Here is a 144,179-nt window from a genome sequence, read left to right as displayed (position 1 = left end):
GCACAAATAAGATATGTCTATAATACATCAAAATTTAAGCTTACTGTTTAGAATGAAACAAAAAGATTCTAGAAAATTCACCATCTCAAGATCTCAGATAACGTAATAAAGTCTTGAAGATTTTCGCACCACCAGAATTCAGTTTAGAAACAAAATTGTACTCTTGACAATCTGTGGGTACTTACAGTAATATTCTGGCAAACCTGGCCAGTCGCCGTCCCAGGGGTTCTCCTCTTCTTCCGCCGGATAGGTATCGCCACCGGAGCTGTGAATTAAGCTTAGAACTGACGCCAGCTCATCCGTGGAGTAACTGTGTACCAGGGGTACACTGGTACACTCCTCCAGACCACCTCCTAGCTGCAAAACAATAAAATAATATGTGAGATACAGTACAATACGTTATCTATAAGCAACTACTAGTGACGTATGTAAAACCGTAGTATTGTTTACAGGTCTAGAGATGTTCTCTTGAAGCGCTATTTCAAATGTGAATGCACGCAGTGCAGCACAACATTACTGACGCAAATGCTGATGAATGAATTTTAAAGTCGATACTCACAGGTTCGTGCCGATTACAATCATAGTTAGGAGACAGTGATTTTGGAACTGACCAACCTGCAACGGCCGTACCTGTGTACAGGCCATTGCAACGTCAATGAAAAAATCATAATCTTATCGAGCACTGGTACCGGAACTGTATAAAATAGAAAATAAACATATTAATTGAAACAAAAATAGTCACAGACTCAAGAAATAAGGGTTCGAACGTCGATACAAATGTAACAGGTAGACGGAAAAAAAGAGAGTGTGATACGATTTGGGTGCGAAATTTTGTGTGTCTACTTGTATCATCTATGTTAACTCGTATTTGTCTGCACGTATTTAGGCTCACAACGATACAATTACTCACGTAAGACTTCCCCCCATGAGTTGCCAGTTCAAGTCGAATGCAGAGATTGTAACACACTAACGTTCTCCATGAGCGTTCACAGCCATCTATACAAAAGGTAACGTCGACGTACCAAAAATAATACTAAATTTGTACCTCTCATTTAAGTGTCATCAGCGTGTTTACTTCGCTTCATGTGACTTAATTTCAAATTCTGATTAAATGCCAAAATCTCCCTTAAATGCAGTACAACAATCTTCACATGCAACTAATGCCAAGGAAATAAAAAAATAAATAAAGGTGATGAATCGCTTTATGTCTCTGGTAAAAGTGTAACATCGTTGGGCGATACGCGATAAACGTTCGCCGCATATTATCTCGATGTGCTAAATGCTGTCCACTGCTGGACACCTACTCTAGCGATGTTGTGTCATGCCATTCGTTACAATGTCGAATGTCAAAGTCGGATAACACAACGTGCAGGAAATAAGTAGCTTTTACACATGTAAGTCTAGGTGAAACGGAAATTTGGCTTACCTTAGCGTACTTCCTCCAAAGGAGGAAGTATTTTTCCAGCGTTTGCAATCGCAACGCACTCTCGTCGAACTCCATGGCATCGGCTATCTTCAGCCAACTGACAGGGATCGTTTCCCCGGAAATGAATTTACCGATCGTCAACTGTCTTCAGTTGTTGCGTGCACCATGAAGTAACGTGGGTGCTATGTGCCTCCGATTCAGCGAGAGTACACATCATGCAAGTGCTGGTTCGCCATCTACTAGAACAACGGTGTGACGTGGAGCGTTAACACGAGGTAGACATTTTACTGAAATCCTCATTTTAGCAATATTTGTATATTTTTTGGGGTTCAGTATCTGGATAAGACTCATTACTTTCATATTGCATTACCAGAATTGTTGGGTGATAAGGCGCTGTGTCTCAGGTCTATAGAGAAATGTGTCTAGCGAATATAGTGATTCAGGATACTAATACAAGATCATTGAACACCGAATGGTGTGGTACCGAAGTGTGACTTATTGATTTTGTTATTCATAACTAGTAATTCATCTACTTTCGAAAACCGTTTTTTTACTACTTTCCTCTTAGATATGAAAACGAAGCTATAGTGATGTTGTGAATATCGACCAGTCATTAGAGAAGTTCAACTCAGGAAACTACTGTGTCCTTGTCGTTAGGGCTGTACCAATAACTCTGGCCACTGGAACAAATTTCGCGTCACAGTCGACACAACATATTCGTCTGTATTCCGTATTATATTTCACATTTTTCAGTGCATAACGATTTAGCGCATATGTAATCCGTCTGTTGTGTCGGGACTCAAGGCTACACGAGCCTTGTTCCCACCGAGTGAATATACAAATAGTTTCACGGTATGTCACCCTTCAGCTACTATTCGCTACGTAGAATAAGAGGAATATTAAACTACTACTAAAATGTGTTCATTCACCTATACAATGACGTATTACTGACTAGCATCAAGTAGTGAAAATATGGACAAAAGCACTAGTGATTATTTGTGAAATCTGCGTAAATAATTCCAAGTTTCTCTTACTTCAGACGGTAATAGGGAGGTCAAATACAGAGAGCCTCCATTTATGCGCACAAATGTATTGATTGTTACTTATGGACACGGACGCTGCAATTGACAGCGTTGAGGACCACTGGTCTGGTAAACAGCGTCCAGCACTGAGGTGGTAGTTAGGAGACTAAGCTGGGATTGTTGTCGTTCCTTGTTGGAGACTGGGAAGACAACTTACCGGCTAATGGAAAATTGTTCCAGAACTTATAGCAGGCCATGACACACTTGGGCATTCTCTGAAACGTATGTACAACGTGACACATGGGTACGTTCTTGTTGAAACAGCTAGATTTTTCATATGCCAAACTGAATATTACATAGTAACTCTTCTGCCGGTGAGGTGGTGGGGGTGAGAGCGGCATGAAATGCTTGTCTCAAGAGCAAAGTAAATTCCAATACATTTGGAATGTCAGTTAAGGAAAAGATGTGTCTTTACTTTATGGTGTGGCTGAATTTGGAATTCAGTGAACGGAACACTTGCAGCAAGGCAAATGTTCCAAGTATCAGTGGACAGACTGGCAGGAATGTAAGAGAGCACGTGATAGATTCGGTGAGTCTTGTGGTTGGTTCAAAACGACTCCTGGAGAAAGACGTTTTTAGGATATAGGTGATGTCCATAAGCCGATGCGAGCCAGGAGTTGTCCAGCAAAAGCACCAGGAAAGCAAAAAAATTGTTCAAATGGCTCTGAGCACTATGGGACTTAACATCTGTGGTCATCAGTCCCCTAGAAAATAAAACTAATTAAACCTAACTAACCTAAGGACATCACACACATCCATGCCCGAGGCAGGATGCGAACCTGCGACCGTAGCCCAGGAAAGCAGAATTGCGGCGAGGCAGAGGCTTTTACCAGGGAACAATTCTTTAATTCGATCATCTTCCGACGCCGTCTTTATCATATCGTTGAAAATTTCAAGAATGATCGTTCAGATGATTTCACTTCTATAGCTCTGATCCAGTTTGTTGATTCAGTAATTATAACAACGTCACTGTGTTGTGATTACACCATTGTACTTAGTGTCCGTTATTACCCTAATGTTATTATAAGGTTTGATATGGCAATTTATCTATTACGTATCACAGCCAACTGTCGCTGGACTGATCACATAACCCAATTCGTAACACCAAACGAATAGACAACATTATTTTGTATTAGTAATATAAATATAATTTTCACGCACATTGTAGACTCAGCAATTAAGGTAGATGTAACAGCATATCTTATAATTTTTTTGCTGTCTGCTCTGTGATCCCTATTGTCACAAGACAGCTGTCTTCGAACAAAGCTCGGCCTGGGAATTAGTTAATCTTCCGGTATGTGGAGATATGATTGAACTGATGTACACATATGCCGTCCTCGACTATAAGTATATGACGCAATTATCGACTATGAAGTTGTCTTAAACTCCAATGACTATTAAGTTTTCGATGAAGTGGTTGTCCTTCCAGATTTGAGACTGATAGAATACCTTCCTCACGTGATCCATAGACTGTATTCTTGTTATGTATATTTCGTGAGATAATTACATAAATTTTATTTCTGCACTTACGAAGGAATGAAAAAGACATGACTACTTTTCGTGAAATGAGCAGACTATCTAAAAGAAGAAAACTTTCTACCACGAAGTATTGTTAGTATATATTTATGGCCAAAAGTACAGACTTTTCATGCGGAAACCATCATCAAACTAAAGTCTCATTTCTGAGAAATGGAGATCTGTGTGTAGGGATTAATAGGAACGACACCTAAACTAAAAAAATTTCTAACGGGCATATTGCATAGGTGTGGAGGGCGTGCTTAACATGCATAAGAAACATGAATCTTAGGAGCTGCAGCTAATGTTTCGAGGTGAAATGTTTCAAGCAGTAAATGTTACATGGCTTATAATGATCTAAGGCAATTGTTTTTAACTATCGTAGCATTTATTGCTGTAATCAAGATTTTTATCATGTTAATGTGTACAACATCTCGAAACTTCAGACCTTCCTATGATGTCGAGGGGACTGTTTGATGAATTAGGACACACATCGACTGATGTCGGTGACTGTCCTGCACAGCTTTATATTTCAGAGGTTTTACGCAGCTTCAGGAAGAGGTGTTATCGGGTATTCCATTTGACTCTCCAACCTCGGCAGCTGTCTTAAAATAAGAGCACGGTATTCTTAATAATGTTATCCTACTACAAGACAGATTTCATTATCGTAATATCGGAAATTGTTGTCCACGCTGACGATCCAGTTGCTGGTTGTATGTGAGTCTTCTGTGTCCCCTCTTCCCTTATTCACCAGCTCAATTGCAGCTTCGAATTATCGTAGCTGTTACTGTGTAGTAAATAATTACGGTACGAAGCTAAGTCTTGTTTGACGAAGTAATTCGCACGAATGGCGGTACTTAGGGACTGGGGTTGGGGATATAGTCTCAAAGAAGAAATTCACACAGAATTCAGTGGAAGGAGTTTTCGAGAAGTCTCCCAAGAGGTTAGGAGAGATTTGTGGAATTATTCTTTGAAAATAATGCAAATTGTTTCTTTTCAGTTTCATTCATAGCGGAATAGCGTTTATATTTATAGCGATTGATTTACATTACTTCTTTAGTTTATATGATGGCTGTTTCGAAGGACTTAGTATGTGGGGAGAAAAAAAGGTTAATTCTGGAGGAACCAAAACCAATCATTGGAATTCATTCTCTTGATAAACATTTAATAGTTGGAAATATTAGTGAAGTGGAATAAAATGTATGGGTGTTGTGCTTGCTAGAAAAGTGTGCATCCAATCAAAGTGTATGGAAAATTGACGAAAATTGTATCACACAGAAAACGTTGTTCCACTCCCATATGCTTCCTATGAAGACATGGTTATTTTTATCTGTGACAATTTCCGTTCATATGACCACACGGGATACATAAATTACATGCAGTCTATACTTACAATTCTTTATCGTCATATGGGCAGTACAATGCAAGTTATACTTACACAAATAATGAAAAGCACATTAAAAGCACTCTTAGTGAGATACTGAAAATTTCATTACATCTAACATACAATACCCACTGTTTGGAATTGTCCGCACAATTTGCTGTATGTGTCGACTGTGAAGTATGTGAGAATAGCCTATGGCACATTTTGGGAAAAAACGACATGTTTCTTGTCAACATAGCAATATATTCACTACTATAAAGTCAACAATGTACTTTTGCTATTAGTAGGTAGTACGTCTAACTACAGAAAATTATAATAATCCTAAAGTAATATTTTCGGCAATCGACTTCAATACGTCTACAAAGCAGAATCCATTTGACATGTTGATGTGCTTCTTACATGTAAAAGTACAATGATGGTATTATTCCCTTCGTTTCAGCGTGGTGCGCGTCTTCTATATTACATTACGTAAGTTATTGTTTATGAGAAAGAGGCGCCTAAAGCATGTTGCTCTATTATATTTATGTTTATGCGCTTATTTTACGAGCAAACATCTTTATCTATTTTAACCTAATGCTTTGGAATTAATTTATTTTCTTTCGAAAACTATGTAGGAAAAGTACGAAAATAAGCGTCATTTGTTGTAAGCACATGTGATTTTAGGAGAATGCATGGTCTGTCATTGCTTACAGCATCAAATTCCATGTTTTACATGGTATTGCCCACGCAGTGGATAGACAGGAGAGAGAGGTAAAATAATGATTAACAGAGGATTCTAAGAAGCTAATCGGTGAGGATTAAAAGCAAGTGTGATTTGCCTAATGAAGTCACCAGCGTCCCTGGTTCCACTGCTAACTAGCGTACCTTTCGTTTACAACCGAGTCCCATTCATAAAAGCGTCTCCGGCATATGAGGTTCTCTAAGCTCTAAGACATTTAGTGGTAGCTAACCACGTCTTCTTTTGTTCTACTGGATATTTATTTATTTATTTACACGTCAAGTTACTTAGAACCATATTGAGGTGAAAATGTCCAAGATCATGGAACATGATAGTACATGAAATTACAACATGAAAGTAATAACAGATAAAAATAAAATGTTTACGAACCCGAAAAACGTCAATCATTAAGATTAAGTAAAAGCGATCAACAATACAACAACTCTAAGCTTACTTTTTCAAGGAACTCCTACACAGAATAGAAGGAGTGACCCACGAGTAAACTCTTTAGTTTAGATTACAACGCTTGTGGATTACTGCCAAGAATTTTGCATTAGAGAGGTAGCTTACAGAAAAGGGATGCAGCAGAAGATTCCACACCTTTCTGCACAAGAGTTAAGGAAGTGCGATCCATATGCAGGTTTGACTTCTGCCGAGTATTAATTAAATAAAAGCTGCTTATTCTTGGAAATAAGCTAATATTGTTAACAAGAAATGTCAGTACGGAATACATGTATTGGGACGCCAATGTCAAAATAAGCAGTCCCAAGAACAAGGGTCAACAAAAGGGTCGTGGACTTACACCACTTACTGCACGAACCGACAGTTTCTGAGCAAAAACATATCCTTTTAGAATGGGAAGAGTTACCCCCGAATATAATACCATACGACAGAAGCGAATAAATTAAGCAAAGTAGATTAATTCTCGTGTCGAACGATCATACACTTCAGATACCGTTAGAATATTAAAAATGGAAGCATTAAGACTTTGAACAAGATCCTGAATGTGAATTTCCACGACAGTTTTCTATCTATCTGAACACCTAGAAATTTGAACTGTTCAGTTTCACTAATCATATGCCCATTCTGTGAAATTAAAACGTCAGGTTTTGTTGAACTGTGTGTCAGAAACTGTAAAAACAGAGTCTTACTGTGATGTAGCGTTAGTATATTTTGTACAAACCATGAACTTAGGTTCTGAACTCCACTATTTGAAACCGAGCCAAATCGTGTGTACAAAATAATCGATTACCCTTATATACACAGCGTTTTCAATTATTTTAATAAACACTGATGGGATAGAAATAGATCTAAAATTGTATACATTATTCATTTCTCTGTTTTTATAAAGCGGCTTTACTACTGATTGCTAAAATCGTCTACAAAACTGACCATTCTTAAAAGAAAAATTACAAATATGGGTATATACAGTAATAACATGTGCAACAAAGTACTTTAATATTCTGCTAAGCGCTTTATCATAACCATGAGAGTCCTTAGTCTTTAGTGATTTAATTATTGACTCTTTCTCACACTTGTCTGTATCACAGAGGAGCGTTTCATGCATCAATGTCGAAAACGCATTTGCCAAGATTGTGATACGATCCATTTTAGAGGCTAAATTTTAATTTAATTCAAAAGAAACGCTCAGAAAATGATTGTTAAATACTGTACATATATCTGATTTATCAGTAATAGACATATTTTTACTGTAAACTGACTTTATATCGTCGATCTAGTTCTGCTGACCAGATACTTCCTTCACAACTGTACATATGGTTTTAAATTTAACCTATGCATTGGCTATTCTATTTCTATACCACATACTCCTTATCTTCCTAATAACATTTTTAAGCACCTTAAAATACTGTTAGTAATGGGCTAGTGCAGCTTGGTTGTGACTGCTTCTAACATTTGATGTAATCACCACTTTTTTCTACGAGATATCCTTATCCTACTAGTCAGCCACCTGCACTGCCTTATACTACTAGTACCCCGTTCAGAACGTTATAATGGAAAGCAACCCTCAAAGGGCATGAGAAATGTGTTAAGGAAAGCATTATACTTATCATCTATGTTATCAGGACTGTATGAACATCCAACAACTCTTGTTCCTTGACAAGGTTGAACAAACTCTGTATTGCTCTTGGATGAAGTTTCCTACATATTTTGTAATTATATGCGACATTTGTTTGAGTACAAAAGACTTTTGAGGTTAAATTTTGTGCATCGTGGTCTGAAACGCCTTTCACTCTTTTAATAACAGAATACCCATCTAATAATAAAGAATGAACAAATATATTGTCTGTGGCTGTGCTAATTTTCCCCTACGCAGTAGGAAAAAAAAAAACAGTCTGCATCAGATCATATGAATTTAGGAGATATACCAACATAATTTTTCTTGCACAACATTCAAATATCTGTTTAGTGGAGTGTAATGATGTGTCTATGTACTAAATTGGAATACTGTTATTTCATGCATAGCCACACCCCCACTCTGCAAGGAACACCTTTAATAATACCCAAATTATCTGTATCCTTGTAAAGGAAGCATCTCAACTCTCAAATTAAGTAACGGGTGCTCCAACATACCGATAATTACAGAGTAAACTTCTATAAGCAATTTTCTAACTTTATCTCTAATACCTCTTATATTTTGATGACATTTGCTAATTCCTATTCTGCTTGGAAACATGACATCCTCTGAGGGTGAGCCCTGAGACAGACGGACTTCCTTTAAGCAGGTATACCGATCAGCTGACTTCAATCTAAAAACGGTGCACCTATAACACCTAGTACTACAGGAATTTTTCCATGAATGATCCGACCACCATACACTACACTGTCACGTATGAGGGTTGCCGTCCTCACCTTGCCACACCAATTCAGGTGCAGGTCATGCCTAGTGAGACCTGATCTGCCGATAGACCGAACTGGCACCACTGAGATGTGACCCACGCCCTCTGCCATCAGCACCCACTCCAGCACCATGTTAACGCACCTAACAGCCGCATTAAGATGAGGCCGATCATGAAGCTGAAACACTTCCACGAAATGCACATTAGTGCCAGCAGATTGAGTAGCCATCTTTATCATCTTTACCTACATCATATTCCCCGCCTCTGTCAAGACTGTTTCATGCTCCACCCACTATCGCTACCTGATCCTCCTTTGTAAAATTCCTACGTAACTCCCCTATGCTGTCAGTCACCTGAACCAACCTTGTACTAGGCTTCACAACGCTTGTGATCTGCTACTCACTCCCCAACACTTCCTGCAACTTCTAGCCCACCTATCTAACGTGCGAACTACCTAACAGGAGAACCTTCTTCCTTCTTTTTGACTTTACAGTTAACCTAGGCCCTCTAACTGCTGAGGACTGCTGCATGTTCCCTACATCTAAAACTACAAGAGCCTCCTTTCCACTCTACTCTGACAGTGGGTCAAATCTATTGCATATACGCAAAGTATAACTGACTGAATACCTCCTCCTCCTAGCTGCCTTCTTGCCAACTGCCAGTTCCCATTCCCCACAACCCCTCACCCTCGTCAACCTATCTAGTTCCTCCTTTGCGTGTTGTAACTGCACCTGAAGGGCATAGATCTTATGCTCCTGCTTCTCTATCAACTTATTTCTACTACAGATTCTACACTCCCAGGACAGGATCTCGCTAGAATTCCCGCTAGCTTCCCCACTGCATTCCCCCCAGTGAAAATACTTTGAATACACCGTAATCCACTACTTACAAACCTATGACAGAGCCCACACTTCTCATTCACGGTAAAACTTTACAGTTATTGAAGAAAACTATGTTCATTTACACTAGTAGAACTTTTTAAATTGCTAACTATAGCAGTCTCGAAAGTCTGCTAAGAAAGAAGTTACTTGTATTAATATTACTACACCACAGATAATACCAATACCATCAAAACTTCACAAAATTTTTAGCTAAAACCAAAAGTTCAAACAGCCACTGGAACACTCAACGAAGTTAAGAAACTGAATGAAAATTTGACTCAAATATTTCACTAGAAGCAATAAGAAAGTTCAGTTAAAAACTAAAGAATGAGGTTTACGAACAGAAAACTCAAAACACAGCGAGCAAACGTAACCTAGAAATTTATTAAATTGTTATTTCACCACAAACAGTACGAAACATCGTAGAAAATTATTAAATTTAAGAAATGTATAACAGTGCACAAATAACTTTGTCCATTCTTGGCTTTATACCCGCTACAGCTGCAACTGCACGCCGCAGAATGTAAACACACTGCATTAGGTATGGATGTTCAAAACTTTGTTGTATGCTAATTGTTTCACCACAGTTCATTCAAGTCTGACGACGATCGAATGTTGTATCAGAAGTGCCACTCGCTTTCTACACAATTGCTTCCACATGTCTAATTGTCCAAACCGAAGTGGATAGAAAAATTTGTCTGTGTCGTTTGTTTTGCTTCTCATGTGCACTATGTAAGATGTCAGGTGTCGCTAATATATAATTGTCTAATGTATTACATTATATGTTATATTGTATATTATATACTATATTTTATATGGTGTAAGAGAGTTTTGAACGCCAGATACAATCACAACATGAAACTTTTGTGCTCCTGATTAAAAGATGTGATTTCACTTTTTGCAAAATGTTGCGATTATTTTAATCATTGAGCAGACATTTGGAATTACTTGACGGCAAGTATTTGAACCTGTGACATATAAGAGTATCAGACCATCACAACATCACACATTCCCTCCTACACTTAACCTTTTCCCCTTCTCCCTCGCCCCCCTCACCCCATACATCAACCTCCATTTCTTGTAAACTGTGATACTTGACTCTATCTGAATGTGCTTCTCTGCTTTGTGTAAGCCCCCTTCGTCAATAGATTTAGCAAAAAATCTTACCACGGCAAGAGAACTGTAAGTCACCAACCATTGGAGTGTTCCTTGTGTTCCAAAACATTCACAAAGGCTTGAGGCTGGTCTCGGAGACGTCCACTTTTCTCCCGACATTGTTTCACTGCAGCACTTGTTTAAATGAAATATTTGCTGCCGGACAAACAGAGAGCAAGAAATAAAAAAGAAGAAAAGCGATCTTTCTTCGCATAAGTTTTCCCACCTGTCTGGTGCCTAGATTTCACACTTACCGCTACAGCGTGTCACTGACGTCCTCGTCGATATTTACTTTAGTAGCTCAGTGTCCCGGCACAAGCGTCAGTTTCGGTCATCTGCATAACAGTGTGATACCTCACAACGTGATGCACAGATGGCGAAGATTTAGACGGGGACGAGGTGTTGGAGAGTGTGGACAGTATCCAAGTGTCCCTTATTTGTGCAGTCAAAGTACCACAATTTTTAACAGGCATACGTACTGACAGGTCTCAGCTGCGGTTTCGGTTGAAATAATTAATTATAGTGTAGTATACTTCTCAGTTACAAGTTTATGAGAGCCCTCTTGTCGCTTATTGCCATTATTTTCTTCAGTTCAGTAGGAATGGTAAACGCTTCACTTGTTCTTCTTACCCAGTATCCGAATTTATCTTAGCTGCTAAGTTAATCGTCAGAGCAAAAGCGGAAGACCAAGTCAGAGTAGCTGGCACAGGAAAATGATAGTGCAGTTCTCAGTCAAAAGCCAGTTCAGATAATTTATCGCCATGACAGCATATCAGATTCCTTTGCTGCACTTAATCCAGCTACTTAATGTGTAGTAGACACTACAGCTACCAGAAAACAATGACGGCACGGTCTTGAAGGGTCTAGAATGGTTTACTGAATTAACTGAAAATGGTGGACAACGCTTCATGACTCTCGGAATTTGCTGCTTTTCGAGAAGAAAAGAAATGATCTAGCCAGAAGTAGCGGGAGGCGAGACTTCTTATTAGGCTCTGGGAGACAACACTACACTTCAGGTCTGTGGTACCACTCTCACACATGATGAGACACAACCAGATTTTCAACACCACAGTCATATTCTGTCTAAGATTGTGCAAAGTGTGGCAAGTACGTGTGGTAAGTATGTGTAGCATTGGAAAACGATCTTTCCTGGGGAACGCCAATTCCATTGGTTAGAGATAGGTGTTCGAGTTCTAAATTCATTCACGCACTCAGGAAGTTTAACTCAGTATGCGCTTAAGCAAGGGAACTACTGGATGCATGTTCTTTTCTAGGTTTGATCCTTCTCGCATGCCGCTATTTATTTGACAGATTTCGTGCCCAAATACTGTCACCTGTTGACTGTCACAGAGTTCTTGAGAATATGGAAATTGACCAGGAAAAACCAATATTTCAGACACACTGAAGATATTTCAGCGTTTTCTCCTTCGATATATATATATATATATATATATATATATATATCCCTGAGTAATACATGTGTTTTAGATGAGAAAGCATCCTCATCTGATATGTAACAATTTTTGTTAGAACATGTGTAGGACAACACTACAACGAATGGAGTGGGAGGTGTTCACAAGTGTGTTGTTTGTAGAGCCCTGCATGAACACTAGGTCTGTCCCTAACATTCGGAGCGTAAGCAAGCTCTGCTGCCAAACGAGCGGCATGCCAGATAGGAGGTGAGCCAGTCATTTCTCCAAAGGAATGCTGATGACCTGTAGTTCACAACGCAAGAGATGTCTGCTGATCAGGTGAGCTTCCAGAGAGACAGTATCCTATTTACCGCAATATGCATATATGGGCCGACGGTTCTACATCGAGGGAGATAATACTAGCACACATGTAGTATCAATATTTGAACAGGTGCCAAAAGGGAAAAGTCATGTTCTACAGAACACTTTGGATGATGCTGAATCTCGTCACTTCCATCAAATCCTGTTACCTGTGCTCCTGCTGAATTTACCATTGATTGAAACACTGAAAGCGAACTATATCCATGACAGGGCAGCTGCCTATTTGCAACATTGAGTGATGTGACACATAGCACAAGTCCTTTAGCAGTAATGCACTGGTCTGCGGTAGCCAATATCTTGGCTGGCCCATTCTCCTGAACTTAACTCTGTGGACATTGGCCTTAGAGACAAGTAAAGACCTTGGTGTATACAATCTTCATAATGATGTGTGTACACTATGACAATGCGTGTTTACTGCCTGTGTTATAATCCAAGAACAACTAGGGGTGTTGCAACCAATGCGTTATTCCATGATACATACGCCGGAGGGCAGCGTATCAGTGGCTACCAGTAGTGTTGGGCACATGTTGTGAAGACTAGCACATGAACATGATGATCATTAACAGTAGTAGTAGTAAACCATAAATCCAAATATTTGAGGAATTACGAGCATTGTTTATAGGAAGTCTTTTTCTTCCCTTGCTGTATACTACATCCTCTATAACTATAGAAACCTTTTAGCAGACACTGTGTAGATTGAAGTCGTTTGCCAGGACGATTTTTTCAGCGACAGGAGATTTGTTTATAGGAAATACTGCAGAGGCATCCAACTGCAAATGTGAAAAACGTATGGTAAGAAATTCACTCAGAGGTGCTGTGTAATGCATTAAAATACATGAAATTTCAAGTCATCCACTTCCTCCTGATTGCACTTTTCAGAAAACAGCAAGGATGCGAAAACTTCTCCACAAAAAATGAAACTTGAAATTTCAAGCATTAGTGAAGGACTCATCTGCACGACTAAACTACACAACAGGTGGCTCTGAAGTGGGTTGAAGTTTTATTTGCTATTTACTCATTGTTAATCTATTCAGTTTCCTACTCACGTCGTCTGCATAAACAGCATTCATTGACCCATAGACTCACAGTAAGGGAGAAAACGTATATGCAGGGAGGTTGCATCTCACCATACACAGAAGCACTGGAGGGGGGAGTGGGGAGGAAGAAAGGGAAAACAGCCACGCAGAAAAGAATCCCTGAACAGTGGCCTGTCTTAAGTTCAGTGCTTCCTTCTTTCTCCGTCCAAATTTTCGTAACAGTGATTACAATAAGATGGGGCAGTATTAAAATTACGTGTTGTCTTATTTCATTTAAGTAACGGATTCAAATGTTGTGGACTGACAAACTACACTACATTTTTCTGTCCAAGATAGAAATAAGAGGGGACACAGAAAGTGATCAGATATTTGTAGAAATGAGGATGTACATTACACTATTTAAACGAATATTTCAGAAAGCATTTCATGAAATAGTGTGTCACACGTTCTGGGTGTGGTGTGACTAGACAACTCCTAATTATCCAGCGATCTTTCTTAAGTTTTAGCCCTCTCTCTGTGTCTCTCTCTCTCAAATACATATATATATATATTAGTAAGCGGGTGAGTGAAGTAAAATGTGATACTTCTATTTGTTATCAATACACATCACTACCACTACCTGCAAAGTTAAGGCTTAATGAGTTTCACAAAGAAAAAGCCCATACAGATCTTTACACATATGAGTTAATTAAGAGCGTGTAATATTATCCAAAAGGATACTCGTGACATGAAACCAAAGATTGCTGAAAAAGATCAGGAAGAAAAATGGTGTAACACTTAATCCTCAGAACTAAGCGTAATATGTAAACAAATCTTTTACGAACGCTGAAATTTATCTGTCACACAATTTCACAAAGGTACAAAGTTAGTATCGCAGGCCACAGTACGAGGTGCGGCTAGAAAAAAACCGGACTGATGCTGGAAAAAACATTTATTTACAATTATTTACAATTTCATGTTATCTCCTTCAATGTACTCTCCTCCTAGGTCTCTACACCGCTCCATACGAATTTTCCACTGTTCATAGCAATGCTGCAGATCATTTTCGGTAAGTCCATACATTACTTCCGTCGCTTTTTCTTTTACTCCTTCAACAGTCTCAAATCTAGTTCCTTTCAAAGCTGACTTGACTTTAGGGAAAAGAAAAAAGTCACAGGGGGCCAAATCAGGTGAGTAGGGTGGATGATCTAAGATGGGAATGTTGTGTTTTGCCAAAAACGTCTTCACTGACAACGCACTGTGAGCTGGGGCATTGTCTTGGTGAAGGATCCATGACTTTTTTCTCCACAAATCGTTCCATTTTCTCCGTACTCGCTCACGTAGGGTAGCCAGGACGCTAATGTAGTAATGCTGATTCACTGTTTGTCCCTCCGGTACCCAATCAATGTGCACAATCCCTTTGAAGTCAAAAAAACAATCATCATTGCTTTGAATTTCGATTTTGACATTTGTGCTTTTTTTTGTCCTGGTGAACCAGGAGTTTTCCAATGCATCGATTGGCGTTTAGTTTCGGGATCGTAAGTAAAAAACCACGATTCATCGCAAGTAATAACATTTTGTAAGAAGGTGGGATCACTTTCAATGTTTTCCAGGATGTCAGAACAAATCATTCTTCGGCGTTCCTTCTGTTCAATTGTGAGACACTTTGGAACCATTTTTGAACACACTTTGTTCATGTTGAAACTTTCATGAAGAATCTGCCTAACACTTTCCTTGTCAACTCCTGTTAACTCAGACACTGCTCTGATTGTTAAACGGCGATCTTGTCAAACAAGTTTACCGATTTTTTCAATGTTTGCATCAGTTTTTGCTGACAATGGTCTGCCAGTGCGAGTGTCATCACTGGTGTCTTCGCGGCCATCTTTATATCGTTTAAACCACTCAAACACTAGTGTTCGCGATAAACAATCATCGCCGTACACTTGTTGCAACATTACAAACGTTTCACTTGCAGATTTTCCTAGTTTGAAACAAAATTTGATGTTAACACGCTGTTCTTTCTGTGCACTCAACATTTTCCGACGCACAGACAAAACGTCAACTACTTAAAACAGACGCCACGGGGAGACTGAGTGCAGGAGGCAGATGAAACTCGAGCAGTAAGCTGAGCGAGAGTCATCACTGTAAGTAAAAAACCACGATTCATCGCAAGTAATAACATTTTGTAAGAAGGTGGGATCACTTTCAATGTGACAGGCCACGCGACTTTCAGCCTTATTGCATTCGTTTTATTGTTTCACAAGTACTAGTCCGGTTTTTTTCTAGCCACACCTCGTATGCTGTGTAACTGTGTGCTAGCACTTGTGCCTATGCTACTTACTATTAGCAGTAGGAAGCCAGAGATATAGACGAGGGATTTTTGTTAAAGAAAGTTGATGTGCATTGAATAGTGTATATGGTATAAAGAAATATTTATATCCTGTCTAGAAAACTGAATGGAGAGCATTGAGGAACATATTGCTAGTAGAGAAACCCCTGTCAGATGTAGAATCTGTGAACACTGCAGTTGCAAAGCACTGTATAACATACTGTTACGTTGTTACATTAACAATAGCACAGAATATAACACATAAGTTAATACAAGTATGTTCACAAAAGACAGCCACATTTTTGTTCCTGCTGATTCGCCAGATACAGAGATTTAATACTTGTACGTATGGTAGTACAAACATTGGCAACTATTAGCACAGCTACATAGAGGAATGGAGATATATCAACTTCTGCATAACAACGAAACATAAATTTTGAAACTCTACACAATTCAGACTTTCGTAAAATATGTTCCAAATATAAGTTTTTCTGCTGTGTATGTTGATGCATTTCATCAGTCTACAAAAGTATAAAACCTACAAGCACCGGAAAAATTTATGTCACATAATATAACACTAATTCACATTAATGCTAAAAATTTTGAGACAGTGCATGCAAAGCAGAAGTTTACTGGCTATAATCTGGCCAAATACAAAACATATTCTCAGAAACAAACTCCATATTCTCCATACTGCTGTTTTCTACAGCTGTCTCTGCGCTGAGGTGGTACTGCATTCAGTTTCTTTTGCCCTTGTAGCTAATTGAAAAATATTACTGGTGTAGCACTGGGCTTCAGTTCCATCTTGAAATCGACGCTTACCTTCTCCACCTGGTTATCAGCGAAATCATTATACAATAAAGAAGTGAAAGAAAAGTTTTGTAACATAATATCATAACAACATGTATAGGCACAACAACACTGAAGACAGAAAGAAAGAGCATGACAAAATCTGTAAATACAGTAATGATAAACTGATGAATGCCATGTCAAATCAACTGTGATCACTAACTCCATGTCAGTCAAGGAGGTTTGCAGCTGACAAGAGTCTCTCCACATTTGATACATTGGCTTATTTTTATTCTATGTTTACAAGAACGTGCTGTGCTATAAAACATTGCACATAGTCAATATACATGCCAAATGTCGTATCTCACAGTGACACATATAATGAAATTTGTGTTATTAGCTCTTGGAAAACAAAAATCACTTACTTCGCATATATAGGATTACCTCGTCCGTTTCATAAGGCTGCTCAGTGTCTTATATCACCTCTGTTCAATGAAATCATCAACTGCTTTCTTCTTTCTTCATTCCGCAAATATACGAGCATACAAACTCCACCTTTCTACAAGTGGAAAATACGAAAGCAGCACAAAATGGCGCTGTTTCATCATGTCTGCAGAATGAATTACAAATCGTCAGATACATATGGCACAACAAGTAAATGCGGTTACTTCAAAAGCATACCGAATTCATAACAAAATTCGTTCATGTTTGCCGTGTTGAAGCTCGCAGATGTAACATCTGTGCGAAAAGGCGTCTGAACTAAGTTCAAACAAATACACATAGAATAACGACGTTTGTAACACTCTTCGTTTCCGTTAATCTTCAAAACAATAATCCAGCTTCGGAAAGCGAAATGACTTGAGAGGGAGACCGGTGGCAGAAAAAGGCGTCGCAGCTGATCAGCCAATCACACGCGATTTCACCTATGACCACTCTGTCTCCGCATACAGACTCTCTAGGCCACCTCTGTTGAAATTCAGATGTCTCACACAATTACGCTATACGCACGTTCCCTTCAGTAGTTCATATGAGCTTGCGGGGCTACAGCGATATGCTCCAAGCTCACCTGTAACCTGACGCATAACAGCGATCTTCTCAACAGTAACTGTTATTTACGTATTCAGATTTATCTCCATGGGCATTCTTCTTAAACAGCTTCAGTATTAAGGAATGCACATGAAGCGCTTTTGCCAGATAACAGCTCCCACCAACAACTCCCACTGGGCAGAATGTTTCTGGCTGACCAGTAGAGGTTACCTCGTGAAGTGACTGCGTCGGAATACAGGAACTAGATCATACAGTTACAAGTGCGAAGACACAAAATGCCAAAAGAAGTGTACTGTTTTTTATGGAGACAATTTAATTACTTAAATTTCCAAATGACTCAAGGTACATCTGTCAGGAAGGTTCATATGCTACTGCACATGGCTGGACCTTCTTTCTTCTGATAAACTTTCCCATTAAAAGTAAGCTGATTGTGCGACTACATCATTTGAAAATGCCGGTAACTTCTAATTTTCTGAGACAGATACCCTTTTATATTTTACTACATTTTTGAAAAAGATAGCAGAGTCGACGAGTATTTCTCCGTTTTCATTACAGGCGTTTATACATATATGCCTGCTACTATTGGGGTTGGTACATTTTCTGTTCTAACACTTAGGTCTCCCATAAAGAACATGTGGTTTTTATTCAAACTTTTAATCATCACATGTAATCTTTTGTAAAAAGACCTAGAGGAGTCAATATTTCCTTATTGTGGAGCATTAGTTCCTATTGTTATTTGGATTCAACTTGTACCCATAATTCGTACTAGTACAATGCGTTCATTTGCATTTCATTGTAAAGTATTTTATTATAATAGTTTCTAGGATGTAGATCGCAACATTTTCACACCCTCTTTGTTCCTGTTTTCCCCGTTGCAGATCAAAGTATAGTTTTCAACGTATTCATTTCTAGATGTTTTGTTCCTTGTTTCTGTAACTGATGGAAAATCTGTTTTACATTCTTTCAAATGTTTCAACCACCCCTTCGTACACCCTACTGTCCACTGTCTATTCTGTGTATCGCTCATTTTCACAAAGGATGTTCTTAACTTGTAATTGTTTCTGTTTTACGATGAAGTCATTGTTCACTCCTTCATAATACCTGAAACAAGTAAAGTTTCCTGTCACCAGAAGACAATTAGAGACCACTCGTACATTCTAAATGTGGTCCATCGCAAAAGACCACTCATGGTGGGAACGTCGCTTTTGAGAACTGCGCATAATACTTTGAAGGTCGTGTCCACGCTAACATACGTGTCAGAGCGGGGTTTTTCCAAATTGATCGTAATTACCATGGCTAATAGGTAAAATACGCACTTCTGATGCCAATTAGTGGATGATTCTCCATTGTTTTGGGTAAGAAGGCAATCTTGTGTACTTGGAAACAGATTTGGAAACTTTGGCCTGAGTGGGCGGTAAAGTGGAGCTTGATAGCTTATAAACCCCCATGTTGAATTTTAGGGAATCTGTCTTTGTGCTGTGGGTTAATAGGTACCGTAACTCAATCACAGTGGAGAAATAAAACGTTATTTTTTAAAAATAGCATGGCAATTATTAGTGATATTTGACCCAGATATCTGATGCCTGATTCAGTGAAAGACTTCTCTTTTCGTTTCTTTTTTGTCTTACCTTTTTGGAAAGTATGTTATTTTCTGAGCAAGTCTTCAACCTCGTCTCTTGCGCCACTATGTAGTAGCAAGACCTTCCTTCTTCCGGTAGTCTTTCCCATTGAAAGTAAGGCAATTATGCCACAATATTACCTGCATAATGTCGGTAATTTCTGATACATTGGAGGAACACTCTTTTTAAAACTGTACTAAGTTTTGGAAAAGGCCAACGAAATTGCTGTGTACTTTTACGTTATCATCACATACATTTCTTCAAATGTGCTCACTATTATTGGAATTGGTATTTTTCACTTCTGGCATTTTGATTTCCCATGATGGAACTCTGATTTTTATTCAAGGTGATCAATATGAACGACACTAGGCTGTAAAACGCTTTCTAGTAGTAAACAATTCATTCATCTGGAGCATTAGCTGCTATTATTCTTGGGATTGATCTTGTACCTTTAATCCCTAATAATATAGTGCATCCTTTTTCATTTTATGATCAAGTGTTTTATCTTACTTTTTTATTGCGACATGGAGGCAACACCTTTACCTTACTTTTGTTCCTGCTTTACACCGCTGTAAACCATAGTACAGCGGTCAACATATTTAGGTATGGAGGTTCTTTTGGTTTCTCTGTAATTTTTGAAAAATCTATTAAGTTTTCTTTCAAATGTTTAGCTAATTCGAGTTCCTTGAGATCAATTCCCTAACGTACCAGGAGGAAGCTTACCTAGATTCATTAAATCATTGTCTCTTGCTCCCATTTCTCACCCATGCAAACCCCAGTAATCCGTCTTGTTCCCGAGACTAGTGCGGGTGCTCCAAATACGTTTATTATGTCTCTGAGTACTGGCGCACCGCTACTGCGGGAAGTTTCCCATTAGCGATAGTATCACCCACTACATTGTCACCTATCAGCTGATTTAGCGTCTACAATCTTTCTTCTTCTTTTTTTTTTTTTTTTTTTTTTTTTTTTGTTTTGCGGGTAGCAAACAAATTCGTTGTGATATTGTAGCGATCAATGATTAAACTCATAAAATTTTTTCTGCTTCATGGCGAGCCAGTGCGACGAGCTGTCAAACAAATTTATGAACGTATCAGATTTATGAATCGAATATTCTATATATCTATAAATACGGGTAATCTGTGGAACTAATACTTACGCAAGATTTCCAGAAGTTCATGGTTATTGAAATATCAGGATTTAAAGTGGAATTGATCATCTATGGATAACAGGTACAGCAGAAGAAATTTTCATATTGAGATCGGTCGAGAACAGTGTGGAGTTGCCAAAGTAACATGTCTGGTCATTTCATGATACTAGTTTAACTAACTGTACATCCGTATTTTCTCTGTGTTACTGGATAATGTGAAGATTAGGTTATTCTTGTGTCAATTGCTAAAAATTAGTGAATTCATAGATTATTGTGTAAGATTTTTCCCAGGAGTTGCCTGTCGCACGTGCAGTCACAAACGACGACAAAGGGGATAGCTTCATTCTGTCATTCTGTGAAGAACCCTGTCTCTATATCCACACATCTTTCTGCACCGATTCCGACATAAAATACTATATAGCTGTAGTGGTACCGCAGTCACAGTTTGTGAATACATTTGATGATCAATAGGAAGTGTTGCATTCCACGTGAGCCATAATTGTGCTGCATGTGTTCATCAGTTCGCGGTAAATGTCACATAGTGTGAACAGAAGGCTGTGATATGGAACCCACCCATTACTCAAATTTTTAAACCGCATTTCGTCCATCTGCTAAGAGGGCCATTATTATGCAAGTCATAAAACCTTTCCGTGAAATAACTCGCGGCTTCATGCCAACATCATCCAATCTGTGCTCGAGAATGCCGCCCCAGTGCAGCGGACACTGGCCACCGATTACTGACCGCCCCATCCTGAGCATAACGTGTGCGGTTTTGCACTCAAATTAGCATATAATTACTGAATATCGCATACTATTTAGTACTATAGATATCAGAGTGAAGCATCTTCGATAAAACGAGTGAACACAGTGCCGTTAGGCCTTTGCTCACGTGACATATGACGTGAAGATTGTTGTAGTATGTAATTTATCACCACAGGCGAAATATACGTGAAAAAGTAGGATCATGGGTGTGTTCGCGTCAATTTATCTGCGTGTGTTGCCACTCAGTTGCTCCTGTTGCGACAAGTGTACATATTTATTGCGTTCTTTTGACGTTTTCTCATTGCTTTTCGCATGACAAAAAATTCGGTATTTGAAGGTTATGTGCTGCTTTGCTTAAGCGAAAGAAGACGGTGTGGAGAACGGAAAAAAACCTAACGTGGAAACTTTGCTTATTTTAGACAGACTTTCGTCGTGAGCTTACCAGGATACATTGAGACTTTACTGCGTTTATTGCTCATGGAAACCTACTGGTTCTCTGTTAGCAATGTCATAAAGTCAGTTATACAAGCCGTTTTCATCAGTAAAGAATTTTGCTTAATGGTTGTTGCAGAAGAAGGGTTGAGGTAAAAGCTCGGGTATTTCTTCTGAAAACGAAGAGCCTACTTCATTGCCGATCCGTCTCGTTTTGATCAGTAACCAGCTACTTTGGAATGTTGCGTGGGTGTGGTGGAAAAGAAAAGTTGTGGACATAGGAGTAAGTTTCACTGGAAAGTTAATGTAAGTGATATCAGAGGTTTTCTTTATTTTAAAATACGTCCTTAGCAACGTGTTCATTTAAAAACAGATGTGTGCGGTTGCAAACCATAAGCACATGTGAATCATTGCTTCATTATAAGCCCCCACAAATGCTAACTTGCTAAACCACTATTGAATGTATTAATGTTATGGCCAATGTATGGCTACTGAAAGAACTAATAAAATATACATTACTGAGAACAGAGCTAACTTCCACGTAAAGGGATATGAAATAAATTGTCCTTGGATAAACTACTTTCTGAGGATATTAGTTCAAAGTGTTGCGTACACAAGCTGTAATGCAGCCCTCTTTACAATAAATCTCTTGAATGAATGTAATGGAGTGAGATCCAACTGTGATTTCAAAATCGCTAAGGTGTAGGTAGTTCGGAGCCTAGTGTAATATTACTTTCTCATTGTCTGTGACGTAAGAAATACTGAACTGAACAAAACGCCAATGTGAAACATAACGCTACAAGCTGCAGTAAGTTAATTATTGATGAATTTATTTGTTGGCAAAAAACTGAGACAAGCGTTAGTATAACAGTTCAGCTTTCGTGTGAGTATGAAATTGCAAGTTTTGTTAAGTAGTGGAGGAGGAGTTGACACTAAAGTTGGAAATAGTAAACGTGAAGGTGTGATACTCGCAGGAACGTCAACTCGACTTATTTCAGCAAAAAAGCGGCTAGTCAATCTTTCAATAGGATCTTGCATATTTTACGATGCTTCGTAAACGATTTCACGGTAAAGCTATGTACATTATGCTTCCCTGAGTAAGAAAGGTATAAAGAAGTCTGTGGGATGGCTGACAAACAATACTGTTTTGCCGAAATCCGGAAGAGCTTGTAAAATGTGTTGGGGAACACTAGTGGGTTTGCTTCAGTGATCAAAAAATTCCGGACACCCCCAAAAATATACGTTTTTCATATTAGGTGAATTTTGATGCCACCTACTGCCAGGTACTCCTTATCAGATACCTCAGTAGTCGTTAGACATAATGAGAGAGCAGGATGGGGCGCTCTGTGGAACTCATGGACTTCGAAGGTGGTCAGGTGATTGGGATTGGGTGTCACTTGTGTCGTACGTCTGTACGCGTGCTTTCCACACTCCTAAACATCCCTAGGTCCACTGTTTCCAGTGTGATAGTGAAGTGGAAACGTGAAGGGACACGCACGGCACAAAAGAGTGCAGGTCGATCTCGTCTGCTGACTGACAAAGACCGCCGACGGTTAAACAGGTTCGTAAAGTGTAATAGGCAGACATATACACAAACCATCAGACAGGAATTCCATATTGCATCACGATGCACTGAAAGTACGAGTACTATTTGTTTGGCGAGGGTTGAGAAAAACGTGGATTCCATGGTCGAGCGGCTGCTCATCAGCCACTCGTCACGCTGGTAAATGCAAACGAACCTCGCTTGATGTAACGAGCGTAAACACTTGACGATTGAACAGTGGAAAAATGTTGTGTGGGGTGACGAATCACGGTACACAATGTGCCTCTCTGATGGCACGGTGTGAGTATGGCGAATGCCCGGTGAACGTCATTTGCCAGCGTGTGTAGCGTCAACAGTAAAGTTCGTAGGCGGTGAGGTTATGACGTGGTCGTGTATTTCATAGAGGGCGCTTGCAGCCCTTTGTTGTTTTGCATGGCACTATCACAACACAGGCCTACATTGATTCGTTAAGCATCTTCTTCCTTTTCCCTGTTGAAGAACAATTCGGGGATGGCGATTGCATCTTTCAACACGATCGAGTACCCGTTCATAAGGAACTAACTGTGGCAGAGTAGTTACACGACAATAGCATCCCCGTAGAGAAGTGGCCTGTACAGAATCCTGACCTGAATTCTAGAGAACAACTTTGGGATGTTTTGGAACACCAACTTCGAGACAGGCCTCACCGATCCGATCCCGTGGCGAAGCGTGCCGCTCTTCATAGGATCATCTCTGTCTCCTCTATTCGTCCTACGTTATAGGAATCCCAGATAGATGAGCAATACTCAAGAATCAACAAGCGCCTTTTAAGCCACTTGTTTTGTGGATGATTTAGATTTGCTTAAGATTCTTCCGATAAATCAGAGTTTGCTATCTGCTTTTAGAACTGTCTGTTTTACATGGTCATTCCACGTAAGGTGGCTCTGGATAGTTACGCCTAGATACTTTACGGCAGACGCTGTTTCCAGCTGTTGGTCAATAATAGTGTAGCTGTTAATTACGTATAAAGACAGTTTGTCCACTGGGGGAATAGCGAATGTCGAAGATTTTTGGCTGTTACCGACACTGATACTGGCACAATATCAGTTCCTGGGATTCCAAGGTCTTTGAGATTATTTTAAGTGTCAAGTCAGAGAGCAAACGACAAAGAACTATTTTTCTCATGCAACTTAATTACAAACTAACAGTCGTCGCAATTTTTCCTTTAATTTTACGTACAAGTGTTTCTTCTTGTCAAATTTCATGATTCTATGTGGAGGGGAATCACCCGATAAGTTTTAATGAGTGAATTTGCATGTATCAAAGTATTTAACATAAATGCCCGTACTTTTTTATTGCACTGACCAAGAAGCTAAATATGTTTGCGCCTCAAAAGGACTATAGACCTCAGTCCGTGACACAAATTTTTACTTGAGATGTCAAACGTTCCTCAGAAAAGAAGGACTTAACCGACCGACGGACTGTTAACAAACAACTCTGTTTCGCGTGATGTGTTGCAAATTAACGATTTATGAGTTATTTCTATCGTTATGGTGGGAGAGCTTGATACTTCGAAAAAGCATGATTATTTGTCAATAAGGAGTATCAAGTAGGCTGGGTTGTGTCAGTTTGCGAGTATCAAAATACGTGAGGTAAATGACAGTATGTTGTGACTGCATTCACTTTGAAGCTAATGTCTCTACAGCGCAGGAAGCTCAGACAGTAATATGTAACACAAACTTACTCTTGATGTATCTACCCGATCCTGAGAAAAAGGGGACTTAACAGGCAGAGGGGCAGCCAGACAGTCTGATAACAAATGAATAATATTTTTCTTTGTACAATATATATATACAAAACAAATATTTTGGGGCTTTTTCCATTGGTTGTAGTATCTAACGTTGCTTCTTGCCGAATTACATACTAGATGTTAGGTCAACGGGAGGTACTCTGTGCGTTTTGGTTAGTAAGTTTACCAGTAAGAAAATATATTGCATAAATGTCGGTGCTTCTCGTTGTCATTGCCTTTAGATGCCTCACGATTCTACATACACAGGGGAACGTAGATCTTAATATGTTAATATGTGACACCCGTTTCAACATCACAGCTCTACACATTGCAGACAAAAAGGGTCATGAACAGGCAGACAAACAGGAAGGGAGCAGCAGGACAACAGAGTGATGCTATAAGGGTTCCGTTTTTACCGACTGAAGTAGGGAACCATAAAAGCAACACTGATGGATGGTTGCTCCTGTTCATCGATGTCATGACTTTCCTTGGGGGTCTGTAATGGTTTGAACTACGACGACAACGAGTTCTTCAATATAATGAAAATATTAAAATCTTGATTCTTGCGCTAGTGGCTTTGATACCCATATTACACGAGATACAACTTCCGGAAGACGAAAACTGAATTTCGAAAACCAGACATTGCTGACGTGTTTTAATGTTAATGTGGGCAGGGTGTTTTCTCAACTATCCGAACATCGGTTTACAGATCATTAGATGTTTCATGCTAATAGCCTCCCTTCGCGTATTTGTAGTAAACCATTTTTACTTCTCCTTTTCTGTACAAACGCTACACCGAAAATTTTTAAAAAGCTGTGGTAACCTGACAACCCAAATGAGTTTCATAAATGGTTAGCGCATTTATACGGGAGCGACAATCGACTGTGGAAAAGGAAATCAGGCAAAAGAACCCCATTTCCAGAATCGGTATTGATGTGTTTACGTAGTCAAACATAAGCGGTATTGGAAACCGGTGTACGAAATCCGGTTTTGAATGCCTCATGGAAATGTTGTGCCTGCCATACTCAGCTGACTAATAAACAAGCAGCAGTAGTTTGAGTGTCGGTGACCTGACTCCTGCTGGAACGACCGACATTTCTCACCTCAACTGAGGACCGCTGACGTCACTATATCCACCAACTGGCTGCCGCATCGTGAGCGTGTGGAAGAGGAAAGAGCGCAGAAGATGATGTGCTGCTCCCCCAGCTGCGCTGGTCCTCCCTTCGGCAGACAGTTGGGGACCGTCGTTGGCCGCGGCCCTGAAACATTGAGAGAAGTTAATACCAAGTGTCCTTTCTCCTGCATGACACTTTGTGAAATTCACTCCTTGCAGAAAGCCACTTTGACTAACTTGGTTTCAGATGATGACGAAAAACGATAGAACGCTTGTGAAAAATGACAGTCAACTAACTGCAGTTTAACTTGTATTGCCTCTCATCAGTTGTAGCTAATAGCCAACTACTGTCTGAGAGGCAACTTTCCCAGTGATACAAGTGCACACTTTTCTTAAACTAAACAGGCAAAGTTACATAACGAGAAATCTAACAAGCATATCACACTGGGCAAGGATATCCATACAGCTCGGCAACCAGTAACATTTACAGCACTTGGGGCTAAAAGCATTCTCCTCCAAGTTTCATTTTGTAATTGAGGATGAAATTTGTAGCCGTAGGTGACGTAATTTTTTTTTCATTTATTTACAGTTCTAGAGTATAATTCAAATTTTACTGACAGCCAATATCTAGTATGAAATTCAAATTTTAGAGTCAGTCATATGTTACGGATCAACTTTGCCCACAATCCATACCGTACCATAATTTATAAGCCATTTATTCCCATAGGACGACCAAAATGAAGCTAACCACTAGTGCTGCAAAAAAATATGAAGATAATTCAAGCAAATACGAGTTATATCCAAACCTTAGTAGTTCTTGTTAACTTTTATTATATTTAGATGGTGAATTTGTAGTTTTTGAGTCGTCCGTCACGGCCTGCGAGAGACCAGACATTCATAATGGCAGCGGAAGGAATGCTTTCCGCATAATAATATCTGCTTTGGGCAGACGCGACGCGTCATGCTTCGAGGAGCTCACTTGTGCCTCAAATTCCCTCCAAGCATTTAATTAATGCCTAACAATTTGTAAGAGGAGAGACGATTTGTCCACAAAATCAGAAAGTAGTCTGAGAACGGGATTCCTATTTAGCTGCCTGCACAAGTACTCATTGATAGACACACAAGAAGAGATAAGGAGTGGGAGCAATTTTCTTGCTGTTTCTCAACTGCAGCGGTCGATAGTTTGGCAATCAATAAGTAGTGTAGAGAATGCTGGTTCGCTACGAGACATCGACTTGGTCGGTGCACGCAAGATCTACTGTCATTTGGCATTCTAAATCTTACACAGCTAAACGTGACATAATGAGGACAAAAGAGATGTTCAAGCGAAGAGCGGTTACAGGGAAGGTTTGTTTATACCTTTCGCGAGAGTCCACTTCGTTCCAGCTGCACAACCCTGTTGTCACATTTGATACGTCACACACACATATTAAAACTGCAGTCATAGTCTGCCTCTAATTGTGAAAAGTATTGTAGGCAAATGTAGCATTGGTGAGCGATGTTTCGATGTCGCTGATAGGTCCATGGGTTCGAGTTAGGTTTTAGTATTCCAAATTCAGTCATCATCACAGCACGTTCAACTCAATGTGCACTTATTCAAGCAAACTGGTGGATGTGTGCCCTTCTGTGCGTCAGAATCCTTATTCTTATTGTCAGCTCAGCAGTCACTTGGTTTCTGTGGACGTTATTAATTTCCTCATCACCACTTCCATTCGGGGTCTATGCACCTTTGCCAAAATATTGTTATGTATATTAAGATAATTCACTTGTATCGTCATAAACGCAGCAGCAACTTCCTTTACACGTTTCTCGATTAAAAGCGATTTCCGTGCACATTATCAATATATGTGACTTTATTCTGTCCTCTTGTTTCTCTCCATAACTAAATGAAACCCTACTCAGTCTATCGTTGTAAGGTACAGCGCCCAAATTTCGTATACGACTTGGTCACCCTAGCTTGAATATAGACGTCCCATATAAATATCCGTTTAGCAAACGTTTGTTGAATACTTCACATGGTTTTATGAGGAGGTATCTGTTCACCGTAAACGTCTCCGGGTTCAGGACATAACAGCATTACGATGACATTCTTAAAACTCGGCCGTAACCTCACACACAGCAGCGGTCCTCTCAACAGTAAGCTGTCATACGCTTATTCAGAATCCTTTCCCTTACAATTCATCTTCAACGCCTTCGAAATTAAGAAATAGGGACGAAACACTTAATCTCCTTCAGCTCGCACCAGCTATACGCAACGAGCAAAGTGTTTCGGGCTCAATAGTGGGTCGCGGAGAGAGAAAGGAGCGTGCTGGAGTAGAACAGCACGACAGTGAGGTTGTAGGTGGCAGGTCACGCGTTTAACGTCTTAGATGCACCCCACATATACAACTGTTTTAAAGAATCGCACCTCTTAGAAATGCGCAGTCCATAGTTTATATAGGAAGTTAATTTTACTATGTGTTATTGTAATTTATGTATATTATTCTATTAAAGAACCTTCTGATTCTTACGATATTAAATTCTGTAATGAGTGTTGTTTTAGATGTAATTTTATTGTATCCCAAACGTGGAAATTGTAAAACATGCCCGATTTTGTTGCGTTGAGAGCTGTAAATTAGAGTGTTTCCTACAGTCTCACCTCAAGAAATACTAATCTACCATCTTAGCGCTACTTCTTTGCACGGTCATCTATAGACCACATCAGGTGGGTAGAAAATTAGAGACTGTGTACTCAGTCTAGATGCAGCACAGGACAACGAGGTTTCTACCACGTTCAGATTTCGAATTACAATTATGGAGGCGTACGCTTAATCTGCAGTAATACAGATCTGTAGTACACAGGACGCTTGTTGCTCCGCAAGTTGGATCATACTTATTCTCAGTTGCAAAGGTAATTTATTTCTAAACTGCGTGTACTGTTGGTATTCTACAGCCGTAGACTCACAAGTACGTTTACACAAAACTATCACAAATACATGAAAAGAAAACCATGAAAACATATAATTCAACTCCTGTTTTCTGGGAAACTGAAGAGGTTCATAACACCTCCCTTACAAGAGAGTACGACCTTAAGCCCTTTTTTAATTGGAACAGTCTGTGTCGCAGAAAGACTAAAATTTTTCCTCACATTAACCTTTTATCGAGAAGAGCGTAATTGACACTCCTGTGCATTCTGAGACGCCGGTAACAAAGAGAGAGACGCAAAAGTCATTGCATGTTCCGGACACTTTTCTAACGACTACCTAATTACTTGCAAAGTTTCAGGAAATGCTTTTAAGTGATGATTCTAGGAATATACTGGAATCCTCTCCGTATCATTTCCATAGGAATCGTGAATACGCCGTCACATCAATCACAATTCGAAGAAAGGTATTGAAACAGATATTCCTCCTGCGCTCCACGTTTGAATTCAGTGAAAAGAAGTACTAATAACGGGTCCAATCAGATGTATCTTTAGTGTGCACTTCACTGTTATTTGCAGGGTAGTCATGTAGATGTGAGCTGGTGTATTTGTTATCACTTTCTCACTTTTAATACTAAAAACAAATTTATTGTGAAAATAGATAGTAACATGGATGTATGACATATCGAGGAACACAATGAGGGGACTACAAATTCAGCTGAGATCAGTCTGAGGTGATCTGTGTACTCTGCCGGAAACGGAACACCACGAATCAAATGGTGGTGCTTCAAGGAGGAGAAGGCTGACATAAAACAATATATTACAGTGCATCAATTGAGACAGACAAAGACAGCTGGAGTAAATTGACGATCTCTGTTCATGAAACGACACGCTTTACTCTCGGACCTACGAAACAAGGACGACGAAAGAGCAACACAGACACATGGTTTTGAAATGTGAATGTTAAAGATGCCTACGCAAGAATAAATGTTGTTCCATGACTTTCTTTCAGATAAAACACTATTCTGTAGGACTGTCTACAACAAGCACGTACAGAGGTGGAGAATGGCATAGTCACCAAAACTTATGATTATTCATATCTCTACTTTCTTTCAATTTCACATCTATTGCTGATTTTCCTACTCGGGAGGTACAGGAAAGCAGCACACTGATCGATAACGTTATGATAGACCAACATAAATTTTGTCAAATAAAAACGTTTCCTGTTAAGAGTGGTTTGTCTGATCATAATTCATAACTACTTGCAGTATACGATATAGCTCCATACACTAATGTAAAACAGTCCTCCATAAACAGTGCGCTCCATTATCGATTTAACAATTCAAAATCTTAGGGAAAGTTTGTAACAGTTAGACAGGAATGAGGTGAACAGGGAACACGATGCTAATTTAAAATTTAACCTATTCCATGATACCTTAGTATGTATATTTGAAAACAGTTTCCCTAAGTAAACAGTGAAATATAATTTTAAGAAACCTTGTAAAAAGCCATGGCTTACTAAAGGGATAAAAACTATTGTAAATAGGAAAGGGAAAGGTATCTTATTGCTAGGAGGAGTTATGATTCTGAAACAGTGAGATATTATAAAAACTACTGCACTCTTTTAAGGAAAGTTATTAAAAATCGAAAAGTATGTGTATTATGGCTGAGATTAGCACATCTAACTATAAAATTAAAACAATTTGGAATATTGTGAAAAGAGCCACAGGGTAACTGAGAGCCCAGGGAGACTGTACTTCTATGAAACACAATGTAAAGTTTGTTGACAAGAAGTCAGAAGTAGAAAACATTTTTAATAATCATTATTTAAGTGTTGTAGAGAAAATAGGATCCAGCTATTTTTTAGAAAATGCAAGGCTGTATATGGAAGACGCATTACCTATGCAATTTGATAAAAATGAAATTCAACCCACCTCTCCAACTGAAATTAGGAAAATAATAAATTTACACAAAAGTTACAGCTCACATGGAATTGATGGGATTTCCAACAGAGTACTAAATGCTTGTTCACAACAAATAAGTGGGATTCTCAGCCACGTATGTAGTAACTCACTGAAACAGGGCATTTTTCCAGATGGACTGAAATACGCTATTGTTTAACCATTGCAAAAAAAGCGGGATAGATCTCTTGATAACAACTACTGCCCAATCTGACTTCTCATAGCCTCATCCAAAATTCTTGAAAAAGTATTGTATTCAAGAGTAGCACCACATATTTGTAAAAATGAAGTACTAACAAAATTTCAGTTTGGTTTTCAGAAACGCTTTTCAATAGAAAATGCTATATACGCTTTCACTGATCTATCGAACATCACTCATCGAGATATTTTGTGATCTCTCATAGGTTTTTGATTGTGTGAATCATGAAATTCCTCTCGATAAGCTAAAGTATTGTGGTATGAGTGGGACAACACACAAATGTTTTAATTCATACTTAGCTGGAAGAATGCAGAAGGTTGAAATTAACAGTACAGACAGTCTCCAAAAACCAGCAGAGTATTTTAACTGCGGACGTACCAATAATGGTGTCCCACATGGTTCAGTCTTGGGTCTGTAATTGTTCTTAATATATATTAACGACTTACCACTCTCTGTATTCATGAACATGCAGAGTTTGATCTTTTTGCTGATGATACAATTATAGTAATCACACCCAAGAAGCAAGTATCACCTGAGGAAATTGCAAAAAATGTCTTCCAGAAAACTATTAAGTGGTCACTGCAAAAGGACTCTCGCTAAATTTTGAGAAAACACAGTTTATGCAAATCTGTACACTAAATGGCATAAAAGCATTAATAAATATAGACTACGAGTGGAACTCTGTTTCTAAGGCAGGATACTCAAGATTTATGGCTGTGTGCATTGATGAGAAATTGAATTGGAAGAAACACATCGATGATCTGCTGAAACATTTAGGTACAGGTTATTGCAAATTTTTGTGATAAACATATCAGTAAATTAGCCTACTATGCCTATTTTTATTCATTGCTATCATATGGCATCATAGTTTGGGGTAATTCGTCAATAAGTGAGACAGTGTTCATTGCACAAAAGCGAGTAATCAGGATAATAGGTGGAGCCCACCCAAGATCACCTTGCACACATTTATTTAAGGAACTTGGAATATTCACAGTACCTTTGCAATACATATATTCACTTATGAAATTTGTGGTTAATAACCCATCCCAATTCAAGTATAACAGCGAAGTGCATAGCTACAACGATGGAAGAAAAGATGATATTCACTATTCTGGATTAAATCATACTTTGGCACAGATAGCAGTTAATTATAGTGCCACAAAAATCTTTTGTCATTTGCCAAATAGTATTAAAAGTCTGACAGATAGCCAACATTCAGTTAAAAGCAATTTAAACGGATTTGTGAATGACGACTCCTTCTACTCAACAGATGAATTCTTTGATATGAAGTAGTAACTGTAAAAAAAATTATTAATTATTTTGCGCAAAGAAAACTTGTGTTAAATTGACATGCTCCACATCATTACGAAATGCCATATTCATTATCTATGGAACCAGCATTAATATATGTATGTATGTATGTATGTACACAAAGCTTCAAGTACGCAAAAGAGGAAGTTACATATATCGACTAATCAAATCAAAGAACTGAAATCGTTAAACAGTGATCGACCATAAGACACAAAGGGAGCTCTCACGTAGCTAATTTGTAACAATTTCGACCAAGGAATTTGCCCATTCTCCAGTATTAACAACGTGAGATGTTGAGGGACCAGTCAACGAAATTTATATCGCAGAAGTCGCTGCTGTTCTGAAAGGAATGAAAAGAAGAAAAGCCAGTGCCCCCGAAAACATTCCAGCAGATTTATGGTGTTCTTAACACTGGAGTGCAGCATTCACAAATTTTTTCAGCCATATCACCAAAGAAGTTAATATACTAACGAATTTCCAGCAAAGAGTCAGAATTCCAAAACGAAGCCCTCCTGAGGGTTCATAACACAAAATAATATTATTTAGCGACGCTCTTTCAAACTCATTCTCGACAAAGGGATTCAAGAGATAGCCAAATCGCATTTAATGTAACCAGATTTGTGAAAAATTGCGGAGCAACTGACGTAATAGGTTCTGCATGGCTGCTGATTCAAAAATACTGCGGAAAGAACTAAAGATACCCATATCACTTTTCCACATTTAGAAAAGCCTTCCCATCGGGTAGTGCATTACATAATCTGCCTAGTGATTAGAGAACGTGAAATTTTGGAGTAACGTGTTAGCTGGATACGGCTTCTGGATGCTGAAACGAGGATCTGCAACCAAGCTGCCACAGCAGCAACCTAAAACTTTCATATCACAAAAAGGAATTCCACCAAGGCTTGGCCTCATCACCACTGCTGTTCGTCCTTGTGATCGAGACCATCACATCAGACTTGCCCATGTCACTACCATGGTCACTTTTCCATGCTCATGATGCCACGTTGCATGCGGAGAACACGTTTCGTTTCCAGCGCCAAGCAAATGAGTGGAAAGACACAATCAGGCGTCATGCCTAACGATCCAACTAAAGGCTAAATGAGTGACATCAGGCAAACGAGAATTTGGGACAATAAACGTTGGTGGAGAAGATCTACATAAGTAATAAAATTTAAGTATCTCGGTTGTATAATGTTTACTGATGGCCATAGACCATCAACCGTCACGGTGCTCCCTACAGCACCGAGTGTTGTCCAGCTATAAAAGAGGCAGAACGACGAAAGAGATTTTTGCAGACTAAGGTATTTATATGGACAGGTGGCATCACTCGACTGGATCAAGTTTCGAACGACACTATCAAGAAACGGCATGGGTTCGCACCGACCCAGAAAGAAATATGAAAAGGTCCTCAGCGATTGTCTGGATATTTGCCCTGCACAGAGGACGGTACTACTGTAAACGAAGCATACATAGTGCAAATCATGGGAAAGAACCGTATGTACAACAAAGTCAGGGATGGGGCGAAACTCTGCACAACGACCTGAAGGTTGAAACCTGTATCCAGACGTACCGCACGATCGAACAAAATGGAGTCGTCAAATCCTCTCAGCGGGAGTAATGCTAAAGAAAACAAAAGGAAACGGTTGGAGATGATTTGGTTATCTGTTCAAGACTGGCGCACGATTAATTCAGACAAAAATTCAAATGGCTCTTCATCTTAATAAAGGGTTCACGGTAGTAAAAAGCCGCCTTTGTTTCAACGGTAAAGTTCAAAGCAGAATTGGAAACAACATTGTACGAAAGACTCAGTCTGTTCATCTAGTCCCTGACCACTGTTGCTTGCAGCATTTTGTACTCCCGCCATTATTGTGGCCGGGGGAAACCTAGTGTGCGGCGGTTGATAATTCATGACAGTACAAAGACCATCACAATTTTGCTTCGATTTCTGTATAGTGGTTACTCTTGATGTGATTTAGCCAAAGGGTGGAACTTCAGATTACAGCTGCCCCCGTCTGTTTGCCAGCTTTTCCGACCAACGGCGGCAGCGAAACGACTGTTATGTGTACGTGATATAGTCCTGCCACTTGTCGCATTGAATCGGGGTAAAGTCTGCATGTTCAATACGTTAGGAATGTCGACCGCGTTTAGGTGCCACTGTCTACACTCGCTGAGCATGAATATGTCACGCTCTTGCAGTGAGACGATAAACTCCGCCATGTGATAAGCCGTCATCGCAACCATGGTTCTTCAGTCACCGAAAACCTCTCTGTAATATGTTAGATGCTCATATGCATTCGGTTCTCTTCCGCACTTTCAACGGCAGAGTTCGTTTAAGCTTCTTGTTAAGGACGTTTCCTGCAGTCATTGATTATTATTTCTATATGTCATTAGTTTATCTGGCCTTTGAAGCCAGCAATCGGCTATATTCTTGGCAATACTGTAAGAATATACGCACATCAAAACAAGTTTTGCATCACCCCGGTTCCCAGAACTCCAGAGGATAGACATTGACTGCAGATATTGTATCACAGACACAGTCACTTTGACTGTTCAGAGACGTCACTAAACCCGTCCAAAGATGTAAACAACCGTGCATGAGCAGCGCCTATTAGACGGAGGGGGTCCGACAGCCGGCCACTTCCAGTCATTCCGCCAGGAAGGACGTACGCGGATCGCGATGTCTGTAGTTCAAACATGCCTCGACGGTCAATACTGTGGTTCGATCGGGGCCGCATTTTTATTTTGCGCCAGGAAGGGGTGTCAACAAATGTAGTGTCCAGGCGTCTCGGAGTGAACGAAAGCGATTTGGTTCGGACATGGAGGAGATAAGGAGAAATAGGAACTGTCGATGACATGCCTAGGTCAGGCCGCCCAATGGCTACTACTGCAGTGGATGACCACTACCTACGGATTATGGCTCGGAGGAACCCTGACAGCAACGCTTTTCGTGCAGCCACAGGACGTCGTGTTACGACTCAAACAATGCGCAGTGGGCGGCATGGTGCGCAACTTCATTCCCGACGTCCACGGCGAGGTCTATCTTTGCAATCAAAACACCATGCAGCGCAGTACAGATGGGCCCAACAACAAGCCGAATGGACCGCTCTGGATTGACATCACGTTCACTTCACGCACGAGTGTCGCATATGCCTTCAACCAGACAATCGTGTCAGAAGTGTTTGGAGGAAACCCGGTCAGGCTGAACGCCTCAGACACACTGTCCATCGAGTGCAGCAAGGTGGAGGTTCCCTGATATTTTGGGGCAGCATTATGTGGGGCTGACGTACGCCGCTGGTGGTCGTGGAAGGCGCTGTAACGGTTTTACGATACGTGAATGCCATCCTCCGACCGATAGTGCAATCTTATGGGCAGAATACTGGCGAGTCATTCGTCTTCAAGGACGACAATTCACGCCCCCATCGAGCAATCTTGTGAATGACTCACTTCAGGATAATGACATCGCTCAACTAGGGTCGCCAACATGTTCTCCAGACATGAACCCTATCGAACATGCCTGGGATAGACTGAAAATTGTTGTTTATGGATGACGGCACCCACAAACCACTCTGAGGGTTCTACGCCAAATCACCGTTGAGGAGGGGGACAATGTGGACCAGAAGTGCATTGATGAACGTGTGGATAGTATGCTACGACGAAAACAGGCATTTATCCCTGCAAGACGACGTGCTACTGGGTATTAGAGGTACCGGTGTGTACTTCAATCTGGACCACTACCTCTGAAGGTCTCGCTGTATGGTGGCACAAGATGAAATGTGTGGTTTTCATGAGCAATAAAAAGCGCAGAATTGATGTTAATGTTGATCTCTGTTCCAGTTTTCTGTTCAGGTTCCGGAACTCTCTGAATCGAGGGAATGCGAAACCTTTTTTGATGTGCGCGTCTTGTCGTCCGTCGTTTGTGAGTTGCATCTCCTGTGCTATTCCCTTACATTCTTACTTAATTGGAATCACAGTACGGGGGAGTACTTACCGTTTTACAGTACAACGACCATTAGCACTGTCTAAGGTAACAGTAGCGAAGCCCCGTCTCATTTCTTTTAGCCCTAGTAATAGCAGCACCCCAAGCGGTCATCAAGTGACATTTCAGAAGACGAGACGGGATGGGTGCGAGTACTAACCTTTATATTCGTTTCTAACATAGTTTTTGCAATATGTCATGTATGTAGTGACATAAACGTCGTCAATAACTAAAAAAATTGTAGCGCATTTGTAATCCGTTAACGTCCTAAGCACAATGGGAGATACGAAGCGCTGCATCAGTGGACAGTTTGCTGATGGCTCTCTTGTAGCATACATACCATTGCTGAATAATATCATTTTCCTTTAATGACAGAAAATTTGTGAATTTGTGAAACAGCATCTCGTACAGTACACCGCTAAGACAACAGTGAAGCGAAATCCTTTGATTTCCAATTGATGGACAGGTCCATATTTCCGAAATGCGGAGTTATACAAAATAGAGTGTCCAAAGCCGTAATATTTGGAAAATTAGCAGACATCATTAAATATTCGTAAAATGATTGTTTCTAGGGTAAATACACTTTGTAAGTAGGCTGTTCAGGTTTTTATGTTGGTGACGCCACGTAGCGCTCTGTATGAAAATCGCTGACTGCACTGTGTGCAGTCTGCGGCTGGTTGGACTCATTGTTGGAATATTCGCTTGTGTAGCGTTGGGCAGTTGGATGTGAACAGCGCATAGCTTTGAACCGCCAGCAGTGGGGGATGTGGGGAGAGAGATGCAGGGGCTATGATATGTTAATATGAGCGGACGATCAGCACGTGTGTCCGTCAGAGAAAGGAAATTTGTGAAAATAGATATTATAACTTTTGAACACTATTAAGGTAAATGCATTGTTTGTTTTGTATCAACATCTTTCAAGCCTATCAGTAGTTAGTGCCTTAAGTAGTTAGAATCTTTCATTTAGCTGGCTGTATTGGCGTTTGGAGTATTGCAATAGTTCGAGTAACGAAGATTTTTGTGAGGCGAGAGATTCATTAAGGGTATAGGTTATTATTAGTCAGGGCTACTCTTTGTTAGGAATTATTAAAAGTCAGACTGCATTGTGCTAAAATATTGTTTGTCAGTTTAGTGACGATCAGAATAAATAAAGAGAAAACTGTCTGGGTACGTTCAGGTTTACTCAGCTGCTTCAGTATCAAATAACGTAGAAGTTTACCAGCACAGTCATTCATTACTTCCTAAAGGGAAGTTTCACGTTCTTTACATTCAAAGGGGAAGTTTCATGTGTCGACCCTTAGTCGAGGATTCCTCTCTGGAATCTTCTGATTTTTTCTTGTAGTTTGAGTAAGTAGAGTAGTTATTGTTTATTGCTAGAGCATAATTGAAGAGAGAATCTCCTTTGTAGTTGTAGTTTTTCATTGATGTGCAGTAAAGCAGTTGTGACATGTATGTAGATTTGCACCAAAAAATTCGCAGCCGCCATTGCAATTAATTAGATATTATGTTCAGTGCCATTTTATGGTGTTTTCTTATATTGCTCTTCAGATTGTGGTTTTCGGTGTTATCGTGTGAAATACGTGACAATTATGGCGTGTGAAAAACGTAACGCTAGGCTCCAAAATAAACTAAGAAGTGACGCTGAGCGTATTATCAGCACTACCGTGTAATTAATTAACAGACATTCAAAGTAGTAATTTGGTAACTGTGCAGAGGGAATACGACCAGGGGGTAAATAATGGTGTAGACTGTGAAACAGTTAGTGAACAGTGAAGTATTGTCGATCGATCGGTTGGTAAAACTCGCCTCAATAACCTGAAATGAAAGGACAAACTCTGGCGAATACTGTAGATTCAGGTTTCGCATCATTAGTTTTTTCTCAATCAAGTCAAGATACATTTTCTGCTTTTCAAAATGCGAATGTTGCCCCCATCACATGTAATTCGGAATGGCACTGAGGAACATGTTTCGGACATCACTGCGTTGTTGTTACAATTAATGCAACAAATGGGACAAAGGCCTCAAAAGGTAGGCAAAACGCTTAAACAAAATCAGAAACAAATTGGACAAAAGCTTCAAACGTTAGACATGATGGGACAAAATCTTCAAAAGTTAGACATAACGCTTGATCAATCACGCGAAGATTTAACCACTGTGTTACATAAAATGGAATCTTAAAGTCCAAAAGTCTGTGATGACGTAAAAACACTAATTTGTGAGCATTTTCACCCTCTTTTTTAGCGGCATGAAAATGCATTACAGAATCACGAAGCAGCCATAAAAGAACTGCAAACTCTTGTTCACGAAAATCACGAGACCTTGCAAGCTAAAATTGACTCATTTGCATTACCGATTCGGTTACGCAAGTTACAAAAACTCAGGAAAACTTAAATTACACAGTAGATACTCTTTCGACACAAACAGATACTCTAAAACTTGGTTCAGAAAAACACACGGAGGAAATCAGTTCATTATCGGAGAAAGGAGCCAAGCTTTCGGATCAGTTCACTAACGTATCTACAAAGGTAGATGATGATCTGAATGACACAAGACCCATAGTCTTCACTGACAGAGAAGAGTATGAACAAATTAAGAAATTTAAACGAAATCAGAATCAAATTAATAAGCAACACAAAAGGGAAATCAGGGCAGAACAATATCAGTTGGCACAACTAATACAAGAATTACATATTTCAGAAGACATTCGCGCTCCAATACAGGAAGAGGGACATAGAAATACGGAAAAGCCACAAAATCATAGCACAGGGCATTTCAGAAATTATGAAAAAAATTGGCAAGGTGCACAGAATTTTGAGATGGAACCTCCGACACGACGTAACAATGACCGATATGTGACTCGCCGCCATGATGACTTTCACTATAAGCTGTTTAATTACTACACGTAAATTCAAAACATTTAAGAATTCCGGCAACGACATTCATCCACAAGTATGGTTTCATCAATTCTCTAATTGTTTACCTCCCAACTGGTCATTAGAGCGCAGATTAAAATTTATGTGTGGCTACTTACGAAATGAACCGGCTGTAGTAATGCGATTGGTCATTCGCAATTGTCACAATGAAGGAGAATTTTATCATGCCTTCCTCTCAGCACATTGGTCTGAAGCTACTCAAGATCGAGTAAAACATAGCATCATAATGATGAAACATTTCGAGCAATATGAATTTTCCAGTCTTGTAAAGTATTTTGGAGACATGTTGCACAAGAATCAGTACCTGTCAAACCCATACAGCCCCTCAGAACTCATCCGCATTTGCTTAATCAAATTGCCTGAACATTTGAGACATGTTATTTTGGCAGGACATTGTAAAGATGACACTGAGGATTTTCAGCCCCTGTTACAAGAACTGGAAATTGACACTGACAATAGTGGGATGCGAAACCAGGAAATCAACAATTACAGGTCACACCCGTCACAATTCCGTAATGACAGAAATACTAACTGGACACGACAAGGCTATTCTTAGAATGCAAATCGTGACCAAAACAGATACCACCTGTATGAGAACCATTGTTAGAATAATAATAATTACAGCGAAATATCACCTCTCTGAGGAAATGACTATGATATAGACAACCATAGAAACAGACAAAATGGGAACCAAAATAATTGTTATCAAGGGAGACCGAATAACTTCAGATGCAGCAGTTCACCAATCAGTTACGATTCTGAGAGAGATTGTCAACCACTTAACCGACAAGAAAAAAACTACAGAAACTACCGACATAACAGATGATATAATCATGAAGACAGACCAGAATTCAATCAAAATTGGCTTGATTCAAACAGGGCTGGGGCCTCTCGACGAGGTGAATTTGTAGAAGTTAGATCTCCAAATCCCAGTAAGGATGCGCGACAACAAACAGGTAACAGATAATGACTTGCACCACATGCAGCTACGTGCACGAGCTGGGCTTGAGGAAAATAGCATAACCTAACCTTGAGAAAAATTTCAGTATTCTTCACTGACGTGTACTGCATGATAAGTGTGCTCGAGTTGAAATTATACATACTAGGAAAATAAAGGTTTAGACCACATTTCACATGTATAACCGGTTATTCTTTTTAACTTAGTCTTTGCCATAAAATTTTTCAGTTCACATTCCTAGTATGCTTTGTCAGATTTAGAAACTGCTAACATGCAACAATGTTTTGAAGTTAACTATCCAGTCAAGAACCTAGGAAACTTATTCAGACAGTAATTACGAATGCATTTTTATAGTGAACATACGATACAGTGCTTATGTGTGTACATTCTTGCTTGTTAGATGCACAATTACATATTGGCTATAAAGCTTAAGGCTTACATATTTGGAGCATATACAAGTAATGAGATTTTAATGCAACATTTTGGTTTACTTGAAAAGACATTCTGAATTTAAAGTACTATCTGAGAGATTACAGATGACTTACTATTTGGTTTGTTTGACAGCTACACGATTATATCACAACATTACTAATGAATAACACAGTTTACATTATTGCTTTTACGCTGTATCTGTTTTATGTCTGTTTTTCTACATTCTTCTGTAAAGTAAACATGTTTTATTAGTAACTTTTTTGGTATAGCTATAATGAGACAGTCTTTTCCATAACACAACAATACATTACAGTATAGTACTTTCTTGATCACGGCAATGAGCATAATAACTACGACATTTATGCACATAGCATTTCACTTTTGTTTATAATGAGGTAAGTGCATTGACTTCTATAGAACTTTGTTTATAGACTACGATAACTATGATATCCGGCACATTTTTACCCTTAAGTAATGATAGAAATTATCATACAGCAAAACACACAGTTTACCAATTCAGAACACGTATTTCAGTATTTAATTTTTGTACTTAACATTCTTTTTCCGAAAGATTCTTGAATTACAAAGATACAAGGAAGGTTTTCGATGATACATATCGTTCCATTGCTGTAAACTGTAACACCTGAGGGTATAATTGCATTGACCCTCAGGGGGTTACACTTTTACTTTGTGTACTAAGCATGTGCCAAGCACAAGGAGCCAGAGCTAATATGGTATTTGCTTATTCAATTTTACACTTCAGTACCATATTTCTCTAACAGAGAATTACACAGCTATATGATTATTTAACAGAGAGACAAATATTTGTTTTACTATGTCTGCGACAAATGTTTACACCGTTGGATAACTTCATACTTATGCAATTGTATACTGTCTGTTCTTTGTGAACTGTTCATACTTTTTCAGAACCATTGTGATACTATGAGAGCCTTGAATGAAGTATTTTGAATAGGATCATTATCTTTGAAGTACATTTGAGGTAGATGACACTATTGAAATCACAAAAGAATTTTTTTTTAAGTTTTGAAATTATTGAAAGAAGCTACTACGATTTTGAGATGTGATTGATACCTTATGATGATGGTATTACGATCATGATGTGTATTACGCTGTTGAGGTATGTTTACAATCAATGATATGATGCTACATGAGGAATTTGATCATGATATGTATTTATTATGATGAAATATTGAAGAAGTGTCGACGAATATGTATATGTGTAATAAGGTAAGGAATGATGAATAGAGGTTAGGGACTCTGGTTTGTTAAAAGGATGCTGGAAACCAAAATTCGTACTTCAAGAATTATGAAATGTGTGTACATGTTGATGTGAATACCACAATGCTGACAAAGCATTTTGGACTCTACTATATATGAAATTTTGTTTCTACGCATTTCTACTATTATGTTTCGACCTGCGAAATGTTTATTCGTATCAAACTGCCATTCTAGCGGAAACTGCTGTCGTAAATACTTCGGTAAAGGAGGTAAGTGATCTTGTGATGTGCTGTAGGTGCCCAGCTGTGTGACAGTCATGTGAAATAAAAATCGTTTTTGAGTGCCTTTCAGAGACACTACATCTGTAGAACAAGAGGCTATTAACCTCACTATTGACATTTCTTTGTAGAAAGTATTAAAATATGACACGCACTTACTTGAAAACAAATGATTACACTTTGGAGTTTGTACTTTCTGATATTTACTGAAATTCCTATAAAATGAAGAGAAATATTTTATGCCTACACACCTGATTATGACTACTGTCTTTCTGGTGGAGAGTTTTTGTACTGCCTTCTGAAATGCAATATGGCTAGTGAGTGACATTTTTATGCTTTGTCTTGAATATATTTGCTTATTTTGTTTGATATCAAGTTTCTAGCTGCGCTGCAGCATTGTTTAAATAAAAATTTAATAGATGTACTAATGTAAATAATTTCTGTCTACAGATTTATTAAATAGAAATTTTATGATCTACTTTCTTTAAAAAGGGGAGCACTATGAAACAAAAGAAATACAGGAAGGAGAACTGATACAGACATTAAGATGTAAATAGACATTCCCCTTCACAGGAATTGCATACATAATTTTTTTCAACGACTTAGTAACTTGTTTGGTAGAGTAACTTATTGTTATGCATCGCTCTAGTGTTAGGATGTGACATAGGTATTAAGGTGTAAATGGACAGATTCTTTATCTGTATTGCTATCTTTACTGTCACATTTTTTCTGCTTGAGCTTTGCCATGTTTAGATATAGCTTATCGCTTTCGCTGCTGCCATTTGTCAGGCATTCTCCAACTGAATTTTAGATTGTATTAAGCCAGTTTTACTACTGATTTATTTTACTTGTTGCTGCACATTGGCTGATATTAGTTCTAATGTTGCATTTGCTATGCTAATTTGTATTTATTGCTGCTTGCTTTGCCAATTGCATTTTTTCTCGTTCTTGTTTGCGTTAATGTTCGTGCTGCTGCATTGTCTCGTTCTCTAGTATATATATCTGAGATAAGTAGATTTAAGTTAGTTTAAGAGCGGGGTATGCTACATAAGGAAATGAGGATTTGGGAAAGAATGCATTGGAAACCTATAAGGAAATGGATTTGGCAAAGAACATTGTACAATGAGGAATAATTATTTTGAAAAGGGAGATGAACAAAAATGAATAGGGTTTAGGGACAACAGGTTTAGGTAGTATTTTCTTTAGTACAAATGATGAGATAAAATATTGAAAAATATATGAAGAGGTAAGATAGTGGAAAATAGAGAAAGCTTGCTTAGATTGGACCTTTTTGCGAAAAAATGTTGTAATAAGAGGAAAGATCTATGGAATGACATTTTGGGTTGGACTGGAGTACAAAATGTTACAATGAGAATAGACCTTGTTCTGCAGCACCAAATGTTACAATGAGAATTGACCTTGTTCTTTCCTTTCGTGTTGTTCCGCTATGTGTTTGTGCACCTTTGTGTATTTGTCTTCTTCCTGCCTCTGTATGCTTTTTCATTGAATTTTTTTCTCTTATAATACTAAACTACATTCACTATGATGAGGAATACTTTCATCCTCAAATATAATTTGCATTAATTACATGTTCTTTGCTTTCTAAATATATCCAGACATTACTTATTTTGTTCCATTCTTTATGCTCATGTGTGAAGTTGGTGTTTCGAAAGATATTTCCATTTTTTGTTTATTTACTTATGTCATAATTCCTGTAACACTGATTTAGATGTTTATTTCTATCATTTTGTAAAACCTGTATTACTACAAATGTTATCAGTATTATTATGTTCTTTAATGATGTTTTCTGTATCTTTGTAATTGTATTCTCACCTTATAAAATTGTAATTGCCACCAGTTCATAAAATTAAGTAACTAGTAGGGATTCATTTCACTGCACACATTTCTGTTGGTCACACTATATGCCCAATATGTGAGAAATAAAAAAAAGGAATACTAGTGCTTGCATGTGTGTTGATAATTCAGCAAGGAACTGGTAAACAGCATTGCTGGTTCTAAGGAAATTTCAAAAAAATTTTTGGGAGTGCAGAAGTGGTGGTTCATGGACTTGCTATATCATCTGCAAGACTCTTTTATGGTGATTGTGCAACTGCAGAGTCACAACAGATGGCTGCTGGCTAACTCTACAAGGACTACAGTGGGTCTGCACCTTTGGTGACCCACCAATACCATAATCTCTACCAGAACTACAGTGGGTTTGCTCTGTGATGACCTACTTACCAATGTTCTTCAAAACTTCGACTGACTCTGCTGTGGGTCTGCTCTGTTGTGGCCCATTACCTATTTGTATGTCACGAGTCAGCACTGTCTTTCCATTGGAAGGACAACACTACTTCTTCAAGACTGCATGGAAATCCACTACTTGATTGTGCATTTTCCTTTACTGCGCAGACTTTGTGCATAAAACTGTAATTACTACTGTGATGAATGATCAGGACTGTCTTTATGGACTGTGAGGACAATTTTTGCTTTTGACCAACAGTGTATCCATAAGAGTATGCATTTGATATATTTCTTAATGTTAACAAACAAGTATTGGCCACTGCCCAAAACTATTTATAAAACTTTTGTGGGGAGCATGGGGGCTATGTAAGTAGGCTGTATAGGATTTGATGTTGGTGACGCCACGTAGCGCTCTCTATGAAAATCGCTGATTGCACTGTGTGCAGTCTGTGGCTGAATGGACTCATTGTTGGAATATTCGCTTGTGTAGTGCTGGGCAGTTAGATGTGAACAGCGTGTAGCTTTGGGCAGTTTCAGATGAGCCACCAGCAGTGGTGGTGGGGGGAGAGAGATGCCAGCATTCAGAAATATTAATATGAGCAGACGATCTGCATGTGTGTCCGTCAAAAAAAGGAAATTTGTCAAAATAGATGTAAAGAATTTGTATATATATATATATATATATATATATATATATATATATATATATATATAAAATGACTTTTATGACTTTTGAACACTATTAAGGTAAATACATTGTTCAGATTGAGATGTGCTAAAATATTGTGTGTCAGTTTAGAAATGATCAGAATAAATAAAGGTAAAACTGTCTGAGGACGTTCAGTTTTACTCATCGGTTTCAGTATCGAATAACATAGATGTTTACCAGAACAGTCATTTTTAATATTCAAAGGGAAAATTGCACTTTCTGTACATTCAAAGGGGAAGTTTCATTACATTTATCACTTGCTTTAGTAGTGAAGCTTTTCAGATTGTGTTAAATAAAACAAGTGGAGTGTATGGCATAACGGATGGTATAAAATCATTTCATAAAGAGCTGGCTGCCCTTTGTTCAGATGAAATTGTGATGGAGTTCGTCTGAAAGCAGATCATGTCGCCACTTTCAGTCAGACACATGTTGTGTAGTGCTCTGGGAAAGAAGTGTGAATGTCTTCAACGAGTTAAAGATTGCATATCAAATAGAATTTGAAATTTTATATTGTTAACAAGTGTTTGATATTTATACTGAGATTATTTCCAGGGTTCGCTGTGAACATAAAATGAACAACACAGCTAACGCTGTGTACTCCTGTACTTTCTAGATTAAGTGTTGGTATATTGGGCTAGGCTGCTGCACGACTTTTTCACTCTTATTTTGCTTTTCACTGAATATCGTCCAGTCGCGAATGCGTATGTATGAAGCGACAAAAGAGGTATGATGACGAAAGAATGATCAAAATATCCTACCATTTTTAGCACCCAAATGTTTCATGTCAAAAACATTGCGGAAAGTGTGTAAAAGCTACTATTCGTCATTAGCTTGAGTCGTAAATTTGAACCCTATTTCACGAGCTAATAGAGTTTATGCTGGGTAGATGTATTCTGGTTTGATGGTCCCTATGAAGTTTTGTGGGATACTTGTGTTGAATACAAGTTATGTTTATCAAGATGTGAGACCTACGTTAGTGTTTTAAAGGTAAATCTTATAGCCCTAACAAATATAGTCTGTTTATATTTGACTCGTTGAGTACTTAATTATTGTCTTCCCTGTGCAGTATCCTCTGAAAACAGGTCAAGTGCAATAGAAAAATATTGTCAACTAAAGAAGCTCTTCAGGTGTTAGGTCCTGGCAATGAAAAGTCCAAGGGTACCCAGTGATCCTGCCAGGTGTCAGCATATTGGGTGACCAAGTATACAGGGTTATTACAAATGATTGAAGCAATTTCACAGCTCTACAATAATTTTATTATTTGAGATATTTTCACAATGCTTTGCACACACATACAAAAACTCAAAAAGTTTTTTTAGGCATTCACAAATGTTCGATATGTGCCCCTTTAGTGATTCGGCAGACATCAAGCCGATAATCAAGTTCCTCCCATACTCGGCGCAGCATGTCCCCATGAATGAGTTCGAAATCATCGTTGATGCGAGCTCGCAGTTCTGGCACGTTTCTTGATAGAGGAGGTTTAAACACTGAATCTTTCACATAACCCCACAGAAAGAAATCGCATGGGGTTAAGTTGGGAGAGCGTGGAGGCTGTGACATGAATTGCTGTTCATGATCTCCACCACGACCGGTCCATCGGTTTTCCAATCTCCTGTTTAAGAAATGCCGAACATCATGATGGAAGTGCGGTGGAGCACCATCCTGTTGAAAGATGAAGTCGGCGCTGTCGGTCTCCAGTTGTGGCATGAGCCAATTTTCCAGCATGTCCAGATACACGTGTCCTGTAACGTTTTTTTCGCAGAAGAAAAAGGGGCCGTAAACTTTAAACTGTGAGATTGCAAAAAACACGCTAACTTTTGGTGAATTACGAATTTGCTGCACGAATGCGTGAGGATTCTCTACCGCCCAGATTCGCACATTGTGTCTGTTCACTTCACCATTAAGAGAAAATGTTGCTTCATGACTGAAAACAAGTTTCGCACTGAACGCATCCTCTTCCATGAGCTGTTGCAACCGCGCCGAAAATTCAAAGCGTTTGACTTTGTCATCGGGTGTCAGGGCTTGTAGCAGTTGTAAACGGTAAGGCTTCTGCTTTCGCCTTTCCCGTAAGATTTTCCAAACCGTCGGCTGTGGTACGTTTAGCTCCTCGCTTGCTTTATTCGTCGACTTCCGCGGGCTACGCGTGAAACTTGCCTGCACGCGTTCAACCGTTTCTTCGCTCACTGCAGGCCGACCCGTTGATTTCCCCTTACAGAGGCATCCAGAAGCTTTAAACTGCGCATACCATCACCAATGGAGTTAGCAGTTGGTGGATCTTTGTTGATCTTCGTCCTGAAGTAATCTTCAACCTGTGTTCTTGGTGTTTTCTGTTGAAATAATTTCAGAAGAACTTTTTTGGAACTGATTTCAGTTTCGTTACTGTGTCATTAGACGTTAGATTTTCTTTCTGTGTTAGTCTTTTCTTATATTCTCATTTGTTGTAGATTAATACTGTTAATAATAGTAGTTAGTTCCCTTGAAGAGTAAGTTTGTGATTATTGTAGTCAGTCTTTTAACATCTTCTTATTGTCATAGCGGAACTAAGGTAAAGTAGTTTTCTTGTTTCAATAACTGTAAAATTTTACCGTGAGTGAGAAGTGTGGGCTTTGCCATAGGTTCGTGAGTAGTGGATTGCGGTGTGAGACTTGTTCGAAGTATTTTCACTGGGGGGAATGCAGTGGGGAAGCCAGTGGGCATTATGGTGAGATCCTCTCGTGGAACTGCAGGTTATGTAGCAAGAGTAAGTTAATACAGGAGCAGGAGAGTAAGATCTATTCCCTTCAGGTGCTGTTGAAAAACGCACAGGAGGAGCTAGATAGGATGAGGAGGGAGAAGGGGGTTGGGGAATGGGAACTGGCTGTTGGGAACAGATCTGCTAGGAGAAGGAGATTTTCAGACAGTTTTACTATTGGTGTTTGCAATAGATATGACCAACTCAGAGTCTAGTGCAGAGGAATCTCTAGCAGCTGTAGATGTAGGAAGTATGCAGCAGACCTCAGCAGTTATTGTGGCTAGGACAGTTGCAAAGTCGAAGAGAAGGAAGAAGGTTGTGCTGTTAGGTAGTTCTCATGGCAGAGGTGTAGGCCAGCAGTTGCAGGAAGTGTTGGGGTGTGAGTACCAGGTCACCATCATTGTGAAGCCTAATGCAGAATTGGCTCAGGTGACTGTTAACGTAGGGGGGCTATGTAGCCATTTTACTAAAGAGGATCAGGTACTGATTGTGGGTTGGGCTGGTAATAGTATTGATAAGGATGGGGAGTATGACATAGATGGTGACCCGGAAAAGATAGCCACTCAGACTGGCAATACGAATGTGCATTTCGTGGAACTGTTTCAGCGTCACGATCGGCCTCATCTTAATACAGCCGTCGGGTGTAATAACACGAGACTTTGGGGTGTGCTGATGACAGAAAGCATGGGTCACATTTCAGTGGTGTCGGTGGAGACTATCAGCAGGACAGGTTTCACTAGACATGGCCTGCACCTCAACAGGTATGGGAAGGGGAGGTTGGCAAAGCTTATAGGTGACAGCATAGGTGGGGGTGGTGGGATCACTTACGGGAAGATTCCTGCAGTAGTGGGTGTTAGAGCTGCAGCTTTTTTAGATTGAAGTCAGCTGATAAGTATTCCTGCTTAAGGGAAGTCTCTATAACAAAGTAACCGCTTTTGACAAAGCTTAGGAATCCGAGTAATGAGGGAATTAGTATATTTCAACAAAATGTACAAACTATGAGAGATACGGTTAGTGAACTGCTTATAGATATTGACTCTGAAATTATTGGTATATCTGAACACTTCCCTAAATAAGGAGATAATTCAGAAGCTTCCTTTACCAGGATACAGGTAGGCTGGCATCTTTTCTAGGAGCTCTTTGCGGTGTGGGTGAGTAGCCATGTTAGTGAAAAACGGTATCCCATTTGAGTTAATGATGTTTCGAAGTACTGCACTGAAAAGGTGTTTCAATGTTCTGCAGGTGTGGTCAAATTTAGTGGAGCTAAACGTCTAACTATTGTTATTTATGGATCCCCTGACTCCGATTTCACAACATTTTTGTTAAAGCTAGGGGTGGTTGTTAGTTCACTTTATAGGAAATACAAAAAGTTAGTTATATGTGGTGACTTCAATATTAATTGCATAAGTGATTGTGCAAGGAAAAGGATGCCGGTAGACCTCCTTAATTCATATAATCTTATGCAAACTGTATTCTTTCCAACGAGAGTGCAAGGGAACAGTAGAACAACCATAGACAACATTTTTGTTCATTCCTCATTACTAGAAGGGCAAAAAGGTAAATGGCCTTTCAGATCATGATGCACAAATTTCAACTCTAAAAGATTATTCTGCTGCGACGCATGTTAAATATAGTTATCAACTGTTTAGGAAAGCTGATCCAGTTACTGTAGAGACCTTCATTAACCTTATCAAGGAACAAGAGTGGCAAGATGTTTATAATGCTGATAGAGTAGTTGACAAATATAATTCTTTCCTCAAGAATTTTATCGTGCTCTTTGAAAGTTGCTTTCCGTTAGAACGTTCAAAACACAGTACTAGCACAAACAGGCAGCCTGGGTGGCTGACTAGATGGATAAGAATATCTAGTAGAAGAAAGTGGCAATTATATCAAAACGTTAGAAACAGTCAAAATCTAAATGCAGCAGCCCATTACAAACAGTAAAGTTCTTAAAAATGTTATTAGGAAGGCAAAAAGTGTGTGGTATGCAGATAGAATAGCTAAGTCTAAGGATAAAATTAAAACTGTACTGTCAGTCATAAAGAAAGTGGCTGGTCTGCAGAGACAGGTCGAGGATATAGAATCAGTACATAGTGGGAATGTCTGTGTTACTGATAAGTCGCTTATATGTACAGTATTTAATAATCACTTTCTGAATATAGCAGGTGAACTAAATAGAAACCTAGTCCCAACAGGGAATCGTATAGCACTCTTAGAAAAAAGTGTTCCGAGACTGTTACCTGAAATGCTCCTCCATGATACTGACAAGAGGGAGATTGAGTTAATAATTAAATCACTAAAGACCAAGAACTCTCATGGATATGACGGGGTATCTAGCAGAATACTGAAGTATTGTTGTATGTATGTTAGCCCAGTACTTAGCCATATCTATAACTTTTCCTTTAGGAGTGGTCAGTTTCCTGACCAATTAAAGTACTCGATAGCGAAGCCACTTTATAAAAAGGGAGACAGGGATAATGTTGAGAATTTTAGACCTTTTTCTATGCCATCGGTGTTTGCTAAAGTTGTCGAGAAGAATGTATATACAAGGTTACTGGAGCATTTAGATTCACATAATGTGCTGTTGAATGTACAGTTTGGTTTAGAAATGGTTTAACAACTGAAAATGCTATATTCTCTTTTCTCAGGGAGGTTTTGGACGGATTAAATAAAAGTTTGCGAACGCTAGGTGTTTTCTTTGACTGAACGAAGGATTATGACTGTGTTGACCACAAAATATTACTGCAGAAGTTGGACCATTATGGGGTAAAGAGGGTGGCTTACAGTTGGTTCGCCTCTTACTTTAAGAACAGAAAGCACAAGGTAATTCTCCGCAATATTGAGAGTGGTAGTGATGGTCAGTCCCAATGGGGCACTGTTAAGTGGGGCGTTCCCCAAGGGTTGGCGCTGGGGAAACTGCTGTTTCTTATTTATATAAATGATATGCCTTCTAGTATTACAGGTGATTCAAAAATATTTCTGTTTGCAGATGACACCAGCTTGATAGTGAAGGATCTTGTGTGTAATATTGAAACAGTATCAAGTAATGTAGTTCATGAAATGAGTTTGCGGCTTGTGGAAAAAAAATTGATGCTAAAACGCAGTAAGACTCAGTTTTTACAGTTTCTAACTCACAATTCAACAAGAACCGGTATTTTGATCAGTCAGAATGGGCATATTATAAGCGAGACGGAACAGTTCAAGTTCCTAGGTGTTAGGATAGATAGTAAGCTGTCGTGGAAAGCCCATGTTCAGGATCTTGTTCAGAAACTAAATGCTGCTTTATTTACCATTAGAACAGTATCTGAAATAAGTGACAGTTCAACACGAAAAGTAGTCTACTTTGCATATTTTCATACGCTTATGTCGTATGGTATTGTCTTTTGGAGTTATTCTTCTGATTCCAAAAGTATATGTTAGGCTCAGAAACGGGCTGTTCGAGCTATATGTGGTGTAAGTTCGAGGACCTCTTGTCGACCCCTATTCAATAGTCTGGTAATTCTGACATTGCCCTCACAGTATGTATTTTATATAATGTCGTTTGTTGTTAGCAATATTAGCTTATTCCCAATAGTTAGCAGCTTTCGCTCAGTTACTACTAGGCAGAAATCAAATCTGCATGTGGAATGCCTTTCCTTGACTCCTGTGCAGAAAGAAGTGCAATATTCTGCTGCATTCATTTTCAATAAGCTACCACAAGTACTCAAAGATCTTAGCAGTAGCCCAATCTCTTTTAAGTCTAAACTGAAGAGTTTCCTCATGGCTCACTCCTTCTATTCTGTTTAGGAGCTCCTGGAAGAGCTAAAAAATTAAGCAAATTCCATTGTTTCATCGTTGATTTTCTTTATTTAAACTTACGAATTGTAGCCTGAATATGTTTGTTATATTTCATTTTATCTGTTTCTACAATCGTGTTATAATTTCATGTATTGACTTGTTCCATGGTCATGGAGACTTTTCCTTAATTTGGTCCCATGAAACAGTAAATAAATGAATAAATAAATAAATAAAAAGGAGGTGTCAGACCGTTGGCGCCGTTTTACGTCATGTTTGGGACAGTTGCAGGGTGCCCCGAGCAGTGAAGCTGGGGAAGTCGGAGATACAGAGAGAAGCATGGAGGAGACAGGCAGGGCTAGGCAAAAGTAGCTGCGGTAGTATCAGCTCTCGTTATGAAGTCATAAGAGAATAGCTGGGGCAGTCTGTGTGTCTTACAATAGGTGTGGGCTCACTTCATACGACTGTCTCATTTCAGTCAGACAGAATAGTTCTAGCCAGTAACTCTCTCTGTACAAAGACTTGGAAAATCCAAGGGAACAGATCCTCCTAAACCAGTAGAGCAAGAATATAAAGTGTTTTCAGAATGAATTTAGAAGTCGCAAACACTAGGAGTTGACAATCAAACGTGTCAGAGGAACATCCGCAACTGAGAATTATAGCAGAGTTTTCAAATACGTCATAAGTTGTAAGGTTCATTTATTTTAAATAAAAATTACTTGAAAACTGAAGCTGTATTTTTAACATGTGCTACTTGTAGTTGAGGTTATTTCAAGTCAGTTTCCAGTACTTACGTTTTGTAATTTGGGATTTTCCAGTTTAGGGAGGTAAAGAATTCCTCCCACAATGGTCAACTCGCGCTTGGGACGCAACACCTCTTCGACCATCTATCTTGAAGCACGTCGAAGTGATACCAGAAGGAGTGCACCAAAAGGCGGTCAGGGGGGTTCTGCAGGTTCAGTGTCACTGAGCCCGTAGGCACTTACACCGCCCCAGCTGAACATAAATCAATGTGTTCTTGGTCCTACGTGAACACCAACTTTGCTTGAAGTATCGTTTCAAACAGATGTTGACGATGCATCTGGCCATTGCTTGCAGAGACTGATAACTGTCACTACACTCTACAAAAATTGTATAAAACGTTGTAAATAAACCTACCACACCTAGATGGAAAAACGGACACTTTTGTATCACTCCTCTTCAACAAATAGATTAAAACACCCAGTCACTGTATGCCGCAGAATGTAATCTTCATAGCAAGCATCCATAGCTGCCATGTCAGCTTGCTAATGTCCCTGCATTACCACAAGGCCTAGTACTTAGCTGAACGGTATGTTCTCCCTTCGTGTTCCAGTATTCAAACCGACCAGTGTGGCCGATCGGTTCCAGGCGCATTAGTCTGGAACCGCGCGACCGCTACGGTTGCAGGTTCGAATCCTGCCTTGGCCTTGGATGTGTGTGTTGTCAGGTTAGTTAGGTTTAAGTAGTTCTAAGTTCTAGGGGACTGATGACGTCAGATGTTAAATCACATAGTGCTCAGAACCATTTGAACTTTTTTCCAATATTCGTAGACTGTCTCGCATGTTTCCGATCTCGCTGTTTGGCTGATTGGTCTGTATTGCACTTGAGACATTCAGTCGGAAGAGAACATAATTCTTTCCATTGAACATGCCATGCAGAGTGGCCTCGTAGTTTCACGCGCCATGTCACGGATTGCGCGTCCTGCCGAAGGTTGGAATCATTCTTAGGCATGGGTGTGTTTGTTGTTCTTAGGATACAATAGTTTAAGTTACTTGAAGTAGTGTGCAAGTCTAGGGACCGATGACAGAATCAGCTTGGTCCCTCAGAAATTCACACGCGTTTTTTCCCCATTGCACCTGATGTAGAACAGTGAATTCACTCTTACATTTGACAGAATGGCCTCGTGAATACATATACAACAAGCGACAGTCCTGTTGTGATGAAAGTAATGCTACCAGCATCCGTTGCTAAGACATTTTGAAAGGATTAAAACCCATAACCTCTAAATCCGTTGCTGAGATATTTAGATGTGATTAAACCCATAACCTCGACATGTAACTAAAATGCTAAAGATTTTGGAAATGTTCGTTACTAGAATGTTATGGTAAGCTATGATAGCTTTGCATGGGATGGATAAATTTTACTACTTATAAACTCCTTGATATGTAAAAAAATAATGTAACATAAAGTAGTGAGTTAATATCGAAAACATATTTTTATATTGTGGGTAGCACATAACGCTATACATAGACTGTATAGACCATTATTGATACGCAAAAATGTCTGTGATACAGAACCAGTAGCGATGTGTTGCCCAATAAATCTGTATACATGCAGATCTTATCAAATGAATTCTCTGTATCGGCAAACTGTGAAACTCGTTACCAGGTGTAACATTTACGTAAAAATTTCAGAATTTCAGTAATATAAGACTTCCGAATTATGATGAGAATGACTTAAACATTTGGTATTACTGAAACATCAGAATTTAAAATGTTACTGAACGTGAACAGATAGGAGAAGGAAAGGAGCAATTGTCATACATCAATCGGTTGAGAAGCAGGGTGGGGATGCAGACGTATCATGTTTGGTCATTTCATGGTACTTTTTAAAGTGATGGTGCATATGGGTTTTCCATGTACTACTTGATACTATGAAGTTGAGGGTCTCCTTCTGTCATTTGGTAACGATGTGTAAGAGCATAGATTATAATCAATAATTATTGATATTTATATTTTTCCTATTCTTACTTGTCTTGTCATTATGTGGCTGGAGTTCTTTTATGTCGTTGGTTTACAGCATCGTACAGTGTTTGTTACGAAATTTAATATTAATCATTAATTTAGTTTCATTTGTAATTTTGGGTATGTTTTAGAATTTAGGTATGACCATAATGCGTTTAGACAGATTTTTTACTTATAGAGAAGAGGTTTCTGCTTAGCTCATCATATAAAATGCTGATGAATTATTTCAGTTTAAGTTGTATGGAATGTTCTAAAGAGATTGGTGAATATGATATGATTTGGTTTAAATAACTCTTAACTTGTTACATCCTTACTAATACATACACATTCTATATGAATGAGACAGGCCTCTGAACCATATGGCACTATTTCTGTATTCCATTATTTATTACTAGTTCAGTTTTTCCATTTATCTCGCTGAGATATATTTTTCTATTGTGTTTACCCATGTCCAGCACTTACATTAAACTTTTTCCTATTCAACATTATCTTACATGTGGTAGAAACCTCATTACATTTCAGTTTACATAAATAATTCAGTCTCTGTAGGCTTTGAAACAAAACAGATTAATTTCCTTACCTATTTTGTTTGTTGCTCAGTTGGCACACAACTTGTTTCATTTTAAGTCTACTAATTATTTGGTTGACATAAGTGCTATTGACGCATTTGTAGCTGTGTTGAAGTATAAAATGGAATACCAGCCACACCATAAATAAGAAGGCAGTAATTAATCACCATTCGGTTTTGTAAAGCAGGGTGGTAGAAATCATTATGTAGGAAACAGAGATATGTCAGGTAACACATTTTGAGAACAATGTCATTCATACTTTAAAGTAATTGTGTATCGCCTGGAAAGGATTGGTGAGTCAAATGCAGCACCCCCTCCCCATCCCACCCCCAAAAAAATAAAACAAAAAATTTTGTGTCAAGTGAGCAATTGTATGTAAATCTGATTATCAAGATCAAGTTATTTGGAAAGTGCAATTTTTATGATGTACAGATAATTTTGTCTGTGAGAAAGTAATAATTACATAGATCTTGAAGTGCTAAGTTAATGATGAACATTATTAGGTTCTAGCATTTAGTTCATGTAATGATGGTTATTGTGAGATATGATTAAAGTAATATGTTTCGAAAACAAACAAACTTTTATCAATATGATGAACATAAAATTGCATTCAACACGATTATAAAGTTTAATATGCTGCATAAATATTTTAAATGTGACGTTAATTCTGTTAAAATGTTAATGTCTGAGTTAGGAATAGACAGTATGCATTGAATCATAAGGCATTGATGAAATTTTTCACTGATTTATTTCAGGGTGAGTTTGTTTATTGACAAGGATGTTCATAGTTTGGCAAATATGAATGGGTTGGTGTAATGATAGAAGGTGTGATGTATAGTTAGCACTTCTAGTGTCACCAAAACGGTAAGCTTTTGTTATTATCTACAGAAAGAAAAATCTGTTTCTGCATGTATGTACATCATCATGAGAAAATGGCATACCTGAATTGGTTGATTATTGTTGTTGTAGTCATTATTTCCTGGGGAAGGTAAGTATGAAAGAAAGAAAGTATTTGGAAAATTCAGTGTAAAAGTTGGAAAATCATATTGAATGCTGCATTAATGAATAGTCAAGAACAACTCGACATATTAGACTCTTATCATTGTTGCATTCATAATTCCAAGAACAAGGTTTCCTGGAAATTTTTTTTTGGAAAATCCTCTCTAAAATTTAGAAATTAAAGTTAATTCTGGAAGATTATCACTTGAGAACATTTCGACCATTTTGGTTGAATATATTTTGCAGCGTTTGTAAGTGTGAATAGTAATGGTATATTTGGCATAAAAAAACAAACGAAAAATAATACCGATATGTTTGATGGTTCTAATGTCAGACGCTTTCAGAACAAAGGACGAGCTGTGTATGAAATTTGATCGTAGTTATCCCAAGTCTCGGAAGGTTCTCGATTGGTTCATTTAAGATTTTACATAATACTCTAATATTAAGACAGACATAGGCAAATAGGTTGTAGATTTTTCTAATATTGGTAATATATAAAAGGGGAAGGGTTTTCGCCACAAATCTTGAACAATTAAGGACCTACTAGTGTGCCTGGGTTGGTTGGAAATTATATGCAGGTATGAGAAAGAAAACTGTGGGCACAGTCCAGAAAACGACGACATATGCGTGATTTGGAATGGTCAGTGAGGGGCCACTAGCAGTTTGCAGTTGTGTTTTGGGAGCGCTGTGGACTCCAAAGCAGAAACGGACTTGACAATGGTCAAGCACAAAAGAATAATGAATGTCGATGAAGTCCTCTCAGGCTGTCAGTCGAGTCAAATAGGGTCCGAAAGGGGGGGGGGGGAGGGATGATTGTGGCCAGCGATCTTGAGGGCTCCCTGCTTACGTTTTTTGTGAAGCACTAAAGCACCTGGTATGAATATATTGTCTGTAGTGATTAGTTACTTTCGAACTGTTGTGAGTTCGTAAGTTACCTGAAAAATAGAAGAATTATGGACACAGTTTGTGATTTCGTAGAGAGATATTTAAGTGTAGTAGCTCTCTTATAGCCCTTGCCTCAGTGCAGTAGGAAACAGAAACCGCTGCAGACGCGTGGCACAGTATAACAGGACCACAACATAAAAAGAAAACAAGACGGCGACACGGAAATTCAGAGAAGAAGATAACCGTTTACACATGGTAATGGGTAAAAAGTTGCCATTTCGCGAAATGTCGATCATATAAAGTCGACACCCAACAAGGAGACCCACCTCATGTGGCTATCGTAACTGGAGACGGACGAGAGAATTTAAAATAAGATAGCAATAACAACAATACTTAAATTTTACGGACAAATAAAAGATGTACGTGACTTCCTTGAGTGACAGAGGTCAACAAGTGGCCAATAAACACTTTGTTAGCATATACCTCTTAACGGTACAAATAACAGCAACAAATTGTTTGAAATGGCTCTGAGCACTATGGGACTTAACTTCTGAGGTTATCAGTCCCCTAGAACTTAGAACTACTTAAACCTAACTAGCCTAAGGACATCACACACATCCATGCCCGAGGCGAGATTCGAACCTGCGACCGTAGCGGTCGCCCGGTTCCGGACTGTAGCGCCTAGAACCGCTCAGCTATCCTGGCTGGCTAACAGCAACATGTTTGAAGCTAAAGGAATTGTGTCTTTAATTAAGTCCCAACAGTTTAGGCTGTCATGGCCTCTGACCAAAGGAATAACAGTGGGCTATAGCAACCAGATCAACCAACAAATATTATTCATGTGTTTCAGTATGTTGACTGTGAACAACGTTGATTAACATTAGGTGACGGTATAAGTACATTAAGAAGCTACCACAGTTTGTAGCGTGGTGAACACTTTAAGTTGGAAGGTAATTTAGACTGCATGCCTCCCACAACCAGAAATAAGGATCCCACGATTTTAGCGGAAATTCTACATAAATGTAAAACATTATAGAAACTAGAGGAACCACCTCAAAATAGTAAAACTAAAGCAGATAAACTAGATAAACTGTCCCAAAAGAAAAAAAAAATTAGTAAATTTAGCAACAAAAATAGATAAAATTAGAGGAAACCTTAGTTAAGGAGTTCGAAACGAAATAGTCGAGCATTGTGATGCAGTGCGACAAGAAATGAAAATACTATTTAAAGACGTAAATAATAAGATGACACATTTATGAAATCATCTCAGAGCATTTACGAAACCATATGCAATCAACTGTTAGAGACTTAAAGTAGGGTAAAAACGTTAGAACTAGATAAAAATCTTATTCAAGTTTCTAGCAACCCAAACACTTTAATTAATTTGGAGAAGCGTCTAGAAGAGGTACTATAGAAAAAAGTACACGGAAACGTAGACACAAACAGAGCTGTCCCCGGTTTTATGGACGATAGTATTAACAATAAGACTGAGTTACAGAAATTGTAGAAGGAATTAGAAGACACTAAGCGGGAACTTAAAAGCAAAATAGCTACATCTAACATAGGGTTATCGCCAGAATTATTAGAATAATTAAAAACATGATATGGAGTTAGTAGTGATAAGCAGTTCCCAAAGCTTAAGCCAGAAAAGGAACTACAACCAAGGTAATTCCTAAGAGTAGTTTAGTATGCCTCAGAAATGGATAATAATAAAAATGGATTTTTCACTAGAACATCTACTAGTTGATACAGCGGAAGGGGGAGCAGCTCATTCAGAGTAATTTAAAACGTATGACGATTTTGAGTTAACAATTAAGGGAAAATATTAGCCCACAAGATCGCAGAAGGAAAAGAGACACTAGACCATCATAGAGGTTGTGATTAGTGGTAGTGGGGAGCTCTAATGTCATGAGCGTTATGGGTCACTTTAGGGACATAACTGCGAGGAGGGGAAGAAGGCCTATGTGCACTTCATGTACAAACCGAGTAAATTAATTCCAGGAGTCTAACAGGTCTTTCCAGATGCTATGAAGAGCGCAGGGTCCAGCCAACTGCAGGCGGTACCAATGACATGTGAAGCTTTGGATCGGAAGAGATGGTCTCTGGTTTCGAGCGGCTAACAGAAGTGGTAAAGGCTGCCAATCTTGCGTGCGAGACGAAAGGAGAGCTCAGCATTTGCAGCATGGTCGACAGGACCGATTGTGGACCTCTGCAACAGAGAGGAGAGGAGGGTCTGAATTAGAGGCTTGCGACTGTGTATTCTCCAGATTCCTCGACTTGCGCCATAGGATGGTTGGGTCTCGGGTTCCGCTGAACAGATCAGGAACCCACTACACGCAGAAGGCGGTAACATGGGTAGCAGGGGCTGAGTGGCGTGGACTGCGCCGTTTTTTGGATTGGAGGGTCTCTGGAAAACCCAAACTCGCTTTAATCTCAAAGGGTGCTGGCCGAAACATGAAGAACATAGGTACGGGAACCATCAACATATCAGCTGTAAATTGTGGTAGCTGTGTTGTAAATGTACCAGAGCTCCAAGGGCTAATAGAAAGTACCTGATGCTCAAATCGATGTAGTCACCGTATAAAGTGACATCCGAAATAGTGCAAAACGCATTTCCTGAAAATTATTTCGAGCAGTTAGTTTACGACCGTTCGCGAATTGTAAACGGTTTCAAAACACACTTGACCTCTTAGCGACAAATAATCCTCAGCTAATAACAAGCATCAATCCGCATACAGGTATTAATGAACACGGGATTTTCTTAGCGGGACTGAATATTGTAAGCTTTAAAACCTCCCAAAATAGACGAAAAGGATACGCATTCAAAAAGGCAGATAACAGTTCACTTGACACCTTAATAAGATTAAACCTTCACTAATTCCACATTAGCATTATAAGCGTAGGCCAGATGCGGCTGGTGTTCCAAGAAACAGTATAGACAACTACTGAGAATTTTATACCAAACAAATTAACAAACGTCGGATCTCATCCCCTTGGTACACAAAACTGCTCAGTGCACTGTAGCAGAAACAACAAAGAAAGCATGCCAAATTCCAACGAACGCAAAGTCTCCAGGAGAGGTGATCTTTTACACAAGCTCGAAATGTAGCTCGCACATCAATGCGAGATTAAGAACAGCTGCCAACGTGAGTAACTTCGAAGTAGATATCGCCGGAGTAGTAAAGCAACTTTAATCGCTTACAGAAATCTAGTCTTCCAGTCTACAGGGTGTACCAATAGATTCGTTTAACAGTATGCTGATACGATAGCTCCATACTTAACAGTCATATACAGAAGTTAGCTTAACGTAAAATCTGTACCCAAAGAGTGGAAAGTTGCACAGTTTTCATCAATATTCAAGAAAGGTATTAGTGGAAAACCACTAAATTACGGAGCCGTATCATTAACGTCGCTATGCAGCAGGATTCTGGAACATATATGATGTTCGAACATTATCAATTACCGCGAGGAGAAAGGTTTATTGACACAAATTCAACACGAATATAGAAAGCATCGTCTATATGAAACACAACTAGCTCTTTCCACTCACGAAACATTGAGTGCTAGTGACAATGGATGTAATGTTGAGTCCATGTCTCTAGTTTTCCAGAAGACTTTTGACGTTGTACCACACAGGTAGCTTGATGTGAAATTGCGTGCTTATGGGATATCGTCTCAGTTACGTGACTGGATAAGTGATTTCCGGTCAGAGAGGTCACTGTTTATTCTAACTGACAGAAAATCGTACAGGTAGCTTCATTGGCCCTAGATGTTCCTTATCTAACGGCCTAACAGTCAATTTTAGCAACCGTCCTACGTTGTTTACAGACGATGCTGACGTTTATCGTCAAGTAGACTCATCGGAAGATCAAAACAAACTGCAAAGAGATCTAGGAAAGATTTCTATATGGTGCATAAATTTGCAATTATCTATAAAATGATTCCGTTAAATTTCAGTTACACAATAAATCAGTCAAATCTGGAGACCGTAAATTCAACTTACTACCTAGGAATTACAGTTACGAACAACTTAAATTGGAACGATCACATAGAAAATGTTGTGGGAAAAGCAACAAAAGACTGCGTTTTGTTGACAGGGCATGTAACAGGAAATGTAACAGACCTACTAACGAGACAGCCTACACTTCGCTTGTCCGTCCACTTTTAGAGTACTCCTGTGCGGTGTGGGATCCGTAGCAGATAGGGTTAATGGAATATAATGTGAAAGTCCAAAGAAGAGTAACGCGTTTTAAAATATCGAGAATTAGGGGAAAGAGAGCCACTGAAGTGATATATAATTGGAGTTGACATCACAAAAACCAAGAAGTTTTTCGTCGCAGCCGAATCTTCTCACGACATTCCAATCACCAACTTTCTCCTCCGAATGAAAAATACTTTTTCTACTCCGACCTAGATAGGAAGAAACGATCATCATAATAAAGTAAGGAAAATCATAGCTCGCACAAAAGACGTAGGTGTTCCTTTTTCATGCGCGTTGTTTGAACATGGAATAATATTCAATTATTTTGAAGGTGGTCCGATGAACCCTCTGCCAGTCACTTAAGTGTGATTTGTAGAGCATTCACGCAGATGTCATTGGAGATGTTGATTGGATCCGAAACTCCGTAATAGTTCATGAGGTGGATATTAAAAGTATATTCAGCGGCATCAGCCTAGGTCCAAGTACTTAACGCAAAAGACGAAAAAATTTATAACACTGATATAGTCAAAGTGTTAAAGTACTGAGGAAAATCTGCCCTCTTTGCACGTTAGGAGGGTCGATGACCCAGGTTTCCGACTTAATAGCTTCTTTTTTTTTCTCATTAGGTTTCTATGAGGCAATTTTTCATCCTCTTCAGCTATTCTAATGTCTTTCAACTTTCTGCTGCTATCTCGGAGTAATTATAGAAGGGTACGGTATCGCTTAAAAGGTTACAGATGCAGATATACCTCCATTCCGAATGCTTAAGTGTAACATAATATTAGTAATTCGGAAGAAGGAAAAATTTACCATAAAAATCGACGAAAATATTAGATTACTATAATTACTGTCCGCCCTCGGTAGCTGATTGTTCAGCGCCACGGAATGTCATTCCTTAGGGCCTGGGTTCGATTCCAGGATGTGTCGGAGATTTTCGCCGCTCAGGGACTGGGTTTTGTGTTGTCCTAATCATTGTCATTTTATCTCCATCGTCACGCAAGTCGCCGAAGTGGCGTCAAATCGAAAGACTTGCACCCGGCGACCTGTCTACCCGAATGGAGGCCCTAGTCACACGACTATAATTATTAGGTAATAATTTCTACAATCTTGGTTAAAATGACCCAAATACTTTTGTATATTTCTTATGTAGGACCTAGTAGCATATGGGTATAAATAACAGGTTTGGTTTTATGTGTATTTTATGGGAGTCGTTAATGCAGAAGTGACAAATATATTTTTCTAAGTACAGTGATACTCTCACATGTAGGTTGTATATAAAATGACCTTAAACTCACACGGTTGTTAACATCACAAAAGACATTAGGACGCACGAGAACAAGTAAATGACATATAATGTGTGACTACCAGCTCTCCACTGGGTGGGTTAGGATCAGTTTTTGGGGTCTGAGACGGTGAAGCTGTGAGAATATGGTCTATATGATATGGTGACCTTCATTTCCCACCGACGTCACCGTCGAGATCCTTAGCAGAAGGGGAACCTACGATGGAGGATTGGAGAGGGAAGCTGTGTCTGGGCTCAATAGTCGTTTTGTTCTGTATCGTAAATCTCTTAATCTTACTCTTCCTTTTCTTTCTTCTCTATGACGAGTAGAATTCCATCCTCCAATTTTCCAAACACATATATTAATATGGCAGTGACCGTTCTCACAGGTAGAGCCTGTGGATCATGACAAATATGACACAGGACATAGACAGACACAGAAAAGGAATTTCTTTTTATTAAAACTTTCAGATCTTCCAGTAACTTGAGTGGCTGGTTAGTAGTGACGCCTTCTGAACGGGAGGGGGGAGAGGGTTGGCGGGAAGTGGATTGGGAGACAGAACAGAAGGAGCTCTAAAGTGACGTAATAATATAGATTAAGTTCTTCATAGGCACTTGTATAACACACAAATAGTTATAGTTTGAGAAACAGGAGTGGTTAGAGAAGGAAAAGAAGTAAGAAATAAAAGTTTTATACTGATTTCAGGTAAGATCGTTCTGCGGAGATTATTATGGATGGTAAACGACGTATGGTCAGAGACTAGGCATATTATAATAAGCATGAAGGTGAACTGTATCCAGATTTTCAGAGCGGAAGGAGGATGACAGGGTACATTTGCGAAGGAAGAAGGGAAACTGTATCTGAGGTCAAGTTTATCCAAAGAAGGAATGACCTGCACCACTTTCGTACGTATGAGATGGTAGGTTAACCTACGGAAGAGGCAATCTATATATAAGCTCGAAGGAAGATCGAAGGAAGGCAGAACGTCACCCTTTTCTGTTTTAGACGTTAATCTATTGATTACTTATAAGATAATCCACAATGTCTCATCTTAGTGGGGGACTCCGTAGTGGTACATGTTGCTATAAAGCGTAGAAATACGTCACCCTTTCCTTTTACTAGAGCGATGAAAGATATGTGTGTGAAAAATGTTACTTTTATTACTATTGAAGAGGACTGTGCTATGAGTTGCGTGTTTTGGACTAGCCAGTGAGGGGTCGGTAGCACTTTGTAGTCGTGTTTTTGGAGTTGTGTGAAGTCCAAAGAAGAAAGGGGGCTGACGACAAAGTCAAGCACAAAAGTAAAATGAATATTGTTATATAGACTCCATGCCAGTCTGCCAGTCTGACTGGAATTTTGTACGAACTTATTTTTTTGGTGACGGACTGCAGCACTATATGTGAACATGATATCTATAAAGATATGTTAATTATCAGTTGTTATGAGTTCGTAATTTGTTTGAATACGGAAGATATATGGAAAGAGTGTTTTGTGGCCTCATTAAAAGTAGAATCTCTCTTATAGCCCTCACCCAACTGCAGTCGGAAACGATCTTCGCGTAGCAGGACCACACCATCAAGGGAAAACCAGATGGCGACAGGGTTTTTCGGAAAAGAATGGGCTCCAGCAAACAGTTGGCATCCCGCAATATATCGATAACTTAAAGTCATCCCACACCAGGAAACAACCACCTCAGCGTGCAGAATTCTGAAATTCTGAAAGCAATGGACATAGAGCCGTAGGGGGGGAGGGGGGGAGGGACGTTATGAACAGAGAGGTGGGAGGAAGAGGAGATGTATGGAGAGTTAAGAGGGATGAGAAGATGGGCAGACAGAAGAGGGATGAGGAACTGAGGATGTGTGTACAATTCCCATACATATTTAGCAACTGCTAAGCATTGCCGGGTACGTGGAGGATTAATAATAATTAACCTAGGATCATGTGATGAATAAATGTTGTTGCTGTGTATATCTGATTGCCAACTACAGTAATGAAGAAGTCAGTATTGTTAGGTGACATCAAAAGAAAAAGTGATCATAATTTAGTGAAGGGTAATGAAAACCAGTAGCTAGAATGAACTTCTGCCATGTTCGGGTAATAGGAAATGAGGGACAGACAGAACTAAATCTTTGAGGACGGATCGTCAGATTTGCTCCGGTAGCTCAGTTGATACAGCACTTGGCTGCGAAAGGCCAAGGTTCTCGGTTCGAGTATCAGTCTAACACATTATTCTAAAATAACATGAAGTTTTAGGATGAGTGTCATTAGAATGACGTAAAATTTTAGTATACTGATTCAATCTGAATAACACGATGACAAATTTGTTGAGAAATACTGTTAAATAGCAGGGGTTGCTCTCCATTGTGTTGGTTACTGTTAATCACGGAACAAAGGTATAAAAATGTATATAATATAAATATTAAGGCTGTTACCCTAACCTCCAAACTATTATTTGTATACTCTTGTGCTTGTTCGTGACCTCATGTCCTGTGTCTCCTAAATGCGCACGTAGTACTCATACTCAATTTGCTAAGTTGGTATGTTTGTTAAACTGGCGTGAAAGACTTCTGCTGGTTTAGCCCATATGTCTAGCGTAATGTCGCTGACACATTTAGGAGTCACGGGGCATCAGATCATGGACATACAAGAGAGTATGCAAATGGTATATTTGGAGAATAAGTGTAACGAACTTAATATTTTAGAATAGATGTCGATTTTCCCAGTCTAACAAATACCTCCTGCGTTCACCTTCAGAACTAAGATGGATTAGAAACATAGGAGTATTTTAGAAACTTTATACATTTTTGCGTGCTTTTCACGGATTATTTTATCCTCTTCGCACGAGATACTCGTTTTATGTTGTTTTACGGATACATCCATTCTATCGTTTGACAAACGCTCCTAGCTGGTTTTAGTTCGTCAGTTACTTGACGGACGGGAAGAGGGTTCCGGTTAGTTTAAAACAATATCAAAGAAAATATTTGTGTTATTACTTGATGTACAGGGTACTCTACACTACATAACAATATTTGGTAAGCCCCTGTGAAAAGAAAAAACTTTAAAATACTTCTTTTCTTATCATTGTTTTGATCACATGAGGACACAACTAAATTGCTGTAAAGCCAGTTGTGGTGTTAATAAAATATTTTCTACAGCCAAAGCTTTGTTTTCCCTTACCTATAAAAATGTGGACCGCTCGTTGCAGTTCCCCAAAATTAACAATAAAAAAATTATAATGGTTGTAGGAGTAATCCACTAAATACTGGCTCATCTGATTAAAGTCTATATGCAGCAGGATTCTGGAACATATATTGTGTTCGAAAATTATGAATTTCCTCGAACAGAACGGTCTATTGAAACAAAGCCACTAACGTTTCAGAATAAATCGTTCTACTGAAGTAGAACTAGCTCTTCACAACCACGAAATGTTGAATGTTACTGACAACGTATTTTAAATTGATTCCGTATTTCTAGACTTCCAAAAGACTTTTGACACTACTCCACATAAGCGGCTTTTAGTGAAATTGCATGCTTATGGACTATCGTCTCAATTGAGTAACTGGATTCTTGATTTCCAGTCAAAAATGTCCCATTTAGTGGCAACTGACGGAAAAATATCGAGTAAAAAAGAAGTGATTTCTGGCGTTCCACAGTGTAGCTGTATTCACCCTCTGCCGTTTCTCATCTACATAAAGAATTTAGGAGACACTCTGAGCAGCGATATTAGGTTGCGTGCACATGATCAACTACTTTTATGGACCAGTAAACCCATCAGAAGATTACGAAAATTTGCCAACCTATTTATGAAAGAGATCTGAATGGTATGAAATTGACCCCAAACAATGAAAAGTGGGGGTCATCCACATGAGTCCGACAAGGATTCCGTTTAATGTTGGTTACTCGCTAAATAAGCCTAATCCGAAGGCCGTAAATTCAATTTCATAATTACAATTATGAAAAGGTTAAATTGGAAAGAACACATAGAATATGTTGTAGGGAAGGCAGATCAAAGGTTAGTATTACTGACAGAACACTTAGAAAATGTAAGAGCTATGCTAAACAGACTGCTTTCACTACGCTTGTCCGTACTCTTTTGGGGTGGTGCGGTGCGGTCTGTGTTCATAACCTAATAGGATTAACGTAGCACATCGCTAAAGTTCGAAGAATAGTAGGACGTTTTGTATTACCGCCAAATAGGGGCGAGAATGTTACGGACATGGTACAGAATTTGGGATGGACGCCATTAAATGAAATGCGTTTTTCATTGTGGCGGAGTCTTGCCAGTAATTTTCAGTCACCAACTTTCTCCTCCGAATGCGAAAATATTTTGTTGACGCCGAATTATGTAGGGAGCAACAGTCATCGTAATAAAGTAAGGGAAATCAGAGCTGGCACGGAAAGATACAGTTGCTCGTTTCTTCCGCTCGCTGTTCGAGAGTGGTACAATAGAGAACTATTGTGAAGGTGGCTCGATTAAAGTTCTGCAAGGCACATAAGGGTGATTTGCGTGGTGTCCAGGTAGTTGTAGATACAGATGAAAATTAGTAGCTGACTGTCACGCCCACAAGCGTCAGTGTATCTCCTGTGTAATATGATATGATACCTCAGAACATGATGTACTAATGGCCACTGTATACATGGGCCAGTGGCGTTGCAAGAGAACATCCTCGCGCTGCTTACTTGTGCGATCAAAGTACCGCAGTTTTTAACAGTGCTACGTACTGACAGATCTCTGCTGAAATTTCGCTTGAAATAAGTGATCATTGTATATTATACTATGCATTTAATCATTTATGAGAGTTCTTCTCCAGTCTATGGCCACAATTTTTGAACGCTTCTATTGAAATGGTGGTAGCTTTACTTACTCTCTACACCCAGCACTCACCTTATCTTAGCTGCTAATTTAATCGTGAGAACAAAAGCAGAACATACAGCCATGATAGCTAACTGTGTAAGTTGGAATGTGCAATAAATTCAGCTGATTTATGGCTACGACAACATATCTGTTCCTGTTGGAACATGAATTCCAACTACTAAACGTGTAGTACATTCTACAGCTACCAGGAAACCATGAATGGGCTGTCATTGAGGGACTGGAGTGGTGTACTGAATTAACGGTAAATGGGAGGCAACGTTGCATGACTGTTGGAATCTGACGCCTTTCTTATGAGGTATGAAAACGAGGAGAAAGGTAATGTTCTAACCGGAAGGTGCGGGATGGAAGAATCCTTTTTATGTTCTGTGAGCCAATACCTCTTTCCAAATCGCAGTGCCACGCCCACAGATCATGAGCCAAACTAAGGTTTTTAACACCACTCTAGCACTGACAAACTATGATTCCAGGTGACCGCAGATTCCATTGGTTATAGTTAGGTGTTTGTGTTGTGTATTCATTCACGCTCTCAGCAAGTTCAACCATATTCGCGCTTCTCTGATTCTGATCGTTCATGCCTAGGCGGCCGCCACATGTTTCTCAGATTCCGTGCATGAACCACAAGATATGGAACTGACACCCACCTCAGGGCAGACAGTATGTGCCTACTGTGTATTTAATGTGGCGTAAATTAAATTTTGACATAAATAGTGTATTAGCCACTTATAACAATGTTCCCGATAAAAATGGGCATCGACTAGAAAAAAAAATTAGTTTCACTGTCCCTCTTTCAGACACACTGAAGCTATTTCAAAGTTTCCTGCGTTGATATTCATTGTTGTCGTCAGCAGTTTGCAACACTAATATTTTTCTTTTTTTCCTTCCGTGTGCAATACATGTATTTTAGATGTGATCTTTATGTCGCTAGTAAATAATTCATACACTAGGGAAATGAAGACAACATTCCTCTCTAATGATGTCTGCATATTGCTAAAGAATGAATGCGAGGTATAACCATTTCACAGTAGCCGATTGTAGATAACGAAAGCCCAGTTATCAGAAATGCTCGGATTTTCATACAATTAGTAATTAAAGAAAGGATCCTTGTTCCAGCATTTGAAAGTTGACATATCAATTCGATATATGCAATTCCAGTAAAAGTAAAAATGGTGATGGTGAAATGGAGCTGCGGACATCACAATTTGCAATCTAAAACTTCGCTACTGCGTCACACACATCATTAAGACCCATAGTAAGAAAATGTTATATCTAATAGTGCTCAGATATTTTCGAAGTCGGTTTCTTTCTTCCTGAGACAAGAAATCTCTCGACGTGGCAAGTTATACAGGGTATCCGAATAAGAAGTCACCAGAAAGTATAGAGATTTTAATCTGCATGAAAGGAAAGAGAAAATTTTCCTGTAAACATTTTCATATGGCGCATTGTTTCTTGTGACACACTATTATAGTTCTGCAATCAGTTTGCGTGTCTGTCACTAAATCTGCAGCTCTGAATGGATATCTAATATTCTACAAAGGAGATGTCAGATGTTGTCTTCTGCTAAGGGAATACAGATGGAAGCAGCCTAGTGGCATGTAACCTCCATGATGCAAAATAACCCCCACACCGTATACTATCTGCAAGGATGTTTAGTATACTACTGCATAAGACTCTCACAAACTGGATCCTTTGCACTACGAACACGAGATCGTGGCACGTCTTGATGAACGGATATTAGAACATGTAGTGTACAATTTTGGAAAGAGTGTCTGAAAATATCTGCAGCGGAAGATGCTGCTAAGTGTGTTGTTCTGGCAGTCATCCACAAAGAACAGTTCCATCCCTAACATGTGCGGCTAGTCCACGCTCTTTTGTCACACGACTGCCAATTCAGAAAGTGGTTTCTCGAAAAGTGTGGTAATGGTCTGTGGTTCGCGGCAGCAGTTGTCTGCTGATGACGCGGGCTTCACGAGACAAGATATCACAATTTACCATAATAAGCACATTTGATCGAAGCCAACCCACGTGCTCTTGGAGAGAGATGACGCCAGCACACATTTAACGTCAATATTTCGGTTAGTGTCCACGGACCCCTACGTTCTCCACAACACAATGAATGCCGCATGGTATCGTTACATCCTTCAGAACCAATTACCTGTCTTATTAGACATTGGGCCGCTACATAAACGACTGGAAACGCGATACATGCATTATGGGGCACTGTAAAATACGACAAAGTTGGAGTACTCTTCGTCAATATTATATTGGTAGAGAGCGTACCGCCCATTTGTGCGACGGTCGGTCGCTCTACAACAAATTACGTTCCATCTGTGACGGGCAGTATAGCTTACAATGAAATGTGAAGAGTGCTTGAGAGAGCCAAATCGGAGTGAGCACCTGGGCCTGCGGAAAACTCCGTTGGGGAAATTCCGGCCGCATCTCGCGGACCCAGGACGCGCCCTCCACTATGTAGAGTGACACTAAAAGGATTGATAGAGACAGTGAAGCTGCAGATGAGCCGTAGACTCCTTTTTAAGGAACAAGTATAATTGCAGTAATTACTCAGACTCGCCACTGTTGTGATATTTTAAATTATTAAGTTTGAATATTTATTATGTTTACGAACTTTGGAAAATAATGTCAGCAACGTATTACGCGATTGCAACAAATAATATGCCTCAGCAAGGTCTCGTCGAAACCTATCTGGTCACCATAGCAGAATTGCACTTCTGACGCTCAATTTTTAAGTTACGGCCGAAAGTACGTTCTTGCAGTTAAAAACTTTATTTTTTCACTAAATAAAAGGAACGTTGGTAAAAGTAGCCGCAGTACCCCAGTTTAGAGATACGCAATGAAGATAATAACATTGAATCATATTCCTTTATATTCATTTGATATGGAGAAACTGAATATATGCGTTATCTCCTCCTTAAAAACATTAATTACAAGTGAACTGTTAAAGGTAGAAAGAAATCATGTTAATAAATAAAAATCTGAGAAAATGTAAGTAAAAATTTGATTATAATATACGTATAAATTGTTGAAACTGATTTTTTTGTATTTAAATTAAATTGTCCTTTATCAATTCCTTAGTACTACATGAAGGACATAAGAGGCGACAGCAATTTTGGCTCAAGCACAGTATGATCTCAGGTCTGGTTGATGTAAGGCTTGCGTCGCATTTCGGCTCGTGAGTCTCAGTGAGCGTGTCACGGAATTTTTCTAGGTACTGAGTTTTGGACTTGGGAGTTTTCGGCGAGCTTCGTGGTCTCGACTTAGAATATTTTTCATGTCAACCAGCGCTCGCGGCCTTGGAAATTTTCGGTGAGACGCAACGTCAACACGCTGAGCTTGTAGAAATTTAACGAGTTTACTTCAGTTCTTAGTATAATCTGGAGGCCGTTCAGACCTGGAACATTTTCCGTGTCGTGGTCTCGACTGTTCCTGTAGATATGCTGAGACAGTGAGTTGAACTTGCAAAAATTTTCTCGAGCTTCGTTAGGTGAAAACTGAACATTTTCCAGGTGAGAAGAAGTTAAACTAGTTTCATGCTTAATCGAAATCGAGCACCTTGAAATTATTCCGTGGAGTTGGACATACTCAGTGAACTAGGGTTGTGACTTTTTGATAAATGAGACAATGGGGATTTGTGTTTCAGTCTTATCGTTTGTTTCATAATATTGTCCTTCCTATTGCTATCTATTCGGACCATTACCTGCGCATTCTCGGTCGCTGCCGTAAAAATTTTACCTTTGGTGTCTAAATCTGATTTTTTGTTTTGTATGATACAATATCATGTGTTGTGAAAGTTAAATATAAATTTGTATATTCACGGAAATATTTCGTATGTTTTAGCCAGTATCCTTACCCTCATTTTATGTAAATACAATTTAGATCTCTTAACTACAAACTGTTGGTTTGTACGGGAAGCGTTTGTGCTAGCCCCCACAGACCACAGGGAAGACCGATTTACTGAAGTCTTGCCATGCACTGGGGATGCCCTCTGCCTAGTGTGATGGGTGTCTCAGTTTCTTCACATCTTTCTTTGACAAAACCTCATCGACCTGCAAGTCGTCGTACTGCGGGAGTATGGTAATATCTTCAATACTAGCAATGCCTTCAAGAAAGGTAATTGTTTGTTAGCAAAGTAAATGCATTTATCCTCACTTCTCCATTTCACAGACGAAGATTAATGTCGAAGCTATACACAATACGGCCCACCATCGGAACAACTGCTACAATGGGCTCTAGCTGAACCGTTTTAATATTTCGTGAAAAACCTTCGAAAATTCATAACCTGTAAAGGATTCGCTTGTCTTCGTCCCTCTGCTGAGTACCTTGCATACGGGAAATCAGCACTAAGTTTCGCCAATAATTATTTTTTTTCTGCTTTGGGTCGTATTTCATAACTGACAGCCGAAAGTCTAGATATAATCTTCAGATGAATTTCAAAAAGTACTACAATTCCTTAGTTCTGAATGTGTATAACGATGTTGCAGGTAGCAACCTTGTACATATCGACACACTAAGTGGGTGGAGCATATACGCATAAATTTTGACATGGTTTCCACTATCAGCATTCACAAAATTACTTTCTATGTTTTCATAAAAGTTGTAAATGCGTTTTCTATTACTAAATAGGTACATTATTTTTAGAAAAAGCACATAAAAGCCAAACACATTTGTAACAGACGCATAGCTTCGTCTTCCTCCTAGCCTGTGACGTCACCATGGTGTCAGCTAGTAATCTTGATGTTTAATTATTGTTAACCTTTAATTAGCTAAAAATAAGCGATATATTGTAAGAATATTGACTGTAAATGCCATTTGAATTTTTCAATAACTCCGAATAACAAGAACATGAAACATATTTTTAACGTAGGAAAATAGCCTTTTCCTGTGTTGAACACAAGCTACTTCGACTAAGATGTGAGATGAATGGGTACAACTTTTTTTACTAGACTAGGTGGGTACTTAACTATAGTGCTCCGTGGCCTAACATTATAGACTTAAGGCAAGCGGAAGAGCAACTTCCAGCATCCCAGCGTAATACAAGCCACTGTACTCATGTGCATGCTTCAATGTACACTAGCCACCACACAAGATACTTCGCTTTCATAGAGTCATTGACAGTTCAGCATCCAACAGCCTGTGGGTATCGGCAGCTAGTAACACAAGTTGTTCCAACAGCAACATAAAATTATGTAATATGATGACAACCACACGTCACATATGAATGTAAAAACAGAGTCTACATTTACACAACAATGGGAAAAAGAAAAGTGCTTTTTTTAATAATTGAAACTCTTTCATGTTGAAACTAGAAAGAAAATCTTTTGACACATATTCTCTTTATTCCAGCTAGCTAATTTTTCATAATTTCCATATAATCTAGTGCTAAGCGGAATGATACTTCCTCCCCTTTATGTTATCGTATTTGCAATGCGTCTTTCATTTCTTATACGTCAATGGTTTGAAGAATGACCTATAGAGATATTAGGACATCAGAGCTGGCGACTAACTTATTTTTTCAGATGCACCTAATGTACCAGAGTGAATTTACAATTGCCCAGAGCTTCTGTCAGAAATTGTAGATTTATCTGGAAGCTGGAAGCTGAATGTAAATGATTCTTACAGATGAAAATTATGAAAAGAGGACGGCATAGGTCCTCATACCACATACGTATAAGCAAGTTTTAAATTTAGTACTTATCAGTCTGACGGTTATGGTTAATTTCCCTGCCTCAACAGAGCAGCTGGATAAAGCTTATGCCTTGGAGATACGCATCATGAACCTAATTCCCCCATGATGAAGTGGGACCATGTTCTTTAGGCAGAATGATCATGATCTATCTAGATTTCTTGTGAAATAAAGAAATAATACGTACAAAATAATGACATTTTCCATATTACAAAATACAGTCTCGTTTAGTTTCTAAGAGCACATATATGAAAAATGTGTAGCAAATAAGCTAGAAGGATATTGTTGAGGTCAATGTTCAAAGACATATAATTTTGTATGTTCTATGGTGAAGCATAGACAGTATATTCGAAAAGATAATTATACACATACTGAACTTCTGAATAGAATTCATTGTAAATCTGGTGAAGTGGTGGAAATTTTTGCTTTAAAATCCCTTAAAGTTTGGCAATACAATATTTTCGAGTTATGGTGGGAAAGTGTGTATTCTTAGGACTGTTGTAACTTCAGAATTGAAAGTGCAACTGGGCATGAGTGGACAGGAGGAGAGATAGGAGTAGATATCATATCTGGAGTCCAGAAGAAGTACAGGGAAGAAAAACCACGATGCCTGGTCATTTCATAATACCAATTTATGTAACTATACATGTTGTTTTTCTCAGTGTTACTTGGTAATGCGAAGTTTAGGTTTTCCCTGTGACATTGAATAGTAATGAGTGAAAGCAGAATTTATTGCTCAGGATTTTATCTCCAATGTGACACTTGTGTTGTCAGTCTGTAGCAGTATGCTATCAACATGTATCGTTGGTTTCCAGCATGATAAAGTTAGGGCTATTAAGTTAATCTTCTTTGTGATATTAGACAGGCTCCATAAATCTGAAATACTTATAATACTTTTCACACTATAGAGTGCTGATTCTTTACTGATATATACAGATTTTTGCTTACTTTCTTAGTACATATTAAAAATAAGGATGAGTTAGCACAGTTTACTTTGTACATAATGTTTAAAACAAATTGATGTATGTTATTTACAGTGTTCAACATAACTCATTTCCTTTTCAAACATTTATCGCTACATAAACACCTTGTGTCTCGGAGAGTACAAAGCTCTCAGTCATTTCTCGCAGTTTCCTCACATTTGTTGTGTGCTGTAGTTATTCTTCCTTGTGAGGCTTTTAGCGTTCTAATAATCTTCTCATAGTCTGATTACATTCGAGCTAATGTAATTAAATATGTCTACAGCTTTTGAACTGGACATAATGAATTCCTTTCTCATCCACCTTCCTTCAGACTAAATTGACATGTACCTCACATTAAATGAATTCTGAAAACTATTTGGATAATATAGGAGTTGACTATCATATATTCTTCGAAGGGAGGCTAGTGTGAAGTATTATGCATAAAGTAGAGTTATATGTTTCTTAGGGTGTCCCAAAAATTGGAAGTAGTTTTCATTTGAACGCATACCCTCTTAACTTATTTGTACTATGCCAAAACAACCGTATGTAAAACTCCAGAACCTTAGGATGTTGGAAAACCTTGCCGACTTGCATTGAAACATGTCAGGTGGGCTGTACTTGTAAGAAAGTCGAAGGCGCGCGCCCTCGTGTCGTTGTGTCTCTAACGTTGTTAGTCTAAATTGCGGTCAGTTAGCGAAAATGTCAATGGAATTACGCAGTAGTTCTAAAAGTCGTGTATTTGTAATAGGTTCGAAACTGCCATGTAATGGACAAGTTCTAGCAGTTTTATTTTACAATATCCGGGAAGTGAATTTAGCTGTCAGTGAAAGGGTAAGTCTCACTATTCGGGAATGTACGATCTTTTGGGAAAAGGCGCGTATACCTACCAAGTCTGTAACTAATTGTGTGAAGAAATTAGTGAATCTCTATCAAGTTTGGACGTAGTTGCAAAACATGCACAAAAAACACAAAAGGTATTTGAGCAGCGCAGACAAGAGTTTGTCAACACGTTGGATGATTCGTTCGACAATACACAAGCCGATGCACTTCAGTTAACGAAATAAATGAAGATAAAATCCTTTTTCAGCGACAGAGAGAGCCAGGTCGGCCTGGTCACGTAGCTGTAATGGACAAGAAACTGGCAAATAAAGACGAAAAGTCGCGCATGGGAACTATTGAGGAAGAAAACCGACGGGCTAAATATTTTTCCACGTCAGCTTCTTCGACTGCATCTTATCAAGCATTACAAAATGACTCATCTTCAGATCGTAATGAAAATGACATGTGTTTGCAAGAAAATTTCCCAATCGTAATTGAGAACGTAAAATCTGGAACCAGTAAAACAACTATGCGAAAAATTTCATTACTACAAAATTAGTAGCAGTGCTACACAGGTGATACTTGAGTTTGAGAGATTCAGTGTATATTCTTAAAGCTACCATTGAGGCACTTGGACATATACTGATTAAGCTCCTATAACAAGTCCTCGATTCAAAGAATTCGTACAAAGAAACAGAAAGAGCTTGCGGAAGCTACATAAGTTAATTTTCAAAACGAGGTACCAGATGTTGTGACTGTTCATTGAGATGGCAACCTGTTACCTGCTACACGCGATCGAGATTCAAAAGAAAATGGTAGATATCGATATAGACGACAGAGGGATAGAGAAACAATAAGTCGCTCAAAAGAGGAAAGGCCGCTGGACCTGATGGGATACCAGTTCGATTTTACACAGAGTACGCGAAGGAACTTGGCCCCCTTCTTGCAGCGGTGTACCGTAGCTCTCTAGAAGAGTGTAGGGTTCCAAAGGATTGGAAAAGGGCACAGGTTATCCCCGTCTTTAAGACCTATATCTCTAACGTCGATCAGTTGTAGAATTTTGGAACACGTATTATGTTCGAGTATAATGACTTTTCTGGAGACTAGAAATCTACTCTGTAGGTTTCGAAAAAGACGGTCGTGTGAAACCCAACTCGCGCTATTCGTCCACGAGACTCAGAGGGCCATAGACACGGGTTCACAGGTAGATGCCGTGTTTCTTGACTTCCGCAAGTTCCTAGATCACAGAAGGCAGCATGTCATTCTCAATGGAGGGAAGTCTTCCGAAGTAAGAGTGATTTCAGGAGTGCCGCAGGGGAGTGTCGAAGGACCGTTGCTATTCACTGTATACATAAATGACCTTTTGGATAACATCGAAAGTTCACTGAGGCTTTTCGCGGATGATGCTGTGGTTTATCGAGAGGTTGTAACAATGGAAAATTGTACTGAAATGCAGGAGGATCTGTAGCGAATTGACGCATGGTGCAGGGAATGCCAATTGAATCTCAATATAGACAAGTGTAATGTGCTGCGAATAAATAGAATGATAGATCCCTTATCATTTAACTACAAAATAGCAGGTCAGCAAATGGAAGCAGTTAATTCTATAAATTATCTGGGAGTACGCATTAGGAGTGATTTAAAATGGAATGATCATATAAAATTGATCGTCGGTAAAGCAGATGCCAGACTGAGATTCATTGGAAGAATCCTAAGGAAATGCAATCCGAAAACAAAGGAAGTAGGTTACAGTACGCTTGTTCGCCCACTGCTTGAATACTGCTCAGCAGTGTGGGATCCGTACCAGACATGGTTGATAGAAGAGATAGAGAAGATCCAACGGAGAGCAGCGCGCTTCGTTACAGGATCATTTCGTAATCGCGAGAGCGTTACGGAGATGATAGATAAACTCCAGTGCAAGACTCTGCAGGGCTTTTCTTAAAGTTTCGAGAACATACATTCACGAAGAGTCAAGGAGTATATAGCTCCCACCTACATATATCTCGCGAAGAGACCATGAGGATAAAATCAGAGAGATTAGAGCCCACACAAAAGCATACCGACAATCCTTCTCTCCACTAACAATATGAGACTGGAATAGAAAAGAGAACCGGTAGAGGTACTCAAGGTACCCTCCGCCACACACCGTCGGGTGGCTTGCGGAGTATGGATGTATATGTAGATGTAGAAGAACGTGTTGCAAAAGTTATTTCACATAAAAATAAAGAGCAACTTATTGCTCTGCCAAAGTTTGAAATCTCTTCACCATTTAAACAGGCGAAAGCTGTTTGGAACGTGATTGTGGACTAGAATCTCGGAGACAAAGTGCAGTTTCTTTGTTGTGATACTACGGCTGCAAATACAGGTCATATCCATGGTGCCTGTGTGCTACTTGAGAAAAAACGTAACAGAAGTGTCATTCTTTTTCCTTCCCGCCAAAACGTATATTAACTAGTGTTAAAAAACGTGTACCAAGTAAAAATCAGTTCAGTGACAACACGTCCTGATATTCCACTCTTCAAAAAGTTCCCAATAACTGGAAAAGTGTAGATCCAGATAACATAGTGCTACAAAGAAAAGGTCTCAATGCACCTGACTGTTTCAGAAATTGACAATCTGCTTGAGTTTTACCGCATTGAACTGGCAAAAGAAATAATCAGAGATGATTACCAAGAGTTCATAAAGCTTTCTGTTATATTTTTAGGTGGAAATACAGACAGAAAATTCAAAATACGGCCTCCAGGTGCCATACAGCAAGCTCGACGCATGGCGAGAGCTATATATTCCCTAAAAATATCATTACTTTGTGCTCAGTTAAAAATTTAGATCAAGGAGAAGGTAGTGCTCTTTGACGTTTGCCTGTTCATCGTGACATCCTACGTCAAGCCACAGCTCCAGTTCATTTTGGCAGTAAAGGCCCCCTACCAAGATTTGTGCTTTTTGAAGTCAATGAAGGCATACGAAAAAATAAATAAACACATCTCAAAAGCAGCTCTACAGAAGATAAGCCAACTCTACGGTATCTGACTGATGAAGTTTCTGTCTTGTCACTGTTTGACTATGATGTAGATCTAGAAATAAAGTTGAAAGTGGTTGAAAATTTAACCAAATATAATTTATCAGTTCATGCTAACCGTTACATCCCTTCGTAGGAAGAACTTCGTGGTCCATTGCATGGTGAGTTAAATAAATGAATATAGACGTTGTTTCTTTAGTTTTCTGTTTGCATCACAATTTTGTTAACTGGTCTGCTACCTCTTAACTACAGAGAAGAACATCTACGACTTCATTTCTGTCAGAAGCAGGTCATTGTTCCATCGTCTTAAAATTGATGACAGTTTTCTCCGTGAATGTCCTGTTGTGTGGTCCAACGATGCTTCCTTTCAAGAAACCAGAAAGAAGGTTTCAGCACTGAGAGCAGTGAATGATACAGCTGAAAGGGCGGTCAAGTTGCGTACGAGATCACCGAAAGATTTATCCTGACTGCAGAAAACAAACTTTGAAACGAAAATCTAGAGACTAATGTTTTTACATGTTAAATAGCGAATAAAGACGATTTGGGCATTTTGGTGTTTTATTTCCCAAACAATCATTAAGTTATGCGTCTGTTGCTTTGATTTGACGTTGCGTCCATACAACGACCACTTCCAATGTTCCCAGTGTAAGAGACAATATTTTTGCTTCAGTTCGGCTGCTTCACCTTTCGGTCTGGTGGCTGCACTTTGGATGTGATTCATGAAGCAGCCTGTAATAAAAGTCCGAAGTATGCCGTTGATGTTCAGTGATATCCTTCCATATTGTATTAGCACCCACCTGAAAGCCAGTGTTACACATTGCATCCATCATGCCAACATCAATAGGAATCGTGGAATATATCATTCGCAGTCTACCCGTGTGGTGGGGATAAGCTGATGGAATTCACCATCCTGGATGTGTGCCGCATTTACCTCCTACATCAAATGGCTGCATCATTCCTGTTGTGTCTGGAGGGTGACACTATATATGAAGGTACTATGGTGTGAAAAGCTAAGGAGCCATCGTATGGCATCTAACGACCCTGGCGCAAGATGATACTGGACATAGGGGCGATCAAGACAGCTGGCCAAATTGCAGATAACATATGTCCATCCAGGGTGGTCACATTTCACTTCCTCCCAAATAACAACGGAAAGTAGGTCTTCCATAAGTATCAAAAACTATTCGCAAGACGAAAAATGTGGGTCCTGCTCATATAGTGGAGCACACAATTAATATCACCGCCACAGATATATTGATCGTAACAGCCACGAATGAGAGTATTGACTCCCTCTGAGTAGACTGAGTACATCTGTGGCCTCTTGAGGCATTTGTTGGTTATAGGTAAGTATGACCGACAGTAATACATATACCCAGCGCTGTCATTGGCAGATCCCTGGCAATTTCAATACCATCATGCAATTGTTTCGCCATACTGTTGCCAGTCTGATCATCCGGTGTCATATATGTCACATAACCACAAAGGTCGCGAAGGGATGTTATGCTAACTGCGTCTCAATAAGAAGCCACAGGCGGAAACTCTTTGAACCAAGTTCGCTTCTCTCAGTTCATAAGGAACCTACGCTTCGCGAATAGTTACGAACCCAACTTCTCCAAGTTCCCGACTACAGTTCAGTTCCAATAGCGACATGGGGCTTCAATACCGACACCCGCACTGGCATTTGTGGATTGTTCATTATCATATTATTAAGCCCTTCCACATTTTGAAACATTGGGCGACAATATCTAAGGTTAATCTGTTAGGGCCAAATTCCAGTTCTAATTCTACTAGACCACTTCTGACATACTCGACTCATTAGTGCTTCGTCCCTGTATACGGTACAATTCTTATGCCGGCACTGTGAGGCAGTTTTCCTCTTCCGATTGGTAAATAGCATAAGATGTCGCAAACGTTCCGTCTTGCGTTCTGTAGCTTTTAGACACATGTTCACGTTATTGCATCCAACGCCAGGTGCAAATACACACTGGCATATCCAATGGCGAGTCCGTCTGTCGAATTTTGTGTCGTGGGGACGGTAAGGCCATTGCTTACCTTGGGAGGCACCGCAGTGAAGGGTTTGACGGCGTATTAAACGGTAGGCGCGAACAAAACGAACGAACTTATGAAATAGAACCTGCATTAATTTGTGGAGATATAGACTCCCTTATCATAGGCCAACCAGCGAGTTCCCTTCTCAGGAACCCTGTAGCCCCATCTCAGGTAATGATCATGTTTCGGTTACTTCACCAGGTTTAGTATTTACCTTAATGCAAGTAGAAATGACAACAGAAGGAGTGCAGCGTCAGATGAAGCGCTGCAGCAAAAAACAAGCACATGACTTTTTGAGATCGCTGTGTGACTGAGCTTGTAGCCCTACCACCGTCCCAGTTGAACACAAGTCACTGTTTTCTTCGGCGTGCCTGAAAGTGCTTTTGCCACCATTGCAAGTTGTTCCCTTTCATACAGGCTGTCACATTTTAAGTTTCCACTGCATGAAGAAACAGATAGCTAATAACTCAGGTTATTTTTACACATACACAGATGTGCTTAAATTGATGTTAATCTACCAGCCACAACCATTACGAAGCAACAGTGTCTGCAATTTTGCTACAATGGAAGAAATTCAGCTCAATTTTCTCATTTTCATTAAATTTACGGTTCAATCGTGAATTTTTTACCGCTAGTCACTCATTCTTCCATCGTTCTATAACAGTCCTTAACCAAAATATGATAACACCCAAGGAACAGTATGGTGTAGAAAATTATTTTCAATGAAAACGTCCTCTCCTGCCATGCCAGCTTCCTAATTTCCCTGGAGTAACGCTTGGCCTAGTACTCAACAGACACGTACTTCCTTATCTGTATGTTCCAGCATTCAAAGTGCGTCACCCGTGGTCTTGAACTCATTGTATGTCTGAATCGTCTGTAGAGCACACAGAGTATTCAAGCAAAAGAGAAGGTTGGTTGCACCCAATGTGCAACAGTGAATTTACAGTTTCACAGTACTTTTGCCAAGTAGTGTAAGTTTATCTCTAAGTAAGTTCGTAACCATTCTGACCGGGGAAAACACTAAACAGAGCACAATATTGGTCTGTTCATACACACTAGTGTTAATGAGTGTCATATTTCGGTATTCATCAGTCTGACAGTAACGTTCAAGCCGGGTATGATATATTGGAAACGCCATGCATGGGAGATTTAAATTTTACTCTTTATAGATTTTTTGTGAAACAAGGAAATAATACACCGCGAATTAATATTTTAATACCTACAAAAAAGTTTGCACTGTGATAAGCAACTAATGCCATACCGAAATTGTAAAGATCTTTGTTTGAAAATAAAAATTTTTCACCTTTCATGATGGAACAGGGGCAGTCTGTTGTCAAACAAATTTTTACATACACAACTTATCATGTGAATTATCTATTAATGTGGCCATGATGCATAACTCAGCACCACATGAAATATTTACGTCACATTTCCAGACAACTTGGGTTATTTAAATTTCAGAGAGTTAGGTGAAATTGAACATGGTATGGACAGAAGAAGGAGAAAATGTTTCAGGGGTAGATCAGTCGAGAAGCAATGAGGAGTGAGTGATAAGAGCATCATGTTTGGTCATGTCATGATACTGATTTAAGTAACTGTACATATGGTATCTCTCTGTGTTTCTTGATAGCATGATGTTGGTAACAATGAGTGAATTTATAAATTATCCTTCATGATTTTTTTTCGACGTGTTACTGGGATTTTCAATATGTAACTGAGGTTGCTTTTCTACATGAGTACTCTGCAATTCACATTTAAGCGCTTGGCAGAAGGTTCATCGAACAACAATCATACTACCTCTCTACCATTCCACTCCCGAACAGCGCGCGGGAAAAACGAACACCTAAACCTTTCTGTTCGTGCTCTGATTTCTCATATTTTATTTTGATTATCATTCCTACCTATGTAGGTTGGGCTCAACAAAATATTTTCGCATTCGGAAGAGAAAGTTGGTGACTGAAATTTCGTAAATACATCTCGCCGCGACGAAAAACGTCTTTGCTTTAATGACTTCCATCCCAACTCGCGTATCATATCTGCCACACTCTCCCCTATCACCTAATAATACAAAACGAGCTGCCCTTTATTGCACCCTTTCGATGTCCTCCTTCAATCCCACCTGGTAAGGATCCCACACGGCGCAGCAATATTCTAACAGAGGACGAACGAGTATAGTGTAAGCTGTCTCTTTAGTCGACTTGTTGCATCTTCTAACAAGGGGAGGCCACCAATTGTGAAATTCAGATTCGATTCATACTGCGCATAATAAAAGCTCATGACCAGAGGTGTAATGTGGCAAAGCACCAAGATGCACTTCTCAGCCGTTGTCGAGAAAATCGAGTTAAAAGAAACCGTTGCGGTGAAATACTCCACACGATTAACGGCTTTCCACAGCGTCGTGGCGCAGCGGTAAGTTCTCGGGTTTATTATTAGTTTTTTGTAATTCATATATATATATATATATATATATATATATATAATATTAATGAATTGCTTATGCATGTTTGTGAAGGCGGATCGCTCTCCAATTGTACCGCCTCCATTTTTCCGTTTGTTTAACAGGGTGTACCAAAGCTCTCCCGTCCGCACTGATTTTCGACGATGTTGTAAGTTGCGCTAGGGACTGCATCTACCTTCTTTCGAAGTTAGCAGGCAACTACGCTGTTATGAGGCGGCTCGTTTCGGCCCATTCAACATCTGTCCTTCAAGTCTAACGAGCGAGTAACGTAGTTTATATTTCATACCTGCCACAGCAAATATGTGTTCGTGGGGTCTCTATTCTAATTCGAACGTTTGACTTACGCTATACGTATTCGTTTCGGAATATCGTTTCTACGTCTTCCGTTAACTATACATGGTTAACATTATGAAGACAAGTAATAACATTTGTGAAATACAACTTTGTTCGCGGAAAACATAATGATGTTCGAAGTCGCCAGTTTTTCCACGACAAACGACTTTCAACAACTTATTATATGCATAATTGTTGCAACTGATTGCCGGGATATATATATATATATATATATATATATATATATATATATATATATATATATATATGAATTACAAAAAAAAATACTAAAAAAACGTTGCATGGCGCGAGATTCGATCCGGCGACCTTCGGATTACGAACCCGAGCGCTTACCGCTGCACCACGACGATGTAGGAAAATATTAATCGTAGAAGGTATTTCACCGCAACGGTTTCTTTTAACTGTCGATTTTCTCGACAACGGCTGAGAAGTGCATCTTGGTGCTTTGCCACATTACACCTCTGGCCATGAGCTTTTATTATGCGCGATATGAATCGAATCTGAATTTTACAATTGGCGGCCTTCCCTTGTAAGTGTCCCGCCAATGAAACGCAACCTTTGGCTCGCCTTCCCCACGATATTATCTATGTGGTCTTTCCAACTGAAGTTGTTCGTAATTTTAACACCCAGGTACTTAGTTGAATTGACAGCCTTGAGAATTGTACTATTTATCGAGTAATCGAATTCCAACGGATTTCTTTTGGAACTCATGTGGATCACCTCACAGTTTTCGTTATTTACCGTCAACTGCTACCTGCTACACCATACAGCAATCTTTTCTAAATCGCTTTGCAACTGATACTGGTCTTCGGATGACCTTACTAGACTGTAAATTACAGCATCATCTGTGAACAACCTAAGAGAACTACTCAGATTGTCACCCAGGTCATTTATATAGATCAGGAACAGCAGAGGTCCCAGGACGCTTCCCTGGGGAACACCTGATATCACTGCAGTTTTACTCAATGATTTGCCATCTGTTACTACGAACTGCGACCTTCCTGACAGGAAATAATGAATCCAGTCGCACAACTAAGACGATACCCCATAGGCCCGCAGCTTGATTAGAAGTCGCTTGTGAGGAACGATGTCAAAAGCTTTCCGGAAATCCAGAAATACGGAATCAACCTGAGATCCCCTGTCGATAGCGGCCATTGCTTCGTGCGAATAAAGAGCTAGCTGTGTTGCACAAGAACGATGATTTCTGAAACCATGCTGATTACGTATCAATAGATCGTTCCCTTCGAGGTGATTCATAATGTTTGATTACAGTATATGCTCCAAAACCCTACTGCAAACCGACGTCAATGATATAGGTCTGTAGTTCGATGGATTACTCCTACTACCCTTCTTAAACACTGGTGCGACCTACGCAATTTTCCAGTCTGTAGGTAGTGGTCTATCAGTGAGCGAGCGGTTGTATATGACTGCTAAGTAGGGAGCTATTGTATCAGCGTAATCTGAAAGGAACCTAATCGGTACACAATCTGAGCCTGAAGACTTGCCCGTATCAAGCGATTTGAGTTTCCTCGCAACCCCTAAGGTATCTACTTCTAAGAAACTCATGTTAGCAGCTGTTCGTGTTTCAAATTCTGGAATATTCCATTCGTCTTCCCTGGTGAAGGAATTTCGGAAAACTGCGTTCAACAACTCCGCTTTAGCGGCACAGTCGTCGGTAACAGTACCATCGGCACTGCGCAGCGAAGGTATTCACTGCATCTTGCCGCCTGTGTACTTTACATACGACCAGAATTTCTTCGGATTTTCTACCAAATTTCGAGACAATGTTTCGTTGTGGAACCTATTAAAGGCATCTCGCACTGAAGTCCGAGTCCAATTTCGCGCGTCTGTAAATTTTAGCCAATCTTAGGGATTTCGCGTTCTTCTGAACTTCGCATGCTTTTCCGTTGCCTCTGCAACAGCGTTCGGACCTGTTTTGTGTACCATGGGGGATCAGTTCCATCTCTTACCAATTTATGAGGTATGAATCTCTCAATTGCTGTTGCTACTATATCTTTGAATTTGAGCCACATCTGGTCTACATTTGCATAGTCAATTCAGAAGGAATGGAGATTGTCTCTTAGGAAGGCTTCTAGTGACACTTTATCCGCTTTTTTAAATAAAATTATTTTGCGTTTGTTTCAGGTGGATTTCGAAGAAACGGTATTGAGCTTAGCTACAACGACCTTGTGATCACTAATCCCTGGATCAGCCATGATGCTCTCTATTAGCTCTGGATTGTTTGTGGCTAAGAGGTCAAGTGTGTTTTCGCAACCATTTACAATTCGCGTGGATTCGTGGACTAACTGCTCGAAATAATTTTCGGAGAAAGCATTTAGGACCATCTCGGATGATGATTTCTGCGTACCACCGGTTTTGAACAAGTATTTTTGCCAACATATCGAGGGAAGGATGAAGTCCCCACCAACTATAACCGTATGAGTGCAGTATTTATTTGTTACGAGACTCAAATTTTCTCTGAACTGTTCAGCAACTATATCATCGGAGTCTGGGGGTTGGTAGAAGGACCCAATTATTAACTTAGTTCGGCTGTTAAGTATGACCTCCACCCATACCAATTCGCACGGAGTATCTACTTCGATTTCACTACAAGATAAACCACTACTGACAGACACAAACACTCCACCACCAATTCTGCCTAATCTATCTTTCCTGAACACCGTCTGAGACTTCGTAAAAATTTCTGCAGAACTTATTTCAGGCTTTAGCCAGCTTTCTGTACCTATAACGATTTCAGCTTCTGTGCTTTCTGTAAGCGCTTGTAGCTCAGGGACTTTCCCAGCACAACTACAACAATTTGCAACTACAATTCCGACTTTTCATTGTTCCAAGCTCGTCCTGTATTTGCCATGCACCATTTGAGATTGCAGCCCACCCGGTACTTTCCCGAGGCCTTCTAACCTAAAAAAACGCCCAGTCCATGCCACACAGCCTTCGCTACCCGCGTAGCCGCCAGCTGAGTGTAGTGAACTCCTCACCTATTCAACGGAACCCGAAACCCCACCACCCTACGGCGCAAGTCAAGGAATGTGCAGCCAACACGGTCGCAAAACCGTCTGAGCCACTGATTCAGACCCTCCACCCGGCTCTGCACCAAAGGTCCGCAGTCGGTTCTGTCAACGATGTTGCAGATGGTGAGCTCTGCCTTCATCTCGTAAGCAAGACCGGCAGCCTTCACCAAATCAGATAGCCGCTGGAATCCAGAGAGAAGTTCCTCAGATCCAAAGCGACACACGTCATTAGTGCCGACATGTGCCACCACTTGCAGCTGGCTGCACCCTGTGCTCTTCATGGCATCCGGAAGGACCCTTTCCACATCAGAAATGACTCCACCCGGAATGCACACGGAGTGCACACTGGATTTCTTCCCCTCCTTAGCCGCCACATCCCTCAGGGGCCCCATTACGCGCCTAACATTGGAGCTCCCAACTACCAATAAGCCCAACCTCTGTGATTGCCCGGACCTTGAAGGCTGAGAATCATCGTCTGAAACAGGGCAGGCAGCTCCATCTGGCTCAGCCAGAGACAGTGCCTAAAACCTGTTTGTCAGACGCACCGGGGAGGCTTTCTGATCAGCCTCCGGGGATGTCATTCGCTGCCTACCACGCCTTGGTACGACCTCCCAATCAACCACAGGCGAGGGCTCAGCCCCACTGTGGGCAGCAACCGGGGCAACCACGGCGGCAGACCGATCTGGGGACAGACGGGACGGAGTTGACATCTCCGTGATACCCAAGTCCGGCTCCCCACAGTGGTGCCCATTGGCAACAGCCTCAAGCTGCGCGACCGAAGTCATCGCCGCTTGCAGCTGTGAGCGAAGGGATGCCAACTCAGCCCTCATCCGAACACAGCAATCACAGCCCCTGTCCATTCTAATCGATGTTGAACAACAGTTACTGAAACACGAGTCCGTGCCTAGATAACGCAAGGGAAACACTCAAAGAATGTATGAATTAACCTGTACAAATGCCTAACGACTTCGCTACAATCTGCCTGAATTTACGATTACAGTAACTAAAACTCGAAATTACACCTCCTATACGAAACTCACACTCAATTTAAGTAAGAATCTAAGACGTAAACACTAAAGCGCGATGCTACAACTCTCAAATACAATAATACGCCCGAAATTTATGAATTAAACAATGCAAGTACCCAAAAACACGCAAATAAATTAAGTATTAAACTATGTAACAAATAAGTAAGCTAGGGGTATACGACTTGCTGCTGGCAGCTGCTTATGCAACGGCGGCAGGGAGCACACTGGCTGTGACCAACCGACACTGGCTGTTCAAAACAAAAACAGAAGACAGACGACAGACGACTACGCCAATTTACACTATTCGGGTACTAAATTACGATGCTACAACTCTCAAATACTATAATACGCCCGAAATTTATGAAGTAAACAATGCAAGTACCCAAAAACACGCAAATAAATTAAGAATTAAACTATGTAACAAATAAGTAAGCTAGGGGTATACGACTTGCTGCTGGCAGCTGCTTATCCAACGGCGGCAGGGAGCACACTGAACTATCTGAATAATTTATTTTATATCATCATACATTTCTCCAATATCTTCTTGAGGTCGACATAATTCAAAAAAACCTCAATAATCATAAAATTAGTTTATATGGTATGTAAAGACATAGAGTTTTACTTGTGTGACCTTTACTGCACCATACACCATATGAGTAATTTTATACCAGTGTTCGTGCCATGTACGGTAATTTTATGTTTTTTAATGATTTTTGAGTGATGTCGAGCTCATGGGAGCTGTGAGTTTTGAGCATGCAGTGTGGTGTAGTTGTAGGTCACATGATTTGCTGTATGGCTCGAGACATCTTGCAAATGTAATCTCATGTCATTATATTTGATGTTTTGTGGACTTAGTTTTCCTCATTAACTAGAAAGCTCTGATTTAGTACTGTTCCATACCATGACTGGTTTATAATGTGAGCTCATTTAGCAATTTCTTTTTTGCTCACAAATATTGCTTCCTTTTGCACCAGTATGTTCCCTAAATGGTGCTCTTTTGCTTTGTAGTTGTCATACGTTCAATCTATATTTAACCAGATCCACCATCACAATCCCTTCTCCGATATAGCTTTCCGTGTGTTAGTTCCTATTTTGACAGGTTTCGGCATTCTATAAATAGGTCGAAATTCTATAATCATAACAACACACAGAGACAACTAAGATTTTCGAAAGACTCTCCTAGGTTTATATAACGGTTTGGGTTCCTCTTCTGTTCCACTCAAGTATTATTGTTTGACGTGTAATATTACGCCTCCTAGGTATTTTATGAGTACCGCTCGGTGGTTCTCTGCTTACGATATTTACTGAATAATTTGTAGGTTACTTTATTTTAATGCTGTTTGCTTATATTTTACATTGTGATAATTACATCAAATGTATCGCTAGTATTGATCTTGAGCGATAGATATTCACACTATTGTGTATTACATACGTCACATTGCAAGGTTTTAATTTGAATGAGGTTAGATTTCTAAAGAATAATAGTGTATGTCATCTATAACAGTTATGGATATTTTTTGTAAAAAGCCTAGACACACTTCATTCGTGTCTGCTTCTGATTTTGTACGATTTCTATTTTTTTGTTATTTGCTGTGTTTGCCATGTTGTATTATAGCTCTGTGATATCAAAATAGTTGGTTTAGATGCTATCCAGTGTGTCTGCTTTGTTGCTCTTAGTTGTGTTTTCGTATGCACAGGTACTCTTCTTTCAAAGTAAATCAATCGATGTACAATTAATTATAATTGGAAACAACACTGTGAAAGCTATTTAAGAGAGCTGATATATCACCAGCAAAATATCTGATAATGGCCGAAGTGGAGAAGAGGATATAAAATGTAGGCTAGCAGTGGTAACGTAAGAGCTTCTGAATATGAGAAATTTGCAAGCATGCAATATTGATTTTAGTGTTAGGAATCTTTTCTCAAAGTATGTGTATGGAATCAAGCCATTATGGATGTGGAACACGTACGATAAACAGTTTCGACAAGTAAAGAATGAAAGTTTTAGAAATGTGTTGCTACAGAAGTATTCTGATGATCAGATGTGTAGCTAACGTTACTGATGAGGAGGTACAGATTAGAGCTAGGGAGAAAAGATATTAGTAGCACAACCTATTAGAAGTAATCAGTTAATAGGACAAAATATGGATCATCATGGCAACCTTAATATATAATTTGGGAGACGTGTAAGCTACAAAATTCGTAGACGGAGAATAAGAGTATATTACAGTACAGATATACAGAATGACGTAAGCTGCAACAGTCATTTGGATTTTTCGCAGGTAAATAGGCTTACTAAGAACTGAGTAGCATCGAGAGCTGCGTCAAACTTGTCTTCGGACTGAAGACCACGACAACAGTAAGGGAAATCAGTACCCAGATTTACCTTCTGTCAAGTATGGATAGCACAAGGTGAGGTACAGACAAAAATAAAGCATTGACGACGGACTATGACTCGTGATCGAGTAGGTCTGTTGGTAGAACACTTGCTCAAGAAACCAAAAATTTCATGTTGGAGTCCAGTTTGGCACACAGGTGAAATCTGCCAAGAAGTTTCGAGATAAGTATCATTCGAAAGATAAAATTTTACAGTCCTGGTTTCATCTGGAGAGTGAGAACAGACATTCGTTTCGTAATACACTTAACCAGCTTTCCTCTGACTCCTCTGTGTTATTTACTGCTATATGAATAGAAATTGGAGATCAGAATTATAATTTTACAGAACTTACCGTCATGATGGGTACTGTTGCGCTTTTCCATTTTTTACAGATGGATGGTACAGGAGATATATGATAAGTCTCAACGTTCCTTAAATGTGATAGCTTGGGATTTGTATCATTGCAAGTCCACTCTCCACACAAATACCAGATACTATCTATTGTGAAAGTTACAGATAGCTACATTTACAATGTTTTGTTGAGTATCACACTTCAACATATATTTACAGTACAGAACATGTAGATGAACAGCTGTGCATGTTAGGAATGGTCGGCATCCATAGTTATGAGTATAGTACTCAGTAATAAGTTAAGGACGAGAATACACAGGATAAAAAGCACTACATTGACGATTAATTTTAACATTTTTCTATATAATTTCTACCCATTTTCATTGTTTCATTCGCCAGAATGTTAAAATTCTTGGTCCTGCTTATGAAGCAAGCATAGACGAAGGGATGTTTTCACAGCGTCGTCATCGTCAAAGTGAATGCAATGATGACTTTCTTTTAGCGGCCAAAACAGGTGGACGACTAATGCTCATCCGAAAGAGGAACATCCTCCATAGCTTTCGTTGGGCGAACTCGCTGAAGATTTGCTGTAATGTGACTGAGTGTGGTTACGTTTCTGTCTCAATTTATTGTCCGTCCCCGCTCCAAAAATCAACCATAATCACACGGTCTGCATTCCACATTACTGCAATCATAACGTCCTTGCCGATATCATAGTTTTGTACTTTCTCTGCCTCAATGGGTTTCTCTGGCGCCATTTCATTTACTGCCTCTTTCATTCTGGTTAAGATACTGAAACCATGTTCCTTTTAGGAACTTTTTTTTTCCAGAAACTCGTCTCCCTCCTAACGGAAGCGCTGAATCACTTGGGACGCAGTTCTTTTCCCTGCCTCTTTATTCTTGTTGGTCGAACTTCTTGGTACACAAGCTGTACACACATATGAGTATCCCAGTTGTTGAGTAATCATCATCACGCTGCCTTTACTGAGTGAGTTGGAACGAAACAAATCATCTCCAGTCTCCCGCCCCTCACCTCCAGCTAGGAGTGCATCTTCTAACATTGGTGATATCCAATGTTGCATCAACGTACACATTTGTCAGTTTTTCATGAACAAGAAAGGGCGTTTCAAATCCTGCATTCAAATGCTCTGTCGCAGAACGCTTCCTAAGTCGGACATCGATGATGACCATTTTGCAAGCGACTACACTGTAGTCATCTGCTGACGCAGGAAGTTGCTATAGCAATCGTTTGGGAAAAAGCATTGTGTAATGGCGCAACATTAATTAGTTCACTTCTGAAACTGTATTTAAAGAGGACAAAGTAGGTAGCAATCATTCTGGAATGATTTTCTGTCATAATATAAAATGAAACTCCAACAATTTATATCTCATTGCGTATGATAAATATTCTACTTTTCCTATATAAAAATCGACAATAATTTTTTAATCACACTTTGTGGTTCTGAATATCACCGTGTTCAGCACACATCAGATATGAATAGTAACGTCCTGCCAGATCATTTTAAAACCTGTAATTTCGGCAAACGGTGATTTGCTTATGTTGAAACTGCACAGCATTTAACTTTACGCACAAACCTTCTTCTACATCTCACAGATAGAACATCATGTGAGATTACCGAAGTGAGATAGTAGCGTAATAAAATAGCATAACACATGTAAAGTACTAATTGAAACGGAACTAATTTGAACGGTTTTTTAATATCACTAAAATAACCATCAGTAGCGTAAGGTACCCGTTTATTCAAGGTTCGTGATTTTACGTAGTTTTATTGCTATATGCTGGAGCATGACGAGTCCAGCCATTCAGCTGATTGTGTAATGTTACCAAATTGGTTTCTGTCTACTTTCCGATGTGTTAAGTTTGGTTCACATTCTGTGGAATAACTTGGCCACGCGCGAGGCAATTTTTTGAAGAGACAGAACTGTAATCAAGGTCTTCACAGATTCTGACGGATCTTAGCTGCCGATCTTACGCCTGCCGTTTTCCACTAACGTGTATGCCCCGTCTTTCGGTTCCAACCAGAGGACTCGAACCATAGTGTGTGTGCTAAATCGATGGGTTTTCGTGATTTATCCGGCGTGCCAGGTCTGTGCTGCATGCTCAACAGAACAGAGATCACAGGCGACATATTACTGTGGTTGCGTCTATGTGTCTCAGAAAGTAATATGTACATTGGAACACTTGTACGTATTTTTTCATGTGGTGAATTTTTGGAATTTGGGACTATTTATGAAGTCGAGGAAAAGTTATCATGCAGACAAGAGGAAGAAATTGTGCGCAGAAACTGGCGATTTGTTCGCTATGCACTCCTACATTTCTCGAAAGAAGTATCGGTCAGTGGATTGCCTAATCTCAACAGATTTCCATATGGGTCTGACTCAGAAAGGTGGGAACGCCTTTGAGATTACTGAAATTTCGATATCCTAGGAAGACCGCGCTCTTGATCTTTTGCAAAGTAGACTAACTCCAAATACCGGTAAGATAATGGCCATAACACAGTTAGGGATGATACAGTAATAAACATAGAGCACACAAGTCTTTTATTCGCTCTCTTGAGCGAGTTTGATTATATAGGGAGTGAGCGAAAAATTTCATTTGAGGGTGTTTTATTTCAGAGTTTATGGAATGTAGCAAGACTTCTGCGCGGATCTCTAAGCACTTACACGTAGGCAAGGGATTTGTATGGGATTCGTTTCTTTCCGAAGTCCACGCAATAAATGCAAAAAGTGAATTACGTCGACGTTATTACCAAATGCATCCCAACAGAATGTGGTGTTATTCTTTTCCTAGCTGTCGTGGCCTATAATGGCAGACACCCTTCGGAGAATGAACAACACTTCATCCGTCGTCCTCTCAACCTAAGAAGTTCAAGTGTCAGTCATTTGTTGTTTTTGATTACCGGTTTCCATTGCTTGATGATTTCACTGACCTTGGTCTCTTAACCATCGGGGAAAGGTAATGGGGAACACTGGAGAAATTACGGCGGATTATTAACACGAAATGTCAGGGGAAACTGCAGGAAGGAATGCTGTCGCTTAATAATAACGGACATCTCAGTATCGCAAATGTTGTAACGCATAATTATGTACGCGAACGCAAGTGGGTGACACACAAACATCCACTCCATGCGATTACCACGGTTTCTATCACTTAAGAAAGCCCTTGAAGGTTGGAAGTTTTCTGTCGAACGATGCCTTATTTTGGTAAGACTCCTTTTCCTCTTTTGGAGCAATTCACCATGGCAGTATTTTCTTCATTATACTATATTTGTTCCTATGTCTGTTTTCTCTCATACTAAGTGAGTGGGCTTTGTTGAGTGTTGCCCTAAGTACTGCATGTTTGTGTGTGGTGAGTTGACACAAAGAATTGTCTATTTTTTGTGTTGTTGATTTCAGGAGCAATTCAATTTATGCTCTTTTTGCCTTCATGCTAAATTATAATTTTCATACCTATGTGGAATAAGTTTCATTATGTAAGCATTTCTTCAATCTGCACTATTCCGCCACTATGCAGCAGCAAGTCCCTCTTTCTTTGGGTAGACTTTGCCATTAGAAGTGAGCCAATTATGCGACAATATTACTTGCATAATGTCGGTAACTTCTATATTTCGGAGTAAGTACCTTTCTTTCTCTTTTTGTCTCACCCATTTTTGTGAAAGATAGAGAAATTGCTGAGTATATTTTCGTTTTCATTATATACGTTTCTCCAAATGTGCCTACCATTATTGGAGGTGGTATGTTTCCACTTCTAGCATTTAGATGTCCAGCAAAGAAAATCTAATTTTCATTCAGGCTGTTTAATATCACCTGTAATCATTTGGAGAAGCCCATGGAGCAGTCAATATTCGCTTCATGCTGGACGTTAGCTGCTATTATGTTTTAGGTTACTCTTCTACCTTTAATTCCTAGTAGAGCAACGTGCCCTTTTGCATTTCATTGTTCCAGATGTTTTTTTTCTGTAATTCTGTAAATTCTATTTCCTCTTCTTTCAGATGTTTAGCTAGTTCGATTTCCTCACCATCTCTGAATGGGTTACTGGCCCATCGATATTACAAGAAATTCCCTTGTGTGATTCTACCACCCACTACACTGACACCAGTGTGCTAGTTTTCTCTTTTTTGCATTGTGGATATTAAACAATGCCATAGCAAAACTGTAGTGATCATTGTCTGAACACTCGAAATTTTGTGTGTTTCATGGTGGATCATGATAACGAGCTGTCAAACAAATATGTAAGCACACAAGACTTATCAAACGAATTATCCATAAATATAGGCACATTGTGGAAGTCAATCCCTGACGACATATTTACATATAATTTGCAGAAGTTCAGGAGTACTGAAATTGCACAATATCAAGTGCAATTAATCACCTTTGGTCAAACGGTGGTCCCACAGGAATTGTCATATCGAGATGAATCTAGAACCAATGTGGAGAAGCCAGAATACCAAGTTTTGTCATTTCATGATACTAATTTAATAGTACATGTAGATATCCTCTGCATGAAGTTTAGATTATCGTTTTGCCATTTGGTAAAAATGAGTGAATTTATAGATTACTGCTCAACATTTTTTTCCATGTGTTACTTGTCTTCTAAATATGTGGCTGAAGTAGGCTTTTTGTCTTTGGTTTCTGGCATGGTATAGGTTACCTTGTGAAATTTGATAGTAATTATTAAGTTAGTCTCGTGTGTGATGTTGGATATGGTTCTGAATATAGCTATTATTATGGTCCTAAGTAGGCTGATATTTTACTGATAAACAGAGATGCATGATTACACCATATGGTGTTACGACAGAGCACATTAAGAGCCAAATCAACTAAACCTATGGCGCTTCTACAAATCTCTTATCCATTTGGAGATCAGAGAAAAAAGCATTGCAGAACAAATTGTGAATATTTGAAAGTAATGTAAAATCTATGTTTCTGTATGGATGTGAAACATGGAAAGTGAAAAAGCAGCTAATCCATAAGCAGCGAAACATCCAACAACAGATGTCTGAGGAACATACCAGGGATATGTTGGCCAAATGCTATCTCTAACGAAACAGTCTTCGAATGGACCAGCCACAAGTCAACTGAGCTGCAAATAAGAAACAGGAAGTAGAGCTGGTTAGGGTATATACTTAGGAGACCAGAGGAACATATTGCGAAGGAAGCACTTTATTGAATGCTGCATAGACGACAGAGACGAGGCAAGCCCAAAAGGAGGTGGAGGCGACCAGTTGAAGCAGAAGGTCAACAGCAAATAAGGATGGGATGAAGTGAAAATAGTAGCAGAAGATAGAACAAGATAGAGATTCTCTGTTGCAGCTCTGTGCCACATGTAAGGAGTTGGAGGTGTTATCAATAAATACTAATAAATAATACAGACGTTTCTGTTCATTTTGTGACTATATATAGAAAATGATGGTGAATTATCGTAGCTTAAATAGTATCTGGTATTCTCATCGCATTGATGAATATTGTATGGTGTGTTTTAAACAGTTCGTTATCTTGTTGCAAGTTTAGTGGTCCATACACGTGTCGTATCCCAGCGAGTACAGGAATCTGAGCCATGTAGTAGTGTTTCACTCCTCGCTGTTCCAAGCAACATTATTTGCTCTTTTTTCCATTTACCTATGTGTCCTACCTTTTTCCGTTGTGTTTACACTCTGAGCGGTACTCCAGTTATGTTTTTAGCGTTATAATATTACGTCACATTTGTCACAAATTCTGAGTACATTTTACATTACATACTTAAATCAAACTCTATCTTTTAAAAATGAACTTGCTTCATTTTCATGCATTTTTCTTGAGGCTCAACTAACAAGTAACTTGATTAATTTTAGTTCTACTAGTTATCTTAATATTATAAGTGACACACTGGTATTGAAAAAATTGTTGCTGTGTTGAGAGATGAAGTGAAATTACAGTATTGTTGAATATATAAAGACAATAATTAATTTGGGTTCACTTCTCTAAAGTTTGCTACCATCAGCCATTATGTAGGAAACATGTTATGTAAGGTGTAGTACCATAAGTAGCACCTTTTGAGAACAATGGCAATTACACATTAAAGTCATTCTTGGTCAGTAAAAAAAAATCTTAATTTAGAGTCAAACACAAAAAGCCAAACATCTTGAAACAAATGAGTGATACATGTTCTTGTGAGGTTTGAGAAAAAATTATATTGAAAATTCACTGTTTATGTTGTACAGCTAATTTTGTCTTCAGTCAAGGAATTAGAGAGATGTATTGTACTAAGCTAATGATTAACATTATTGCGATCTTCCACTTATGCTTATGTATCAATGATTTTTGTAAGATGTTAAAACTACAAAGAAATGTTTGAAAAATATGTGAATTTTTAATGATCATGGTTATAACAGTTGTTCATTCAATAAAATTATAACCTTTTTAATGTTGGGTAATTGTTTCAAATTCTATGATATTGATCCTTCGTTTGCTAATCAATAGTCACGAAATGTAGAATGTTGTGTATTTTTAATCATGTGACGCATATTTATTGGAAGTGTATATGATTTATTTCAGTAAATGAGGAGATGGCTATTGATAAGAGAGATATTTACGTGCCAACTGTAGGTAGAGCAGTGAATTAGTGATAATTAACTGAGGATTAAATTACGATAAAATTTTGGTGCTGTCTCAATCTTACCAACTGCCATAGTGGAGAAAATATTCCGTATAGGTAATGAGACATGGAATCATTAACGATAATTTAGTGGGATTTAAGGGAGAGCCTCCTTACCCTTCACTATGGGTGATCCCCTTATGCTACGGACCTTGAGTTCACAGGGTGTCTCATCACTACAGATAGGCATACCATAGGTTCAACGACAATGGAGATATATCTGTTGAGAGATCAGATAAACATATTTTACCTGAAGAGAGGCAGCAGCCTTTCCAGTGATTGCAGGGCCAATGTTCTGGTGATTAGGAGATCTGGTCTTGTAACTAAAACGAAAACAAACCTGCTGTGCTTTATCAGTGAAACAGCTGAATGTAAGAGGAAACTACAGCTGCAATTTTTTTCCGAGAGCATGAAAATGCAATGTATGGTTAGGTGATGAAGTCATCCCCTTGCTTAAAATATTTCAGAGGTAAAATAGTTCCTCACTCAGACCTCATGGTGGAGACGACTCAGGAGGATGTTGTCATCAAGTGAACGATTACTGTCATTCTGCAGAACGGAGAGCGTAATATAAGACTCCTTAATCAGGTAGGTTAGAAAATTTAACAAGGTTGAAGTTCGACGTAGTGCTGTTAGCGTAATTCGGTAACAGGAGGAGCAGCACATCTGGTCATGTGAAATCAGGGTTATAAATACGAAATGACGTATGGTAATGGAGGTGTAGGTTTAAAAATGAAAAACGTAGTAGGAATACGCTTAAGCTACCCTTAACAGCACAATGAACAGATGGACACGAAAGCCGCACCTGCTACCATAGTACAATTTCATATGATAAATAGTTCTGCGGAAGATGAAGAGATTGTAGAAACGCGTGATTATATGAGAGAAATTATTCAGATACTTAAGGGAGACGGTAATTTAACCGTGATGGCGCACTGGAATTCTTTAGTAGGAAACGACGACGAAGAAACGGAGTAGGTGAATATGGGCTGCGGGAGGAATGAAAGAGGAACGGATTACTAGAATTCTCCACAGAGAATAGTTTAATCGTCGCTGACACTTGGTTTGAGACTCATGAAAAACGAATGTGTCCTTGGAAAAGATCTTTAGGCACTGGAAGCTGCACATTGAAAATAGAATGGTAAGACAGACATAGCAAACAGATTTTAAGACATAAGACATTTTTGGGGCCACATGTTGACTTTGACCACAGTTTATTGCTTATGAACTGAATGCTAAAACTGAAAAAAATGCAGAGATGTAGGACATGAAGGAGATGGGACCTGGATGAGTTGAAAGCACCATAGGTCGTTGAGCAATTCATACCGGGCAATAGGCAATGATTGCCTATAACAGGGAAGGGGAACACAATAGAAGGCGAATGGGTAGCTACGACAGATGACACTGTAGGATTAAATAGGTAGGGCAACAGTCAATTCAACTGATGAAAGTAGAAAATATAAAGTGGAGCAAATGAAGTAGGCGAAAGGAAATACAAATGTCTAACAAAATCAGTATGAGAGGAAGTGCAAAACGGCTACGCAGGACTGCCAGATAACAAATGTAGGGATTTAGAAGCATATATTGCAAGGAGAAAGATAGATATCGTCTACAGGAAAATTAAAAGAGGCCTTTGAAAAATAGAGGCATAGCTGTGTGAATACCGAAAGCTCAGATGGCCAATGAGTCCTAAGCAAAAATAGAAAGCTGCAAGATGTGAGTGCATAGGTGGTCAGTGTAAGGGAGATGAACATTAAAGCAATGTTACAGAAATGGATGAGGACGTAGATGAACTGGAGATCGAAGATCTGATACTGCGAAAGGAATTTGACAGATAACTTGGGGAGACTTATGTCGAAAGACCGCCCCAGAAGTAGACGACATTCTATCAGAACTGCTTATAGCCTTTGTATAGCCATCAATGACAAAACTCTTGCAATTGGTGTGGGAAATGTGAGACAGGCGAAGTACCCTCAGACTTCAAGAAAGAATATAATATGTGAAGCTTCAAAGAAAATAGGTGCTGAAAGGTGTGACTATTACCGTTCTATGAATATAATAAGTGATGGTTGCAAAATACTAACAACCTTTCCTTACAGATAAATGAATAAACTCGTATAAGCCGGCTCTGGATTAGTATAGTTTGGATTTATAAGAAATGTGTTCACACATGTGGCAATACTGCACCTGCGACTTACCATAGAAGATAGTTTAAGAAAAGGCACCCTACTTTTGCGGCATCTATACAGTAAAAGAAATCTTTTGACATTGTTGACTGGAATACAATCTCTGCAATTTAGATTCTAGCAGAGATAAATTACAGGAAGCGAAAGCCAATTTAGAATTTTTTCATAAACGAATTGGCAGTTGCAAGTTTCGAAGAGTATGAAAATAGGTCAGTGCGTGATAAGGAGCTGAGACAGGGTTGTAGTCTATCGTGGAGCCTATTCAGTTTGTACATTGAGCAAGTAGTAATCAAAGCCACAGCAGAATTTAGAATAGGAGTTATAGTTTATGGAGAAGAAATAAAATCATAGGAGTTTGCCAATGAAAGTGAAGTTCTGTCAGAGACAATAAAGGGCTTAGAGGAAAAGCTGAAGGTAGTGGACTGTCCAAGTTGATCCATCGTAGATGCGGTACAGCGGCTGGTCTGTTATTTACGAAAAACAAATCAAAAAACAGCTGCGCGTTTTCAGAAATTGTTATTTTATCTACAAGACCAGTTTTGGCATTCATTAACGCTATCACCAGGCCATTGCTTACTAAAAACAAGGAGTGTAAGTGTAGTATATGTCAAGGAATAAAACAACTGCCATTCTAGACAATGCATCCTATTCACAAAAATCTTGAAAACCTTCTAAATACTGTGTGCAGGGTTAAGCAGAGTATCTTTGCACACAATGCACAACAAAGCAGAATAAGTACACATGCTGGTTAACACCGAAACCAAATACTTTGATATCATAGAGCTATAATAGAACATGTCAAACTTAGCGGAAACGTAAAATAGAAAATTTACTAAATTAGAAGTATAAAGGAATAACGCTCATCTAGTTTTTTTTATATAAATTATCCAAAAAACTTACAGATGAGAATCACTTTAGTTCATAGGAAAAATTATCTCTATTCAAATTAACCCTTTGAGTGCTGCACGAGCTATCCATCTTCAATGGCTTTATTAACAGCTGTAATGTGTTTGTCACACTCTTTGTTTAACATGGCGGTTTGAAAATGGGCTTTGCCCGAAACTAGTCACTGCTTAAATAAATATCTTTTACTGCAACCCAGGCTACAATTTTGTTGTAAGAATAATGCTAGAATTTTTTATTTAATTAATGATATTTGCACTAAGTTTAAAGTCTAACTTCTACCAAGAAGTCATGGAAGAAACCATAAATTTGTACCAAGTTTTTATTTTTGCACTTTCTGTACGAACATTTGGAGCATCCATTCTGTTTGTCAGCACAGACTGTATGTTTCACATATTCGTACATAAGCTGTTTGTCAGCAGAGTAATTCATCTGGAGAGGCTCTTCAAACTTAGATAATTCGCTGATTTTTTTTTTTCTACCCAATGATATTTCCCATCCTTCTTTCTCATCCGGGCTTTGGACCGGCAATGGCGAAGTTAAAAATATCTTCTTTTTAATTTGTTCTAAATGCTTGTTAATTTTAAGTAATTTTTTTCAGAAGTAAGGGCTTTGTTTCATGATCCAGCTGTAGCAACTAGGCTAAAACGTCTTATTTGTGTGGTATGTTTCAAGACATGGGTCAATGCACAAAAGTACATTGAATGTTTTGCATTCATATTTCGTTTCTCGATGCACATTCTGTTACGAGCAGATTGCATGTCTAAGCCATAGCACACGTTTATTGGTCTGGTCATTTGGAATGACATGTGGAAAGTGCCTTCCAGTAAAGCGAAGGGGATTCTCGTCATCAGAGCGTTTTCCTTTCCTATCTCTTCTCCATTCTGTAGCAAATTTTACCACAAGTTCTCGTACCAGACATAAATGAAAATGTCCTAATGATATTTTGCTCCCTGTCACCGATCTGTGAAGAGTGTGAGGATTCAAAACACAAAGTTCCACAACATGGAAAAAAAAACTTTTTGTACCATTTAATAGATTTACACACAGATGCAACAGAGCTTAAATGCATATCGGAGTGATCTATGTCTATCATATTTCGATTCTAATCAACAACACATTGCAGCTTTATTACCTTTTCACCAGTCGTCCTGTTTGTCTTTCCCACGTGACGCATTTCTGTAGTGTTGTAGATAGTCGGCATGAAGACTTCTCTCTAGTCACAACACTTGATGGCAAACATTGCATAAGTTGACATAAACTCAACTTCTCCTGGTTTCAGTTTTCTTTATTGCTTCGGAAAAGTTGCGCCTGTTCCTACACACAGTACCGCATGCTGCTTTTCTCTGGTTGTGAAGCCAGAAGAACAAAGCTGGACATGTATACCAAATATCGCCATACAGGGTATGACCAAGTTCAAGGTACCGCTTTATTACTGTGTACACAATATCACCAGATTTTACCAAATTATGGACTCCAACTTCTGTTGTTGTACCTGTATATACAATGAAATGCAAGACGTATCCAGGTTTAGAGTCACACAACACGAATGTTTTGATTACGAATCTACTTCGTTTCGAAGGAATGTATTGTTTAAAAGATAAGCGTCCTTTGAAAAATAATAGGCATTCATCAACACAGAGTTTTCTGTATGGATCAAAAGCACTGCAGAGCGTCACACGAACAGTATCACTATTTTACTAATGTTAAACAAGATGTCATTTCCACAATTGACCGAGTTGTCACTAAAATGCTGCATTCTCAAAAGTAACATAAAACAGTCATGGGACATAACTTCGCCGAAAGTTGGAGTATTCAGAACTACATCGCTGGACTATTATCCCTTTATTCTCCACTTTTTAACACGATCCATGAGATGCCAAATACCAATGAGACTATACTTTTCCTCAAAACCTGTACCTTTCCAGGTGGATAGTCAATAACTAACTGATTCCGACGTATTTGAAATGGTGAAAGTGAAAAACCGGTTCCTAAGTGCTATAAATTTCAACAGATCTCCTGATAGAAATAGCATGAAAAAGGAAAGAACGCCTGAATCAGGCGCTGGTTGGCAATTATATCCTAAACGTGAGTCATCAAATGCATGAATCGCTGGACTGAAATCACGTTATTGCCAATCAAATTTCTCATTCTCACTATGGCGTGGCCTTTTACTGATCGATTCGCCTTCACTTTCAGAATCTGTGAAATTACATTTATCGTACTGTACGAGAGTATTCTAAAAGTAATACCTCCTTCCTTTTTTAATGATCCGTCTTTTAAAAAAGGCATATATTCCAATACAGTTACACTCTTGGTCCTGCTTGTGAAGCCACTGATGCAAGGATGTTTCCACAGCGTCCTCATCTTTAAGGAGAATCCCACGATGAGCTGTTTTTAGCACCCCAAAGAATTATTTGCCTGATCGTCTTGCGGAATGAAAACATCCACCACAGCATTCGTTGTGCGAACTCGCTGAAGATGTGCTTTAAGGTGCATGGGGATGATGACGTTTTGGTCTGAACTTAATATGCATTCATGCTCCAAAAATCGACCACAATCACACACTCTGCATCGCAGAATACTGTAATTATGACATCTCAGCAGGCAGTACAATTTGGAACCTTTACTCCTTCAGTGAGTTTCTGTGATGCCATTCCATTTACTGACTGTTCGATTCTTGTTAAAGAAAATGAAAACAAGTTCACTCTATGAACAATTTTTTCAAGATAGGCCTCTTCGTCCGAACGGAACCGCTGCATGAGTTGGGAGGCAAATCTTTTCCTTGTTTCATTATTCCGGTTACTTAACATTTTTGGTACTCGAGTAGCACAAGCATATAAGTATCTCAGTTGTTGAATTATCGTCATCACACTTTCCTGGGAGATATAATGAGAAAGAAATCATATGCATTCATCCGGCAGCCACCAAGAATGATGTCGACTCGCTGAATGTTGTGTGGAAGCATTAAGGTGGGAGCTGCTCAGCGATTCGTCAGCGGACGGTGTTTGCCTTTCACCCTTGTTACAGCATTGAATTAATGTTTTACTGTTTCTGCTACTCACTGTTGGATCACAGTAAGCAGTTTTCTGTCTTTCTTTGATGCAAATGATAGTTTTATTTTCTGCCCTAAAACATCACAATATCACTCCATTAGTTTAATGAACCATTTGTGTAGCTATACTTTCTGTGTCTACAAATAGAATCACTACACCGTCTTTCGCTATAAACTGACAGAATAATCATTGTATAACTTTTGGATAGGTTTTTGCTGCGTGATTGCCTACTATTGGGCTTCAGAATACACAGCTGTTGACATGCAGTACCACTGCGCTTATGGAAAATTTGTGCCTTCGTGAATATCTTGTTAATGATTTCTGTTAAGATCAGTTATCCAGCTGGATACAGAGTCATAAATACTCATATATCTTAATACATCATTAAGGTGCTACCTTACTACTTAGCAGCATAATCGTAGTATACTGCGCATAGCCTGCAAGTATGCTTTCCAGCGAGCTGATGTAACATGTACGTTGATGTTGTGAGATTGTTAGATATAAACTTTAGAAATTCATAAATTAAACGATGGAGAATGAGATGAATAATTGTGAAAATCTTTCATAGCGTAATGGGAGACTGTTTAAATTTCTGTAATGTCAGTAAACGTTGATATATTTATACCATAACTGTACATCACTTCACTCTCCGTACACACTCGTTGGAACACTTCACAATTCTTCACAAATAGAGTATAATACTAGCCGACAAAAAAGAAAAAAATTCCATTTTAGACAGTGACAGGTATCAGCGTTACACGTTAGCTTGACAGTTGTATAGTAGCAATTTGAAACAAGTTTTTAAAATTAGTAACATGACCACGAGTAGCGGAAGTTGCCTGTTCATTTAAGCTTTGCGATTATATTAAGGCGAATTTCTATTTGCTCGAGCAAATGAAGAGCCTTACCATTTAATTGATTGTGTAACGTTTCCAGATTGATTTCGCTCATCTTTATGATGTGCTAAGTATGGTCCATATGCTGTGCACTAGCTCGCCCACACTCAAGCCGATTTCTGTGGAGAGGCACAAAGGTAGGCAAGTTTTGCGGAGATTCCTGACAGATAAAACCTGCCGACCTCAGGTCCTTCGTTTCCCATTAATGTGGAGACCCCGTCGCTCGGGTCAGAACTCTCAGATCTGTCCAGTGGCCGGGTACCATCCTGGGTGTGTTAAGTCGTTATATTATCTTGATTTACGTGCTGCCCCAGGAGAGCGCAGCACGCTCGGTGGGCCGGAGTTCACAGGTGACTTATGTCTTTGGCTGGGACTGTGTCTCACAGAAAGTAACGTATACGATGCACCTCATTTAGGCATTAAATTCTTGGTCTGAAATTTAATATTTTGGAACTCGTTTGTATCGTCAAGAGAAGGTTACTACTGTAGAAATGTCGGTCAGTTGATTGCCGAAACTCAACTCCTTGCCATATAGGACTGATTCAAAATCGTGATAACTCGTCTGAGAACATCGATGTGCTTGGAACACGACGTTCTTGAGCCTTGGGAATGTCCAGTAACTCCAAACACAGGGAAACCAATAGTTGTAACAAGTTAGGGGTGATATAATAATGATCATAGTAAAATCAACTTTCTTATGCCGCTCTCAAAGGGTTGGAATTTTTAAGAGGTGATCAAGAAAGTCTGTCTGAGAGTGTTTCCATTTGAGCGTATGTGGAATGTAGCGGGACACCCAAGGGAGTATATAAACACTAACATATAGGCAAGATACTTGTTTGGCATTCGTGTCTTTCCGACGTACATGCGGTAAATGCAATATGTGCATTATTTCGATGTAATTATCAAACGCATCGAAGCAGAGCCAGTGTGCTGTTATTCTTTCCTTGGCTGCCGAAGGACGAACACTGCTAGATATCCTTCAGAGAATGATCAACATTTCACACATCGTCCAAAACATCCAGGTAGTTCCAGCGTTATCCGTTTACTGGTCTTTGATTACTGGGCTCATTGCTTGGTGATTTTCGTGAAACTGGTGTCTACATCAATCGAGGAACGTGATGTGCAAAACTGGATGAATTAACGCTTACTATTAAGGAGAAAGGTCCAAGAGGACAGTGGCAATGGGAGATGTTGCATAACAATAACCCAAATCCGAGTATCGGAAATGACGTAACGCAGAATTTCTTCAGCTCACGAGGAGGAATACGAGCACCCGCCTCATGCGATTATCACGCATTCCGCCCCTTTAAAAAGGCCTTCCAAGGTCAGAAAGCGAGCAGTTATTCCAGCATCGAGGGTCAATAAAACGTTGCCATGAAGACTGTTTTTAATCTTTAAATTTTAATCGCCCATTATGTTATCAAAAACTTTATATTTTATTGTTGTGCAAATTGGGTTGTGAGTTAGTTTTCTTCCAAACTGAGTGTGAGTTGTCGATTGTGGCCTAATGGCTCCATGTTAGTGTGGTCTGAATTCGTGTTACGTGTCTTCAATTTTTATTGTATGTTGTAGATTGTAATAGCGATGAAATTTACGCTATTATCATCCTCCATGCTACACAACGAGAATCATACCATGGTGGAAAATATTTTATTGTGTAAGTAGCATTCGAGTCCCCTCTTTTGTCTCATCATGTAGAAGCAATTTATCATCAAAGTACCTCACGTAAAATACTGCCTTCTATGGAGTCTATTTACTTCCTTAAAAACATTTTTTCCCCAAGTTACTGAATGATACATGTGACAGGAAGCTTGATATACTACTCTACACTGCAAGACCCTCTTCCTACTGACAATATTTCTCACTAAAAGTAAGCTGGTTATGCGACTATATCACTCGCAAATGTTGGTAACTTCTGATATTTCGTAAAGAGACACAGTATCATGTTTTACTAAATTTTTGAAAAATATGGACAACCGTTGGGTGTTTTCCGTTTTTACTACTCACGTTTATCCAAATGTGCCTCCTATTATGGAGGATGGTATATTTCTAATTCTACCATTTAGACCTCCAATAAAGGACATCTGGTTTTTATTCAAGCTCTTGAACATCACTTCTAATTATTTGTGAAAGGCCCTGCAGATGTGATTGTTTCCTTCTTGTGGAGCGCTAGTTTCTACTGTTCTTTGAATTTCACTTGCACCTTTACTTCCTACTAGTACAATGCGTTCATTTTTTAGATTGTGAACCAATTTAGACTGATATTTTACTTATGTGCCGAGCGGCATGATTACACCAAATGGTGGTCCAACAGAGGACATTAACAAACGCACCAACAAAGCCAAGGCGCCTTTACAACACTCCACTCCATCTGGTGATCGAAGGAAACGACACTGAGGACCAAACTTTGGATATCTGAGTGTAACGTAAAATCTATGCTTCTATATGGATGGGACACATGGAAAGTGAGAAAGCGGCTGATCCAAAAGCTCCAGAGACTCAACAACAGATGTCTTAACAACATACTGTGGATACAGTGGTCAAATGTCATCTCTAACGAAACACTCTGGAAATAAACCACCCACAAGTCAACTGAGCTGCAAATATGAATCAGGAAGTGGAGATGGTTAGGACATACACTAAGGATGCCAAATGAACACATTGCGCAGGAAGCATTTTATTGGATGCTGCATGGACGATGGAGACGAGGCAGGCCCAAAATGTGTTGCAGAGTATCAGTTGAAGCACAAGGTCAACAGCAAAGAATAGGACGGGAGACACAGGAAAAAACTAGCAGAAGACAGAACAATATTGCGATCCTTTGTTGCAGGCCTATGCTGTATTTTTATCTAATTTTTTTTGTGTTGCATTTACAATCTGAGCAATACTCCAATCGTGATTTTGGGTTTTAGTATTATCTCACATTATCTACAAACTAAGTATATTTTAGATTACATACTTAAATCAGTCCATAGCTCTTAAAACCGAACACGCTTCTTTTTTCATCCATCTCGCATGAGGCTCAGCTGACACGCAATGTGATTAATTTTAGTTATACTAATTCTTTCGATGGCATAAGTGTTAAAGTGTTATTGACAAAATCGTTACCGTGTTGCACTTAGCTGTGAAGTAAGTCTCAGCTGATGTATCAACGCTTTTTTAAAATGTTGGAATTACGAAGGTATGTTTGAAATATTCATAAATTTTCTTATGATCATGAAGATGTTTGTGTTTCATTCAATAACATTTTGAAGTCTTGGATGCTGGGTAATTGTTTCAAATGTGATATTAATTCTGCTAAGATTTTGATGTTTGGTTTACCCATAAATAGTTTTGAAATGCAGAGTCTTGCATGTGTTCAATCAAGTTACGTATATTTACTAGAAGTGTAAATGATTTAATTGAGTAAATGAAAGTTTTGTTATTGACCATAAAAGATATTAACATGGCAACTGTAAATGTGTTAGTACAATGAAGAAAAGTTGATATGTATAGTTGTAATAGTGAATTAATTATAAATAACTGAATATTAATTATGATAAAATTTTAGTACTTCTGTATGTTATTACCAAAGCAGTAGTGAAGAAACCATTCATAATAAACAATAAGAGAAGGAAACGTTAACGATAAATTTGTGAGGTTGAAGGGAGATCCTCCTTACCCTTTCCTGTGGGTGATTCCCTAACGCTAAGGATTGAGTTCACAGGGTGCCCTGGGTGTCTCATCGATGCAGATAGCCGTACCATAGGTACAACGACAGTGGACGGATATCAGTTGAGAGAGCAGATAAACATATTTTTTCTGAAGTGTGGCTGCTGCCTTTTCAGTGGCTGCAAGGGCAACATTCTGGGTGATTCGCCAATATGGACATGTAACTACACCGAAAACGGACCTGCTCTGCTTTAACAGTGAAAAATATGAAAACAAGTGGAAACTACAGCTGTTATTTTTCCAGAGGGCAAGCAAAACTAATGTGTGGTTAAATGACAAAGGCATTCTCTTGCTTAAAATACTGTTGAGGTAAAATAGTTCCCCATTCAGCCAAATGTGTAGAGGGTATTGAGGAGGTTGTCGTCATCAAGAGAAGTAAAACATTCATTTTATAGATTGGTGCGTGTAATAATAGACCCCTAAATCAGGTACGTTAGAAAATTTAAAAAGGTTGAAGTTAGTTATAGTGATTACTAGTGAAATTTTATTGGCAACGTCGCAGCGCTTCTGGTGAGATGAATGCAGGGCTATTAATAAAAAATCAAACAGGGTAATGGCAGAGTAGATTTAATAATGCATAAGATAACAGGAATTCCGTTAACCTACCTTGATCAGAGTAGTGAATGCATTATTGTAGCCCAGTTAGACACGAATGCCGCGCCTATTGCAGAATTACAAGTTCATATGACAGCTAGCCCTGTAGATGATAAAGAGATTGCAGAAATGTATGGCGACATAAAAGAAATTCTTCCAATAGCTAAGAAATACAAAGTTTACTTCGGATGGAGAATTGGAATTCGATGGCAGGGAACGAAGAGGAAGAAACATAGTAGGTGGATATAGGCAGGGGGAGGAATGATAGAGAAATAGCTTTGTAGAATTCTGCACAGAGCATAGTTTAATCATCGCTAAAATTTTCTTTAAGACTCATGAAAGAAGAATGTATAATTTTAAGAACTGGATACGCTTGAAACTTACAGACTGATTACATAATAGTAAGACAGAGATATCGGAAACATCTTTTAAAAATTAAGACATATCCAGGGGCAGACGCAAATACTGGCCAAAATTTAGTGCTAATGTACTATAGGTTAAAAATGAAGAAATTGCAAAAATATAGGACATAAAGAACAAGGAGTCTGGATAAGTTGAAAGATCCAGAGGTTGTTGAGAGATTCGTATGGAGCATTACGCTACGATTTACTATGACAAGGGAAAGACATACAACAGTAGACGAATCGGTAGCTTTGATAGATGAAACAATGAAGGCAGCAGAAGATCAGATAGATAGGGAAATATTGGTTTCAACTGATAAAAGAGGAAAATATAAAAGTGGAGAAAACCAGTAAGGTGAAAGGGAATACAAACCTCTAAATAATCAATGAGCTAGGAAGGGCAACATGGCAATCCTGTGATGACCAGAGGACGAATGTAAGTTATTTTGAAACATATTAAAATACTAAAAACCCGCCTCGATTGCGAAAAAAGTACTTAGTGTTAAGTGTGAACTCAGGTTTCGGCGTATATAACTACACCTTCTTCAGAACAACAATTAAACCCACAAGTGCCTAAGAAGACCTCTGTCAATGTTTAAAAGAACACCATACCTATACGTTTATAAACTAAAAAGAAAAGGGAAACACAAGCAGTACGTATGTACAAAGTCAAAGCCACTACTTAACTTAATGGTGTACGCTCCACCTCACACCAGCCTATGTTCGATGGGCCATGTCCCGCCATAAACTGCAGCTACAAACAGTAGCTCACTTACAAGCCGGACGCGCTATCTATGCACAAGGGCAAGACAAGGGAAGTTACTTGAATGCGCATGCGCATACGAATACGAGAAAGTTTATACATGGGTCAGGGCTACGTAGCTCATATATTCCCAACCGTAGATAAATAGGAGATGAAACCTAAAAATAACCTCACACTGTTGCTTATGCTAGTAAAGAAACTTATATATGAAGCTACCTATGACAACAGGAGGAACTCTTAAAAACTAAATCTAAGGCCAGTAGTTAGCCTGGAGGGGGGGGGGGGGGGGGGGCTGAAGGGACGTAATCCAAAGTTAAATCACGCAATTCGCCCTACCGTTGACAGTTGACAGTACGGGAATTGCCTATCATAATCTGGCGAAATACATGCATAATAAAATTAAAGAAAATTTAGTTTTTTAGCAAAAACTATTCAGTTAAAAATTCCATTCATTTTGCTACCAGTTTACGCAAGGTATCTTGTTCTGAAGATTCTAAACTAGTATCGTTTGACGTAACAAGTTTATACACTAATGTACCGGTCGACCACACATTGCAAATACTAGAGTGTAATTTACGTCACCATAAAAAACTTCTGGATAAAGAGGTCAATGAGTTGATGATGTCGCTACGGATCGTTTTAAAACACAACTACTTTACATTTAATGGGAGATTTTACTTACAACCAGCAGGTTTGGCTATGGGAAGCCCCCCAGCTGGGATTTTATCAGAAATCTTTATGAACTACTTAGAGTCTGATTTTTTGGCCAATGACAGAGAGATTCTTAGCAGAATAAAATTATACAGAAGATGCGTTGACGACATTCTTTTAATCATTGATGGTTCTCAAAATGCTGTAGACGATATTTTTTCGATTTTTAATTAACTTCACCATAATATCAGCTTTACAATTGAGCGTCAATGCGATACTAGGTCCTTAAATTATTTGGACCTCACTTTAACTGTGATTGACAACCGCATTGAATTTAAAATTTCTGTGAAAGACTCGGCCCATCCGTACGCACGTAAGATGGCCTTTTTTCATTCTAATATTCATCGTGTTACAGCTATCCCTCTTGCACCAGATGCGGTAGAAACCGAACTGGTCACACTTGAGAATATTGCTATAAATAATGGCTTTAGGCCTCAGTTGGTAAGACAGATGTATAACAAGAAAATAAATAAAAATAATATTACATCTTCCACCCTAGGGGATGCGTTAGATGACAAACAGGTGGAAACGATATCTATCCCTTACATAGGCAATATAAGTTACAAATTAGAGCGTTTACTCAGAGCCCATAAATTCAGAGTCGCCTATTCTACTAATAATAGTTTACATAGGAATTAATTCACTCCTTGCAGAATAAGAGCGATAAACGTTCCCAGTCAGGAACATATAAAATTACATGCGGGGATGGTCCAAAATTTTACATCGGTCAAACGGGCCGAGCTCTGGGTCTCAGGTATAAAGAGCATATTCCTACTAGAAGCGGTGACGCTACTAAGGGCTCTACGTATGCGGAACACCTTGTGGAAACGGCTCATGCGCCGAGACCTCCAGTTAATATCGAGTTATTTCGTGCCGAGGTTAAGGGCTTAAAACTGGACATTTTGGAAGAAATGCAGATCTTTAAACATCTGCAACATGTTAAAGACAATATCCTCAATGACTAACTCCTACTAAGAAACAGAAAATTGTTTTGAAGGTTTCGCGCCTTTACTTTGTTTTTCATACTTGTAAATCTGATGATCTGGCGATTATCACATGCGCGCGCTGATTGGCGAGCGCGGTTGGTCAAGCTGTTCATCTTCTTTCATTTTATCCTCATTTTCGTCTTATGATAAAGGTGATTTTAACCCGTTGAACACCTCACGTTTTATCCCTATACCTTTATCACCACGACGTCTTTAGATTAGGTCCCCTCAGACCCCCCCAGGCTAACTACTGGCCTTAGATATAGTTTTTAATAGTTTCTCCTGTTGTCATAGGTATCTTCATATATAAGTTTCTTTACTAGCATAAGCAACAGTGTGCAGTTATTTTTAGGTTTCATCTCCTATTTATCTCGTCTCTTGTTCTATCCATTTCATTTACCGATATACGTTGATCCACGGTTGGGAATATGTGGGCTACGTAGCCCTGACCCATGTATAAACCTTCTCGTATTCGTATGCGCATGCGCATTCAAGTAACTTCCCTTGCCTTGCCCTTGTGCATAGATAGCGCGTCAGGCTTGTAGGTAAGCAACCGTTTGTAGCTGCAGTTTATGGCGGGACATGGCCCATCGAACATATGCCGATGTGAGGTGGAGCGTACACCATTAAGTTAAGTAGTGGCTTTGACTTTGTACATATGTACTGTTTATGTTTCCCTCTCCTTTTTCTTTTATAAATGTATAGATACGGTGTTCTTTCAAACACTGACAAAGGTCTTCTTAGGCACTTGTGGGTTTTATTCTTGTTCTGAAGTAGGTGTATTTATCTACACCGAAACCTGGGTTAACACTTAACACTAGGTGCTTTTTTCGTAATCTAGGCTGGTTTTTAGTTTTTTAATATATTAACCAACGATTGCTGACGCGCTGCGATGTTGAAGGTTCTCATATTTTGAAACACATATTGCTAGGGGAAGATAAATACTGCACCTGTGAGAACAGCGAGAACTGAGATAGAAAACCAGCCCTAACCATTGATAACAATACTATAGGTATGGATGAGGACGTAAATGAACACGAGATGGGCGATTTGACATTGCGAGAGGAATTTGACAGAGCACTGACAGATCTATGTCGGAACAAGGCCACGGGAGTAGACGTCATTCCGCCAGATCTCCTGTAGCCACGGGAGATCCAACAGTGACAAAACTCCTCCATTTCGTGCTCAAGGTGTGTAAGACAGGCGGAGTAGCCTCAGACCTCAAGAAAAATGCAATAGTTGCATTCCAAATAGAAAAGATGCTGCAGGTGCGAATACGACAATACTGAGTTTAGTAAATCATGGTTGGAAAAAACAAACATTAATTCCTCACAGAGGAATGACAAAACTGGTTGAAGCGGTCTTTGAAGTAGATCAATTTGTATTGAGAAGACGTGTATTAGGACATGTGGCTATCTGACCCTGAGACTTAACTTAGTTTAAGGAGAGACAACCCTACTTTTATACCATCTGTAGATTTAGCAGGAATATTTTGGCATTGTACCCTGGATTAATATCTATGGAATTTCGATTGTGGCAGGGGTAAAATACAGGGAGCGAAAGCCTATTTATAGCTTTTTCTTTAAGCAGTCCAAGTGTCGAAGGTCGTGAAATGGAATCAGTCGTGGATAAGGAACTGAGACAAGTTTGTTGCCTATCCTGGAGCCTATTCAGTATTCGTATTGAGCAAGCATTAATCAAAAACACAGCAAAATAATGTGCAAGAGTTATATTTCACGGAGAAGAAATAAAGTGGTTGGAGTCTGCCGATGACTATGTGGTTCTGTGAGAGATAATGAAGCTCTTAAAAGAAAAGCTGAAAGTAGTGGACTGTCTGTGAAGATCCAACGTGAATACGGGAAGAGCCTGGTCAGATATTTAGTAAAACGGATCAAGAAACAACCGTACGTTTTTATAAATTGTTATTTTATTCACTCAACCAGTTTCGGCGTTCCATAACACCATCTCCAGGCCGCTGCATGTTAAAAACAACACGTATACGTATGGTATATGTCTAGGTTTACAACATCTGGCATTCTAGAAAATGAAGCGTAGTGATAAAATCCTCGAAAAGTTACAAAATTTTCTGTACGGTGACAAAAAGAGTATATGTGCACACAAAACACAACAAAGCAGGATAAGTGTACATGCTGGTTAGGATCAAACTTACTAATCTTGACTTCACAGTGTTATAATGGAACGTGTGAAAAACTGCAAAAGCATAAAATAGAAAGTTTATAAAATCAGAAGCACAAAGAATTAATGTTTGTTTACCTTCATTATAAAAAATAACCACAACACTTACAGATGAGTATAATTCTTGTTCTAGGGAAAAATTATTACTATTGAAGATAAAATCCAGCTATATTACATATGGAGTACACAATGATGTGCATACCTACTGCCTAAGTAACACTAGTTATATTTCAGATTAGCTATCGCAATATCAAAAAGTGCTACCAGAGACAATACGCAAAGGCTGACAAATTGCTAAGTAAACGTCGGTAAACAAAGATATGACTTGGTGTTCCTTATTCCGCAAACACTCGGGTTCTTAGAAAAAATCTAAGATTAATGATTTTAGTTAAATATTCCAGCACATTTCAAAGATAATGAATTGACGATTTATAAATGCTTGCTTTCGTATCCTGTGCTTCAATTAATCTGTGACACGAAAATGAAATTTCAACAATTCCTGGCTAGTTGTGCCATTATTTGAAGTGGTGCACAGTGTTAGATTTTTTTCTAACGCGTGATTCTTTACTTAACGATTTCCTCTCCTTTCGTGGAATTCCTCCTTGCTTCACTTATAGTCTGTTCGTTGTATTTCTAACATGCGGCTGTTTTTGTTTGTTTTCTTCTGAAAGTGTTCAGAGAAAGGTAAGAATTCTCATTGGGTTTTAAGAATTGGATGAAGCAATTGTTTATACAGAGAACATGACATTCTCTGTCGGATATGAAAGTATACAAAACTTTTCAGGGAAGAAGTCATTTCAGAGGAATAGTTACTGATGTGACTAAATGAGCCACTAGACGAGGATATATACATAGAAAGCCTGTCATGATATGCTGACGCACCCTGTGTGCATGAAGAGACCAGTACCGTAAGAGATCAGTGAAACAGCGAAGCTGATGCTTCTGCTACAACTGTTTCTCAATATAGAGATCGTGAAACCTTTATTGGTAAGGATGGAATAACAGGATGATTGAAGCAACACACTCCTCCAGCAAAAACTGTCCATCTGATTATTGTAACACAGCTTCCAGGTGTGAAGAGTGCTGCAAAAATTACTAAAACAATTTTGGAACGCTGTAAATTATAATTCCAGGTATTTTAATTGGTGGTATTGTGGAATACACAAACCAAGAACTTGACAGAATGGCAGCATGTAATTCACAGAGTTCTCAAGGCTTTCCACAGACAGATTTTGAAGAGTTATCTGTTTTCTTTGGCGTATTATATCTCGCAGGAGTGAAAAAGGCACAACAACTCAATATTCATCAACTATGGGCCACTGATGGGACTACACCGGATTTCTTTATTGCATCGATGTGCAAACGAAGGTTCCACACGTTTCTCCAAGCTATACGTTTTGACGGCACATCTATGAGAGCTCAGACAAAGGAAATAGATAATCTGGCACCTATTAGAGAAATATTTGACTAATTTGTGGATGAAGAAGAACTTTAGTGCCAGTGCATTGACAACGATAGACGTGATGTTAGAACCATTCCGTGGACATTGGAAATTCAGGCAGTATATAGCAAACAAGCCTGCAAAACATGACATCAAGGTATATGCAGTCTGTGATGCCAGAACGTTTTATACGCTGAATATGGAAGTATGTACAAGCAAACACCCAACTAGGCCATATAAGATACCCAATGATGCAGCGAATGTAGCGTTAAAATTGATTCGACCGATTGACAAAACAGGCAGAAACTTGATGATGGACAATTATTTTACATCTATGTCACTGGCTAACAAAATGTACGCCAATCATCAACTCACAGTAGTAGCTACTCTGCGGAAGAATATAAGAGTAACTAAACAGCAGCGTATTCGCATTTGGAGAAAAACCAAGCAACAACTACTTGAAATGCTCATACGTCCCAAAAAAGAAACGGAAAAGAATGTTTCAATGTTATCCGCAATTTACAGAGACGATGCTATAGACGTAGATACTGGCGAAGCGAACAAACCTGAAGTCAGTACATTTTGCAGTCTTACAAAAGGAGGTGTACATGTTTCAAGAATAAGCAACCGCTGGCCTCTTACACTGTTTTTCAGCTTGTTGAACATTGGAGCAATAAATGCTCCAATAATATAAAAGGTAAGCACAAATGATTTAATTGCATGGTGAAGATTCTTCACAGAATTTAGTATGATGGTTACAAAAGCCCACATGATCAAACGCATGTCGATTCCGAGGATATCACTTCCCTTCAAGGAGAAAATAAAAGGTGTTGTACATATGTGCAGACTACTGACAGCTAAAGAAGAAAATAAATCAAGAGAGGAAAACAAGATGTCACTATTGTCCTAAAAGAAAAAAAACAGATACACACAGCACCGCTGCCGTCATTTTTCCAGCCCTATCTGTAAAGAACATACAGCACCGAGTGTTCTTATTTGCCAGGTCCGTGTGTCACAAGAAGCCATATCTGAATCCGAATTGTGGTTAAATTCAATTAATCACTTGCTATAAATATTACGAACTGCTGTTCATACAGGTGTTGTAATTGTAATCAAAAGAGTTTGTAAACTCTTTGCATGTTGAAATATTTTTAAGTTTAGCAAATTACATGTTCTATGCCTTGTTTATACTAATTTATAATGCTTTGGTATTAAAAATGAAATAATTTATTTTGGAAACGTGTCTTTGTCTGGCATAAAGAGATGAAAAAGGCGCAAGATCTTATAGTTAAATAAAATCTAAAACGAGAGTAATTCCATGACAACAATATAAGTGAGCGACAACGAGTTGAACACCTGTTAATTGGGGCTAAAATAGTACCGTAGAACTAACAAGGAATCCCAAACACCAAACTTTTGTGTTGACGATGTATTCGGCACAATATATCTTCATCTCTTTACGCCGAAATTTTAATTTTATTATGGAGTCTTACGTTAAGGGCGGTCTTAACTTTAAGGATTTACAGGTAAACAGGAATGGTCAGTGTTCAGAACATTTTTTGAAAGGCGACTACAAGAGATGTCATTATTGCTGAAAATAATACTAATTATCCCCGATTGCAGAAGAAAGCCGTCTTCCGTTCAGTGTCTCACAGGTTAAAATAATTTGGAATAGACCAAGTGGCAACCGACATGCTGATAGCCACCACAGTACAAATAGGGACTGCTAATGGATTTAGAGAAAGTAATATTATGGAAATGGGCGAGAAAAGTTTGTCAGAGACTCACAAAGATACCAGAATAAAGAACTGCTGCTATGACACATGTAGGCAAACCCTCTCTGAAGATTAGTAATGAGTTCAAATATCATACCGTGGTTTCAATGCTATTAACAAACTGTGTAAGCTCCTATGACACAGTACAGGGTAGCTTGTTACTAAATTTTTCAATGTGCTGTCTATGAGACTAAGTGTCAACCTTGTCATAGGTTTTACATCGGAATGACTGTGTGTGTGGGGGGGGGGGGGAGGGGGGGAGTTCTGGGCGCAGTATAGGGAACGCTGTTATTTTAGCTGTGGTAGCGCAGTAGGAGATCGTTTAAGTTAGTCCACCCATCAGCTTCGAGACGTGGGAAAAAATGTACAGAGTCTTCATTATTAGTGTAAAGTTGTGTATTTGGGTATATTGGAAGACCTAGAGGTTTTTATATGCAGAAGACGCTTCCATGACCGTTCAGTTAACGAGCTTATCACTGGAACAAGAGATTGAGTTTTCATACTTTAGAGAATGTTTTCAGTTCCCATTGGAAGTAAAAATCATGCACACTTGGCAGCCACTCTTTATAACAAAAAATGTAAGGTGACGTTTGTCGCAATTTTCAGTATACGTTTTTATGCTGTAATTTTCACGAATGTAACATTTACTGCCATATCTTACACGCTTTTATGAGTTTTCACTTTACGTTTGTCATTGCTAGTAAGCTGGATATACAACTTATGTTGAATTTCCTTATGATACTGGCGGTGTCCCCTATCAGCCACAGCGCACGATAACTGCAGCTCTGTCTGTGGAACATTAGGTTTCTGTCTGTGCGAGTGAGAAGCTATTGTACCTGAAATACCATGAGCATTTCTTAATGTATGGTATTTACAATTGCTTCTTGAGAACATAAAATTGCGTGTCGTATGTACATTTTCCCCTACTGTAAAACCTTTGCTTTTTGTAATGTTTGTAAGTTTGTGAACCATGCAATTACGTATAGTTACATTCGAATTATGGGAAGACCTTGTAATTTCAAATTTTGGCTGCCGACAGGTCACCAGATGTTGGCTGGGCCCGAAAGATATTGTGAATCTGAAAATTAAAATATCTCCAATATAGCTATACGATTTTTTCAGGAACCAACAAACATTTTTAGTGTTATTTTTATTATATTTGGCATGGTGACGTACAGCTGCCAGGCATTTCAGTCTTAGACAGAAGAAATGATGCTCCTTTTTGCGCCAGTATGAACCTTAACTATTATCCTTCTGCTTTGTAATCTGGTTGGTTTTCGTACGCTCACCCTGCTTTTAGCCTGGCCCGTTCACTCAGTACTTTTTGTGACAGAGCCTTCCATGTGTTAGTTCCTATCTAGATAGGTTTCATCACTCACTACGTAGGTTGGAATATTGTATTCACATGTGAATAGCAATTTCATAGCCAAGTGAGATTTTCTGAGGATTCCTTATGGTTGAAATGGTTGTTGGGGTTCCCCGCTTGTTGTCACCTACTATTTTCCCGCCGGTTAACTGTTGTTTAAGGGACACCAAGTCATATCTTTTGGTGTAATTTTTGGCGTATAGTATTACGCAGTCTAGGTATTCTGTGATTATCACCCGAAAATTCTTTACCTACCATCACTTACTTAGAAATTTTCCGCCCTTTAGTTTTTGTCTATGGTAGCGTTTTTTGATATTGTGCTAACTACATCTGATGTGTATCTGCTGTTGACAATATTTAGACAATAGGTATGTAGGCTACTGAGTATGACATATCGCGAGATTTTGATTTTCATGAAAGTAGTTTTTCGTAACAACTACTATGATTCCCATCTATAAAGTAATGGATTTTTTATAAAGATCTAGACAAGCTATGTTGGTTTGTGTTTCTGATTTTGTATGTTTTCTTTTTTGGCGTGATCTATTATAAGTCTGTGATGTGAAAACTTTTAGTTGATGATAACCAGTGAGTGTACGTATTCTGCTTTGTTGTTCTTTCTGAGCACATGTACAGTTCCTAATGCTGCGTACTGCATTATGTAGGTAATAAGCGCTTTTCTTTCTACCACTCTTTTTCTGTAGTGTCAACACTTGTGTATATTGACATATCCTAGGCATGTACTTGTTGTTTTTAACATGCAGTGGAGTGGAAATAGCGTTAATGAGATTCCTGATGACAATGTGAAAGTATCATATGAGTTTTGTTGTTTGGGTAGCAAAATAATTGATCTCCCCTAAGATTAGAAGAGAACATGAAATGTAGTGTGGCGTTGGTAGGGAGACCGTTTCTGAAGCGGATTAAATTGTAAGCTTCGAATATCGATTTCAGTGTTAAGAAGTCTTTCCTGGAAGTTTTTGTATAGTGTCTAGAGATATGTAGTAGTCAAACATGGACAATAAACAGTTTACACAAAAAGACAGTTAAAGCTGTTGAAATATTTTGCTATAGAAAAATGCCCGTGATTACTTGGGTAGCCAATTTACTAATGAGGAGGTACTGAATATAATCGGGGAGAAATGAAATTAGTGGCACAACGTGATTGGAAGAAGGGACACTTTGACTAGACACATTATGAGACATCAAATAGTTTCTGGTTTATTACTGGAGGGAAGTGTGGGAGGTAAAAGTCGTAGATTGAAACCAAGTGATGAAGACAGTAGGCAGATATGTATGGATGTAAGTTGCAGTAGTTAATCAGATTATTCTCAGATAAGGAGACTTACAGTGGACAGAGAAGCATGGAGTGCTTCATCAAAACAGTCTTTAACTGAGCACCACGACAACAATGTTGAAGATCAATATTTAGAAAAACTTCTGTGATGGTTGAAAAACAGAAAATTATGTACAAACAAATATAGGGTTATGAAGGTGGCCTGGGCCCCGTGTTTTGGTACGTTAGTTGGTAGTGTACTTGTACATGATACAAAAATCTCAGGCTCGAATCCCACAGCTTCAGTCTGTCGTGAAGTCTCAAGATCACTACCAGTAGCAGGACGCAAAAATTGACAGTCCTGATTTCATCTGAACAATGTGTTCATACAATGGTTATGTATTACTGTTAAACAGCGGGAATTCGTCTCAAGAGTGTAGGTTGCTGTTAAAATGAAAAGTAATGAGAGGTGAAATTTCTAATTATTTTGAGCTTACTGCCAAGAATGGTAATTTTGCACTTTCTTATTTTGTACTTATGCGTGGTACAAAAGAAATTCGTTAAGTCTCAACCATACTTGCATGTTACAGGTTAGAATTTGTATTCAGTTCCACATGCGATGGGAAGTCCACTCTCAAGAAGAGTACCAGATGCTACCTGTGATAGGAAGTCCACTTTCAACAAATAAACTTCAGATAAATATCTCACTTCATGATATATTTAAGGTAGAAAAGAAGTAGCTGAAAAACTGTGCTCATTAACATTGGCTTACATCCACACTAACGTCTCACTGGCAAAGTAGTACTCACAATTTCGTTTGCTACCAATGAATTTTAAATGTTGTCTGAATCATATGCACGCATGAAAGGAGTAGAGTGTGAGACATCGGGGAGAAGGAGGAGTGTTACGCGGAACTGGTATACAAATATTTATCAAGTGGCATGAACCCATGTATTCCTATAAACTGTAAACAGATCTTAATGTGCAGTTTAAAGATTCCTTCTTCGAACTTTTTGTGTGCTTCAAGGAAATAGGACTGTAAGAAAGAACGATAATACCGGATTATTAATTTATTTCGTTCTGGTTCGAGATATGTAACTGTGAAATTACGTTTCTGGTACTATAGGCGTTAAGTAAAGAAGTAATGCCTCCTTTTTTAATTTGTTAACACTGCAGCTACTTAGGCTGACAAAGCAACATTGCCGATTGATTTAAGTACTTTCAATATAACTGCCGTTTATCTTCTTTGTTTCGATCCGGCCTTTAGCAAAGGGACATATTTTAGTCAAGTTAAACTCTTCGTGCTGCTTCTGACGCCATTGAAGCAAAAATGTTTTCACAGCGTCATCATTTCAAATTGAACTCCGCGACAAGATTCTTGTAGGGCCGAAACAACTGGAAGTTTCATCGTCATACAAATGAAGAACATCAGCCATAACTTTCGTTGGGCGAATTATAAGAATACGTGCTTTAAGGTGCCTGCAGATAGTAGCGTTTTGATCTGTATTGATTGATAATCCCCGCTCCAAAAATCGACCATAAACACACACTCTGCATTCCAGAATACTGTAATCATAACGTCTCTGCCGGTAGCACAGTTTTTATATTCTTTTCCTTCAGTGAGTTTATGTGATGCCATTCCATTTACTGCCTCTTTGATTCTGGTTTAAAAAATCTAACCAAGTTTCGTCTTTGGGCAATTTCTTTCAAGAAATTCGTCTCCGTTCAAACGGAAGAGCTGCATGGGTTGAGAGGCAATTCTTTTCCTTGCCTCGTTATCGTGATGGGTTAACATTCTTGGTACTCAAGTTGCACAATCATTCGAATATCCCAGCTGTTGAATAATCATCACAATTTACTGACGCAGGTAATGTGAAGCAAATCGTATGAATTCAACCGACGACAACCACGAATGCTGTCGACTCGCTGAATGTTGTGTGGAAGTCTTAAAGGCACAGGCCTGCCGCTAGGCGATTCGTCACCAAAGGGTGTTTGCCCCTCACCTTTGTTACAGCGGTGAATCCATCTTCTAACAATCTCGATATCCAGTGCTGGATCATCGTATACTGTCTTCTGTCTTCCATTAATAGAAATGGGGGTTGAGAGCAGTTGAAACATGCACTGACTGGCAGCGCAAAGGAAAGAATTCGCATTGAGAAGAGGTAGAAACATGCATGGTGGTCAATAGTATAAGATAAAGAAATCGAAAAGCGGCGGAAAGCGTGGATTGATTGGTGCTTTCATAAAACTCCAGAAAATCTAAAGAACTTTCAAAAAGTAAGGAAAACCACTGCTAAAGTTATCCGAAGTCTCAAGAGCAATTATTGCAAGAACGTGTAACTCTAACAGAAGAATGTCTCCGGAAGAACAATTCGCGTGACTTCTGAAGAACATTCAAGGCCAACTTAAGTAAATAAGATCCTTCAAACATCAGCTTTAAGAATAAAGGCGTTTGTCAGTGAATGGAAAGGTGGAAAATAATCAGATCTTGGGGGAATACTTTGAAGACCTCCTGAATTGTGAAGCGCCGTCTGAGACATTCAGTTACAATGAGAAAGATCCCAAACCCGACTTGGTACCACCAAATATAGAAGCAGTTAAGAATATTATAAGAACATGGCAACATAACAAAGCACCTAGGGAAGACGCGATCATCACAGAACTCTTTAAGTATGCGAATCAGAATGTGATCACAGAACTAACACAAACTATACGAAAACTCTGGGAAGAAGAGCTACTTCAAGAGGGCTGAACATCGCCATTAATACATCCTACCAGAAAGGCGATGAAACGGAACATGGGAACTACAGGGGAATTTCATTAATACGTGTGACCTATAAGATATTCTTAAAAGCACTGCTAAATAGAGTGAAAGAACAGTTAAATCTATAAATTTGTGTGTATCAAGGAGGCTTAAGAAACGAGAGATCATGCGCAGAACACATCCTGAATCTAAAACTGATAATTGCTTATCAAAAACTGTAGAGCAAAAAAGGTCGTGTTTACATTCATAGATTTCAAGAAAGCCTAAGATTTTGTAGACAGACACACTGTGTTCCAAATTTTAGGAGAGATTACTTTGGATACAAAATGCAGTGAACTATTTAAGCAGACAATAAACGTCATAACGTCCATGGTCAAGTTCAGAGGAAAGCTTTCCGAGGCCTATAAGATTAAAACCGGGGTGAGACAGGGAGACGGACTCTCCCCTATGCTCTTTAATTGTGTCCTCAAAAAGGCGATCAGAGAGTGGCGACAAGGAATGAAAGGAATGGGTGGAATACAAAAGAGGTATAAGAATAAAGGAGTACAGGTAGATTGTCTAGCATTCGCAGATGGTATTGTGACATGTCGGAATCACTAGAAGAAGCAGTTAACCAAACCACTGAGCTGCACAGACACGCAGCTAAAGCAGGCCTACAGGTCTCTGTCGTCGGATACCTTGAAGAATGGATAGACATTGGACTGACCGAAGAAGAAGCAATGTGAGCATGAATAAACGAAACGATCTTAGCATATAAAGTAAATACCACACCTACAATTAGAAGAATATTTCGATAAATGCGGAACTGAAACATTATCAAACAGTGATATGCCCTGAAGCTCTATTTTCAGCAGAAACTCTCAACTTAGCAAGTAACGGAGTGATGCAGAGACATGAAACGATAGAAGGAAAGATCCTCGCAAAACAGACGATGGTCAGTTTAGAAACCGAGAAACCAGAAACTGTATATCAAGATAGAGAAAATTTCTGTCGTCATCTAGACAAGAGGAGCATGTTCTTCAGACACATGCACAGAATGAACCAGAAGAAGAAAATAACAATGAGGAGGGGAAGCTGCCTACTCATTAAAGCTTTGTGGTTTTATGCAGGTGAGTCGCTATTCGCTCGAGCAGACGATTGTTTAATGTTACCAAACTCTTTCGTCTTCTTCATGAGGTGGTACGATTGGTCCATATGCTGTGCAACAGTTAATGCGCACGCGTGGTTATTTCTGTGAACAGCCAAAACGGAAGGTAAGTTTTGCGGAGATCGTTGACGGATCCGACCCGCCAATCTCAGTTCCGTCGTTTTCCATTAAAGTGCAGGCCACGTCATTCGGATCTCACAAGACACCTCTAACCAGCGAGTGTATGTCAAATCGGAGGGTTTTCGTTGTTTATCTGGGATCCCAGAGCCGTGCTAGATACTCGAAAGGCCAGAGACCACAGGCGACGTATTTATATAGTTGTGACCATATTTCCGCGAAAGTAAAGTGTACAATGCAGCGCTTTTAGGAATTTATTTTCTTATGGTGGATGTTTGTGTTAAACCCATTTATATCGTAGAGAGGAAGTTAGATTGCGCGATAGAAGGAAGAAATTGAGGGTAGTCCTCGGCAATTTATACGCTATGCGCTCATATATTTCCAAAGAAATATCGGTCAATAGATTCCCGGAACTCAACAGCTTGCCATGCAGCTAGAATTGAGAATCTTGAGAACTTCTCTCAGAACACTCAAACATCTATATGACTTGAACATTACGTTACTGAGCCCTGGAAAGGTCCAGTAACTCCAAACACCGGTAAACCAATAGATGTAACAGAGTTTGGGGTGATATAGTAACAAGCACAGTACATGAAAATTTTATTGTCTTTCCAAATGGGTGGTTTATACAAGGGGTGATAAAGAAAGTCCGTCTGATTGCGTTTCCATTTCAGCGTATATGGAATACAGCGGAACACCCAGGCTCGTATATAAGCAGTCAAATGTAGGCAAGAGATTTGTGTGGCGTTCGTGTCTTTCCGTAGTGCATTCGCTATATGCAAACAGGTGAGTTGTTTCGTTGTTGTTACCAAACACTTCGAAACAGAGCCAACGGTCTGTTACTGTTTCCATGGCTGACGTTGGACCAACACTGGTAGACTTTCTTCGAAGAATGAACAAAATTGTACACGTCGTCCCCTCCTACCAAGAAGTTCAAGCGTCAGCCATTTGCTGCGCTCTGACTTTTGGGCCATTGCTTGATGATTTCACTGAAACTGGTGCGTTTATCATTGGAGAAACGTGCTGCGCAACACTGGAGAAATTAAAGTGTGCCATTAAAGCCAAAGGTCCAAGAAAACTGCAAAGGATGTTGTTGCACAATAACACAAACCCGAATACTGGAAATGACGTAACGGGGAATTTCGTCAGCTCAAGTGGAGACAAACGAGCACAAGCCCCCTGCAGTTATCACGCTTTCGGTCGCTTTAAAAAGGCCTTCAAGGATCAATGATTTCTGTCGGAGGAGGATGTGCAGCAGGCAGTTACGGACTTCTTCACACATCAGTACAGGGTATTTACCATACAGGTATCTTCATACTGGTGCGTCGGTGCGGTGATTGCCTCAGTGCTCGCATCGACTACGACTAATTGGCAAACCGATTCTAAACTTCACGGTTTCCTAAAGGAAACTTTTTGATCGCCTGTTACACAGTTCACCCCTTATTTTTTTCATCTTTCAGAGTTCTTTCGTGAAACATGGATTCATAATTTTGTACCTTATTTTTCGAAACACTTTGGCAAACAGATACTAGGAATACCGTCTACTATGTTTCAGTCCTTTTTTCGTACACTCTTGTGTCTACTGTCTTGTCCTTGTAGCATATATAGATTAATTTTCACAAAGCACGACTTTCATCTTGCATTTGTTTATGGCTTACGATGCAGCCATTACAGCCATTTGATTACTCTTCCACCATATCGAAAGCAACTAAAAGTTTCTGTTACCCGAAAACCATAAGAGACCGCACGGACTTTCTGAATGTGGCTTATCGCAAAAATCCACTCATGGTGTGATCGCCGGCTTTGGGAGCTGCAGGTAACACCTGGAAGGTCTTGTCAACATTAACATGCATGTGGGCAACGGGTCGTCCCAGAATTCATAGCAAACGCATAATCCGTCGTTAAAATACACTTTTCTGTGGCCAACTAGTGGAAAATTTTCCTAAGATTTTTTCTGTAAGAAGGCAGTCTGAGGGGCCAGGAAACTAGTGAATGGTGTTTTATATACCACACTGCTGTTGAATTTTAGTAAATTTTATTTATTTTGTAGATTAGTAGGTATTCTAAATCATTCACATTGGAGAAAGGAAACGTATTTTTTTAAAAAAGTAGTTGGGCAGATATTTGTGAAATAAGGCCAAGTTACGTGGTGCTTAATTTTCGTGCATTTGCGTGTACAAACTGCCTGTGTGCCAAATTCGATGGTACGTCTGTTTGCTTACAAATTAAGTGAGTGTACTTCGTGGAGGGGGGCCTGAATGCTCCAGGTTTGTGTGGCGGAAGTTGGCGTTATTTATCTTAAAATTATTGTTGAAAGTTGTAGATTTTAATATAATGTGAATTAAGATATTGTAATCCTCGTGCTATACAATGAATGTGTCATCATATAGAAGCAATTTATCATCAAAATACCTCAGGTAATATGCTGTTGTTTATGGAGCATGTTTATTTTCTTAAAAAAATTATTTTCTTAATGACTCGGAGATACGTCTGCCAGGAAGTATGATATACTACAGGACATGGTAGGACTCTCTTCCAGCTGATAATCTCTCACATTAAAAGTAAGTTGATTATGCGTCTACATCACTTGCAAATATCTGTAACTTCTGATATTTTTGAGACAGATAACCTTCTATGTTTTACTGAATTTTTAAATAAGTTTGCACAATCGCTGTATATTTTTCCGTTTTCATTACATACGTTTCTCGAAATGTGCCTGCTGTTATTGAAGTTGGTATTTTTCCAATTATAGCGTTTACATTTTCCGTAAAGAACATCTGGTTTTTATTCAAGGTGTTAAATATTGCTTGTAATTTTTGTAAACGGCCCTGGAGGCGTCAATATTTCCTTCTTCTGAAGCAGTAGTTTCTGTTGTTCTTTGTATTACTGTTTTACCTATAATTTCCACAAGCACAATGCGTCCATTCATACTCAAGTATTTTATTCTAATATTTTCTAGGATTGTAGATGGCAACACTTTTACTTACTCTTTGTTCCTGTTACCCCGCTGTAGTTCAAAGTATAGGCTTCTACATATTTACTTCCAGAAATTTTCTCCTTTGTTCTGTACCTTGTGAAAATTCTATTTTACTTTCTTTCAAATGTTTAGCCTTTTCGATTTCCCCTAATGTACCAGGGGGAAGCTTTCCAAGTTTCATTAGGACATCTGCTCATTTTCCTATTTCTTACCCATGTCATATCACAGTAATCTGTCCTGTTCCCGTGGCTAGATTAACTACTGCAAGTACGTTTATTGAGTCCCTCAATGAGGTACTGGCCCATTGCAGGTAAGACTGGTTATATGACTGCAACGTCTGCCCTTTGCAGTCATAGCTCGTAACTACAAAATGTGACTACGGTAGAGCGTATCTTTTGTATTAGATGCTATGGCTATATGGCCAACACTCAGTTCTTGGCTACACAATCACTTTACAAAATATTCTATATTACATTATAAGTTGATATATTTTTAAAATACGCTAGTTACATTAAATGGAGTAAACGTAGAGCCTACGAAAATTTCAACGTCTGTAATTTTTGTGTCAGAGTCATTTATGGTCTTTTCTGCGTTTCACTTACGTGAAGACTATTATTGCTTCAGAATTTCATTTAGTAATTGTGTATTTATGACAATGACTGTATATATAAACTTACTGTATATCTTTTTGGATAATGCTGCTTATAGATTTTCGGTGGGACTCCCACTTTTGAGTCAATGAGAACCATTATTTTGTTCTTTGGACATGAAATTGCGTTTATTAATCTTTTTCCTAACTTTCCTCTGGAATTTTACTGTTGACCATATTTAAGCACAGTTATACTGCTTTCAAACACGAATGTGTATGTGTAAGTGATATATTAATCCTTGACCATAATTACTTCATAATTACTTACTCCAACCACCACTGTAGTCGAAAGGTTAGATACGTTATCTTCGATGAAAAAAGAGCAGTACTTTGATTCCTGGACCCTCTCAGATATTTTCTGACGTTGGAGTTTGCCTCGTGATACAAAATGATTAGCTGGTTGAATGAAGATCAAGTGAAACTACCACGATTAATCTACTGAAAACAACGACTGAAGAGATTGGTGACATACTTATCACGTGTCCCATGAACATACATCATTGGATGTACTGACTTCCAGGAATCATGGGCTAGTCAGAACACGTTATATGCCTAACGTTTGAGTTGTCTTTATGTTTTACGTTTCCTTAGTCGCTTTCACAATCGCGGTATTATTAATTTTCCTTTTCTGCACTTTTTAAAGGTTTTCTCTCTTCAGAAACAAATGTGTGGTTTCCTTTATAGTTATTTGTGTCCCTACGAATCATTTTATTCATATTTTTGCTAAGACAATCTATTCAGTGCTAATTATTTCTAATAAGTCTTTCGAAGTCTTAGTATGGATGATAAGGTTAAGTTTGTTACTATTGTTGAATTTACTTCAGCCACTTCCAGGGTAATACGTCTCCTTTTTCAATAAAAGATTTTGTTTGACATTATTATTTTAGTATTTTTTAAGAAAAATAATAAATTTAGTTCTTTATATGTGAAAGTATTTTATAACGCTAAAACATAAGAAGTAGGTTCATGTTCATGCGTCTTGTGTTATATTATATTTGTGAAATGGGTTGAAACGTACAAACGAGAGTGCACCATGAGCAATGGTATGTGCATTTGCGACATGAAGTGATCCAAATTCCTGACACTGAAGTATTTCAAACGCTCTCGCGGATCGTTTTGCAAGTGTATCACTGTTTTTCATCCGATTTCCGTTGTTCGATACACAAATTTCGAAGTTTAACATCTAATATTCTCTCAACAGGTACATACACTTTCCGTCTCCTCGCTCAAGGGCAAACGTAGATAATATGTTAAGTGATGTTCACACAGATAATGGACTAAAAGGAGCTAAATGTATAGTGTGACTTAAGAAAATACGAAATTTTCTGTGAGTCACATTATTAATAATTTCTTTGAGACATTTTTGTACATCGATGTGTTGCATGATGTAAATGACAAATATTTATATAAATATAAGAATAAATTCTTTAATTTGAGAAATACAAAGGGCTTCAGCAACGACTGGGAAAGAATAATTTTTAGAATAACAGAGATATCACTGAATGTAATGAAAAATGCAGGAATTATAGAATTTTGTTAAGTTACTGTAGCATATTTAAAAGTGTTTGTAATATACTTTATAATGAAACAATATGTAATGTGTGTAACAACGTAATGTTTCACATTTAGAAGTCGAGAAAGAGATCTGTGGATGAGGAATAGACGAGGAGACAGAGGGAAATGGTAACATACACGTTTCGAAACCAGATTTGAAATCTTGAAACATTTCTATGGGCAGATTGAGACCATGAGCACAGTTTATTGGTTACGCACAGCGGCCTAACACTGAACAAGAATCTGCAGAAATATAGGATACTAACAAGATGGTACTTGAATCAGTTGCAAGAAACAGAGGTTGTAGAGAAGTTCGAGAAAAGCATCACGTAACGATTGACTGAAAGACGGCAAAGAACACAATAAAAATCGAGCGAGTAGTCCTAGGGTGCGAAATAATAAATTTAGAAACTAATCAAATAGGCAGGAAGACAAACTCAGTATAAAACTGTGTCATAATGCACAATATATTGAATCTAATTGATGAAACGAGAAAATATAAAACTAGACCCAATAAACAAGCAAAGGCAAGGAGAGATGTGTGACAAAATAAGTTTGGTAGAAAATGCTAAATGAAGAACCATGAATATCGTGAATAGTAATGCAGGAATATAGGAGCATTATTACTAGGGAAAGAAAAATGGGATTAAACAAAGGTAGCGCAAGGTTAACTACTAGCTGTACAGAAACAAGCCTGCAGTCGAAGTGCATGAAAGGGAAGTAGTGACTGAATACAAAATATCGCAGTTCTGTAGAGTATCCCCATACGCTCTTCATTCCGTACGCTGAGTAGCCAATTAAAGGAAATCTGGGAGAAATGTGGAAAAGGAATTTAGGTTCAGTGAGAAGAAATAGTTTTTCAGATGGCATTTTAAGTCTGGCAGAGACAGGTAGCGACACAGGAGACCCCTTGAGAGAATGAATTTTGTCTTGGAAAAAGGTTTGACAAGAAACATACTTTAATTAAGAGAGGTGGGCAGTAGTTGATTTAAATCATGTGAGACTGATGCAGTAAGAAGAGCAAATAAGCCGCTGAAGGAAACAGATGTGTCTTGCTACTTGGGAAGCTAAAGAATTGATTGTGGTTGCACTAGGGAGCATTTAATATGCAGACTGGCGATAGCACCAACAACAGTTCGCAAACCGATAAATCCGTTCACATGTGACGTAGATTTAACTGTTATGAAATCAGTTGTGAATCTATTTGTCTGGAGTTTAGCCTTATATGGAAGTGAAAGGCACGAAAAGTGGTTCAAATAACAGGAGAATAGAAAATTTTTAAATGTGATACTATTGCAAATCTTCGGTAAAGAAGCATGCAGACACATCTTAAGGCATGAAGAAATCAACAAGTTAATTATATAGAGATGTGTGGGGCGTAAAAATTGTAGAGGTGGACCAAGATTTGAATACATCAAGGGTGTTCAAATGCATCTGGCTTACAGTAGTTTTTCGGAGATGAGGAATCTTGCATAGGACAGAACAATATGGAAAGCTGCATCACACCAGTTTTCAGGCTAAAGACGACAACAACAAAATGTACTTACTGGACCGCTAAGAGTTCACGATACTTGGGTTCGATCTCTTTTTTTGTGTTTTAAACTAAAGGGCTGCATGTAATTTGGACAGACTGACTCCATATTCAGCACGGTAGTGAAATTTTATGATAAGGAAATTTTTTTACTGGTAAGAATGGCTAGGTTTTTATCAATGCACTAATGATAAACCACAACCTATCACTTAACAACCGAAATCCATCAAAGTGTTCAAACGGGCAACCGAAAAATACTCTGTCGAATAAGCTTTCTCATGATATTACTGACTATAAGGTACATATTTGATAGAAGAAATATCCTAGGAATTTTTCCTGTTGCCCATTCCCTGTTAGCTACGGGGTCAACATTGTCATATCACATTTGACAGCGTTAACGAGATTAATTTGTCTGCCGGATGCCCTTCTTGAAGTAATAACTCAACCTGAGCAGACTCTGTGTACTCCATCTGTCTGTGTCTAGTGTAGAGCTCATGATCAAATGCGAAGACATATTCTGAATGTTTATGCAGCATGTGAATGAGGCGGGATGTGGGTACCAGCCCGGTATTTACCTACTTGGATGTGGAAAACCGCCTAAAAACCACATCCAGGCTGGCCGGCTCACCAGCTCTCGTCGTTATTCCGCAATTTAATATGAGGCTGGCTCGCCTCCCCGTGTCCCGGAAGCTGACGCTTTAGCGCTCTCGGCTACCCGGGCGGGTAAAGACTTATTACCAATGTTAATTTTTAACAAATGCTTTAAATCACATTTCACCTGTTAATAATGTGATTAAGGTCTTATTCTCTGGCTGTTTTTTAGCTTTATCCGACAGGAAATCTACTTAGGCTTCATTGAACTGACAATGGTGTACACAGATAATTTCAAACATGGCTTGCATTGCATTATTCCTCGGTTGACACTAAACTATGCGAAAGGTGCTGGAGCACCTCTATCAGAGTCGAACACAAAAACATTTCAGCAGCCAGTGAACGACACCTGAACCATATGTTACGTCATCAATTTCTTCTTCTGTGCCGCATTTGTTTATCGCCAGGTTTTCCAGTCCTTGCCACCGCACAAGACCTGAACCTCGTCTTACCTCCTCTGACTCCTTACCTCTCTCTCCATCTTCTTCTTCCTCCTCCTCCTCTGACACCACGTCCAGCAGCCGGCGTTCTCTGGGCACAGTGTCTCCTGCTCCATCCAGTGGTGGCGGCTGCTCGAATCCCCCACCTGTGGAAGATAAGAATTGGCATTTGAACTACTTATAAATCACATGTGATTTGTAGTTTTTAACTAGCAATCTAACATCTTGAGTATTAGGCATCTACGTTCCTACGAAATCTAATGGCCTTTTATCCTGACTAAACATAAAACACATACATGAGCACATTTTAAACTGATGAACTCTCCTCTGTCTCGCTCCATGCTCTACAATGATACTTCAGAGACTCATGTGCACAATGTCTTAAACGAATCTCCTTTCTTAACACAATGTCGCTGACTTATTGTTTATATGTAACTGTTACTTATGTTTTTCCACAGTGCGCATCCCAAATACTATTTCTTCCTCAAACACAAGAGCAAAATTTACACCGATATATGGCAAATTCATTTCTCTTTTAATTATAGATATGTGTGATATAGCTAACTGCATTAATGCTGTGAGAGTGCTCACATCCTTTTTCATGTCAGTAGTCTCACAGTGTTACAATATCGCGTGATAAGTATAAAGGTGCCAATTTGCTCTTTCACTGGTACATCGCTAAGAATGGGACAGTTTCGTAGTTGTCTGATGTCACTATGCAAATTAGTGGCCTGATGACCATGTACCAACTGCAACCATTTGTTTCTAAGCATTTAAGTCACATCACACAACGTACGTATTACATAATCCAAGAAATGAAGGAGTAGTAGTCTTAGTACTATGCTGAGAATGTAGACAGAGAGACAAAGTGTTGAGGACGCCACAATTGCAAACAACATCTTCTGCGTGTGCATTCGAAGAACTCACTATTCTCCCTCCTTCACTATTCTCCAACTAGTGTGTAGGTAATACCCCTTCACAAATATACCTCAATTACGTAATGAAATCACTCTCTGGCACAAATAAGATATGTCTATAATACATCAAAATTTAAGCTTACTGTTTAGAATGAAACAAAAAGATTCTAGAAAATTCACCATCTCAAGATCTCAGATAACGTAATAAAGTCTTGAAGATTTTCGCACCACCAGAATTCAGTTTAGAAACAAAATTGTACTCTTGACAATCTGTGGGTACTTACAGTAATATTCTGGCAAACCTGGCCAGTCGCCGTCCCAGGGGTTCTCCTCTTCTTCCGCCGGATAGGTATCGCCACCGGAGCTGTGAATTAAGCTTAGAACTGACGCCAGCTCATCCGTGGAGTAACTGTGTACCAGGGGTACACTGGTACACTCCTCCAGACCACCTCCTAGCTGCAAAACAATAAAATAATATGTGAGATACAGTACAATACGTTATCTATAAGCAACTACTAGTGACGTATGTAAAACCGTAGTATTGTTTACAGGTCTAGAGATGTTCTCTTGAAGCGCTATTTCAAATGTGAATGCACGCAGTGCAGCACAACATTACTGACGCAAATGCTGATGAATGAATTTTAAAGTCGATACTCACAGGTTCGTGCTGATTACAATCATAGTTAGGAGACAGTGATTTTGGAACTGACCAACCAGCAACGGCCGTACCTGTGTACAGGCCATTGCAACGTTAATGAAAAAATCATAATCTTATCGAACACTGGAACCGGAACTGTATAAAATAGAAAATAAACATATTAATTGTAACAAAAATAGTCACAGACTCAAGAAATAAGGGTTCGAACGTCGATACAAATGTAACAGGTAGACGGAAAGAAAGAGAGAGTGATACGATTTGGGTGCGAAATTTTGTGTATCTACTTGTATCATCTATGTTAACTCGTATTTGTCTGCACGTATTTAGGCTCACAACGATACAATTACTCACGTAAGACTTCCCCCCATGCGTTGCCACTTCAAGTCGAATGCAGAGATTGTAACACACTAACGTTCTTCATGAGCGTTCACAGCCATCTATACAAAAGGTAACGTCGACGTACAAAAAATAATACTAAATTCGTACCTCTCATTTAAGTGTCATCAGCGTATTTACTTCGCTTCATGTGACTTAATTTCAAATTCTGATTAAATGCCAAAATCTCCCTTAAATGCAGTACAACAATCTTCACATGCAACAAATGCCAAGGAAATAAAAAAATAAATAAAGGTGATGAATCGCTTTATGTCTCTGGTAAAAGCGTAACATCGTTGGGCGATACGCGAAAAACGTTCGCCGCATATTATCTCGATGTGCTAAATGCTGTCCACTGCTGGACACCTACTCTAGCGATGTTGTGCCATGCCATTCGTTACAATGTCAAATGGCACAATCGGATAACACAACGTGCAGGAAATAAGTAGCTTTCACACATGTAAGTCTAGGTGAAACGGAAATTTGGCTTACCTTAGCGTACTTCCTCCAAAGGAGGAAGTATTTTTCCAGCGTTTGCAATCGCAACGCACTGTCGTCGAACTCCATGGCATCGGCTACCTTCAGCCAACTGACAGGGATCGTTTCCCCGGAAATGAATTTACCGATCGTCAACTGTCTTCAATTGTTGCGTGCACCATGAAGTAACGTGGGTGCTATGTGCCTCCGATTCAGCGAGAGTACACGTCATGCAGGTGCTGGTTTGCTACCCACTAGAACCACGTTGTGATGTGGAGCATTAACACGAGGTAGATATTTTACTGAAATCCTCGTTTTATCAATGTTTGTATATTTTTTGGGGTTCAGTATCTGGATAGGACTCATTACTTTCATACTGGATTACCAGAATTGTTGGGTGATAAGGCGCTGTATGTCAGGTTTACAGACAAATGTGTCTAGCGAATATAGTGATTCAGGATACTAATACAAAATCATTGAACACCGAATGGTGTGGTACCGAAATGTGACTTATTGATTTTGTTATTCATAACTAGTAATTCATCTACTTTCGCAAACCGTTTTTTTAATACTTCCCTCTTAGATATGAAAACGAAGCTATAGTGATGTTGTGAATATCGACCAGTCATTAGAGAAGTTCAACTCAGGAAACTACTCTGTCCATGTCGTTAGGGCTGTATCAATAACTCTGACCACTGGAATAAATTTCGCGTCACAGTCGACACAACATATTCGTCTGTATTCCGTATTATATTTCTCATTTTTCAGTGCATAACGATTTAGCGCATATGTAATCCGTCTGTTGCGTCGGGATTCCAGGTTACACGAGCTCTGTTCCCACCGAGTGAATATGCAAATAGTTTCACGGTATGTCAGCCTTCAGCTACTATTCGCTACGTAGAATAAGAGGAATATTAAACTACTACTAAAATGTCTTCATTCACCTATACAATGACGTATTACTGACTAGCATCAAGTAGTGAAAATATGGACAAAAGCACTAGTGATTATTTGTGAAATCTGCGTAAATAATTCCAAGTTTCTCTTACTTCAGACGGTAATAGGGAGGTCAAATACAGAGAGCCTCCATTTATGCGCACAAATGTATTGATTGTTACTTATGGACACGGACGCTGCAGTTGACAGCGTTGAGGACCACTGGTCTGGTAAACAGCGTCCAGCACTGAGGTGGTAGTTAGGAGACTAAGCTGGGATTGTTGTCGTTCCTTGTTGGAGACTGGGAAGACAACTTACCGGCTAATGGAAAATTGTTCCAGAACTTATAGCAGGCCATGACACACTTGAGCATTCTCTGAAACGTATGTACAACGTGACACATGGGTACGTTCTTGTTGAAACAGCTAGATTTTTCATATGCCAAACTGAATATTACATAGTAACTCTTCTGCCGGTGAGGTGGTGGGGGTGAGAGCGGCATAAAATGCTTGTCTCAAGAGCAAAGTAAATTCCAATACATTTGGAATGTCAGTTAAGGAAAAGATGTGTCTTTACTTTATGGTGTGGCTGAATTTGGAATTCAGTGAACGGAACACTTGCAGCAAGGCAAATGTTCCAAGTATCAGTGGACAGACTGGCAGGAATGTAAGAGAGCACGTGATAGATTCGGTGAGTCTTGTGGTTGGTTCAAAACGACTCCTGGAGAAAGACGTTTTTAGGATATAGGTGATGTCCATAAGCCGATGCGAGCCAGGAGTTGTCCAGCAAAAGCACCAGGAAAGCAAAAAAATTGTTCAAATGGCTCTGAGCACTATGGGACTTAACATCTGTGGTCATCAGTCCCCTAGAAAATAAAACTAATTAAACCTAACTAACCTAAGGACATCACACACATCCATGCCCGAGGCAGGATGCGAACCTGCGACCGTAGCCCAGGAAAGCAGAATTGCGGCGAGGCAGAGGCTTTTACCAGGGAACAATTCTTTAATTCGATCATCTTCCGACGCCGTCTTTATCATATCGTTGAAAATTTCAAGAATGATCGTTCAGATGATTTCACTTCTATAGCTCTGATCCAGTTTGTTGATTCAGTAATTATAACAACGTCACTGTGTTGTGATTACACCATTGTACTTAGTGTCCGTTATTACCCTAACGTTATTATAAGGTTTGATATGGCAATTTATCTATTACGTATCACAGCCAACTGTCGCTGGACTGATCACATAACCCAATTCGTAACACCAAACGAATAGACAACATTATTTTGTATTAGTAATATAAATTTAATTTTCACACACATTGTAGACTCAGCAATTAAGGTAGATGTAACAGCATGTCTCATAATTTTTGTGCTGTCTGCTCTGTGATCCCTATTGTCACAAGACAGCTATCTTCGAACAAAGATCGGCCTGCGAATTAGTTAATCTTCCGGTATGTGGAGATATGATTGAACTGATGTACACATATGCTGTCCTCGACTATAAGTACATGACGCAATCATCGACTATGAAGTTGTCTTAAACTTCAATGACTATTAAGTTTTCGATGAAGTGGTTGTCCTTCCAGACTTGAGACTGATAGAATACTTTCCACACGTGATCCATAGACTGTGTTCTTGTTATGTATATTTTGTGAGATAATCTACATAAATTTTATTTCTTCACTTATGAAGGAATGAAAAAGACATGACTACTTTTCGTGAAATGAGCAGACTATCTAAAAGAAGAAAACTTTCTACCACGAAGTATTGTTAGTATATATTTATGGCCATAAAGTACGGACTTTTCATGCGGAAACCATCATCAAACTAAAGTCTCATCACTGAGAAATGGAGATATGTGTGTAGGGATTAATAGGAACGACACCAAAACTAAAAATTTTTCTAACGGGTATATTCTATAGGTGTGGAGGGCGTGCTTAACATGCATAAGAAACATGAATCTTGGAAGCTGCAGCTAATGTTTCGAGGTGAAATGTTTCGAGCAGTAAATGTTACATGGCTTATAATGATCTACGGCAATTGTTTTTAACTATCGTAGCATTTATTGCTGAAATCAAGATTTTTATCATGTTAACGTGTACAACATCTCGAAACTTCAGACCTTCCTATGATGTCGAGAGGACTGTTTGATGAATTAGGACACACATCGACTGATGTCGGTGACTGTCCTGCACAGCTTTGTATTTCAGAGGTTTTACGCAGCTTCAGGAAGAAATGTTATCGGGTATTCCATTTGACTCTCCAATCTCGGCAGGTGTCTTAAAATAAGAGCACGGTATTCTTAATAATGTTATCCTACTATAAGACAGATTTCATTATCGTAATATCGGAAATTGTTGTCCACGCTGACGATCCAGTTGCTGGTGGTATGTGAGTCTTCTGTGTCCCCTCTTCCCTTATTTACCACCTCAATTGCAGCTTCGAATTATCGTAGCTGTTACTGTGTAGTAAATAATTACGGTACGAAGCTAAGTCTTGTTTGACGAAGTAATTCGCACGAATGGCGGTCCTTAGGGACTGGGGTTGGGGATATAGTCTCAAAGAAGAAATGCACACATAATTCAGTGGAAGGAGTTTTCAAGAAGTCTCCCAAGACGTTAGGTGAGTTTTGTGGAATTATTCTGGGAAAATAATGCAAATTGTTTCTTTTCGGTTTCATTCATAGCGGAATAGCGTTAATATTTATAGCGATTGATTTACATTACTTGTTTAGTTTCTATGATGGCTGTATCGAAGGACTTAGTATGTGGGGAGAAGAAAAAGGTTAATTCTGGAGGAACCAAAACCAATCATTGGAAATCATTCTCTTAATAAACATTTAATAGTTGGAAATATTAGTGGAGTGGAATAAAATGTATGGGTGTTGTGCTTGCTAGAAAAGTGTGCATCCAATCAAAGTGTCTGGAAAATTGAAGAAAATTGTATCACACAGAAAACGTTGTTCCACTCCCATATGCTTCCTATGAAGACATGGTTATTTTTATCTGTGACAATTCCCGTTCATATGACCACACGGGATACTTAAATTACATGCAGTCTTTACTTACAATTCTTTATCGTCATATGGGCAGTACAATGCAAGTTATACTTACACAAAGAATGAAAAGCACATTAAAAGCACTCTTATTGAGATACTGAAAATTTCATCTCATCTAACATACAATACCCACTGTTTGGAATTGTCCACACAATTTGCTGTATGTGTCGACTTTGAAGTATGTGAGAATAGCCTATGGCACATTTTGGGAAAAAAACGACATGTTTCTTGTTAATATAGCAATATATTCACTGCTATAAAGTCAACAATGTACTTCTGCTATTAGTAGGTAGTACGTCTAACTACAGAAAATTATAATAAATCCTAAAGTAATATTTTCGGCAATCGACTTCAATATGTCTACAAAGCAGAATCCATTTGACACGTTGATGTGCTTCTTACATGTAAAAGTACAATGATGGTATTATTCCCTTCGTTTCAGCGTGGTGCGCGTCTTCTATATTACATTACGTAAGTTATTTTTTATGAGAAAGAGGCGCCTAGAGCATGTTGCTTTATTATACTTATGTTTATGCGCTTATTTTACGAGCAAACATCTTTCACTATTTTAACCTAATGCTTTGGAATTAATTTATTTTCTTTCGAAAACTAAGTACGAAAATAAGCGTCATTTGTTGTAAGCACATGTGATTTTAGGAGAATGCATGATCTGTCATTGCTTACAGCATCAAATTCCATGTTGTACATGGTATAGCCCACGCAGTGGATAGACAGGAGAGAGAGGTAAAATAATGATTAACAGAGGATTCTAAGAAGGTAATCGGTGAGGATTAAAAGCAACTGTGATTTGCCTAATGAAGTCACCAGCGTCCCTGGTTCCACTGCTAACTAGCGTACCTTTCGTTTACAACCAAGTCCCATTCATAAAAGCGTCTCCGGCATATGAGGTTCTCTAAGCTCTAAGACATTTAGTGGTAGCTAACTACGTCTTCTTTTGTTCTACTGCATATTTATTTATTTATTTACACGTCAAGTTACTTAGAACCATATTGAGGTGAAAATGTCCAAGATCATGGAACATGATAGTACATGAAATTACAACATAAAAGTAATAACAGATAAAAATAAAATGTTTACGAACCCGAAAAACTTCAATCATTAAGATTAAGTAAAAGCGATCAACAATACAACAACTATAAGCTTACTTTTTCAAGGAACTCCTACACAGAATAGAAGGAGTGACCCACGAGCAAACTCTTCAGTTTAGATTACAAAGCTTGTGGATTACTGCCAAGAATTTTGCATTAGAGAGGTAGTTTACAGAAAAGGGATGCAGCAGAAGATTGCACACCTTTCTGCACAAGAGTTAAGGAAGTGCGATCCAAATGCAGGTTTGACTTCTGCCGAGTATTAATTAAATAAAAGCTGCTTATTCTTGGAAATAAGCTAATATTGTTAACAAGAAATGTCAGTACGGAATACATGTATTGGGACGCCAATGCCAAAATAAGCAGTCTCAAGAACAAGGGTCGACAAAAGGTTCGTGGACTTACACCACTTACTGCACGAACCGACAGTTTCTGAGCAAAAACATATCCTTTTAGAATGGGAAGAGTTACCCCCGAATATAATACCATACCTCAGAAGCGAATAAATTAAGCAAAGTAGATTAATTTTCGTGTCGAACGATGATTCACTTCAGATACCGTTAGAATATTAAAAATGGAAGCATTAAGACTTTGAACAAGATCCTGAACGTGGATTTCCACGACAGTTTTCTATCTATCTGAACACCTAGAAATTTGAACTGTTCAGTTTCACTAATCATATGCCCATTCTGCGAAATTAAATCGTCAGGTTTTGTTGAACTGTGTGTTAGAAACTGTAAAAACAGAGTCTTACTGTGATGTAGCGTTAGTATATTTTGTACAAACCATGAACTTAGGTTCTGAACTCCACTATTTGAAACCGAGCCAAAACGTGTGTACAAAATAATCGATTACCCTTATATACACAGCGTTTTCAATTACTTTAATAAACACTGATGGGATAGAAATAGGTCTAAAATTGTCTACATTATTCATTTCTCTTTTTTTATAAAGCGGCTTTACTACTGAGTGCTAAAATCGTTTACAAAACTGACCATTCCTAAAAGAAAAATTACAAATATGGGTATATACAGTAATAACATGTGCAACAAAGTACTTTAATATTTTGCTAAGCGCTTTATCATAACCATGAGAGTCCTTAGTCTTTAGTGATTTAATTATTGACTCTTTCTCACACTTGTCTGTATCACAGAGGAGCGTTTCATGCATCAATGTCGAAAACGCATTTGCCAAGATAGTGATACGATCCATTTTAGAGGCTAAATTTTAATTTAATTCAAAAGAAACGCTCAGAAAATGATTGTTAAATACTGTACATATATCTGATTTATCAGTAATAGACATATTTTTACTGTAAACTGACTTTATATCGTCAATCTTGTTCTGCTGACCAGATACTTCCTTCACAACTGTCCATATGGTTTTAAATTTAACCTATGAATTAGCTATTCTATTTCTATACCACATACTCCTTGTCTTCCTAATAACATTTTTAAGCACCTTACAATACTGTTAGTAATGGGCTAGTGCAGCTTGATTGTGACTGCTTCTAACATTTGATGTAATCACCACTTTTTTCTACGAGATATCCTTACCCTACTAGTCAGCCACCTGGCCTGCCTAATACTACTAGTACCCCGTTTAGAACGTTATAATGGAAAGCAACCCTCAAAGGGCATGAGAAATGTGTTAAGGAAAGTATTATTCTTATCATCTATGTTATCAGGACTGTATGAACATCCAGCAACCCTTGTTCCTTGACAAGGTTGAACGAACTCTGTATTGCTCTTGGCTGAAGTTTCCTACATATTTTGTAATTATATGCGACATTTGTTTGAGTACAAAAGACTTTTGAGGTTAAATTTTGTGCATCGTGGTCTGAAAGGCCTTTCACTCTTTTAATAACAGAATACCCATCTAATAATAAAGAATGAACAAAAATATTGCCTGTGGCTGTGCTAATTTTCCCCTACGCAGTAGGAAAAAAAAAACAGTCTGCATCAGATCATATGAATTTAGGAGATATACCAACATAATTTTTCTTGCACAACATTCAAATATCTGTTTAGTGGAGTGTAATGATGTGTCTATGTACTAAATTGGAATACTGTTATTTCATGCATAGCCACACCCCCACTCTGCAAGGAACACCTTTAATAATACCCAAATTATCTATATCCTTGTAAAGGAAGCATCTCAACTCTCAAATTAATTAACGGGTGCTCCAACATACCGATAATTACAGAGTAAACTTCTGTAAGCAATTTTCTAACTTAATCTCTAATACCTCTTATATTTTGATGACATTTGCTAATTCCTATTCTGCTTGGAAACATGACATCCTCTGAGGGTGAGCCCTGAGACAGACGGACTTCCTTTAAGCAGGTATACCGATCAGCTGACTTCAATCTAAAAACGGTGCACCTATAACACCAAGTACTACAGGAATTTTTCCATGAGTGATCTGACCACCATACACTACACTGTCATCTATAAGCTTTGCCATCCTCACCTTGCCATACCTACTGAGGTGCAGGTCATGCCTAGTGAGACCTGATCTGCCGACAGACCCAACTGGCACCACTGAAATGTGACCCACGCCCTCTGCCATCAGCACCCTCTCCAGCACCATGTTAACGCACCTAACAGCCGCATTAAGATGAGGCCGATCATGAAGCTGAAACACTTCCGCGAAATGCATATTAGTGCCAGCAGATTGAGTAGCCATCTTTATCATCTTTACCTACATCATATTCCCCGCCTCTGTCAAGACTGTTTCATGCTCCACCCACTATCGCTACCTGATCCTCCTTTGTAAAATTCCTACGTAACTCCCCTATGTTGTCAGTCACCCGAACCAACCTTGTACTAGGCTTCACAACGCTTGTGACCTGCTACTCACTCCACAACACTTCCTGCAACTTCTAGCCCACCTATCTAACGTGCGAACTACCTAACAGGGGAACCTTCTTCCTTCTTTTTGACTTTACAGTTAACCTAGCCCCTCTAACTGCTGAGGACTGCTGCATGTTCCCTACATCTAAAACTACAAGAGCCTCCTCTCCACTCTACTCTGACAGTAGGTCAAATCTATTGCATATACGCAAAGTATAACTGACTGAATACCTCCTCCTCCTAGCTGCCTTCTTTCCAACTGCCAGTTCCCGTTCCCCACAACCCCTCACCCTCGTCAACCTACCTAGTTCCTCCTTTGCGTGTTGTAACTGCACCTGAAGGGCATAGATCTTATGCTCCTGCTTCTCTATCAACTTATTTCTACTACAGATTCTACACTCCCAGGACAGGATCTCGCTAGAATTCCCGCTAGCTTCCCCACTGCATTCCCCCCAGTGAAAATACTTTGAATACACCGTAATCCACTACTTACAAACCTATGACAGAGCCCACACTTCTCATTCCTGGTAAAACTTTACAGTTATCGAAAAAAACTATGTTCCTTTACACCAGTAGAACTATTTAAATTACTAACTATAGCAGTCTCGAAAGTCTGTGTCTGCCAACAAAGAAGTTACTTGTATCAATAGTACTACACCACAGATAATACCAATACCATCAAAACTTCACAAAATTTTTAGCTAAAACCAAAAGTTCAAACGGCCACTGGAACACTCAACGAAGTTAAGAAACTGAATGAAAATTTTACTCAAATATTTCACTAGAAGCAATAAGAAAGTTCAGCTAAAAACTAAAGAATGAGTTTTACGAACAGAAAACTCAAAACACAGTGAGCAAACGTAACCTAGAAATTTATTAAATTGTTATTTCACCACAAACAGTACGAAACATCGTAGAAAACTATTAAATTTAATAAATGTATAACAGTACACAAATAACTTTGTCCATTCTTAGCTTTACACCCGCTACAGCTGCAACTGCACGCCGGAGAATGTAAACACACTGCATTAGGTATTGATGTTCAAAACTTTGTTGTATGCTAATTGTTTCACCACAGTTCATTCAAGTCTGACGACGATCGAATGTTGTATCAGAAGTGCCACTCGCTTTCTACACAATCATTGAGCAGACATTTGGAATTACTTGACGGCAAGTATTTGAACCTGTGACATATAAGAGTATCAGACCATCACAACATCACACATTCCCTCCTACACTTAACCTTTTCCCCTTCTCCCTCGCCCCCTCACCCCATACATCACCCTCCATTTCTTGTAAACTGTGATACTTGACTCTATCTGAATGTGCTTCTCTGCTTTATGTAAGCCCCCTTCGTCAATAGATTTAGCAAAAAGTCTTACCACGGCAAGAGAACTGTAAGACACCAACCATTGGGGTGTTCCTTGTGTTCCAAAACACAGCTTGAGGCTGGTCTCGGACACGTCCACTTTTCTCCCGACATTGTTTCACTGTAGCACTTGTTTAAATAAAATATTTGCTGCCGGACAAACAGAGAGCAAGAAATAAAGAAGAAGAAAAGCGATCTTTCTTCGCATAAGTTTTCCCACCTGTCTGGTGCCTAGATTTCACACTTACCGCTACAGCGTGTCACTGACGTCCTCGTCGATATTTACTTTAGTAGCTCAGTGTCCCGGCACAAGCGTCAGTTTCGGTCATGTGCATAACAGTGTGATACTTCACAACATGATGCACAGATGGCGAAGATTTAGACGGGGACGAGGTGTTGGAGAGTGTGGACAGTATCCAAGTGTCCCTTATTTGTGCAGTCAAAGTACCACAATTTTTAACAGGCATACGTACTGACAGGTCTCAGCTGCGGTTTCGGTTGAAATAATTAATTATAGTGTAGTGTACTTCTCAGTTACAACTTTATGAGAGCCCTCTTGTCGCTTATTGCCATTTTTTTCTTCAGTTCAGAAGGAATGGTAAACGCTTCACTTGTTCTTCTTATCCAGTATCCGCATTTATCTTAGCTGCTAAGTTGATCGTCAGAGCAAAAGCGAACATCAAGTCAGAGTAGCTGGTACAGGAAACTGAGAGTGCAGTTCTCAGTCAAAAACCAGTTCAGACAATTAATCGCAATGACAGTATATCAGATTCCTTTGCTGCACTTAATCCAGCTACTGAATGTGTAGTAGACACTACAGCTGCCAGAAAACAATGATTGCACGGTCTTGAAGGGCCTAGAATGGTTTACTGAATTAACTGAAAATGGTGGACAACGCTTCATGACTCTCGGAATTTGCTGCTTTTCGAGAAGAAAAGAAATGATCTAGCCAGAAGTAGCGGGAGGCGAGACTTCTTATTAGGCTCTGGGAGACAACACTACACTTCAGGTCTGTGGTGCCACTCTCACACATGGTGAGACACAACCAGATTTTCAACACCACAGTCATACTCTGTCTAAGATTGTGCAAAGTGTGGTAAGTACGTGTGGTAAGTATGTGTAGCATTGGAAAACGATCTTTCCTGGGGAACGCCAATTCCATTGGTTAGAGATAGGTGTTCGAGTTCTAAATTCATTCACGCACTCAGGAAGTTTAACTCAGTATGCGCTTAAGCAAGGGAACTAATGGATGCATGTTCTTTCTAGGTTTGATCCTTCTCGCATGCCGCTATTTATTTGACAGATTTCGTGCCCAAATACTGTCACCTGTTGACTGTCACAGAGTTATTGAGAATATGGAAATTGACCAGGAAAAACCAATATTTCCGACACACTGAAGATATATATATATATATATATATATATATATATATATATATATATATATGATTGCAAGTGATGTCTGCTGATCAGGTGAGCTTCCGGAGAGACAGTATCCTATTTACCGCAATATGCAAATATGGGCCGACGGTTCTACATCGAGGGAGATAATACTAGCACACATGTAGTATATATATATATATATATATATATATATATATATATATATATATATATATATATATATCCCTGAGTAATACATGTGTTTTAGATGAGAAAGCATCCTCATCTGATATGGAAGAATTTTTGTTAGAACATGTGTAGGACAACACTACAACGAATGGAGTGGGAGGTGTTCACAAGTGTGTTGTGTGTAGAGCCCTGCATGAACACTAGGTCTGTCCCTAACATTCGGAGCGTGAGCAAGCTCTGCTGCCAAACGAGCGGCATGCCAGATAGGAGGTGAGCCAGTCATTTCTCCTAAGGAATGCTGATGATCTGTAGTTCACAGCGCAAGTGATGTCTGCTGATCAGGTGAGCTTCCAGAGAGACA

Source organism: Schistocerca piceifrons, chromosome 8 (genome assembly GCF_021461385.2).
Source record: "Schistocerca piceifrons isolate TAMUIC-IGC-003096 chromosome 8, iqSchPice1.1, whole genome shotgun sequence".
Classification (NCBI taxonomy): Eukaryota; Metazoa; Arthropoda; class Insecta; order Orthoptera; family Acrididae; genus Schistocerca; species Schistocerca piceifrons.
Note: the sequence above shows the minus strand (reverse complement) of the source record.